The sequence below is a fragment of the Pyrgilauda ruficollis genome, unplaced genomic scaffold, assembly GCF_017590135.1.
Source record: "Pyrgilauda ruficollis isolate IOZ18807 unplaced genomic scaffold, ASM1759013v1 scaffold15, whole genome shotgun sequence".
Lineage (NCBI taxonomy): Eukaryota > Metazoa > Chordata > Aves > Passeriformes > Passeridae > Pyrgilauda > Pyrgilauda ruficollis.
This window is the reverse complement of record NW_024513654.1, coordinates 2,791,543-2,934,249: the sequence shown is the minus strand read 5'-3', so window position 1 is coordinate 2,934,249 and position 142,707 is coordinate 2,791,543. Positions and strand designations below refer to the sequence as shown.

The window sequence follows — 142,707 nt, the reverse complement described above, 5'->3', positions numbered from 1 at the left end:
TTTACAGCACAGCAGTTGCCACATAAACCCCATGGTGGGACTGCATTGTTTGTTTGTTAAGTGTTTCTTTGTTAAGTGCTCTGACATCCAGGGTGAGGAAGGACGTGAATAAATGACAATAAAATGCACATGGAAGGGAGCACAATGGGAGTAGTTTGCAGTCTATTTCTGAGAGTCAATAACTATTTTTTTTAGCTGTAATTTTTAGTCTTTATGATTCCAAGATACAGTTATTTGTTAGTAGGTGAACGAGGCAGGGCTTCACTAACCATAATGCAACGATGCTGTCATGTTGTTGTGGCATTAATCAGAGGATCTAATTTTATGTGTAGTCCAAGCATCAACAAATCTTTTTTAAAGCTATCGACTTCATTGATTTTAAGACATATTGTAGCTCTTGGGGCAAAGACAGAGGAAAGTTCTACACAGATGTGGAGCAAAGAAATGGGTGTAATTACCACCCCCTCGTGTTTACAGTGCATGGTGGCTGTGCTGGTGCTCCACATGAAGCCAGGAGCTCTCCCACTGAATTCCACAGGAGCAGCTTAGAGCTGGCTAAGGGCATTGTTCCAGAAATTCTGATCCTTCTACCTGCTGGAGAAAGAAATGAGCAGGCACGGAGCACTAAAATGTGGAAGGTCTGGCTTTGGTTCCTGAGATCACCAGAGACCCCAGGAATCCCCCAGGATCAGTTGTTCAATGTGGGTCTGAAATCCCACGTGTGACCACGTGGAATATGCAGTGTGCTTTTGCTTTTTCTTTAATTTCTAGACCATTAGCTTTTCAGCTAATCACTTTCTCTTACTATTATTGATTGTAAGATGTCACACTGGGACTCCAGACTATCTGGTGTGTCCAGGGATTATTGCAAATGACAGCTAGAACATAACAAATTGATCATTCCTTAAAGTTTTATTGAAAAAGCTTCTCTCTTAAATGTATGCAAAAATAGTCTGTGTTTAAAAGGATACGTCAAGACAAAAGGTATTCCCCACTTTTCTAGAGATGGTGAAGCCAAAGAAGATAATAATTTCATAAAGTTCATAAACTGAGGGCCACAGTAAAAATCCCCAAAGTGTCTCTGTTTCTGCAAACTGATTCTTCTTGCTGAGCTCCCTGGGTGGGAGGGCTGTCAGAAGAAGGGATGAGGGGAGAGCACAGGCTTTCTGAGACATCTTCTCAGCCTTCTCAACCACTTCCAGTTTTGACCCCAAAAATGTATTTCAGATTTTGGTTCTTATTTCAGTGAGAAGACTTTCAGTTCAGTTTGGAAAGAACCATTAAAGAAGTTAACTGCATTTTTATTTGTTTGTTGAGCTGGCAAATATGTTTTTCACTCTCTTCCTGTAGTGTTGCCAGCAGGACAAACCTACACTCGGCCACAGGATTGTCTCCCCATACAAACTGGCTTTCCTCCCTAAAATGCTCTCCTCCATACCTGATGCCAAAACTCTCTTACCTGGTAAATATTAGGAAGGCTTCATGGAACCACCAGTTAGGATGATAATGGAATGAACTTCAGGAGCAACACGATGAGTATTATGGAGAGAAATCTCCTTAACTTTATTAAAGGAAATCACTTGCAATAGATTAAAGCATAATCCTTCTTGATGTTTTTTAATATTGGTAGGAGCCACTAAATGCATATTTTAGGTTCCCATGAAGACTTTCATGGACTTCCTTTGCCTATAGTGCCCTGAAACAGCTCCTGCTGTGGATCCCCTGTGGTGCCTCCAAATAAACTGCTCTGCTCTAACCATGCTACTCCAAGGTACCACAAGATGATAAATCACACTGGCAATTGTTTTCTTACTCTACAAATGGGTTTTGTTGTTATTTTTTTTTAATTAAAAACTACATAGAGTTAAATGTAATCCTACAAACAAAAATGTCAAAACTTCTCAGGATTCACTTAGAAAGGACATGTCTTCCCTGGACACTTTAAGGACTGCTCCAAATCACAGTCCTGGCAAGTAGTGTCAGGACAAGGGGGAATGGCTTTAAACTGAAAGACAGTAAGTTTAGATGGGATATTGGGAATTGGGAATTGTTCCCTGTGAGGGTGGGCAGGCCCTGGCACAGGGTGCCCAGAGCAGCTGTGGCTGCCCCTGGATCCCTGGCAGTGCCCAAGGCCAGGCTGGACAGGGCTTGGAGCAGCCTGGGGCAGTGGAAGGTGTCCCTGCCATGGCAGAGGGGTGGAACAAGATGTTCTTTAAGATCCTTTCCAATCCAAACCTTTCTGTCATTCTGTGACCATACAAATGGCACCTTTCCCATCACTTTAGGCTTTCTCATAGACCACTGGGCTTTAAGACTCCTTCCACTTTCAGCCTACAGACACAGACCTCATCTCCCTAAGGCATCATAATCTTCTCTGTTTTTTTTCTTATCCCCATATGCCAAGGACAGACAGTGAGGGCAGGGGGAGGACGGAGTCCCCTGCTGCCTCTCCTGGAAAGCACTGCCACCACACAGACTTCCTTGAGCTCCCCCTGCTACTCAGGTTTCCATTCTGGGGTTTGAGAGGGTCTCTGTGTTTGTGCACTCATTTTTCACTCCTTGCTGTGGCAGAGGAGTTTGTGCAATGACATCTGTGGAGTTTTGGAGAAACTCCTGGAGAGGGCTGGCCTGGGCTGTACACCAAGTGGGACGAGAGGCAGGCACGGCACCACGGAGGCAGGCGTTGTGTGTAACCTGCCTGGCAGAGGAACAGAACAACTGCGCTGTAATAAGATTATTACAGAGAGAAGTTATTCTGTTGAGATAAGGAAGAATTTTAATGACTTTGGTAGAAGGTATCCAGCCATGGTTAGCCAATCAGCTGACTTCCCCAGCTGGCTGATTTTGCAGACGTGGGATTGCTGCGCTTAGAGGCTCCCGGACAGCTCCATGATACCGTGTGACTGAAAGGGGAGATAAATCTCTCAATCTCTTTTTTTTTTTTTTAATTTCAATACAATTGCCTTATTACAGCATTATGTGAGGAATATGCATGGTACTTCCCAAGGGTTTTGCTTTTCCCAATAGCAAATGTCTCACTCAGTGTTTGGGCAGAGCGGTTCTCTGCTAAATTGCTCACAATGCAAGCTATTATAGAATAGAGGGACCCTGTGGGTATGATTGAAATTTATATGCACTGAACAATCAAGAATGCCAAGTGCACTGGATAAACTGTAGGTAGGTGGCAGAAGGCAGATAAGCAGCCTAGGAGGTTTAAGTTACAGGATCTTAAGCCGTAGAAAGATTCGTTTTATAATTTACATTACAACCAGTTTCATTTGTAGAATGAATAATGGAAAGCTCCTACAGATAAGTATTTGAGGTTCAATCCTGGGAGGTGTTGAGCACTCAGCTCCCACTGAAGTCAGTGTTCCAGGCTTTTCCCAGAGTGTGTCTGTGCAGCTCAGGGGAGGTAACTTGTTGGTTAACAGCCACTGCAGATCCTCGAGCAGGGAAGCAGGGCTTTCACAGCACATCCCCATCTAACATCAGCCTGCTCTGAAAGAACTCTGCATCTTAAGGATATAAATCACTTCATGAAAAAGTACTGAGTGAGTGATTTATTTACTTTAAATACACCAATCAAAACATTAAGTGTTGCTACAGGAAACTATCCATTTTCCTTTGGCTGAGTAGTCAGGCAAGGATTTATGAATATTTGTATTCATACATAAATTCCTCTGTTCAAATCTAACTAAACTCAAACCAGTAAATCTCCGGCCTTCCCTCTTTTCCATGATCTCAGACCTTCAAAGGACAACAGCACTGAAAAAGTGATGCACCACAGGTAACATCAGACCTGCCTGGCAGCTCCAGCCCCTCTGCCCCATCTCCTGTGACCAGAGGGATGTCCATGCACATTTCCCAGTGGGTCTCAGGACTGAGTGTGGCATGAGGTCCAATCCACTTAAAAAAATTATTCTGATTCATTGCATTTGTGGATTTTTTTCAGAAAGTTAAACTGACAAAGCTCTATTTTCCTACAGCTTCAATATTTTCCTAATGACTTAACTGTCCCAAAAGCAACTCCAACTAAAAGAAAGTATTGAAAATTGTATCCCTACTAGAGATGAAAGAAGGTGAGCATTGAGTTGGAAGAATGCCCTCAAGGTGCAGTAATTTTATTTAGAGTTGAGTTCTGCCTTATGTGACTCACCAATTTTGAGGCAATAGGTTTGCAGTTTGCAGCTATGGGTTTGATCCTTACCTACGCCCACATGTTATTAAATACAGCTGAGAAATACCCATAAGCAAGGCGTGAGAAATTTAATGTGCTCTTAATAAATAATTATTAATTGAATTATGTCATTTGGATGAAACAGAGGCATTTCTTCCAGTGTGCATTAGTATCATAAAAAGCTGCTTGAGAGGTACCAAAACTCCCGCAGCACAGCGCATTACGCATCCCGCATTTAACATTTACCCAACGATATCTGGGGGAAAATCCCTGTTTCCTATCAATCACAGAGCTGAAATGACACTCTCCCATCTGCCCCGTGGAAAGGGGGTTGCATCTGAGGCCCTCTGGAGGGGTGGGAGGCAGAAGGGCCCCCAGAAAACTTGTGCTGGGCAGAACAAAGGCGCGGGAGCTGCGGCGGGGAGCGAGCGGCAGCCGCAGCGCCGAGCACAGAGCACAGTCCATAAAGCCACAATGAATGGTAATGACAGGCAATAAAATACCCTTTTAAAAATCCAGTAAAGGATAAAGACTGTAGGCTGCAGCACTGACTGGCAGTGCTGCGGCTGCAAAACATCAGCAGATTAGCATAAAGCATGGCAAGAAAGTACAACTAAAAATTATTCAGTCATACCAAACGCTTGCAGGGAATCTAGGCCAAGCAAGCAATCAAAATCAAATAGAAACAAGGTATATGTAATCCCACAGTAAAAAGATTGAGTGACTGTACATTGCCAAGACATTTTAATACTCCTTTAGCCCACAGTTTTTGAAAACCATTAATAGAGCTATAAAAAGTGAGGAAAGCTGCACAATGCAGTTCAGACCAACACGGGGGTGTAATTCTACACCGATGTAGCATCAGTGTTAATATAATCTCTCTCATGTTACACAAGAAGCCCAGCAAGAGCATCATAAAATGCAATATGTGTTTTCTCTACAAGCTTAAGTGTCTTTTAGCATAATTATTCCTGATGCTTCAGTTATGGGAAGGAACGCTACCAATCTAAGCAGCAAGACGATATTTATTTGCCCTTAAGGTGCAATTACATTCTGGAAAATGGCTCTTTTTTAATTCAATGATCTACTCCTTTTGCTTGTTAGGGGTCACACACTGCTAAGACCAAAGTCCTTGGCATTAGGTGTCTGCTCCTTAAAAAGCTCAAGTTCTGTACGCTGAGGTTTGTTTGTTTAGCCCTCCTGCTTTTTCTCTGGGTTGTTTTTTTTTCAGCTCCTGCAGCTCTAGGAGAGTGAGCAATATCTGTTGTGGCACATGGAAAATCATCAGATCATAATTTAAATTCCAAACACTAAATCTTTGTGCTGAGGATGCTCAAGGCAAAAAGGCCACTGAGTGGCTTTCTCTGTTGAATTCACAGAGCTACCAGTTAAGGGGAAAAAAAACCCCAAACCAACATTTTATTTAAATGTTAATTTCATCAGATTTGAAGCCATCAAGATTTATCCCATGGAATCTCTCCTTCCCATGCAGGCTCTGCAGTGAGCCCAGCTCCCTTGGGACACATCTCCTGCTTGCCAGGCAGCAGCATTGCTCAGTGGTGACAGCGCTCCCTCCCTGGGAACAGTCACCAACCTTACCAAAACTGCAAGTTTTAGTAAAAAACTCTCTTCTACATGGCTGGGAGCCTTGGGAAGGAAACCCCAGGCTCCACAGACAGGGAGAGGGAAGGACAAGGTAAAGAGCCCCTTTATTTCATTCCTGTCCTAGGTGTTGACTTGCCCAAAGGAGGAGCCTGGGATGAGGGATTGTCAGCATTCCATGGCCCAAGTGTGACAAATTCTACTACCTTAAATCACATTTTCCAGTCAAATATAGTTTCTATCACAACACAATGATGAGGTGAGCATTCCCTGGCATTAAAGTCAGCTCCTCATCTGGGGAGCCCTAAGCCCCATAGATAATGAAGGGGAAGATTTTTAAGGGGTAAACTGATTTTAGTGTAGCTGAAAAGAGGTAGGACTTTTCCCTTCTGGATCATGTTCTTTTTGTACCACAAAGATCCTCTGGTGTGTAAAATCCATGACTATAACAAATACACGGCAAGAGAGCTGCTTTTATTAAATGATTAAATGTTCCAGCGTCTCCCCTGAAACTGCGTGCCTCAGCAAGAGGATTTTGGAGGAACATATGCAAATGGAAACAATATTAAAATAATTCCTTAGTCTCCTGCAACTGCGCGCAGTGATTTAATACTATTAAATAGCAAACCCTTTTATCATTTCAATATTTATCTTCAGTTTTTCTCAAGGAAAAAAATTAAAAGGTGCCTGGACTTGATTCTCTGGTTTTATACAACTGAGTAAAAATTATTGTGCACTAAGTAAAGAAACTTGTACCTCATAGCTAAAGCCAAAATCTCTGCAGAAAACATGGATCTGGTCCAAGGAGCTGTGGGCAGGGGAAGATGGAGGCAGAGTTCTCTTGGTGGGTCTCCAACCACCCCATGGCTTGGCCTTGTGGGAAAGACCTGCACTTTTTGGGATTTCTGAGCTCTGGGAAGTGCAAAGGGCACTTCACCAGAGTGCTGGGGAGTTGCAAAGCCTTTGGGCAGCTTTTGCTGCTCGTTCCTTGAGTGTGAGCACAAGCTGAACGGAGCCCAAAGCCAAACCTGCCCCACCAGGCCGACACCCAAGGGTGAGCCCCGTGCTCCAAATCTGCATCAGTGCCTCCCCCACTGGATAATTTATCCACCAGGGCAGCTACAAGCACCCCAAAATGCCTTTCCCTCTGGCTGGCAGGGGGTTCAGGATAAATGTGGGCACAGCAATAAAATCCATGTGCTCCTTAACCCAGTTTCGAGGAGCAACTCAGCGCCGCCTTCAAAAAACCTTTCCTTGGCAGCCACGGCTATTCCCAACGTTGAGGAAAGGGCAGGAAAAAAGGGTTTTTCACAGCAAACCAGGAGAGTGGTCAAAAGAAGGCGTCCAGGCTGTTAGGTTTGAATGGCACGTGGATAATAGGCAGGAGAGCAAGCAGGGAACTCTGCCTCCCTGGCTGACACCGAGCGTTCGCGTTGTGCAGCACTTCAGCGCTGCACTTAGTTCACGCTTTACCTTAAAGTGCCGCGTTTCAACTGGAGAGGAAACGTGCAGCAGCTTTCATGCCCCTGCTGTGTAACTGCGGGCAAGTGCAGCCTTTGAAATGGCAGCCTCTGAAAGCAAGGAATGTTGGGTTGTATGGGAAGGCTTTCTGGCACAGGACTGATGATTAGCGAGGGAATAACGGAGAATTAAAAGAGGGAAATAAGTCGCTCTTGTCAGGCATCCCCCTTTCTTACCTCTTGCAATATGGACATGTAACTGTGTCTAGAAACGAAATCTGGGACGGGGGATGTTGGTCACAAAAGGAAGGTTTAATAATACAAGCCCTGGGCACAAGATAAAAACTTGTAATTTGATGGGTTTTGCATGCACATGGAGTTGTGGCCATGGTTATGAACACATTTACACAATTTCCAAGAAAACAAAGAAGTTGGGAACTGAAAAAAGAACCCTCTCCTTTTGACCATTCAAGGTCTATGAATGAAGTTGGGAATTTGCACTCTACCTTATTCATTAAAATAGAAACTGCCATCACTTTAATGAGCAGCCTGAGGGTGGACAAAGTGCCTTGAATAGCTACGCACCATAGAGAACTTGGCATCCTCACTGAAACATAATGTGGGATTGCAATTGTGGGATTTTTCCAGTGAATACGAAGTGATCAAAGATAACACTGCCCCAAAAAGAATTAAAACAGTGCAACATTGCATCAAGTTACAGCCAATGTCAATCATTACATGCCTGAGTGCACAGGATCTTTTAAATAATGTTATAGACATGCTGTGGCATTCAAAATATTCACTGAATTTCAAATTAAAATGCAAAAGCATGTTCCCCGCTCATCTGACCAGAATAGAGAACTCGAGGCACATCTTTCCAAATATTGCTCTAATGCCACATCATTTACCATCAGCTGGAGGACAGGCTAATTTTATGCAGAACTGGATGATGGGAGCACTGTCACATTAAATGGATTCCCAAAAGTTACCTTTGCCTTTGGTCCTGGGAGATGAGAAATTAGCAAAGACGGAGTTACAAAAGATTGGGGAAGGAGAGGACTAATTGCAGACTGATCACCTTTCCTACTGTGAAAGAAAAAACCCTTGGCACAATGCAGAACTTGAACTCATCATTGTGTAGAGGAGAGTTTCTGGCATGGAATTCCAGCCTGAGCTGCTTGCTGGAAAAAAAATGTTGCTTTATTTACATGCTAAAGGGAACCACCTCCTCGCTTTGGGCTGCAGATAAGCAGCCCTGGTGCGGAAGAAAAAGAAAGGGAACAGTTCACCATTCTGGAAAAGGAGAGGGTGGGAGGGAATGGAGTAAAGACACATCAAAGGAAATATTTATAATATGCCACTGCAGAGGGGGAGAATGCAGAAGTCTTTTGCAAACATAACAGGGAGCTCAAAGTAATTTCAATTTCTAAAAAGGTCAGTGAGGAAATAGCAGAGAAAAACTTTACTCCAAGCCCAGAAATAGCAATAGAAATACTGGAGCATTTAACCTCAAAACCTCTATGAAAATAGCATGAAATTCAGTCTTCAGGTGGAAAGAAAAAAATACCTTCAGTGAAGGCTATGGAAACCAACTGGGAGCAGGATAATCTGTGTGCTGTACAAGTGCAATTAAGTGGAGGATGGAGTAAGCAAATTTAGATCCCAGAAAAACATGATCAACAGAAGTGAAGGGAACAAGTACACATCACCCACTACCGTGTACTTTTTTTGCATAAAATGATCCAATTTGGCTCTAATTTTCAACACTGCAAGCTCATGGATTTGCACAAAGCTCAGATTAGCCCAGGATCTGGCTCAGAAGCTGACAGAAATGATCTAAATCTCAAATAACCTCACGTCAGTTAAAGCCAGCCTCTCATGCTGGAGCCGTCGGCCAGCTCTGATGGCCAGGAGGTGTCCTGGGGATCCCAGGAAATTCCAAGAACATTCTACACTCCCCTGAGCATGGGATCATCACCTTTTCTCTTCAACACCCATGCTGCTTTCAAATCTATGAGTAATATGCAGCCTAATTTTGCTAAATGAATTGTAATTACAGTAATTCATGCCTGTAGCTCGTGCCCTTTTGTGGGAGGTTTTTGCTGTGAGAGCCATTGTATCATCTTCTCTTTGGATCTACAGTTTTAGAACTGATCTCATGGAGCTCTGATAGATCAGCTCGTGTGTTATGGTTCTGTTTGGGTAAGGGGCTTAATTATGTAATTTCATCATTTATTTTTCTGTGAATTCAATTGCATTTCATTGCATTGCATTTCATTCATTCACTGACAGCTCAAGGTCTAGAATGTGTCTGAATTTCCTCTTTGGTTTAATTGTTTATATGACGAGGTTTACTTCATAATACTTCATAAAAGGAAAGGTATATCATAGACTTACAGGATTTAATTTAAGGTAAATGCTTAATTTAACATTCTTATAAATAAAAAATGGAGCAGTAGGAATAAAAAGGTTTAAAATGAGCAAACTGTAGAACTGCTTATTTGAAGTGCTGAGACATGTGATCTAATGAGCTGAGGAGTGGACAGTGAGCCAGAAACCTTCAACAGATATTCCTGATTAGACCCAGCTTGAGACTGTTGTCTCAAGCAAGTTATTAATCTCATCTGAGGTTGTTCAGTTCTCTGCCTGACAGTGCTTAAAAGATCCAAATTTGTTGTGTTTCTGTTATTTGACTTTATGCCCCATTTCACATCACCACTATTCTCAGCCTCAAAAGAACAGAAAATAGAATGGGTTGGATCTTCAGCTGGCACTTTCAGCCAAGCACAGCCTAAGCATGATGCAGTTCTCTCTCCTGTTCCCAGGTCTGGGATCATCCTGTTGGTACTTTCACCAAGACTCATGGTCAGGAGAAGTCATCCATGCAGGACAATGGCACACTGGGTTTGGAGCTGAATTGTGCCAGGTCTATGTCCTACACCAAGGCTTGCCATTCACAGACAGTCATTTAGGGACAGGAGTCCCAAAAATCCCCAAATGCTTTGAATGAATGTTCATTACCATCTTCCCAGTCACCACTGGAAATCTCAGCTGGGCAGTGATTGATGTTCATGAAGAACAGTGGGGAAATAAAAAAATCCAGAGAGGAGGAACACAGCAAGCAGAGCACAAGCAGGAACAAAATGAAGATGAGGTTGTTAATGTGAAGATCAGCAGCTTTCAGGAGCCGTGTGCCAGCCTGCATCTCTCTCCTCTCAATTGCAGGTTGCTTGCACTGGTAGGGGTTTGGTGGGAGCTGGAAGACAGAGATGCTGCCAAGCAGCTGCTTGGCAGTGCCTTGCTGCTGTGGGGCAGAAGGGCTGCCTGTCCCACTGTTGTCCCAAATTCAGCAGGGAATGGGGGCTGTGATCTGCAGCCCCCCCAGATGCTGCAGCTCCCAAACCTCAGCCTGTGTGGAGCTGCTGCCCACCAAGCACCTCTCAGCACCTGCTCCACAGGTTGCCAACCCTCCTGCTAAAGGGCCAAAAAGCAGATTTGATGGTCAAATCACCAAAGAATGATAAAAACAATTTAAAAAATCCTCCCTCCAACAACAAAGTCAAAGAAAATACACATTTCCCCTATACATTCAGAAAGAAAAAATAAATTAATTTTCTAAGATGCACAAAACTGAAGATGCCCAGCTGTGTGCAGAGGATTTCTAAGGAGGGTCCCTGATCACTACCTGTGAGGATGGGAGAGAGTTGCAGAAGCAGCTGGAGGGTGAAGGAAAAGCTATCTGGACCCTAAAGCTTTTCCTTTTGCTTTTCCTTTGAGAGAGTAAAACACAGACTTACACAGTCAGAAGTTATTTTTAAATTTCCTGATTCTATATTAAGAAGAATAAACTGAACACTACAAACAAAGCAACGTGAGTTCTTTTATTCCCAATAAACAATGGGATTTATATTTAAGTGCGTGTATGAATCCTACACCTCAGGTCACAATTTAATCTCTCTTTAATTTAATGCCCAATTTAATCTCAATACGACAGCTAACAATTAAGAGAATGCATGTGGAGCCACTTAGGGTTTGATTGTATTGGCCGTGTATTGACGGCGGATACGGGACTGTTTTCCCGTAGATCATAAAACTTCAGAGCAAAAGATTGCACACTTCAGAGAAATATCTCCTGTTCTCAGCAGCTTTCAGGATTAGGACTTTAATGAGCCATGACTGGCTCATACCCATGCATGTGTTGCAAAACCCCTGTAGTTTTAATAACCTACTTAATTAGCTGAATGTTCCGTAGTGGACATTTTCAATGTGGTACTTTAGGTATGACACACTTTTTCCTACACTTAAATCTCGGTCCAAAAAATGGGGTTTGTCATAAAACCTTTGCACAAAGTGATCTTCCACAAGCTTTGTCCTTTTATGCCACACTCTAAGCATGAGTCAGAGGGCCCAAACCTCAGTGAGCACCATCCAGCCTTTGGCAGAATGTGGGAGCAGCTTGCTGGCCTGGGCTCAGACTTCCATCACTTAGTGGCTCTGCTTGCTTCTCGAAGCTGTTCTGCCTGGTGAACAGAAGGCTCTGGGGACACCTGATAACAGCCTTCCAATACCTAAAGAGAGCTTGCAAAAAGGCTGGAGAGGGACACTGGACAAGGGCATGGAGTGACAGGACAAGGAGGAATGACTTTAGGCTGAAGGAAAGAAGGTTTAGATCAGATATTAGTAACAAATTCTTCCCTGTGAGGGTGGTGAGGCCCTGGCACAGGGTGCCCAGAGAGGTTGTGGACTCCCCATCCCTGGAAGCATCCAAGGCCACTTGGATGGAGCTTGGAGCAACCTGGGATAGTGGAAGATGGTGGTGGCCAAGGCGGGACAGTGGAATGAGAAGAGCTTTAAGGTTCCTTCCAACCCAAACTAGTCTGTGGTTCTGTGAAATGCACCAGTCCCAAAAGTACAGGATAATGCAACAGATAAAGAGAAACTTCTCACTCAGGTCATGCATTGTGGAGATGCAGAAGTCCCACTTTGTACAAAAGCAAGGATGGGCTGTGCTCTGTGTTAGCCACATTCACAGATTTCTATCAGTTTAAATGTTTCATAGATTTAAATCCATGCATGTGCCTCACACATGCCACAGCAGCAGGATTATAAACACACAACTTTGCCTAGACCTTATTTGTCATGTTCCAGCATTCCTCAGTACAAACCTTAAAACTAAAATAAAATTACACTGTGTTTTAAAAAATCACACCCCAAGTGATTTTATATAGTAAACTATTTATTTTAAAACAAGATTAAATATTGCGCCTCACTGAAATATTCTCTCTTAGCAGAGAGCACTCAGATGGAAAATTTCATACATTTCAACTGATTTTTTGCCTGAATGGTTTTCACATATTTTTCGAAAACCTGGTTGTGTCAAATGATTTATTCTCCTCTAACAATACGGTGCAAGCAGCTCGGAAGATGCAAGTGCTGAAATGGTTGACGGCAGTTGGCCAATTAAGTACTCTCCAGTATTCTGATTTTTTTTTTTTTTTGTGCTTTGCACATACTAATCCTTTTCTTAATGTATTGAGGTTCTATCCAGCAGAAAGAATGAGCTAACTGCAAGGCATGCCACATGAGGAGTGGGGAAATGTACGGCGACACGCTCGTATCCAGGGGAGGTTTAGCCAAGTGTGAAGTGGAAAACACAGAAAGGAAGGGAAGGGAAGGGAAGGGAAGGGAAGGGAAGGGAAGGGAAGGGAAGGGAACGGAAGGGATGGGACCCTGGCAGCACATCACTGGCGGAGGTGATAACGGTGCTGCCTGTGCCAGGCAGAGCCAGGCAGCTTCGATCAGCACAGCTCGGCTCGTTCCAGGCTCCTCAGGCTGCTTCTGGTGCCTCACAGCCCCTCATGAGCTCTTGGGTACCATGAACACACCAACCTCTTCTTCAGAATGTGATGAACTGTTCTCTCTTCTATTACAAAGTGGTAGGAAAGACATGGCTTTAAATACTGTACACAACTTGGAAGAAGTGACACAGTACATAAGCAACAGAATTTTGTCTCCTAAAAGACAGCACACTGTCAACTGAAAGGAAAAAAAATTTAGTTTTTTTTTTAGTGGATTTTTTTTTCAAAAATTTAGATTTGTTTTACTAAAATAAAATAAACTTTTCAAGTTTTCAGAAAGATTTCCATTGAATCACATTCTGCTTTCCCTGCAGTCTTTTCTTCCGCCTTACTGACTATCAAGTAACTCCCAAAATGTTTCTTAGGTTTCTGGGGAGGAAAACCCCTAAAATTTCAATTGTAAAAATCTAAACTCATATTTCAGAACCTTCCCAACTGCTGTCCTACTCAAATTCCTCATTAGAGAGGAGACACAAACACTTGTCAAGTGCAGTGAAGACACCAGATATCTGAAGGCCAGTGAGGAAGACAAAATGCTGCGAAGAATTCTGAAGTGATTTACAGCCCAGACCAAATTTATTTATTGCAGATTACTTTGTCTAATCCTTCTCCTGCTGAAGTTATCTCTGCCTTCAGCATCGGGTGTCGATGACAGAAGTATTACCACTACACATCAAAACATTGCTATAACTTCTCTCACAGATCTATACCAGTCACAACAGGTTGCAGTGATTTTTGCAGATAAAAAACTGGAAGAAAACTGTTTTTTTTCTTGTTAGCCAGCTGGAGTTAAAACAAGCGACAGAATGAGCAGACACTCCTGGCAGTTTCAATGAGAGGCTCTTAATTACAAGTCACAAGAGTAGGGGTCATCTCCTCTGAGGACATTTGAATGCCTCCCTCTGGGTTACACTATTACAAGAAAATGTGTTTGTCTATTTAGAACTCCAGAAAAAATAAATAAATTGAGTCAGCAAACAGGTTTTTCCAGGTATGAATTTTGGAAGTTACATTTTAGGAAAAGTCTGAGTTGCAGCTAGTCTGTGTAAAAATGAAGATATTAGCATTTAAGGATTATATCTTGAAATGCTACACATAAAACAATGCCACTCTGCTGTAGACATGGGTGCTGATGCTCCTACAGGGAATGGCTTTGGCCATCTCCAGAGGCTCTGCTCATTCCCACAGAGAGCTGGAGGGTGGGCTGAGTGAAGGCCTTGCTGGGATTCTCTCCTTCCACAATCTCATCCCATTTCCAAAGAGAACCAACATTGCCAGCATTGCTGATGGACTCAGAGCACTTCACCAGCTTTTAGCCTGGTCCTTCTCTGAGCTGTAACTCTCAAAAGAGGGTTTTTCTGCCTGGGGAAGAGAAGGCTCCAGGGAGACCTCAGTGCAGCCTTTCAGTATTTACAGGGTCCTAGAAGAAAGATGAGGACAAATTTTTGGGACAGCTTGTTGTGACAGGGCAAGGGGGAATGGTTTTTAACTGAAGGAGGGTTGATTTTGATTAGATCAAGGTTTTTTTCACAGGGTGGTAAAACACCAGCACAGGCTGCCCAGAGAGGTGGTGGATGCCCCGTTCCTGGAAACACCCGAGGTCAGATTGGATGGGGCTCTGGACAACCTGCTCTAGTGGAAGGGGGATTGGGGTACATGAGCTTTGAAGATCCCTTCCAACCCAAACCATGAAAAATGAGAATAACCACTCCAGCACTGAGGCTCGACTGCAGTTGGAGTGAGGGCAGCACTGGGAGAAAGCCAGGAGATCTTTGTGGGAATGCTGTCAAGAGCAAGGAGGACAAGCTTTGTGCTCAAGGGTCCAAATAAGAGCTGGGTATAAAGTTCCTGAAAATAGATTTTCAATACATTTCACTCATTTTCTCCTGCTTTTGAACTGTTCACTTTCATCTCCAGCGTATTCCTCACTCAACCTGCCATTGGCTTGGTAGACCAACACATGGTCCCTACTTCTGGGTACAGATTTATTAGGATTGCAACTTTGTCTGAGCAACATGATATATGCTACTAAATAAAGGAGATATTACAAATACAGGCCTTGGATATCAAGCATCACACTGTCCTCCTTTGTGAAAACAATTCAGCCAAAATTACATATATGGAAAAAACCAGAGTTAGTCAGGATGATTTATTAATTGTACATAACATGCCTGAAGGCAGATTGGGAATGGAATTCAGATGGATGGACACAGAGGAGGATTAGGCCAATAATGGCAAGGCACAGTGCAACTTCTTAGTCACAAATGCTCTCATCACATGAAATTATTTTCACAGATGATATTTATGCTACAGCAGGAACTGCCCTACAGTTCCTCTCTTAAACATTACAGAAACTGAAATGCCATTGTGATAAAACTTTTATGCTTACCAGAGAGTTTCTGCAAGTCTCTTTCATATCAAAATTTGACAACCAAGCACTTTATTGCAAAGTCTGACAGGTGCTCAACTCATTTAATTGGGAAACTTGCTCTTTGCTTAAGTTCTGCCACATCAGGACTAGATGGGACCCTTTCCATATAGAAAGGAGCTATTAGAAAGGAGCTTAAAAAGTGTGGAAAATTGCACAAGAGACTACTCTTGTTACCTGAAAACAAATCTTGGGGTTTCTTCTGAGTGATTTAAATTTTCTGTCATAGGACTTACTTTAGCTCATGATTTATAAATATTGGGCAGAAATGTTCTGCATTGGTCTGGCTTGCCCATTAACTGGCCTTGGTGATATTTCTTGCATTTTCCCTGCACTGGCCATTGTCACAGAGAGGCTGCTGCAATAATCTGACCATGCTCTGATTCACCAAGAAAAGCCAAGAAAATGCTCTCCCTCAAAGGGGAAGGACAGAGTGGAGGAGCAAGGATTGGTAGGAGAGCCACGAGTGGCTTGGAAAAGATTTTAAATTTGTAAATAACAGGAGATCCCAATCCCATTCCCAAATGCACAAGTGGCCCTGGAAGTCATAATTAAGGAAATCCCACATTAAAGCCTCTCACCCCTCTCAGGCGAGGTTTACACCGACCTGTGAACCTCAAAGGGCCAATGCAGCATGGCCATCTCCTGCTCCAAAGAACCTTCTGCCAACAGGAATAAGGCAAGGGCAAAGAGGAGTTTCACACCAGTAATTCAAGCTGAAAGGAAATCCACATCTGATCCTCCCAGGTGCACGTGCTGCCCTGTTTCCTTGCAATTCCCCTGTTTTGGTGAGGCAGAGGTGGGAGAAAGGCTACAGATGCTGTCAGACAAAGAGCTGGTCCCCGTCACCGCTGCAGATGGTGGAAGCAGAATCCTTTTTCTTTTCACACTATCAATTAGGCAATGTTGCCAAACCCACATCAGCTTCTCAGTCAAACATTTCATTTCTCAGCAGTCTGTGTGAAGTTTGAGAGCTACAGTATGTTCTGCCAGCGGCCTCCAGAAAGCTGCTTTGCATTGTTTTGCTTAAATGGCTACAAAAGTGCTGTCAAAGAGACACTGTCAACTGCAGCTTTTGTGTTTATGTCTTCTTTACTTTAAAAAAAAAGAGAAAGAAAAAAGAAAAAAGAAACAAAACCTCATGGAGTTGAAAGAACTGATTTCTGCTTGTTTTATCGGTCCTTTTTACATTCCTTTGGCAGACACTGGATTTTCCTCTCTGCTATTCACAGTGCAAGCATATTCAATATTGAATAGACCTTTTTGACAGTTTTTGAACCTGTTCCATCAGATTCCAAATGCACTGATTCATGGGGATTTGTAAAGTTCCTAAAACATTAAAAAAAAAAGTCTACCCTGACTCAAGAATTGTTTTACATCAGGATAATTTAAAACTTCTGCTCCTTCGTATGTATAATTTCTCAGAGCCAGAAAGAAACACTTTCACAACAGATTTGTCTGCCTTGTGCACTGAGAGGGACACAACAGCACACACTCACTGCCTAGAAGTCAAGAAATCTAATAATCTAATATTTTAAAGGCTCTGCCTTTGTCTTTCAACAACTAAATGGGGGTAAAATGATGGTCTTGGAAAGAATAGGCCACTGATTCTCATATTTTAATGAGTATCAGTGAGAAACAATCACTGGACACATTCAAACACAAACTTCATTTCACTGCTATGGTTGTAGATTTTTTTATTCACTGAACACTCTCATATTTTGAGTTTCCCAGCAACCTGGGTGTATTTTTTTCCTCAAGTATCCCCTTCATTCCCCTAATGCTGCTTCTCTAACAACACCATGGCAGCAATACTGATTGTAGTTTAAAACTGCTCCCATTTTCTTACTTCAGGGGTATTTCCAGCCTGATCCTCACTTTGGAGAAGCAGATGTGAATTGGTGTAAATTAATAAATGACAATAGTGATGATTACAGTAATGTGTTATGAGCTATTCTCAGCTGCTCCCAGACACATGGAGTGGTGGTTACATTTTCTATTCCATGACCATCATAAAGGAAATAAATAAAACAGTGGTTCTCAATTTGTTGTCCACAGATTCACTGGAGTAATTCCCACATAAAGCAGTGAAGCCTACAGTCACTGAGAGCAAATTCAATACACAAGAGCCCACATGTTCTAGTGGAAATTTTTTTGGTAGCCCACAAACAAAAAAAGGATGAAAACCACTGAGGACTGAAGCACATACAAATAGAGCATTAGATCTCTCACATATGTCCTCCTGGGGAAAAACTCCCACAGAAAGCACCAGGAATTAAATCTATAGAAATGTAATACAGCTCTATGGAATTTCCTCTGAAGGCCTATAGAATTTCGTACAGCAGGGAGTCCTTTTCAGAGCCCTTTTTTTTTTTTCAGACAACTCACAGAAGGATATAATTCTAATGAATGGGATTTTAAAAAAAAAGTAATAGATCGACAATAATCTTCTATTAAATTATTTCCCATAGAAGTATTGACAGCAACAGCTATTAACATTATTTTATAAAACTGGAGAGATATATTGATTAGTGGAGCCATTGTCCTGACACAGAGAACTCAGGCGATTTATGTTGCTATTCATTGTTAGGCAAAGGGGTTTGTTCTTTTTCTTTTTTTTAAACATCTGGAGCCCCATGAATAATTACTTTAATTAAAATAAGAGACTATTTTATCTGCTCTCCTTGACAAGAACTTTGCCTCATGCTACCTGGCAAATCCACTACTGCCACCATGTAAATACTTTTCATGGATTTTTTGTGATTTAAGATGCAATTTCCCCTGGGGATTCCCAGCTCTTGGACTTTGCCTGAGCATCTCCAGGTCACCCAGGGAGGAGCAGGCAGTGCAGCAGGGCTGGGTTTGGATTGGTATGGACAAGGGATTGGTTCCATGGCAGTGGCGAGCCTGGGGACAGCAGAGCTCCTTGCACAGTGAGTGAGGCAGGGACACCCAAGCTGTAAAAGGAGAAGCAATCATGGAATTACAGAGTCATTTAAATTGGAAAAGCCCTGTAAGACCATCGAGTCCAACTCTGCCAGCACTGCCAGGGCCACCACTGACCCATGTCCCCAAGTGCCACATCCACACAGATTTTAAATCCCTCCAGGGATGGGGACTCCAGCACTGCTCTGTGCAGCTGTGCCAGGGCTGGATAAACTTTTGGGTGAAGCAATTTTCCCAAAATCCAACCTAAGCCTCCCCTGGCACATTTCCTCTTGCTCTGTCCCTTTTTCCCAGGTAGAAGAGCCCAACCCCACCTGGCTGCCCCCTCCTGTCAGGTTTGCTTGTCCTAAGGAGTCAGTGACAAAGGAAAGGGGGAGAAGAGATGAGGCTTTGGAAATTCCTCCTGTCCCAACTTTCTCCCTTTCCAGTTACAAAGGGGAGGAAAAAACCTAATGAAACCAACCTTACATGCAGGGGTGTGTGAACTGATTAAAATATCCTGCAGAAATGATTGAGTCTATTTGGATTTGACTATTTTCTCTAGATCCTCATTAGTTTTATCATAGATTCATCTCTAATCTTTCCCACAGTGAGGTGGCAAAGTCAGATTTGCAAGGATCTATCAGACAAAAGCAAAAAGTCACGGAAGGAAAAGCTGTTTCTTCCTTTGATGATGCAATTATCTGGAAAGAATATTTTTTTACATTTTATTTCTTGTTTTCTCCTCAAGTGTCCTTCATTTTGTCTTCTTTTCCCTCATTCACCTGAATACTGGCTAAATACAGGGAAGCAAAATACTGAATTCTACCAAATTTGGGGACTCAACCTCACAGGAGCCCAAGCCTGATTTTTTTTTTTTTTCCAAAGAAAAATGTGCTCTACATGCTAAATCCTAGCCCCCTGAAGTCAGTGGCAAAATTCCTAATGCCTTCCTCCCCTGGGAGCAGGATTTGGCCCAGCAGGGATGGACAGTAGCTAAGCCCACCACCTCCCATCCCTGGAGATCTTCCCAAGGCAGCAGTAATCAAAATAATTCATTTGCAGTTCTAAGCCTTTGATGCATGACTGCTGAGAAAGAAGATTTGTGAAAGCTGTGACAAACTTACACCTCAGCTTTCAGAAAAGGAGAAAAAAATCTGTTACTGGAAAATTTGCCAATTTTTCCCCTCTAGCCCTTAATGCAGAGCAATCCATTTGACCATATAATTATTACTTAAAGGAAAGGAGTTGGTAAAAGAAGCGTAATTTATGAGGGTGAACAAGGAAACAGATGAGATATATGGAAGAAATGTTAGCAGAAAAATACAAAAATAAGAGAAACAATGCTGCACAATGCTGTCAGACCTAAATCAAAGTCAGAAGGGAAAAATGAGACGCTCGTGTACACCGATTATGCCACCATCAGTTTTTGCTGGAGAAGGAAGAACCTTGGCAATCAAGATTATCTGATAATTACCTTTCTTAATGCATTAAATTCACTCAGTTTCACCTTCAGGCACAAGCTGAAGAAAATAATGACACACATCCTCATGGTTAATGGTTAAACCCTATTTCCAAGAAATCTATTACATGTGGTGTCACCTAGAAAGCCACACAATAAAGCATCTTTAAAGGAAGCACTGATAGAAAAGGATGGGGTTTGGAAACATAAATAGCAGTTGTTTGCAGCAAAACATTTTAACGTGCAGGCTTTAGTAATACTAATGAAAGTTTGATTGTCCTTGTTAATTAGCTCCCCGCCCTCCTTTGTCAGCTGCAGAACAAACCTTCTCCTGCCAGCATCTCAGGATGCATTAGACATCATTAAACATCATTTTTAAACGAACATTTAATTTAAAAGAGATTAATTTTCAAAGTATGGCAGTGCTAGAAAACGAATCTGTACAATGATACAGCTGCTGAAGAACACCTCCACCTCCCAATTCCCCAGTATTTCTGGACACAGCAGTCCACATGCTGCTGCTAATGGGGTTTGGAGAGGCTATTTGACAACCTTCTGCTCACAAAGGGACTTTGCCAAGTGGCCAACCCCTTTCCCACAGGATGTACAAACCAGCCCTGGGGCAGCAGAGAGCCAAAGACATCATCTACCCAGTCACACAAGATCTGGAAAGAACAAATGGAACCTGGATCTGCTTTTCATCCCTTCCTGCACATGAGGAGAGGTCCCTCACAGGCAGCAGCTCCAAGATGAAGTCCTGGTGGGACCACCCTGGCCTCAGGGGACCAGATGCTCCATCCAGCGTATTCCCCACGCTGCAGACCCCCCACTCAGCACACTCCTTTTCCAGACCCTATCCTCTGCTATGTCCAAAGGAGTGAGGGATTTTCACCTTAAAACACTTGGCAGGGAGTTGTTGGGTTGTTCTGGGTGTTTGAGTTAGTCACACCAGACACCTGCAGGAACCAGAATCTTCTGTGGTTCATTGCCATTGTCATGGGGTCAGCATGGGAGAAGAAAAACAAACCAAAGCAAAGATGCTTTGCAAATACAGAATGAAACTTTTTTTTTTTTTTGGTGAAATTTGGTTGTTCTTACAGAAATTGACCAGTTTTTTTCTTATGACTAATTTGTTGCTGGAGAAATGGTCATTTCTACTTGAAAACAAGTGAGATGACTGTCTGCAGCACGCACAAATTCATGTGTTTCCAGAAAAACCTGAAAAATGGTTCTTCCCAACTGGATGCTCTTTATTGCACAGTGGGTTTCCTTTAAAGTCTAAACTGAAACTTTCTGAGACAAAAAGACCAAGAAATTTTAGGTAATTCTTCTAAAATGGTCTGTGGACCCTCTCACGTCTCCAGCTGCTCCACTGACACGGAGAAGGAAACCTATCAGTCCCATCATGGAACTGCTTTAGTGGTGCATAATGAAATGGAATTTGTCACAGGATTTGGGAAAAGAAATTAGAGCTTACCAGGACAGCTGATTTTCTCCCGTGCTAATATAACTCTGCTGACTCCCACGGGACTCCTGCCTGTCATGGACCTTAATTTAAGCCAACTCTTCAGCAATGTCCGTGAGTAAAGACAGAAATTTAATAACTTTGCTGGAGTCTCAGGAATTGATGAGATTTCAGAATTATCTTTGGGCGCAATAAATACTAAAATGGAAGCTGAATTGGTTTTCACTTGCTATCATTTGAAAGAGTTCTTGTTATTTTTTTTCTATGTGGATTGCTTAATTAGAAATACAGGTGCATTCACTGAGCTGTATTTCACTGCTCAACTTAAAAAGCCATTTTTAAACTACCGATACAAAGCAAAACTAATATTTGCTGTTTAATTGGTTTTACTAAAAGTCATTTTGAATGGGTCATTTTTAAAATTAATTAATTTTAATTATACAGTGCAAATATTTATCTGTTAAGTGAGGACCCATAAAATGAATATGTGAAAGGAATAAAGGTGTCACTACAAGGGATGAAATGGGCAGCTGTGTCAGTTACTAATGATTGACCATTATAAATAAGATTTTCCCTTCTGTTGAATGACATTATTTTTGATATTTTTTTTTGTACAGACTAACCATTAAAGCACTTCATGTGTGACTCAGAGTGGAATTTTATTCCATCCAAGGAATCCTGTTTTCCAGGATCCTGCTTTCCAGGATCAACACCTACACATCCCCAGCGCCCCGTGCAGTGGAGGTGAGCAGCGCTGACAGAGCCGTGTCCCAGACACTTCGTGCTGCACTTGGCAGAGCACAGCTGGCCCAAGAGAGGCTGTTCATCAGTGCTGCTGTGCAACACTGGGCAGGGAATGCCCCAGCAGCTCTCCTCGAGCTCTTATGGCTCATGCTGGAGACCAAAAGCCATTTTCATCACCCACTGCCTGCACCTGACGATCACATATTATCTGCAGATGTCATGGCTGTCACCGTCATCTTTTCTGAAAAATCTCTTTGCCCAGGATTTTCTCCTGGGAAGCTGAGAAGCCTCAGAGAAAAATGAAACCAATAATTATCTGATTTGCTTCTCCTGTGTTTTGCTGCTTTGGGATGTGTTTGGACACTGTTTACCAACAGGTGATTGTTTCATTGGTTTCATGTGAATTTATTTTACTTATTGGCCAATTACAGCCCAGCTGTGTCAAGGCTCTGGAGAGAGTCACGAGTTTTTCATCAGTATCTTTAGCCTTCTGTCTGTATCCATTCTGTATTCTTTAGTATAGTTTAGTATAGCATTCTTTAATATAATATAGATCATAAAATAATAAATTATCCTTCTAAGAACATGGAGTCAGATGCATAATTTCCTTCCTTCATCAGGGGTCTCTGAAAATACAAGACATGGCATTATTCCTCTCCTGTGCAGGACTCATGGAAAATGCTGTTAAGTCAATCCTTCAGCTCTCCCAGGTAAAACAGCCACATCTAAACCCTCATTCTGTACACGTTGGTTACTTAAGCAGATTCCCTGGAGTTTACTGCAGGAGAAAAGCAACCCAGATTTGGTCATTAAATTTAGATTCTTTTCGCTCATCTTATTCACACAGTCAAAAAAGGTATTTGTATCATTTTGCTTTTCAATGGATGGAATAAAATTAGCTGCATAACAAGTGTCCTTGATCATGAATTATATAAAGCAATGCATTTATTTGGAATTCCAAGTACACAAAAGAATTAAAGACGGTGAATGAGAAAATACACCTGCCAAAAGAAGAAAGGATCCAATTTTCCATGCATAGTACAGACCATATTCCTAAAATGGCTAGAGCAGTATGAAAATATTATTCTAAGGGACATATCCTGACAGTCCTTCTGACAGATGCACCTTAATTGTTCACTGACTGAGATTTTAGGTACCTGCACTGGGGTCAGTGGGCAAGACCAGGTGGGTTCATCCAATGGGACTGTTTAATCTTTAATGCAATTGATGGAAACCCTGCAGCACCACAGAGAGAACCCGCTCTGTCCCATGTCTGCATTCCCATCTTCCCAACAGCTATATCCAAAATGTAACTGTGCCTCCAGACAGAAATCAAATCCATGGAAGTTCAACATATGTATGTCATGCTTGAGGTGAGACCAGAGGTTCATCTCAGGTACCTCTGTTCTGGAGTGGCCAGATCAGTGTTTCAATAAATATTTGGAAACAAAGGATTGTTTTGAACACAAGGTTGGTTTTATGGATTTATTAATCCCTTATTGGATTTCCTTTCCATGAGAAAATGCATTTCTTTCTCTTTGAGTCTATAGGAAGAAATATGAACCTTCAGATGCCATTCTCCACCTTAGATCCAGATCTCAGAATGAGAATCATTCACGTTGGAAAAGACCTTTAGGGTCATCAAGGCCAACAGTCAACCCAGCACCACCACCACGGTCACCACTAAACCAAGTCCTCAAGAGCCATATCTCCATGTTTTTTAAACACTTCCAGGGATGGTGACTCCACCACTTCCTCTTCCAGGTTTTCTAGGTCTCTTCATCTCCTGCAGTGCTCATCCATCAGATTAGCAACAGCAATCCTCTACTTCTGCAAAGCAGTCTAGGGACAAAAAAGAGGTAGGCATCGAGGACAGCCAAACTGACCCCACAAGAAAAAGTCCTCTCCAGGAGATGCTCAGCTTGGGAGGACTCTGTCTTTGGTCCCAGCACTGCAGGTGGGCATCCAGTCCTCCAGCTGAGAGAAAATCTCCTCCCTACCAAACACCACACACCAGCCACACAGGTGGAAACTTTCCTCACTTTTTGGTGCCCAAGCCCCATGATCTGTGACCATTTTAAATGTCACCATCAATGGCTACCAAAAAACCCCAAATTCAAAACAAAGGACCCAGTTCTGGCTCTATGGTTAAGGATCCGGAGCAATTCCAAATCATGTAAGGAATTATCAAATTAATTTAAGTTCCAGGTCAGACAGTCCTGGGCAGCCAACTGGACTGGGTTCAGTCTGAGACCCTGGGCAGAATGGATTCCAGCCAATATTAATAATTGCTTTACTAATTGAGGTTCTTTGTTTAGAATCTACAAATTATAATTCAGGGTCTGAGGCATCTGCCATTCCCTTTCACAAAAAATTAAAGCACCTGGATGGCAGTATTACTAATTTTCAGCTCCTGTTGAGCATAACAGTTTTGAGATCTTGAAGTTGGTAACATGCTTATTTCACATAGTTTGGTGTTTTCCTTGCTTTCTTTGATCCTTTGGAAATGATTGGAAACACAAATATCCTCTGGGTGACCACTTTTGACCAAAGGGAATCATTGCTCAGTGATACAACCGATTTCATCTGCATTAAAAAGAAGAAACAGAACTCCAAACCACCATTTTTCCACTTTGTTTGTGCAATACTGTGAAAGCCCAGGCCAACTCAGAATTATGCAGGACATGAAGTGTCTAATTGCATTCTGACTTTATTGCTTCCTAACACCCTAAGTCAAAGTAGGTGAACTATGAAGAATATGGAATAATTGCAATCATTATCACATAAAATGCACTGTATATGATTTTAGAGTGGTTTTGGGCTAAATCTATCTTTAGCTTAGCCTCATGGTATAAGGTCCCTTTCGTGCTAGTAATTGCAAACCCCAGTTCAGGGGAGTGCAACAGAGCTTGATGAAAGCCAAATTTGGGGGGGTCACTGGAGTATTTAATTCCTCTGGAGCATGAGAAATTCCTCTGATGAAGAAATCTTGGATATTATTCCACTGATGTTACCTCTGGCAGAGTCTCATGCAAGTGGTGAAAATGGAATCAGCCTCTCAAGATCTGGGCCTTGCACAGCTGAATTTTCATGATTATATGTTGAGATAGAGAATTTTAATTGCTTATATCTATGCAACATTTCATGAGATCTGCTACAAGCCTGTAGCTATGAGATCTGCTACGAGCCTGCAGTTCAATCCGTTTGCTCTTAAAATCATCTCCTTAAATAAATTTTTAAGAAAACCCTCAGCTCAGCTCAGCTCAGCTCTTTTATCCTTTATTTATGCTTTGTTTAAAATCACCAGAGTTGATAAGACTGAGCGAGGTTGCTTTGCACCTCTCAGAAGATGTGTGCACATTAAACATATTGGCAATATTTATTTATTCTGCCATCTGTCCCACCAGCTCCACATTCTCAACAGTTTGGCCTAGAGAGGGCCAAAAATCACCTGAGCATCATAAACCGAGTCCCCGGCTGTCAGCCTAACACATTGAGCCCACAGCTGCTGTCCTGCTGCCTGATTTAATGAGGTTCCTAAAGTATGTGGACAAGTATTCGGGCTCTTGGTTGCCATGGCGATGGAGCGGGCGCTCGGAGCGGGTGTCAGCAGCATCCCGATCAATGGCAATCAGCTCACGGCCCATCAGCCGTGCAGATGCGCCCGGCCGGCTCTGCCCGACAGCCCGGCTGTGCCCTCACGGACACGGCGGAGCTCAGCCCGACAGCCCGGCCGTGCCCTCACGGACACGGCGGAGCTCAGCCCGACAGCCCGGCCGGCTGTGCCCTCACGGACACGGCGGAGCTCAGCCCGACAGCCCGGCTGTGCCCTCACGGACACGGCGGAGCTCAGCCCGACAGCCCGGCCGGCTGTGCCCTCACGGACACGGCGGAGCTCAGCCCGACAGCCCGGCTGTGCCCTCACGGACACGGCGGAGCTCAGCCCGACAGCCCGGCCGTGCCCTTACGGACACGGCAGAGCTCAGCCCGACAGACGGGCTGTGCCCTCACGGACACGGCGGAGCTGGGCCCAGCCCGGCCTGGCTCAAGGCACGGACCTGTCCGTGAGGGCAGTGCCCTCTACGGAGATAAACGCGTTGTTGTTCGCTCTTTCTGTTCTCTCACTGTTTTGCAAACACGCTGTTTTGCATCCTCTGAACTCAATGGTGTCCCTCAGGTTCCAGGAGAAACCTAGAAGCATGGAGTCACAGGGTATGCTGAGTTGAAAGGGACCCATCAAAAGCAGCAAATCCAACTCCTGTGCAGGACACCCCAACAATCCCCCCTGTGCCTGAGAGCATTGTACAAACTTGGTCAATACCACCTTCCCCAGTGGAAAAGGATTCGTCCATGGCTGACTCAAACATCTCTGAATTTCCTATCACTTTTCACAGCATTTACTACAATAGAGCAGCGCCTACATTTCTGAGGCCAAGTGCTTTTTTATTGAGTCAATTCACCTGTTTTCAGAAGACAAACATTGATGTGCAATCTGTGATTCATGTAGAAGTTTCCTCACCCACAAGGAACTGAAAACCAGAGTAGCAATCCAGGAAGAGAGAGAAAACACGTCATGCCAGATAACTCAGGCTGGATTCCCACACATTTCCACCACAGCAGAAAGGGACAGAATTTTCTCCCACATACCTTCAAAGCTAAAATGCTTTAAGTGTATTTGTTTTTTTTTTCTGTCCAAAAGCATGAAAGGGGTAATTGAGCTATTTAAGCATATCTGGAACACTCAAACCTGAATGCAAGCTTGTCTCAGACACTCATTATGTCCCAAAACCCCCAACAATTCAACATATTTTAATGATCCAGATCTCAATTTACCACCTTACAGCCTTGTGAGATTATTCTTCTGATCCAAAGGAAGCTGTTTTTTGCCCCTTTCCCAGCCCTTCTGACAGGAGCATTCAGACATTATCTTTCAGCCCAGAATATTAAAGCCCAAACAGCACCAGATCAGAGGGATTAGTCGCACATGTTTACATTGCATTGGCCATTCAACCTCACTTGTCCTCGGATGGATCTTAACAACAAAGCAAACAGCTACACTGTGTAACAACCAAAGTGGGTAATCAAAGACAGGGAATTAGAGAGTTTCTGTGAAAGCAGCAAAAGATGTCATCAAAGTTGGTACAAACTGACATTTAAACATCACGTCAAGTTTCAAAAAATGCTGTATTTTGTATGGGTAGGTGGAAAAGCACAAGGCAATAACAACAAAAATTCAATCCCTCTGGGATCATCTTAGAAAACAGGCTCCACATTTCAAGCAAAGAAATTCCCCAACGAACCCACTCCTCTCCATATTAAAAAGCATCAACAATCAGACCTATTCTTGACATGGCATTCTGTCACTCATCAAATCCTCTGTGTCCAGAGGGGGAAGCAAATTCCAAAGGAACTCACCTGGGGAGCAGGAATTTCCTTCTGTAAGAACTGATACCATCATTTTTGCTACAGCTGTGAGCAGATGTTTCACAGCTTACGCTGCTCACCGAAACCGAGCTGAGCCCTCAGGAACGGAGCTGCACCGGCGCTGCAGCGGGGACAGCATGGTCCATGTCACTCCATGGTTTGTCACTCATCGAGGTCAGCTCCAGTGCCAACACGGCAAACACAGCCCACACCATTTTATTTACAGCTGGAGATCTACTCCATGCCATTTACCACAGGCGCAGGTTTCATCAGGGATGTCTTACAGACTGGGTTTCCTCATCAAAATGGTGCCATCTTCAAAGAGATGTTGCTTTCTAAACTTCCATGTCCAATTTTTCTGTGGCAGCCACAGTGGCCAAGGGACGTCTACAACTTGTGGTATTGCCTCAGCTCAAGGAATCTGTGACATGGTCACAATCCAAGACATGCTGATCTTCAGAACAAAATCCACTGCTCTGCTGGTGCTCGCTGCCAGTCCTCATCAGTCTTACCAGTCATGGGAGGAGGAGATTAAAGGCAAAGGCACATCCAAAGCCTCTCCAGTGAGGAGTGAAGCATTTCAGCACTATGCCACAATGGCACATTTCATCCTGGCAAACCTCTCCTTGGCAAGAAGCTACTTCTGCCATGGACATTCCGTCTTGTTCTTTTCAGTCAAATTGGGTTTTATGGCATCTTTGTGGTATCTTTGGCTTCTTTTGAGTAATTGGAATGGATAAAGTTAGAAAAGAGAATCTACAGGTCACTTGGAAATGGTGCTGAGGGCTGGTAACATCATACCCTGTGACCATGCAGGCTTCAGTGCTCAATCAAGAAATCTACAGTTCATGCAAACATCCTTCCACTGCTGGCACAGGATCTGGCCCCACCACGCAAAACCAAGACTAGAAGATCAATACCAACCTGTCCACCTAACCAGATGTTCAGACTATTCTGACTGGCAAACATATCAAAACTGTGTTTGTGTTACCTGACCCCCTGTGTGGTATTTTCATGACGGTCAATCCTGATTTAAACAATAAAACTGATGGCACTGACCATTTCCTGTCACTGCAAAAGCAAAACATGTTTTACTGAACTCAGAGGAACTTGGCTCGTGGCTCAGAGCACACCTGAAGGAAAAGGTAGCACATTCCTGACAAAAACTGACTCAGCTGCCCAAGGACAGAAAAATGAACCATTGTTATGTTATCTGAGAGATTCACCTTACTAGAGGAGCTGATAGACAGGTGGAAAAGCACTACAGACTGATCTGCTCATTGATTTCCCTACTGCACTATGAGTCTTTCCTTCCACAAGGAACCTCTCGCCAGGCTTCACCTTCTCAGACTGACCAGCCCAGAGCATCCACTGGCACAGCAGCAGGAACTTCCTCTGACAGAGCACTGGGAGGAATAAGTTAATCAAAGCCATCCCTGAAAACCTAAGGCTGGTGTCTCCACTAAGGGAGATAACTGCCTTAAACCTTGATAATGTAATCTTACTCACTTATTTCTGCAATGGTGATTTCCACACAAAGCATTTCTCCAAAGATGAGTGGTCCAGAAAACTATGGTTTGGGATTTTTTAATGGGTCTTTCTATTTTATGGAATATACAGAAACTTTAAAAAAAATGTTTTTAAATGTTTGAGATTGAGCCTGTTCTTACAATATACAGACTCCAGATTTGTATAGTAAATGAGAGCTCTGTTCCATCTTCTGCACAAAGACACAATTCTGACTTCTCTCCTGACTTGGACATTAAAAGTTAACTTCAAATCCCTTCATGAAAGGGATGTTTATTCTGGGAGTTTTTATTTGCAGTTTTTGGCACAGTGTGATTTGGTTTATATTTACTTTTCCCCGCCATAGCTATAATTTCCCCTTTCAGGATAGTGAAGTGTTCTCTAATTGGCTTTTATTTTGCTTCATATACTCTTTGCACCTCGTAACAGAGCTTTGAAGGGCTCCCACTCTGGTGAGAGAGTTCCTACAGAGGCTGTACTTGCTGTAAAATATGATGACATTAGTTAAGTGATACGATCCTCCGAACACACATCCCTGCCATCAGCCTCCAGGAGCCTGCATTACAGGGAGGCAGCAGTCTGTAATAAGTCCATATACAACAGGGAGTGATGTGATCACAGAATGTCCTACTGAAATGCTTTTTCTTATGAAGTCCATGAATATTGCTTTTAAGTGTAAAAAAAAAAGTAATCTGTTCTGGAAAGACACTTATGAACAGAAAGGGGGAAAGAATACTCTCTGATCTCTTGAGCCGAGCTCTCAAGACATCAATGACTATGCACTCATTTATAATCTCCACTAATTTACTGGCTGCCCTAGAGACACACTTTGATCTTTGGGAAGATCTACTGTATCTCTCTGCTTTGCAACAGGCAATAAAAACTGTAACCCTTATAATAAAGTGGTCTAAATAATGTAGTCATAGCATCTAGCCCTCAATTCATCAAGGAAGATGCCACCTTGCACTCTACATTCTTGGCATAAATATTCATCACCAGCATGGGAAGGCTTGGCTGTGCACAAGTTTTGTAGTAGATGTCCTTTCTCTGCAAGTACATGTGCTGTGTGAAAGTCTGTATAATTAATGTCAAGGATCACTGCTACACTTTGAGCTGGGGATGGGAAGCAAATGCAGTTTGCTTCCAAAGCTGGCTGGTTGGTTGGTCAGATTGCTGTCATTAGAGGCTGTGGTTATTCAGGTTTATTAATCCACAGGGTTGGGTACACATGGCAGCACCTCACATCCCCCTGGCAGCACAGGGAGATGTTCTGCAGGAGGTTTTGCAGGGGAAGGAAAGCACATGGAAACCTCAGCCCAGGGGCTGCAGGTGCAGAGCTGTGCTGGTAAAAAGAACCAGGTACCACAGGAGAGGTGAGGAGCAGCACTGCTGCATGTCCAGCACTGAAACACTCCTGCTCCTCCACGTGTAGCTCTAGAGCTCCAGCAGCAGCACCTTCTCCTTGCCATGGCACTCTGAGACAGGCAAGAGGGCACTTACTGCTCTCTGTGATTCACTTCAATCGTCCTCCTGCAGACCCAGCTCAGCTCTCTCCTTCCCTCTCTTGTCCTCTGCTCTCTCCTCTTTCTTTGGTGTTAGCCCCACTCTTGTTCAGAGCACCACACAGCCACGGAGTGACACACTGTTTGGTGCCACTCACCCTGCCTGTGTTTCACCCCCCCTTCCCTCCACATCCCTACAGCTTAATTTTTTCATTGAAGTCCAACCCCGTGTCCAGCAATCACCAGGAATCACTCTTCCTACCGAAAAGCCCCACCATGCACCTGCTACTCAGTGCAGTGCAGAGATATTCCTCTGAAAGAAGCAGAAATATTCCTCTGAAACTTCTGCTCTCACCAGTGGAAGTGGGATGCTCTGCACTGCTGCAAAAACAAGTTCAGAAAACCCAACTAAAACTCAGAAAAAAGCAAGGCCCCAGAGTCAACAGACATTTTTTAATATTTTGGCCTAAATAATGAATAAGGCTCCCAAGCAAACACTTTTAGGATTAGCCAAGATTATGAATGTTTCAAGACTGTAAAACAATAAAAATCACAGCCAAATTTAACAGCATTATTTAGCATATGGTACAGATAGAAGAAGAATAATTAAATAATTCAAAGAGCAGAAAGTTCCCCATTATAGCTTCTGAATCTGTAGATCCTTTGTACAATTTCTTCATAATGGCAGAAAGCAAATCCAGCTATTTGGGCTTCAGGAAATCCCATGGGAGGCATTTTTCTTAATTGTGTATCTAAATTTCATTTTGCTGGAATAAAATGGATTAAATGTTTTCTGCAGTTATAGGAGCAAGGCATAAAGCAGCACCAGGAATCCCAGATCTCCTGTGCATTCACTTTCTGTCACCCAGGGCAACTCTGGAAGAGAGATCCAACACAGAGCAGGATGAATGACAGCTTGGATTTGTCAGGATCAGCTTCCCATCCTGGAGTACCTGTCTGGGAATCGTGCCCTTAAAGAGCACAGTGCATCCAAAAAATCTCCTGGTGGGATGCTTCCCACTATATCTGAGGCTGAAATGGAGAATAAATTGCCCACTTGCAAGCCAGTCAAAATTGAAGGGAAAAGCAGATTTGCTGCTGACTTTGCTGAGGTCTCTCTGTAACAACACAGGTGTCACACAGGAGTGGGTTTGTTTCTTGTGAGGAAGCACGTCCTCAGTGTCAGCAATGAAACAACAGCACCAGATGCCTCCAGACCTGTCCACACTTGTTGATCCATGGATGCGAGAGACAGCACACGCACGGCATGGGAAATGACAGAATACACATCTGGATGCCAAAAACATTTACTGCAGCAGTTGCTCTGGGAACTGTCTTCCCCACTGTCTAGCCAGACACACAAGGCTGGAAATATTACCATGGGATAGGCAGATCCAACAGCAGGTTAAAAGTTAATAAAAAGAGAAGAAACACAGTGGTATTTGGATAAAGATAATTAAATACACTTCCTGCCCCTGAACAGACCCAAGTCCCTGAGGGAGTAAACCAGAGAGAGCTAAATTTTCACATGCAACCAAAGCCAAGAGGAGACAACACAGGGAGAGGTTCCAGCATGGAGCCCACTGCCCCCCTGGAGCTTGGCTCCAGGGAATGGGGAGACTCTGGCACAAGTGAGGTGCACAGGGTAGCCCCATGGTCACACAGGAGAGGAAACAGGAATGCTTGTTCTGGTGGAAAGGGCAGATCCAATGGCCTGGTGTGACTTCTCCATGGGCTTTCTGCTTTCTTTCCTGTAGCCAAAATTAATGACCAAACAGTCAAGGCTAATCACTCATGGTGGTTTCAATACATGAGCTATTCAAACAGAGTACAATTTTACCTCATGTTTATTCTGAACCTTTCATCCTAAGAATGTAAATGTTCTTTGTAAAACTTTAACGTGAAAATGGGACCCAAACCTCAAAGTTTATTAGAATTAATGATTAATACTACCCAGAAGCCAGTCCTAAACCAAACACCAACACACAGAGTAATTTTCTCAAACAGAAACAGAGATGCCCTGTAAAGTCTCTTCGCAGCAGCAGGCTGAGGGGAAGGAAGAACCCAGTGGGATCAGTTAATGAGGAGGGAATATGCAGGTGGGCAGCATTTAGTGTTCACTACGAGAGGAATGTGTATAAGCTCCAGGAGAGGCACTGGAGGTATTATTCCTGCACGTCAGTTCAGTGAGATATTTCTGTCACAAAGTGACACCCATGGCCATTGAGCAGACATCCTGGCCATCACAGGTGTATGTCAGTTTTCCCAGCAGCACAGCAGTCTGGAATGTTTGTATCCTGGAAATAGGAGCACAGGGCTTGGCCAGAGCTCAGCTGGGCCATGGCTGAGAAGGAAAAGGGCAGAGGGTGTATTTGAAACAGAGAACTGGGGTAGGAAGGGGAGCAAGGACCCTGCAGAGTGTGTGTGGCTCTCTGCTGACCATGGGATGGAAAAGGAAGAGATTTGCTGTTGTTCTTGGGCAGACTCCCTCTCCCTGTTCCTGATAGCTGTACCTGCCATGTTTTCCCTCCAGGATGATGCTTTTCCCAGCAGCAGGAGCTGCTCTGGCCATGCAGGGGTTTTGCTGTAGCACTGGGAAAGGGCCACGGCCATTTCACTTCATCTGCTCCAGGCAACTGTCTCATTTGCCTGAGCCTGGAGGGGAACAGAACTCAGTGCTATTGTCAAGATACCATAAAAAAATTTATTCAATAGCAAAAACCTCCTCAGTCTGATCAGTCTGACAGACATTAAATGCTCCATGGCTTTTGTTGCCCTTGTAGAAATCCAGACAAATGATGGTCAAATAAGCGAAGTACTATGGATTGCACTAATGAAACATAGAAGAACTTTGTCCTGTAATTTGCCATGGATAAATGAGCTATTTTTTTCCATTCATGCCACATCTTTGTTAACAGCTCTTTTTGGAAAGGCTGAATCTCTGTGACTAAGGGTGAAAGAGCTGAAATTAACTCATGGTATATAAGATTTAAAGAAGTATGTATACAACAAGGTGGCTTTCCAGTAAGATGACCAGACTCAAATATGTACTAATACTTTTATTTTTCTAAATAGCCTTATTTTTTAGGTGGAAAACATAGAAGTGTAGAGCAAAGCCAATCCTGTTCATGTCCTGGAGTGAGCACACACATGGGAGAGCACAGCTCACTTCTCTTTCTGCAGCTCCAGGGGCACCCTGGCCTCACTTTTCTGCCCAAGGCCAATCCTTCCCCCAAAGTATTTCAATGCTATTTGGATCTGTTTCTCAGCTTTGTAAAAACTACTCAAACACTGTTCAGAGGGGTATTTTAAGAGTTTCAGTGTTTTGGTTTTCACTGTATTAAATTGGTATTTTCCCTGTTAAAAGTTTTCTATTTCTGCCTTGCTGCACTGTGTCCCTATTCTGGAATCTCAGACACCTCTGGTGTGAAAATGAAAACTCCACTTTAACTGGGAGAGAAGAATCAAATGCCATTTGCTGAAACAGGTTTCACACCAAAAAGGGAGCATGGAAAATGCTTCTTCTTCATAATTACCATGGGATTTGTGCAGAAGGAATTTGACACAATCAACAAAAAATATGAACAAGAAGAAATGTGTGTTAATGAAATATCATGTATTTGGAATTCATACAGAGATCATGAGAGCTCACAGGAAGAACATAGGGCAAACTCCAGCTGCAATCATGCCACAATTTCAGCAGAAATGGCCCCATCACTGAGCAAAATGTCATGGTATAAAGTGATAATGTATTGAATTAAGAAAACTTTTTGGAAAATTATTCTAGAGGGTCTTTTCCTAAATGGATGGTCATGTTTAATTAGGTTTAAGAGCAAATATGGCAAGGGATCCTTACACAACAGAGCAGACTGCTGTTAACTTTGGCTGCTTCCTGAATTTTCAATGAGATCTCTACTATAAAAATCATTTTGCCATTGCAAACATTAAGGAAAAAACTGCCTTCCTGATCAAAGAATGCCCCCTTTTGGAATATCCCACTCCCACAGAACACAGGTACTGCATCAGGTTGGTTCTGAACACCACACTCATGGATCAAGTCTTCTTTTCCTGATGGAGGAGCATGCAGTGCAGGTTAAAACCAGAGTACACTTTGTGCCCCTCACTCCTGAGCTGTTATAAAGGCAGACCAATGTTAACACTCCTATGTAGCCTCTGCCAGCCCATGGCTGCACCAAGGCACTCATTTGTGCCATTTGCTTTTCCTGAAAAATTTTACAATTCCTATCTAGCTATATTGACTTTCCAGCATGGCACTGAGCTTCATTTCCAGAGCAGCAGCCAGAAAAAGTTAATGATCCAAAAATGACACTATTTTAAGCTCATGGTGGGCCAACCAATCCCTTCCACCCATGGAGTGAAGGGTTTTGCCTCTCAGCCCTGCAGGGACACGAAGCTTGAAGGCTGCAGCACTTGTAGCAGTTCTGCCCCATTTAGGATCCTTGAATATAAGTGGAAGCCCAAATTTCTCCTTCTGTCTCTCTCCCCTTTCCATTACAGAAGGGATGGCAGCTTCCTTCTGGTCCAGGACAAGGTATTTCCCTGTGGATCAAGTGCTCAAGAAGAGGGGAGCACAGCAAGGGAAGTGCTGGCAATCACCCCTGGCCTTTACAAGGGGAAAAGTGACTGACAGATAAGCCAGGACTAAATCTCTGAAGACAAATCTTGGGGCTCTGACCTTTAAACAATACCAAATCCTTCAGAAAAAAAAAAAATCACAAATTCAAGGCTAAACTTCTGAGGAGCTCTTTAGACCATTTCAGACCCAGGGGTCCAGTTTTAGAACAATTATTTTCACCACTATTTTCTTTCTTTTGGGAAAAAAAAAACCAACCAGGCACTTCTTTTAGACAGACAGGATTAGGAAAGCAATATGGGCACATTCTAGCAGCTGGAAAAATTATGCCTAGAATTAACAAATATAATTAGACAGCATAAAGCAGGGCTGTTCTTTCTGATTTTTTTTTTTAATGCCCCAAATAGAGCTTTTATTACAGCCCCACATTCCACCTCAAGCAATGGACGTCCAACTGCATCCTTTAAAAAGTGCTGCATTTTAAGAAACACAAGAACACATTAACAATGGAAGTAAGTAACTGGCACTATTTGTTACCCCTGATTTTTGAATTCCCATTGGCTTTCCTTATTTTCTCTCCCTCCCCTCCACAGAACAAGATAATTAGACAGAAGCAAATAAGATGTACAGAGCTAGAAAACAGAAGAGCCTGACATGTGTAGTGCATGCTGTCAGCCATATGGCATTCTATATATATTGTTACAGATGAAAATTGTACCACACACTGCGCTGTACATTAACACTGGAACGGTATACAGTAATTCACGGGCAGAAACTGATACTATCTGCTGTGTTGGCTAATAGATTTTTGAAGTTTTCTCCATAGCATTTTATTTTAAATGACAGTGTTTTCTATTAATGGGTGGGCACTGTCAGTTTGTTGACCCCGGTCGGGAAGGACGTCTTTTTGTTCCGATGGCAGCCATCATTTCTGTGAAGTGATGCATGTAAAAAAGCCAGGAAATGCAATTCACCTCACACGCTGCTGTCACTCAATCTGACATCTACATGTTGGAGTATTTTCTCAAAGTTTTCTCCATGTGACCTGCAAGTTAAAGATCAGGGAGGTTACCTTCATCCAGCCCATCCATGTGTCAATCATCCCTACCTAAAAATGAAAGTTACAAATAAACTGCAGCTCTATTTATACTCTGCTGCCTGTCCCATCTTTTCCACGTCAATCTCGCCGTCTCTCATTACAGCTACATCATGCTGCCCCCCTTCCTGCTTTGTGTATCCCAGATTAAGTGCCTTTGTTTTTCTGCTGCTGTCCTTCTGAGCATGTAAAGCCCTTAATGCCTTGGCTCTCTTTTGTACCCTGTAAGACTTTGAAAGGAAACTTAGAAACATATTAGTGGTGTTTTTAAATCAGTGCATGTCTAGAAATCAAACAAAAACTCCCTTTTCCATGCAGAAACACAAGGGGAGTAAATACAACCCTGGAGCTGAAGTGTCTCGAAGAGAGTAGGGTTAGATGGGATTTTGGGAAGGAATTGTTCCCTGTGAGGGGGTGAGGCCCTGGCACAGGGTGCCCAGAGCAGCTGTGGCTGCCCCACCCCTGGAAGTGTCTAAGGTTGGACAGGGTTTGGAACAACCTGGGGCAGTGGAAGGTGTCCCTGCCATGGCAGGAGGTGGAATGAGAGGAGTTTTAAGAGTCCTTCCCACCCAAACCATTCTGTGATTCTGTGATTTCATTCTTTCTTTGCCGGCTCTTGGAGCATGCTGAGGGAACTGCCAAAGGCAGAGCCAGGGACCTGGTTTTCCAACGTCCTTGGTTTATCACTGTCACTGCCCAGTAGAGATGAGGGGTTTTATATGTGCTGAAGGTTGACTTGAACAGAATTACACCAAGAAAAAGAAAATATTACCAAAACCGAAAAATATTACTGCAAATCACCCCTCCCAGTATTCAAGCTCCTTCCTGTGTTTAGAAAAATGCTTCATAAAATCCTGATCTCTTCCTAATTAACAGAGGCAAATCTGTTCCCCAGCCCCTGGACACTGAACTGAAGATTAAGCTGGAAACTGCCCAATAAATCTTGAATTTCTTCAGCTAGAATAAAACTTCATGGGAAGACAAGAGGACTCTCCTTCAAATCCAATGCCTTGGGATCAAGATCCTTGTACTATCCAAGGAGATAAACTTATCTGAAATATCCACAAAAACACAGAGGGAAGATTTGAGAACAGCTTCCTCTCAATTACCAAGCAGGACCGTAAATTCCTTATTTTACTTATGTTTTGTTGCCAAAAATCTAGTCTGGGTTTCAAGCATTTTATTTGTTTCACTCTTAAATCCCAGTTCCCATTGGGAGATAAGGTGAAGGTAGACAAATTCAGAGCCTCATCTCCATGCAGGCAGCAAATTTACTCACAACAGGCTTCAAACGTGGTACATGAGGGTTTCAAACCTTGGCCATATCCAGGAAATCCAGAGGTGAAAGAATATTTTCTGTCTGTCTTCAAAGGAGCACATGTCCAAGCACCATCCTTTGGGAAGTGCCTTATCTGGCAGGCAAAAATAGCTATTGCAGTGCAAAGAGCAGAAAATGAAGCAAATTACCTCCATATTTTTGGCTGGAAATGTTATACCAGATAGTCCTTCTCACATGTCCTTCTCTTCTGCTCCATCAGTATTTGAGTACTGCCTACAAAGAGGAACTGGCTTCACAGAAAATGTACATGGCAGAAACCACAGATGTCTCCATATATCCAAAAACGTCTCTCAATATCTCAGAAGTTGGGTTATTTTTCTTAGTGGTGGGGAATGCAAATTCCAGACTTCCCAGGCAGAAGAGGGGATTGAGCCTAGGTCTGCTTCATGCTTTCATGCTAGACAAGAATCCAACTCTTGAACATAGGCAGGTTGGGATCACCACTTCCCTGGTTTCCTCTTTGCTTTCTAAGATTTCATTTGAAATGTGGAAGTAAAGCAAAAAAACAAAGGGAAAAAAAAAAAAGAGTAGTTTGATCAAATGTTGTATTTTCCTCCACAGTTTTAGTCTGGCTGCCAAATTTGGGCTGGGGGAGGAGGTCACCCAGCCAGAAGCACAATATGTTCAGTCTGCTGTGGCTTCCAGTGGATCTGCTCCCTTGGGCCTGCCAGATGGAGCTGCACACCCTCCAGTGAAGCCCCTCAGCCATATGCCAGGACTCACCCGTGGCTGTGCACGGCTCCAGTTCTGCTCTCAGCAACAACCAACGGGAATATTTGGATCCTTTGTCTCAGAGCACCCATAGGGAGGTTCTTCTAACCTGCCCTGAACTCCAGAGCAAGAAGTAGCGCCCAGACTTCTCCCCCTCCATCTAGCTGGGTTTTGGATGAAGCTGAAATCTCTGTTCCTGTAGGAGTTCACCAGGATTTCATCCCATCAGTGATGTGGCACAGTTACCTCACAGTTTCCCACTTCTCCAGCCGTGTCAGGAGACAGAGTCCCTCCTGCCTCACAGGGACGTGGCCACACTGAGCAGCAATGAGCCACCAGACCAGGCCCTGGCCATTCTCTGGCCATCCCACCTCGTCCAGGGGCAGATGGCTTGGGAGACATCCCAAGAGCCAGCTGTCCTGAGGAGCTTCCAGGATCATGAGAAACTTTCTGGAATAAGGAGGTAAAATATCCTCTGTGCTTCAGCTTGTCTCTCTGGAGAGCAAAAATCCTTCTCTGGGCTACAAAATGTGAGGAATTCCTTCTGTTTTCTGACACAGCTAAGCAGTGAGGATGGAGTTTTCATAAGATGGTTTGTAGGAACTGGGACTGTATTAAATGACATTTTACAGCTACTTTGACTGCATGGCTGTTTACATTTCAGACTTTCAAACCTACAAGAAACAGGCTATATTTACCATTTAATCAAAGAATGGCCTCTGGATATTTTGATTTAGGAGATCCAGCATGCCTCAGCATCATGTTTGCTGCCCACACTCACTGACCACAGCTTGTGCTCCCCTCTGTTCACAGGAGAACTTGGGCACAAATCCCCCTAAGACAGTGAATACCTTCATCATTTTCTTATATCTCAGCTGGAGCACAGAGGAATGGACTCAGAAACAGGAGGAGTAAAATATTGCAGTGAACTTTTAAACTAAAATAGCAATAGAGAGTTAGATAATTAAATGGGAAACCAGATCCAAATGTCAAATAAGGAGGGGGACATCAAAGAGAAACAGCAATCTCTGATAAAGATCAAGAGAGAAAACTAAAATTTTTATGGCATATGCTGACAAATGGCTGAAGTAAAATATAACAAAGTAACTTGGTTTAGCAATATTTCTACAGATTGTCTGAACTACACTGCTGCAGAGATCAAAGGATAGAGCTGGAAACAAAATACCAAAAGAAATGACACACTACCCTTCTACCTCTTCCCTCTCCTGCCGACCCCCCTCCCTTTTAAATTCATATTTCAAACCCAGGACTCAGAGGCTGGAAATTTGTCAGAGTTTCTGGAAAGGTCACTCCATCAACTGGGCGAGTGGGAACTTTTTATTTGAAATTTCTTCGCAGTATGCTGTTATTTTCTTTGCCCATCAGGAAGGTGTTCTGAAGGCAGGTCCAGGCAGCCTCCAGCTCGGATCTCCTCTCAGCTGAGCACCAGATTTTCCTGGGATGCTCAGCTCTGCTCTGCCTTTCTGTGTGGGACTCTGTCACATGGCTCCAGCAGATGGGTTTGCTGCAGTTTTTTTCCCAACAATGCTCCCATTGTTGTTATTGAAACTTCTCCTCCTGCTTGAGGCCAGTCCTCATTATGTGCATATTAATCCCCTGGTTCTGATGACTGTGCTTCTCTATCAACACTCGCCATTTGTGGGCATCCTCGAAAAAGAGAATAATTTCTTATTTTTGGTTTGCTTTGTTGACTTGCTTATCACTTCATCATACACTCCAGCTAAATATATTTGTCAATTGAGGCATTTTGAGCATTTTGTAAATAAAAGAGCCATCTGTAATTTATTTAAAGTTTATTTGCAGTAATCTCAAATGCAGGGACTGTGCCAATTATTTTTTTGTTCCTGTTTTTCAATTACTTAAAATTAAAAATGAAATTTCACAAGGAAAAAAACCCTGGTTTTTCCATTCTACTTGAAAGCCAGCTCTCAAGATAGCTGCTTTTCTGTATTATCAGGAGGCTGGGCGATAAAGATTATCTCTGACTACATTCTCCTCCTACAAGAGAACAAAGACTCTTTTAATAAATGAAACTCAGATTCTTCCTGCTCAATGAAAAAGGATTGCACTTAAAAATAGGATAGCCAGGTGAAATCTTGGAGTAGATGTTACCTGCAGGACTAAACTGGATTGAATGACCCTTTCTGGCTTGAATCTAGGGAAAGATTTGGCAGATGTAGCAGATGGAGCCTCTACCTGCTGCAAAGGTGTGATAGCTAACAGGAAATTGCAAGTCCATTGGAGGGCAAGGTTGGACAGGAGGCACAAATGTTCACAGATAAAGTGATTTAACTGCTTTAAAATATCTACTTAGTTTAAACAAAAAATTACTTTTCAGGCACTTCTTGAAAGCTGGAAAAGAAAAAAACCACCATCCTGCACCACCAAAAGTGTGCAAAATGCTGCAGAGCCTCCGTGGAGCTCTCGTTTTCTGTTGGGTCCTGGTGTTTCCCTGGGAGCTGGTAAATACCAATTCCCATCTCCAGCCCCACAGAGCACGGCAGCTACAGGGCAAAGACAGATCACAGGGCCCTGACAGCAGGAAGAGGATGTTTATTGCTCTCCAAAGCACCTCCCTTTGCACAAAAGATGGATTCTATATAACCCTGGTTAGTATTAAAAAAATTCAGGAGAAAGGGATTGCTCAGGATCACGAGAATTAATTGCTACACTTTAGGAAATGGGTATGTGGGAAAGGACAAGCAGTGAGTTGGACTGGTGGAGATTCACCCTAATATTCACCAATTCAATCTTTATTAGCAGATACTACCAGAAATGAAGTGCATCCTAACTCCTTTTGATCCTTCAGCTTGCATGTTTGCCATGAGGAAAGTTCAGCAAAATAAACTGTTGATTTTAGGAAGCTATTTGTCCCCTCTGTGTAATATATGCTGACGTTCCCTCCGTGTGAACCATCTTTTGCCATTCATTACACTCATCCACTGAGCCCTTCCTCTGATGTCTTTCTATTTATAGCTCTGTGTCTTCTATTTTATATTTTTTTTATTGCCTCTTAGGACTGTGGAGTCAAAAAACAAATGTGGTGCCAGAAGAGACAACTGCCATTGGATTCTTCCAGGGCTTCCTAATCTGCTTCTGAAACTTCCTGGAATAAATCTCATCGGAGTGGAATGAGCCTGGGTTTATACAAGATAAATGTGAGAGCAAACTTTGGAAACTTCCTGCTTAATCACAAAATAATAGAATTTTGAGGGACTTTTTGAAGTCTTGGCTTTCAACCCAAGGCACAAACAGGACCATGGTACCCAATGACTTCTGAGGCCAACCCACTTCCTCAGATGGAGACACCACAATCTCTCTATAAGCTATTTCAAAACCTTGCCAACTCTTGTCCTGTAAAACCCCTCTAGATTTAAGATTATTTAAAACAAAGCTTCAAGTCTTGCATTTAAAACAAGACAAAACTTCTCACAATAAAAAAACAAGGAAAAAAGAACTGGTCTGTGTAAAAACTCTTTATTCATGGCGGTGCACTGGCAAACTCCAAGAGCAAGGAAGAAATTCACTGCTGCTGATGACAAGCAATAAGAATTCTTTGCTAGACAATAAAGCTTTTCATTTTAATTCCCTGTGACTTCAAAATGCAAAGGATCAAGTGGTTTTGGTTTCACACTTCACTAGCACAGTTTATTTGGAAACAGAAGAGGTGACAGATAACACTACACAGCATTCCAGGACACTTCTAATGACCAGACAAATCCCAAATAACTACCTGAGACTCCATGGAAAATGTCTACCTGGTTTCTACATTGAGCACGGAGTTTAGTACATGCATTGGTGGGAAATTGTTGCTCAGTGGTAGTAATTAATGGCAGTAATTAAGTTTCCAGATTATAAAGTGATAATGAAGTGTTGATTGTTGCAGGTGAAGGAATGAGTATGGCACTGTATCCAATGGGGAGTTTGGTGCCTGGAGCTCTAACAGGCACAAAACTTCATAAATAAATGATTTTCTACTCTTCATTTCCACCTAAAACAACTGGAAGAAAAACAACAAACTTAAAACAGCTATTGATCTTGGTTCCACCAGCATTACATAAATTTAATACAAAATTACATCATTTCAATACAGTTTAAACCAGGATGAGTACACTGTAGACTGGTCATAAATCTTGCTTTCTGATTAAATTAATGACCAATACATGTCCAGCTACAAAATTCCTCATTCAGTTCATAGTTGATAGCATTGCAATCTCCCCTCAGTTTAAAACATATTTTTGTCTTAGACAGAAAAAAGATCTTAACACAGCTTTGTTTCCTGTGCTGGCTCTTCTTTGCTAGAAAGGGATTTGGTATTCCTTTTACTGTCCTTCAATCCCCAGGACTATATTTGCAAGAATTATATAAATTTCAGAGAGGAAAAATACCTGAAAATGAGCAATTCTAAGTAGTTTATGAGGAAAACAGAGAAAGGCAGGAGAGGAAAACAATAAATTGATTTTTGGTGATTTTAGAAGGGCTGAAGCATTGCCTAGAGCATGATCCATGATCCATGTGCTCTTGCTCAAAGCTCACCTGGGAGCTTCCAGGGCGATGGGGTAACCTGAGTGGCACTGGTGTCCTTCCCACAGAACAAGGAACACCAAGCCCAAACGGAACAACGACAACAGCAAATGCCTCCAGAGGCAGGGACGGTGACCCCTGCTCAAAGGGTCCTCCCCAGGGATCTCCCTCCCAGCTGGAAGGAGCTGGAAGAGGCTCATCAGAGTGCTTTGGAGCAGAACTTCCAGGGGCTGCTCCAGGGAACGGGAGAAGGGATCTCATGGCTGAATGGGATCGGATGCACCAAGGCTCCAAAGGCACCTCCTGCCTCGGCTGCTATGTGACCCTGCTGCTGCTGATGTGCTGCCATTTGGGACTGAGCTTTTCCTGGTACTTGGATCAGTCAGGGATGCACAGACAGAGAAAGCAAGAAGAAAAAAAATGCATGGAAAATGTTCAGTTTAGACAAGGCTTTTCCTGGCTAATTCTCCCCATCTCTCCACGGCAGGCATCCACTGCCAGCAGAGTGCAATGGACCCACCTGGGCTGGCTGCTCTGCACGGTTTCCTGGGATCCTGTTTCCCAAAGAGGCAGCCTGCCTTTGAGGGGAGCCCTCCTGCCACAGCCAGGCACACAGGCAGGGAGGGAGGGGGATCCCCCACCTCTGACAGAGCTGGGGCCCATTCAAACCCAGATAAAAGGGACTATTCACTCCCATGCTCCAGGTTGTAAGATGATCACCCACAGGTCTCAGAGCAGAATTTTCCCACAGAGCCAGGCACAGAGCTGGGGAATACCCAGGGAGTTTCCTGCAGTTTGGGATAATAGCTGTTAGCAAACTGGATGGATCCACAGGCCGTGCCAGTACAGACACCAAAGCTGTAGATGAAAGTTGGGGGCAACAACTGATCTAAGTTATTCCAACAAAATAACTCTGTGCAAGAAGCCACAGAACAGCTGTCAGTTATTAATTACAAGAAGCCCACTACATCAGGAAATTGGCATATGCAGGTACTAGAGTCATAATTAATCTCCAGCAACTGTTATCAGAAGCAGTTTAGAGCACAGGACTCAGTGAACTTGTTCAACAGTGGCAAAGAAGCCTTTGCAAACACCTACGTGTGCATGTGCACCACGTCCCTCTTACCCACAATCCAGTGGAAAACAAACATGAAGACATTCAGCTGGAATTATTCAAAAATTCTGAGTCAGGTCTCCAAAAACAGAGGGCTGAATTTGAAGGTCTTTTTTGTTTCTCTCTGTTACAGGCCTTTATGGTAGACCTTTCTCCACAGCCACTAAGACTTTATTTCCTCTTTTTTATTATATAAAATCTGAGTCTCATAAATAAAGCAGAAATCTAAAAATCTGGAATGTGAGCAATGCAGCAGTGCTGTGACTGTCTTTGGAGACATCACGGCAGGCTGCAGTGCAGTGAAGAGGGCACCGAGACAAAATCAATGAACACTTTCCCTGTGAAAAGAAAAACCTCAAAAGAAGTAATACAAAATTTAAGTCAAGAATCTAACCCAAAAATACAGAAAACAATTTTCAAGGAACAAAAAGCAAGAGATATTAAGAGGAAAACTGCAGAGGAATGTGGCCTAGAGTAGGATTATAGGCTTTTGGCTCAGATTCCCACCATGAGTAAGGATTAGCCTTGATTACACAATGGCTCTGCTACTATTAGTAACTTGCTCACTTGCCAGTTGCAATAAAAGCAATGCAAAATATATTTAGTTAATTTTGACACCAGAAAAGTAGCCACAGGGCAGTTATTTAATCACGATTATGGGAGAAAAGTCCCATTTTTTGTTATCTTCCAGAAGTAGAGGCAGAGTCTGTTTTTACTCAGATCAATGTCATTATGCACATAGTGTCATTCCCTCCAAAATCTCCTCTGTCTTTACCCCACATAAACAAACCCCACCACCTTCTAACCTCAGTCTCTGAGGTAATGCTTCCAAAGCACATTTGGTCTTAAAAAAGGCACAGTTCAATCTGAACCAAATAATCTTTCAGCAGAATCAACCAAAACCATTTGCACTCTCTTCTCACACGGATTGCCTGAAATTTGAGATTTCCAGAGGTCCACTGTCCTGCTAGGTGGGAAAACTCATCTGCAGCATAAACACTCCCACACAGCAGCAGAGATTTCACCTACAGCAGTCCCTTTGTCCAGGGGCTCACCACATTCTTAGTCAGACGATACCACCAGTGAGGGTCATAAAAAAACCGAGCTCTGTATTGCACACAGTCTGACAAGCAGATAAATGCACAAGTTGCTCTCTCAATAAATTACATTAAGGCCTGATTTTAGGATTAACAGGACTTGATAACTTCCCAGAGATGCTGCAAGTCAATACATAATAGGTTTTAGACTTGCTTTAGAGCATCCCTCCCCTGCATGCCAAAGCAAAGAGTCACTGGACCCAAGACAGATTCCACTCAGCCCCTTCCCTTTTAAACTGAGTGTTCCATGTACTGGTTGTTGACTCCTGTTCATGCTGCTGTTCACTGGACCAAAGGGAAAAACTGGTAAGGCTCCTGCCCCATCCATCTAGAACTCAATTCACCTGAGAGATGAGATTTGAATTTCATTATTCAAAGGAGGAGCTGGAACATAACATCTGTTTATGCAACAGATTACATTTCCTTGTGTAAGTACAATAGCTGTCTGATCACAGCTATTCAAAAGGCATTTTAGTGTTCAGCTCACTTCCCTCCTCCTGCTCTGCTCCCATCCCTCCCCAGCCAGAGCTCTGACTGTTCTGGGGATCAGCTCTGAGTTCTGCCTGGAGCTCTTCACTTGGTCTTGCCAAAGCTGATACTCAGCCTGAGGAGGATTCTTGGGCAGTTGGCAAACACAGGTAAGGAACAGGAGCACTGAGACTTGGACATCTTCAGGTCCACAAAGCCAGGAAGCTGAAATTTTTGGCAACTCCATTCTTGGGTTAGGCAGCAAATTTTACTTAATATTCATGGTACAGTGTCACAGCCAGCTGAAGTGTACTTAAGACTGTGAACTCTTGGAGGGGTGATCCTGACATCTCCACCCTGGGAGCTCCTCCTGTTCTTCAGATTCAGCTTTAGAGGTCCATGCAACAATCTAACCAAACTAAACTTCCCCTTCCCCAATGAGTGTGCTTTCAGCAGCATCACCTTGCTGATCTGAGTGACTCCAAAATTCCTCAAGCATCACTGCCAGTGCTGGGACACCCCAGGACCCTGACTCTGAGACCCAGGAGAAAGCCAGGACCCTCCTTTTGGCAGCATCTCAGACTTAAACTTAATTCAGTTGCAAAATACATTCTGAACTACTTTATGATATCGTCTTGATGCCATCAAAGGTAGGCAGGCAGACACACACACACAGAAGTCTCTCTCTGGAGCATCCACTCTGCCCATCTCTGTGTGTTTTTCCAGGTGGGCAGGTCTTGGTGTCATCCCATACAAAATCTCTCATTCCCAAGGGAACCAAAGCAGAACTTTAAATCAGGAAGGCAAAGGTGAAAATAATGTTGTGGCTTTTGCTTTTCACTGAATTTACCTCATTCAATGGGCATGGCAGCAGAGAGGGAAAGTCCAGCTCCGTTGCTGACAGGAGGTTTGTTCAAAGAGAGGGATGCTGGGACTTTGGCTGTATCCATTTAAAAGTAGCATATTGTGCTAACTTTATCTGCAGCAACTGCGAAAGTCGGATACACTTTATCTGCTGCTAATCTTTGAACTGATAAATCCTTCCGTGTTTCAAATCCAAATTTTCTGAGGCCTCTTGAAGGAACAGGATCCTGCTGATTAAAGACAGTGTTAACACCTCCAGTCCCTGGCCTAGATTTTCAGAGAAAAGTTCAGATACTGAATCGAAAGTTCAGCTCTTTTAAAAGCTCTTTCCTCCCTCATTACTCGTCTGGCCAAGATGGAAATTTGCTATTTGAATTTTTAGAGAAAAAGCATTTGGAAGAGGGTTTGAACTACTGTTGTTAACCTTACTTTTTTGTCTTAGCCTAGAATCCAGAATTTTAAGTAATTACCTTTACAAAAAAGGATTGTAAGTACAGACCCTTCAAGTCCTCTACTTTTTTTTTTTTTTTTTTTTTTTTCCACCACAAAATACAGATTTTCCAACCCCAGAACCAAGCCAAAGGGAACAGGCAGACTCCTATCTTTTTTCTGATACCCTGTTACAGATTTATTAATAGTTTATATTGATTTTGTATTTTGTTTTTTTAGTCAGTAAAAAAGTTCTTTCTTTGAAGAAAGACTGATGTCTCCCTGGTCTTAAATAATGGAGCTGGTACATGGCTGAATAACTTTTTGCATTGTTTTATTTATGAATTGGCATATGTAGCTATAATTAGGGTGTTTAAAACACATTACGCTACGCTAAGTAAAGTGAGATTTTTTTTAATTTTTTTTTTTTCTGGAGTCTTTTCAGCCGGAAAAGCCTCTTTGGGACATTTGTGATGAACATCCGTGCCCAGAGACCGCGAGTACAGGCACGGGCTGCCCTGGCTGCGTGCCCCGAGGGGCGAGGGCTGAGTGTGCGCTGCTCTCAAAGGTTTCCAGCAGCACCATCTGCCGGAGAGCCCCGGCCCGGGAACACCAGGGCCATTCCCGGCACTCGTCGGCAAGGAGAAGCCCTGACAAGGTCCCCAAAGAGCCACACGCGGTGCCCGCAGGGACAGATCCCGGGCTGGGACCGGGACAGCGCAGCGTCAGAGCCCGGGACATCCCCCTGACGGTCCTGGGGGATCCGAGCCCCAGCCTGGGGGATTTGAAGCCCTGGCACGGGGGTCAGAGACCCTGGCATACAGCCAGTCCCCTGCAGCTTTCAGTTCGACCCATGGAACAAATCACCAACTTTATATGAAGGGTTACAAGTCACAAAAGTTTAAGCAGCATAACAGTAGTTGTCACAGGGTGAAAGGTGGAATTTTGAAGAATTTTACTATGGGGGTCTAGGGGACAAGATGGAGGGATTTGGAGAGAAAGCAATAGATGATTACTGAAAGGAATGGGTGGTGTGGAACACCCAGCCCAGCTCAGCATTGGCACATTTGATTCTTCAGATTCTCATGCTCTGGATTCCCTTCTGGTGAGCACAGGATCCACTTCTCTCCAAAGCAATACTTGTAAAGCACTGTGAGATCACAGATTTAAAACAAAACTCCAGAGAGACCTTGGAAATGTGTGACAGGCTTGGCTTCTGCTCTGGCCCCCCTAAACACCCTTTTGGAAAAAAAATCTCAGAACGCTGAAATTCTGAGCCTTAAATAATGTCTTACTGTGAAGGAGCAAAGGCTGTGAGATGTAGATTCCCAAACACTGATCCTTACAGCTTCACTAAATAAAACAATTACAAACAGACTCTAATTCCAAAAGATCCATCAAATAATTGAGATGAACTAAGGAATACAGGAGATGTATTAAAAATTCTTATGCTATATATGTGTAAACATGTGTCCATCTCCTAATTTAAGGGCTTTAGTTCTGTTGAAAATGAACTTGCAATCTTCTAGGACAAACTGTCCTTCACTTCATCTAAAGCCCTGCCATTAAATTCAAAGGCAGGGAGGCTGATCTTTAATGACATTCATCTATTTATATCTCACTTCTTAAATAACTGTAGAAATCTCTTTTCAGTGTGAACAGACTACAGAATATTTGTAAATGCATGCGGCCAATACAATGCACAATTTTGTTCTGTGCTCTCTAGAAGTGCCATCCTCTCAGGTGGAATTACCAGGATTAATTTAAGGACCATTAAAGGACAAAGCCCTTCTTAAAAATGGAACCAGACCAATTTATCTCTTGGTTGCCAAGAAATGCATTTAGGAAAAAATCAGCTACTTTGCATTTTGAACATGAGATAATTTAGTAATGTCAACATCCAGCAAAATGGACTCGAGTGTTAAAGTGACTCTGCCAGGGTGTAATTAAGGCTCATGTCTTGAAGGTTATAAAGCAGATATACCTGTGCTCCACTGGGCTTGACTCCACTACACTGGCTAATTATTTTTTTAGGAATAATGGCGAAGCACGTCAGACATCTTGCTGCTGATTTAATATCATTAAGCTTCTAGGAGACAACCTCTACCTTTCAGTTAAATCTGAAATAGCAAACGGGGCATTTAAAGAAGGGACAGAAAAATTCTGGCTGTTCACCTTTCCTTACACAAATACCTCAAAGCACATCACAATCTACAAAACATCAAAGAATCAATTTGAAGAAGTTTAAATGCACATTCAGACAGGAGAACGTAATGAAAATTGCACAGATCTTTTACTAAATTTACCAGGTTTTATTTGAACTATCTTGGAGGCTTTTTGCTTGGGTTTATTATTCATTGTTTAAATTCTTTGGGGAAGTTTTTCCCAATTGCTGTAATCATCTGTGTTAGCTCTTCCATTCCCACTAAACCCTTTCTAATACAGCTTGATCAGACTCAAGAAAAGCAATTCAGGTGCTGCTCTGCACAGAAGCAACACGAGGCAGTAAAATAGTTCCATTTTATGCATTTCTGAAAATAGTCTTATTTTAACTCCTGAAAGTTATCCATCTGAAAGGTTATCCATTATCTTTTACAGGAACTTCTGGATTTTTTTTCCTGAAGGTCTGGAAAGAATTTAGAAACTACAGGTGTTGCATCCATGTGGGGAGTTATAATGATTCTCTCAAATATTTTTTGATGCAACTTTAACACCTAATTTCATTTCTTTCATGATGTCCAAACACCAGCATAAACTGGTTTCCTCATTTCATCCACCCCTCTTCAACATTAGTTTCCTCTGTAAATTTTAACATCTTTTTGTTCATGCTGTATCCTCACTGTTAAAAGGTTGAATGACATGTAATAATAATTCTTGGGATACATTTCTGGAATTATTTATCACGTTAACAGTTGATTTTTCTGATGTTTCAAGGGGTTTTTTTCAGGTTAAAAAGTAATTACAAAACTGAAGAAAAATTAGCTCTCTCCTGACAATTTACTTGTTCTATCAGCTTACAATAGACATTTGAAAATCCAAATTTATTATCTGAACTAGTGAACCATAACAAAAAAATTCTACTAGAACAAAAAGGCATGATTTTCATATTAGCTATAATTAAAAAAAAAAATCTTATAGCACAGTAAAGATTAGATCTGGTTGGAAACAGGAATTTTCCACATCATCTTCTTTATTTTTTTAATTAAGATATGAACTCTTTATCCAAACCCCAACCATTCAGTTTTCAACAGAGAGGACCTTGATGATGCTGCCAGGAAGGCTGACAAGAGCTGAAATTTTCCACTGGATACAGACAAGATTTTGTCAAAAATTAAGTGTTATTTAATAGTTCAAAGAATTCAATCTAGTTTAGCTTATCTGTTGTTTTTCAATTTTTTTGGTTTATTTCAGCTCTGTCATTTTTTTGACACGCCAGTAGCCCTGCCTTTGTTCCTTATTCCCTGCCACTCTTGATTTGGGTATATTTGAAATAATTTCTTGTTTATCTTTCCATCATCAGTTGTTTGCTCTTCAAATTCCCTTCTTAGTCTTGCTTGACTTTTTCCTGTAGTGGTTTGTTCTTTCTGTAGGATCTCCATTTGGGCAGGATTTCCATTCTCTCTGTTTGGCTTGGATAACCCCTTAAACTGCACCAGCAGACCAAAAATCTGTGCTGCTGATTGAGCAATTAAGATTCTTTAGGCCCGTTAATGAAAGGACACCGACAAGTGACTGAGCTATATATAATCATGGCCTTTTAGAACACCAGAAAATAAATTCACTAATACCAGGTCTTTTAGACCCCATTAGAGAGCAGAGTCTGTGAGGCAGGCTGAGCATTTCATCAGGTCGGCCAGGTCTGTGCTGGGTTTTGATGAGCTCCTCATTGCCATACATGAACTTTCCAGATGAGATTCCTCGCCTGATTATTTCCCTGGGGGATGGGAAGAGCACAGCCCTAATTAGCAATCTACTTTGATATGAAATAAATATTAATTGCCTTTTCTAATCTGAAGGTGTCCACAACTTTTTTTTTTTTTTTTTTTTTTTTTTTTAATTCTGAAATGTTTGTTTTCCTTTGACATTTAAATGGGCCTTAAACTTGCTCAGGCAATATCTCATAGTTACAGGTTTGGGTTGTGATATTCTTGCAAAAATACTGGGAGTTTTAATTCAATTTTCTGGTTTCTAGAAAATCTGTAGGATTATATTGCTGAAATATCAGCCACATATAAACATTCACTTAAGTTCCTTGCACAAACACGTATAGATAATAAATACAATATCTATTTTTATAGTATTTTTAATACTTATTAAAATATTAAAGGAATATGGACTTACCCCTGTAAAAGTATCTGCCTGGAATTAATCTAACAAGTGACTCCTGCTAAATGTTTAAGGGATAAAGCACCGTACACAAGGAAGTCAAAGAGGTGGCTCTCCACAAAAGCAATTAGAAGTTATCAATGCAGAGAAATGATTAATAATAAGGTGGGAAAACAAGGCATGGGAGTCCTGAGTGTGAGGAACGGGGGTGGAAGCAGAAAAGCAGAGAGGAAATGAGAATTCTCCTTTGCAGTCAGTGCTGGATTTTCCTCAAGCAAACCTTCTTTATCCTGCGCCTCATTTTCCTTTGAAAAAACAGCAAAGCAGTTTTCTTACAAACATCCACAGAAATCATCTTCCTGTAAGAAACCTCAGGAATACAATGTAATTTTTACAGCTTTTCCTCTTCAGTAAGAGAGCAATGGCAACCTGGCAGAAATAAGAGGCAGGCATGAAAGCCTAGTGAGGATTTTTTTCTTATTATCACACCATCGCATGTGAAATAATTCCAGGATCCCAGCCAAGATCTTTGACACAAGTATTTGTAATGTTGAGCTAAAATACCAACCCAAAATGCAGCCAAGCACTGTTTGCTGAGACAGAAGTCCTCCTGCAGGGTTTCTAGATTTATGTGTCTCCAGGAGATGGGGTGGGGGAAAAAAAAGAAATCCTGAAGTTTTTCTGAACTGATACAGCTTCAGGATTAAGGGTGATCTGTAGACAAAACATTTTGCAGGGCTTTTTATCCCTGCCATGGGAGACATTTCACTTGAATGTTCTATTTCTGGAGCAATGGGGGATTTTTAAGTTTGCTAAAACAACTGAACACATTCTTCAAAACAATACAGTGGGTCTTTCTTGTGAGAGCAGAGCTAATCAAACACACATCCTGTGCTATTGATGTCAGCCAGCTGCTCATGGCACTACTGGAGTCTCTGCTTTTAGGCCAACAGGAGTATTATGGACTGTTTCCTCCATCTGTTCTCAAAGCAAATGCCAAGATGGTCAAGGTGTCAGAACATCCCACTGAAAACTACATCAAAGGAGTGACCTGAGCTGCTGTGCCAGGACTGGAGTCTTGGCAGAGGCAAGATCTGCAGAAATAAATACAACAGCAAATCTAGAAAATATTTATAAGATAATTCAAGAAGAACAGCCCTGGATGGGCTTTGAGGGCTCCAAAAGCCCAGAATACCAGAAGGTGTAGTTAAGGAAATATATAATGTGATCCCACATGGCTGCAGCCACCTCTTTGTAACCTGAGAATAAAGATTTCCTTCACACAGAATGAGAGGAGAAAGCTGGAAGGAAAGGATGGGTAAGTGAGGTGACTCAGGCTCTGAGAGGCTGGGAAAGGGAACAGGAGAGGAATGGCAAAGGAGGGGGTGATTGACATGGACACAGTGCAAGGAATAAGGAGGGTGTTGGCAAAGAACAGGCTTTGGTGGAAGCAAAACCACTTCCAACAGAACTGAGTCTGGCGTTTGGTTAAAATCTCCCTTGGGAGCTGCATCATTTTTCTACAGACTGGAAGGAATGGTACTTAAATAAGAACAAGTACCTGGCAGGCAGAAACCAGATAAGGGTGCTCAGATATCCTTGGTCTCTGAGCTCTCAGCTGTGGGATCTCAGCTGGCCTGGAGACACCAGAGCAGGAGTGCAGAGGGCTCTGCAGGCAGAGCTCAGCTCAGCTTCCACCTGAGGTCACCTCCAGGAAATGGGAGCTGAGCACGTCCTGGCTGAGGTTTGCTCCCTGGGGAGCCCAGCCAGCCCAGGCAAAGCTCTCAGAGCCCACCACACCTGCCTTAAAATCCAGATGTTTACTTCAGCTGCCTGCTAGGCATGTCTGAGGCTGAGCCAGCCCTCCCAAGCAGGATTTCACTGCCATGGGAAGAGGCAGCTGAAGGACAGGGGGCAGCCAAGGAGGAGAAGAGCAGCTGCCTTTGGCAAAAGCAGACACCACCACGCCACTCCCACTCCACCAGAGATGGCAAAACCAGCAAATCCAAGTGTGTAGGACTGTCCATCTCTCCCACCTGCCTTCCCTTCCCTCCCCTTGCTGTAGCAGGAGGATCCAGTCCCTGACACCTCATCAGGGGTAGCAAAATTCAATTTTATCAGTGCTGCCAAAAGACCCAGATGAATTCTGGCCTGCTGTGCCCAAAAAAGAGTTTAAACTCGTTACAAACTCTAGGCAAGCCTCGAGGTTATCAGTAAGATTTTTTCTACAGCAACAGTCAGAAAAGCCTGTGGATTCCAAGCTTCCATTTCCATGCAAAGCACCACATCTCCCTGACTGACCGACCAGGCTATTATGATTTGTGTATTAAAGCCTTGTGTTTTCCACCTATCGAGTGCATAAACAACAGTTTAACCTTTATCCCAAGGCATGTACACCCCTTTACTCCCAGAAAAATGAATTCATGTTTAGCAGTCAAATCAGTATCAACCTGACCTTTAAACACATCAGTGTTTCTTGGAAAAATATTATGGCTGGGATGCCTGCTGTGGTAAACAATATTAGCTGCTCCAACCCATGGCTGAGCCACGCTGTGAGGAGCCTTATCAAAATAAGGGGGTGAAAACCAGCAGGGACTGCAGATCTTCTGACAAACTCCACAGGATATGAAGAACAATGTAAATGTAACAGTACTGGCAGATATATTTCTATATTACTGTTCCAGAGATAACAGCTAAGGTGAATCATTTCCCACCACCTACAGCACTGAATTATTTCAAATTCTGAAGGGACCATATTTATTTCATTGGTAGGTAGCAATTTACTTAGCTGAAGATCATTATATTTATGTGTCTGTGAAATCCTCACAATAATTATATATTTGAGCTGTCTCAGAAGTGCTATATATATTCTCATTAGTCATGTACTTCCAAGGATATTATCATTTTTTTTTCCTTCAACAACCTTTGCAATCCGAGTGTGAGGTACTGCACTGCACATGAACCTCAATTCTTACAGTTTTCTTAAACTCCAGTTTAATCAAACAGCAGGGTGGCCTATATTCAAATGCAAATGCTAAGCGTGCTATGAAATATCTTCATTCCCTTAAATGACTGCACTGTGGAGCTTATTTAAAACAGACCACACTGTGCAACAAAACAGAGGAGGACATGGGAAAAAAGTCCCCTGTTTGATATTACTTTTGCCAGACTTCTCCAAAAAAGGTCATGAAAATGTTTAGAGCAGGGTAAGCAGATCAAGGCGAGGGGGTTTCTGTCGTTCCAGTCCTGTCTGTGCCAAGCAGTCAATTACACCCCGTGGGTGGAGAGAGGTCCATTTGTTTTCTTCAATGCACTTCACAAGTCTCATGTGAAAAATATTTTGAAAACACAAAACGTTGCAAGGCTCTAAATGCAAATGGCAGCCCGTGGAGCCAGAGATTAATAACCCAAGGAGGATCAGTACACACTGACATTCAAACTTACAGCCCTCAGACCTGCAGGAGAAGATCATGCTGTCCTTCACACCAGCTTGTTACCCTTCTAAGTGGTCCTGCAGGATCACCAGCTCAGTTTTTCCCTCTCCTTTTTAATGCAAAACAGAGATGAGGTGCCAGGCTGGCACCCCTGGAGATGGATGCTGGTGGTTAATGTAAACACTCCACCCTTCTGCAGAAAGGTTGAGCCAAAGAAACCCAAGACCTTTAAAAATATTAATCCCTCACATCACTACTGGCATTCTGTCCAGGTTCTTATTTATTTGAACACCTTCCACAAGCAATAAGGAAATGGCCTCAGTTGTATTTTCCTTTACCATTCTTGCCAAAATCGGAGAGATTTCAGTTTCTTTCTCCTTTTTGAAAATAACTGAGTACAGAAAGATTTAATGTTGAACTTGTTTTGATACACCAGGTCATATCAATTACTCACTAGCCTTAGACCTGCCAAAATGACAAGTTACAGCTAAAATCAACAAGCAGCACAGGTAGAAGACTTGCCAATAGGTCTCATGGATGTAGTGCAGTAACAAATCAGCCACTGTAACACTGACAGTCCAGCAGCAATGCACTGCAACTACCAAAATCTGCAAAGAAAAGGGCACAGGCTAAATTCTGTTTCAGGCTGGGCAAGCACAGGTTGAAACAAAGAGAAATAGTTCTCATTCTTTTTGCTGGTTTGGAAAATTGAGCAGTGAGGGAGATGCTGAGGAATATCAGTTCCTCCTATCATCAACACATTTCTGCAGTGACCTTCACCCTTCCCTTTGGCAAGTACCTTTGTGCAAGTGTTTGCCATGAAAATTAAACCCCCATCCTATTGTTAAAAGAAAAGTTTCAGTTCAGATCACTGAAAAATCAATTCAAAAAGCAAAAGTACAAAGTTTCCTGGAAAGCACCTGCACAGTAAATGAAAATCAAGCAGTAATTGACTTTGAGGAGCTCACTGCACCTCTCACCATACATATTTAGCTATATCTATGCTACAAACCCATGACACTCTTGACTTTGCTGAGGCTGCTTCTAAGTAGTGCAGTTACATATAGGATCTACCTTTTCAGGTGAGCACCTATTTCTACCCATAGAAATGTATTTATTTAGACACTCCATGGTTATGGAAGCAAGCATTGAGCAAATGTAAATAAGCATGGCTTGGAAAACAGACAGACTCACTGTGAAACCCCCCCACAGCAAATTAATCAGCCTAAAAGAGTCTCACAGTTTGAAATTGGGCTTCCTAATCTATGATGGCTGCCACATTTAGCTGATGATGATATAAAATAAACATCACACCTTTAAACTTTTCCCAGGGCTGATAAATCAGCAAGGAGGGGATGACTCTCACGAGAGGATCGTGCCTGTGGTTAGCAGAGTCCCACAGATACACAAGAGATGCAATTATGCTGGAATAGCCAATTCTAGAGCTCTGACATGGCTTATTATTTGACTAGCAAACAAGGAACTTCTTCAACTTAATTGCAGCCGAGCTATTCTAATGCTGATCTTTTTCATCCTTCTTTTCCCTTAACTATGGCCTTCATAGAATTTAGTTTTATTTTAATTCTTTTTTTGTTGATGTGCCCATTTCTTGAATCTGTTTCATACCTGCTACAGATATGCACAGCTTCTGAATAAGTGTAGTTGCTGATAACATTCACCCCATCATAGCTCACTTGTTAGAAATTTGTGATTCAGAGTAAAGGAATTTGCAGCATTAATTTCAGCCATGCACTGTTAGAGGTTCTTAACTGTGGCAGTGCAATGCTTCTGAAACGTATGAAATTACTGACACTCTTGGTGCAATGTTTACCTTTGGATGCATCAGATGATATTGTGCCTTGTACCACAGGGTATGTAAGTGTGATAAGGAATTTATAACTACAGGAGGCAGCACTAAATGTGCATCAGGAATTATCCCCATGATGTGTGCGTGTGAGGAGAGCTGGGCTCTGACACGGGTGACAATCCGTGGAGCTGCAGGTGCTGATCACCCCCTCAGCCACACACCGAGGACACAAACTTGTCCTGCCTGAAACCATCTCCATCCCCCAGCAAGGTAACCCCTCCATCACCCTAAACACAAGGAACAAATGATTTTCACTAATTAACAAACAGCCTTGGCACAGGGCCCAGGCCCCGACTGCTCCGGTACCGGCTGGAAGGAGCACGGCGGAGCAACTGCTTTGGCAGGTTTGGGACTCCAAAGGTCAAGTAATTACCAGCCTTTCGGAAGCATAAACTGCCTTTAAAGCCAGCAGAGCAAGCAAAAACTATTAGGAGATTCATCCAACATTTATCTTTTAACTTGTTATCTCTGATACACAAACTCATTCTTATACTGTTTGCATTGCAGTGCATAAAATATTAAAATTAAAAGGCTTAGGGACTTCTGAGGGGAAAAAAGAGAGTAAAACTATTTTAGATTCAGAAACATTTCATCAATATGTAGCGTATTTGCATACTGGAATCAGAGAGTCCTGATTATGCATGTTTATTGATTTTGGCTTTGTTTTGATTAATGATAAAACTATGATCCTTCTTGTAAGGTAGCAGGGCTTGAGGGAGCTCAGTGAAATACAAATGTTTTGTATTTTAAGAAATCCTATTTATGCAAATAAGAGCACATTCACATGCATTTTGCTCAGGCATGGTTGTAACAAAGCTTTCTAAACATTCTCTTTTATACTCTGGATAATTTGGGGAGGCATGTTTCATACAAAAATGCCGCATAACAATTACTTTTTTCTTCATTATGAATGGCTCCCATTATATCACCTTGGACAAAAGAACAAGCTTCAATTCCCACTGAGCCTAATTTATTATCACAGCCAAAGATATTGTTTTGTGTCAGAGTGAATGCAATATTTCTACAAATGGACTGCAAAAATCCTGCTGGGGAAGTTCAAGGAGACAAGGGAGAAGGGAGAAACAAAAAAAAGTCTGGAGCTGGCTGGAAAAGTTTTTGCATTTCTGGAAAAGCAATATTGGCATGTTTGCCTCCAGTCCAGAAAGGGGGAGAGAGGTTTCCACCAGACAAAGCAGCTGTAGATACTCAGAGTGCAAGGAGAACGTGAGGACAGACTCCCAATGTGTCATGTCCTAAGGACATCAAGAGTTGTGACAGATTCTATTCCTGCCTTAGTTACCAGCATTTAGACCATCCACTGGGCAGTGGGCTGAAATGATTCTGAATTTATCCAACCAGACATCTGCACATCAAGATAAATAAAATTATCAGTTGGCCTGTGTTCTGACACTTGAATTATCTCACAAATCTCAGCAGGATTTTGCCCGTATGACAGCTGCCATATTGGCCTCTGATGTCTGCTTTGGCAGCAAGGTCAGAATCTGGAGTCTGAACATAAGAGCAACCTGAGAATAAGCCAGGGAGTGGAGGTGAGAAAAATCCTCCTCCTTAAGTTACAACTCCCAAACACTCTTTTTTGACAACTTAGTAGTCCAAAGCTGTGTTGTAGAAGGATATGGAACAAAAGCGTCCACATCCGCAAGCAAGGCTGACCCATCTGCTGAGAGACCCTCTGACAGCTTCTTTTTTAAAGGACAGTGGGGTTTGTTTGCCCTCTGTGGGCTGTGGGGGCTGGGGACAACAGAACACCAATGGAACACCAACGGGCTGCCTATGGAACACCTCTGGAGCACCAACAGAGCACCACCTTCCCACCATCCTCCGCTGACTCTGAGTGTTTGCTTCCACAGCAGTTCAGAGCTGCTCCATGCTGCAGGAAATCTGGTTTAATCCCTTCTCCAGGTGCTCCTGTGTGTTTGGAGAGAGACCCAGTCAAGCTCAGAGGGAAGAGGAGGGGTCAGCTGCACAGCAAGGACAGGTCAGGCTGCCTCACCACCATTCCTGCAGCTGGAGGACTGCATCTCCCTTGGAAATTTGGGCTCTTGATGTCTTCACTGGTTAATAACCCCTCTTCCACTTCAAGGACTTTGTTACATGAAACAGGTGAAACGTTCACCTTGCCCTTCCAGCTCCAGCTGCTGGGAACTTTTCTCCAGTTTCAGAAGAAATGGCATTGCCCACGGAAAGCCCGTGCTCGCCAGCGCTGACAGACCTGCAGGGTTCAGGGAATCCAGCCCAGGCTGCAGGGCTCCACAGGGATCCCCTCTGGAATTGCTCAGGTCAGGAATAAGAGCCAGGACACACTGGGGAGATCCCTGCTATTTCCTGAAGACAGCCCTCCCTCGGCAGGGAGCTCAGGGCACAGGAACTGCTGGCACAGGGCTCCTCTCAGGGCTCTGCAAGAAGGGATCAGCCAAGCCATAAGGGCACACACACATTTGTGCCTCCAAAAAAACAAGTTTGACTTGTTTTTCAACTCACTTGAAAAGGCAAATATGGTTTGAAATTTCAAATTTTGTAAGGAATTATTTAACCCAAAGGCTAAAGCTGTTTTATATTTAAGACTGAATTTAGCTTGAAGCATAAAGAAAACTCTAGCATAAATTAGCACATATTGAAAACTTGATGCTAGAGAAATAAAAAGTTGGTTTAAATCCAAGTGGTAAACCAAAAAACCAATTTTGTGAATTTGCTGGATACTGTCAGTGATTAAATAAGTAATTGTAATCAGATTATAGGCTCTCTGAGACAAAATAAAATAAATGAGTATTGAAAAACCTTTGAACTTCGTAAGCATCAAACCCCATGAGATATTTCTATTTATGCTGGAATCAAGTTGTTGCATTTCTCTGACACAATCTGAGAGCTCACTGATACCAGTATAAATCTGATAATTCAACTCCCAACTGTACCTCTAACACTAATATAACACATTTTAAAATCAAGCTGCTCAACACATCTGCCCTCCTATGGAACCAAGCTGCATTGCAGGTCACAAAATAGTTTGAAGATCAAATGTTAATTCTCGTCTCAATGATAGCACATTTAATTCAGAATGAAAATTAACATCCCACATGCACTGAAAATCTTCATAGCAATGATGTAAAGCTGGAAGTGTGGAGATTAAAAGCAGGAACAAAGACAGGATTAGGCATTTTTGATGGAAAATATTGTTCTTCTGCATCAACAGTCTTCCCCTGCAGTCCTCTTTCTTTTTTAAGTCTTTAAACCTGGTGCTTAACTTAGTCCATGAAATATTCCACAATATGTTGGTCAGTCTGGGCTTTAATTTCAACTCAACTGAAGAAGCATTGTTAAAAGAATCACTATATCCCAGGGGAATCAGGAAATTACACTTTATTTATTGGGTTTGCCTTTCCCATAAGTAGACAGAGCCACATAGCATCTGATTTCCCTGTGAGGGGAGACACAGCTTGGAAGAGCCCTGCCAATGAGCCACTAGGCCATTGATTAATTAAGCAATCAGAGGAGGAGGGTCACTTAGGGTCATTAATGCATGCCTACGATGCCATTTGAGTGTCTGGTTAATACCACAGGGCCTGAGCCCACAGCAGTTTACATCTGGGCACAGGACTTGACACTCGTGCTGCTCTGTTTGCATATTAACATTGCCATTTGTAGGTGCTGGAATGTACTGGGCAGTCTAAACACCACCTTCCTTTTTGGGGGTGTGGGGTGAGAGAGGGACAGGAGACCTTCATTTTAAATCTGTTTTCATAGTATTGTTTCAGTTACAAAATCTGTCATTCCACAGAATATCGAAAAGGATCACAAAAATACATACTTGTTGCTATTAGAGTAGTGCTCTGTGAGCACTATTTCTACATATCCCACAGCATAAGGAATTAAAAGAAATTTAATTTAAGGAATTAAAAGAAAAGGAATTAAAATTCCTGAAGTAGTGCTCTGTGAGCACTATTTCTACATATCCCACAGCATAAGGAATTAAAAGAAAAGAAATTAAAATTCCTGAGACTCTTCTGATTTTCTGAACTGGTTCATGCAACCTGGAAAACCAGCACCCTCTACCTGGTCTGCCAGAGCTGCTGCATTTTGTTTGCAACAGTTAAACAGTTTGTGAGAAAGCACAGGGTTTTCCCTGGTTCAGGGGCTGGGCACTCACCTGTGAGCAGGCATTCCTGAATTCCTGAGTTCCAGTCCTTGCAGTCCCAGAGGTCTCTTCCAAGCACTTCTTTGCTTCTGTTTGAATTAAACTTACCTGTTTCAAACTACATTTTTTTCTGTACACCACATTTCAAAAATGACAGTTTGAAATATTTCACTTTCAGGTGAATATTCTGAAGAATAACAAGCTTGACCAGATAAGAGGTAACGTGATCTTCATAAAAGCAGCAGTCCAAATCATAAATTGGGTGTTTTACTGGTTCACTCACACCCACTATGTCTAAACACTCAATTTAAGGTCAGTTATGATTGCTTCCCTGTTGAATGGACTTCCCTTTAATTAGATATTCCACAGATGACATTTTAACAGCTAGTTATTTTATTACTTTGTTGGGGAAGCAGGAATAAACCAAGAAATTTGGGATGAGGCAGCTCCGTATAGTTCTTTCCCACTCCAGAATGGAATGGGTCTCTGTCCTTGCCATCTACTGCTCCTTAGATAAGGTGGCAGCAGCAGGAGAGTCTTAAGGAAAATTAATAATAATAATAATAATAATAATAATAATAATAATGATGTTTGTGTACTGTGGCTTGAAGACAGAGATGCCTAAGAAGTTTCTACTCAATTTCAGAAATTTTATTTCTTGCCAGCCAGTGTGGCCAGTGTATCAGCATAAACATTTCCATTAGATACAGGCCTGCACTCTTGGTTCAACATCAGCACCACCACAGTAATACCAATACTTTCCTCAGTTAGGGAAATGTTAAACCAGTAAAAGAGTATTTAAAGAAGCTTAATATTGTCCACACATGAACCATATCGCTGTAAATAAATGAACATCAGCTTTGGGTTTAAGCAGAGCTGGGACAGAATTGTCACTGTGTAACTGTGCAGCACAGGGAAGGAAATGGACTCACCTCCAGTGCCACATCAAGTTTCTTCACTCTAACCTTGAGAGTACAAGCTAAGGAACAACATTTCAGCGACATGGAGTGATTAGATTATGAACACAGTGATTAGATTAACAGCAGATGACTTGGGAGTCAAACTGCTGCATCCCCACTGAATTACCAGCTCCAGCAGCAGCAGAACTCCCCCTTGCAGTGCTCCCACAGCCCCAGCTCTAAGGACTTCTTTAAGTCTTTAGACACCAAGTAAACAAAAGACAAAATTTCCATTTTGCCTCCTATTGTACAAACCCAGTGTGCTCTCACAGAACACCAGGGTCTCTAGTGACTGTAAACAGCATTTCATTGGTCACAACACCTCACAAATGACACAGCTATAAAAGGGGACATGCAGCTCACCAGGGGCATCACAGGCGGAGCAACAGCAGCTTTGAGGGACACCATGTCCTCACATCTCGTTATCAGCAATCAGGACAGAAAGAAGGAAAAGAAAACCGAGCACAGTTTAAAGAAGTGAACATAACACTGTCACCCAGCACAGCTCCAGCAGCCACCTGAGAACCAAGGGGCTTCAGCTGGACGTGGAAACTTCAGTGGCAAAGGTGTTACTCTGCAGCTCAGCTCTGTTAATCACAGAATCACAGAATAATCTGAGCAGGAAGGTCCCACAGGGATCATCAGGCCAGCTCCTGGCCCTGCACAGACACCCCAACCATCCCACCCTGTGCCTGAGAGCCTTGTCCAAACCCTCCTGGAGCTGTGGCAGCCCTGGGGCCGTGCCCATTTCCTGTTCAGCCCTCTGGTTTAACTTTTTAAAATTGATTTTGTTTGAGTTCTGTGAATTTAAGTAACACACTGGAAACACTTTTAAATTAACACAAGAAAGATTTCCTAAAAATGCTGCATAGGCAGTCCCTGCATTGATGCAAGCTCTGGAGAAAAAAGAGAGAAAAAACCAATACTCCTTGGAAAGGATTAGAGGATGAAGCCTGTTGTTTCTGTAAAGAGAGTGTTTGGGTTTGTTGTTTTTTTTTTTAAATATAACAATGCACAAAATAAGTCCATCCTTATCAGCAGCGCTTAGAACAGTATTTGGCTGGTTTAACCCATAGCCTGATCATTCTGCTGAGCCTACCTACACCCATCTGATCCTAGTGAACTCCCAGCCAAGGGAGTTTTCCTTTCCTGCACTGACCAGAAAATTTCAGGGGAGTTATCAGCCTTATTTCAATTTCTTCCATTCCCAAAAAAACAAACAAAAGAAAATCCATGTTCAAAAATGTTTTAACAGGACCTTCCTCACAGAGACATTATCATCACAAGAGTAAACAAGCTGACGGTTTTTATTGAAAATACACAAATTTATCTGAGGAATTCATTATTCATTTCCAAATTCAGTGTATTGTGTCTCCTGTTATTTACCCAAGAAACACTGGCAGAGCGTGAGATGTGTGGGAATCACCTGTTTTATTCAACCCACCACAGTGTATTTCAGTTTATAAGGGTGTCATGATCTCTTCAGTTTCTCCTCTGCAATCTTTATTACAATATAGTTGAAAATATGTATTAATCCACAGGTACCTTTTTTTTTCCTTTTTTAAGCCACATTTTAACCAAAATGGGAAGAAAAAAAAAGAAAAAGAGGGTGAGAAAAGAAATCTGGAGTGTTTCTATTGGTGTCTTAAGGCATAACAAACTCCAGCAATTTATTTCACCACATCCAGTTGTAATGCTAAACCACAGATAAACATTACTAATGGAGCAAGAATGTGTTCCTTCCTTCTGATGGAGGTCCAAGATTGCCCTTTGGAGTTTGCCAAACAGCATGGGGCACTTCATTCACCATGTGATTGGCACACACTTCAGTTCTGAATCAGAACTTTCTGGGGATGAAACTGTTGGCTAAAGCTCTGGAAATTCTGACTCTGGAGCTGTCAGGCAGGCTGTCTTTACTTTGAGAAAATGCAATTCTTTTTAATAGCACTATGTTACTTGGCTTTTTATTTGGTTTTATATTGTTCATTGATGTTTTGGATTTTGATGTGTTGTGAGGCACCCCAAGAACTGTAACAGGGGGGACTCCATTAAGAAAATGGGTTTATTATTTCAACATGTGCTAATAAACATGCCACACGTTTGGGGAATCTAATCCCATCTGTTTTGATGGCACACAAAAAGGCCTTCAGCCACTGCTTGCTGATACCAAAAAATGCATCTGTTCACTGAAAGGCAGAAATGTCATTTCTTAACTGAGCTCATGTTCAAGGCAGCTCTTACAATGCAGGGAATTCTAAGGGTCAAGGGTTTATTTGTCCATTTATCTTGTAAAAAAAGGAAATTATCTAATAAACTTATGATCGAATTTTTTTTAGTCAACATTATTTTGCATAGCAACAAGCTTATTTGTAGGATATTTTAAGACACATAGCTTAGCTTATTATTTTATTGATATTAATGGAAATGATCCAGAAGAGGAAAACACATCATCTGGAGATCTGACTCTAGGTGTGACTCAACTGCCTGCCACATCCTAACATCAGAGAATATTCTGGGAGCAGAGTGCTTAAGAGGATTGGGTTTGAATTATCTTCCTTGGGGACATGTAACTATAAAATCATGAGTTCTTTTTAAGATCCAGTCCACCCCAAACTCAAACCTCCATGCAGCCTTTCACTTCAGCTTGAGGTTTTTTCCCCTTACAGCCATAAATCAAATTTTTGAGTGCACAAATGTTGTTCACAACAGTCTTTCTTTTTTCAATTCTACAACTGCTGTGCTATAACCAAACAGGACACTTATTTTGCACAGCAATCTAATGCACAGCTTCTTTTTTATCTACTTTCTCTAATGGCTGGTCACCTGCCTTCTCAGCCATGAAACCTTTCAGAAATGTTTCTCTCTTGCCTGAACACACAGGGGTTTGGCTCCCTGCTGTGGTAATCCCTCAAGGATCCAGGTCCATTATGCTCCTGTGTCAATGCAGGTGCTGTCAGCTGCCTGAGGTACAGCCCTGCCACTGATTCAGAAGCTGAAGGAGCTTTTGTATCAAGATGAGGGTCAACCAGTATCAGGTAACACAAGCACAATCCCCATCTCTGTTCTGCTAGCAGACATATGTCTAAATTATGCACAATCTTGTTTTTCCTTATAATGCTCCTCCTCTTTAAAGGTTTTCTAGAAACGTATGTTTTCAGAGCAATGTAAGGGAATGAACTCTCAACCGTACTGCCACGTGCACTTTACATGAGTGTTTATTCTTTCACCGCTGTTTTGAGTAGTGAAAGTTCAGATTTGCTCGGTGGATGTTCCCGAGGTGTTCTTGATTAAGATGTCTTACGTGGCTTCAGGGCTTTCTCATCCTCAGGAGCAGGCGTGCTGGAGCTCTCTTGGTGGTCGCTGTGGCTCTGGGTGTGGTGTTTGGGGTAGCGCCTGTGGTTCTGCTCCTCCTTTCCAGGGCTCTGATCTGACACAAACGTGCTCTGGTACACGGTGACGAAACCTTCGCTGCTGCTCCGGCCTGGCGCACGAGCCCACTCGAAGAAGTTGTGGGAGTTCTGTCTCTGCTTCTCTGGATCCAACTTCCTCACACCCATGCCCTACGGGAATAAAAAGGAAAGAAAAATTCATGCAACCATATGACTTCCAGTCACAGCTTCACAGATGAATCTTGTAACAGTCACTACCCCACTGGGAAGTGAACGAAGCTGTTACCACAGTGATTGCAAGAACTCACGGTCGACCTTTAGCAAGTTAAAAATAATATTGTCAGACTTGCCTGTATGAACATTTTTGGTTGCATATATAATGGGAAATCTGCTGACCTTCCACCCCTCAGTGCTAATAAACCACTTTTACTTTGCATTTCTGTAGCACACCAGCTACTCAAGGCTATTTAGCTACACCCGGCTAAATTAATCTTCAGAGACACCCAAAGAAATAGGTTAATAATTCTAGGTTTGGACTGCAATAAAGAAACTGAGACAGACCATGAAATCTGAATCTTCAGTGCTATCCCTTGTGTGTCCAAACACAGAGAAACAGAGCCTGATTTTCACACTCCACAGCTCACAGGAAATTTAGCTGGAATTATGGTTGATCAGTATCTCTAAAACAATGAGACACTGCCCAAAGCGCACAGAAATTGAGGTTACTCAGTGAATAATGAATTCCAAAAAGTCTAGGCCTGACAGAGCCCAAAATCAGACAAACTCCCTATATCACAATTCACTGCTTCCTCCTTTACTCATTATCCTGTGAACTGCACGATTTCTTTTGCTGCCTGGAATAATACCAACAATCTAAGGGGAATGGAAGAACATGAAACTGTTGCCCACAGAGAAAAGCAAAAAAAAAAAAAAATTTAATTCTAGTCAAAGTTGTGGCTTCTGCAGCATACATTTAAACAGGCGTATTGTAAAGAATTTAAAGAATGCATTCTTGAGATATACTGAGGGTATCCTATGGATTCTGTTTAAATTTATAATAAAGATGAGTCTGAACAAAATATTTGGGACTGCAAATTAGAAGTTGCTGAGATATCTACAAAAATTCATTGCAAGGCACATCACTTAGAGCAGACCAACAGGACATTTAACTGGGTACAAAACCAAAACAGGAATATTAGAAAATGTCAGAGACCCAAATCATGGCTTTTTGCTTCCCTTTGAATCGTGCCTTTCTCAATGACTGTATGTGCTGCTGCACATCTGTGACAGTCCCAGAGATGTCCCAGCCCTCTACTAATAGAAAGTGTATTTTTCTTTTCTGTTTACGTTTTTCTCTGCTCACAGTTTTCGCATTCATTATATTTTTTTTTAGCATCCATTAAAAGATGCTGTGTTTGATCTCTGGCAGACCAAAAGCTCTGAAGTTGCTTGATTTGTCTCACTGCTGGGTACTTACCAGGTCAAAATACTCGACTGCATTGCAGATGTCATGTCTGTTGTCATGAGAAGAGAATGGGAAATTGTTGTTTCCTGCTTTCTGCAAGAAAAGAAATTATAGCAAAAAAATAAAAATTAAACTCTGTTTGGAGTCTATCAGTCTTTGTTCTTATATTGTGAGATTACAGCTGCCTTTGTTCTAGCACAGAATCATACTCCTATGTTAAATATTCACCTGCACATGATTTTATAGGGGTAATGTGGACTTTTTATTTTTTTTAATAAAATGACCAGGAGGACTTGCTGAATATATACATGATTAATATAAAAGTGTGAATTTTCAAATAAGAAATGATACATTCTGTCTGCAAAGCAGCAAAGTGCTACATATATATCAGGATTGCCTTTGCTTGATTTAGTAGTAGGCCTAGAGCTAATTAAAATAAACTACAAAAGGGACCTCAAAACTGAATTAGTCTGTGATTTATGAACTGAATGTCATGGACACTGCTTGTTGCAGGGGAAGTTGAAGAGGTATTAATTGCTTAACTGATTTATAACCTCATTCTTTAACATTATGTTCATCCAGTCTCTAAATGAAACCAGAGTTTCAGAAGAAAAAAAGACAACTGCAAATAAGTGCTATTTTAGAAATACTGAACATATCTGACTTTTTAAACGTTATCAGTGCAATATCCCAACTGTGATATTCCACTCCAAACAGAAAAGGAAGTTTTAATGCAACCCAGTCTAAAAGAAGTGTTTCAAGAATAGGGGAACCTGAATGAGTTCTAAAGATCAATGTGACTGGAGGCCTGATCCAGCAAGAAGATTCACCAGACACAAAATGTGCCTGCATGGGGTCAGCTCCTCCATGGTCAGATCTCAGAATAATTGGTTTACTAGGCAGATTCTCTTTTTTTAGGTATATTTACCAGTTCACTTGTCTCATTCTGATTGACCCAGACTGTAGTTCAGTGGATAAGTAAATCCAACAAATACATTCTCATACATGTGTTTAAAGATAAGCACCTCCTGAATCTGTAAATTTCTTACCAAAATATGCTACTGCAACTAAATGTCAATCTCAGCATTTCAGGAATAGTGTTTATTACCAGTGCCTAAACAAACTTCCCCAGATTGTCCCATTTTAGCCTTTAGTGCATCTTCATGTTCTCCCCACTGATCTCAGATTAATTCTCAATTTACAGGCAAGAATTTCCTTAATTCTATATAAAAGTGGAAGGCTGGTAAAGACAAGACATTGAACTTCAGGTGAAGTCACACTGGTGTGTTGATAAAACCTGCCCTTTTCAGGCAGTGGCTAAGGCCAGATGTTCCACAGAAAGGCAGATGTAATATTAACACATGTTACAGTATAATCTCCTTTTCACAGTCCCAAGCTTCCCTTTTAAATATTCCTTCCAAGCCCTTCATTCCTGCCCTTCACTATAGCAAAACCAGTGAAATGAACCCACTGTAACTGCTGTGCTTATAGAAAATGAAAATAGAAAATGTTCTGTGCCCAAAGCGGGTGGGTAAAGCAAAGCTCAGTGTGATGATAAAATAAGGACATGAAAAGGTGCTTACAACACTGCAACATTTTAAATACTTGTGATTTTTAAAAACACCGTATTTCCTTTCATCACAAAATTTTTCACAAATCCCATTTTTAATCAAGCCTTAAAAATGTTTGAAATGAGGAGCTTCTAACTTTTTAATGATCAAAAAGAACACTCCTTAGTGTGAATATACTGAATTTCCAACATTCATTGCCAAACAGCTGATCATATTTCCATTAAACCTTCTTACAGGGCTTTACACACAGGCTGTGGGCTGAGATTGATCGTAATGTATTCGGCGTCTCAGTAATAAAAGAGAAAATCAGCAGTAATACAGCAGGACTTGAAGCAACTAAAATTATGAGTGAGTAACAGGGAAATATGTTTCTTCCGCAGCACAGGCAGCAATCACTCCATCCCCTGAGGCACAAAGTCTGCCAGCCCGCTGTGACTGCTCCTCTAACGACCCCGAGTGTGTTCTTACTCACAACTTAGCGAGTGACAACTTGCAAAAGAGCTCCGAAAATCGGCTGTGCTGCCGCAGGAACTGACCTGAACCCGAGCTTTGTATTGCAGCGGCATTCTGTGCTCCTGGCCCACAGCGGCTACCGAGTTCAGGACATGCTTTAGTGAAGCGCTTGTTACTGATTCCAGCTCGCCCAGCTGCGCCCCATCATCGTGACTGAACTAGAAAATAATGAAGATTATGACCCTTTAAAATAAAAGCCGACTGAAAACAAAACAAAACAGAACAAAACACAAACCCAAAACCAACAAAACCCAAATAACAAATAAATCTGATCAGAAATGTGGGCAAAATGGTATTTTCCCGTTTATTTTTTATTACTTGGATTGCAGCAGCACCTAGTGGCGTCTGGAAAAATGAGGAGTCTCCCACACACCCAACACAAACCCCACCATAAAGACGTTCAAACGTAGATAAAATAACCAGACAAGAATTTTAGGAATCTTCAAGACAAGAACGTCCAGGAACTTTCTGAAAACTGCTTACAAAGCAATAACCACCAAGGAAAACAACGACCTTCTAACCCCCCTCCCCACCACGCTACTCCTACTGCAGTACAAGTTTGAAAGCACAAAACTTTTGGGAACAGCTCAACCCAACATCGGGCCAAAGGGTTCAGAGAGTGAGGAGAAGCCTGTGCCAGGAGTGTCACAGTGCCCTGGGATGCCAAGATGTCCCAGCCCAGCGTTTCTGATGGGATCACAGTGTTCTCCTGGAGGCGAGAACTGAGGCAGACCTTGGCTGGAGCTCTCCAGAAGAGAAGGAAAATCAACCAGGGCTAAGTATCAAATAAGAGACCTCCAGCATTGCTGGAAAACTGGGGTGGGGGAAAATCCAGCCAGGGCTAGTTACCAAGGCAGAACTTTTGCACACTGAATACGTAGGGCACTCTTTCCTCATTCCTCAGGAATGGGGAGACTAATTTCTGACTAAAGGACAAAGCCACCCTTAGCACGGTGCTTTTTTTGAGAGTTTAAGCATCAAGAAGCCCTGAGGGGGACACGGGGGCATCTGCTGGGCCCTTACCCAGTCGCTGCTGTGCCCCCCGCTGTTCTCCGACCCTTCCTTAGCCATGGCTCGATGTCACTGCCACTCCGGTCACTCTGCCAGCGCCACCGCGGTTCCCTGGAGACGCGGCCGGGAGCGGGCGGGCTGTGGAACCCTCGCTCTCCTGTGACCTCAGAGTCCCCACGGTGTCTCAGAGAGATCCGCACGAGCAAGAGCAGCGCTGCTCCTGCTCGTGTGCTGCAGGGGACAGGGAAAGAACAGCTCGTCGGAGGATTGAATGTTGCAAACAAATCAGTTCTGCACAATCACTTCAGTGACTCTTTACAGCGTGAATAGGAATGGGTGGGGAAAGGAGAGGTGGTTTTGAGGAAAACCCAAAGGACATTAGAGATAGAATTTTTAAGATGCAACTTCCTGCTCTTTTGAAAACGGGTTTCCACACACACACATCTTAATTGAACACACGCCCAATATTTACAGTAAACCTGGCTGCATCTTCAGGATTTTTTTTTTCTTTTGAATTCAAGGGCTGGATTGGAAACATCCCAACCATTTAACTGCAGCGCACTTGGCCAGTATAGCACAAACCAAGACTTTGCCTCCTTTGCCTTGACAGACTGTAAAGAAGATGACACTTGTGTTCTTTCTGTCTTCAAACTAACAGAGACTAGGTTTAGATTGGATATTAGGAATAAAACGTTCCCTGTGAGGGTGGGAGGCCCTGGCACAGGTGCCCAGAGCAGCTGTGGCTGCCCCTGGATCCCTGGAGATATCCAAGGCCAGGCTGGAGCAGCCTGGGACAGAGGAAGGTGTCCCTGCCCACGGCAGGGGTGGCACTGGATGATCTTATGTTCCCTTCCAGCCCGAACCATTCTGTGATTCTATCATCTATCTCTGTGTGTACATATCCATTAAAAGATATATGTGGCTATAGATACAGATGTCATTTAAGAGGCAGTCAGCATTTGTACTCCCTGGCCAGTCATGAAGTGTACTGCCTCTTGTGCTTCAGAGAATGAGGAATACCATCTACACGGAAAATAATAAATATTAAAAATCCTATGGGCACTATTTAGGAATTACTTGCTTACCAAAGCTATCAGTGCTTAGCTTTTGTTGAACTCAGTGTACAGAGGGCAGGACACTGCAATTTTCAATCCTGCCCATCACCAAGTTTTCGCTTGTTTCATTAAGGTCCCAGTTATCCAGGAAAGTCAAGCCTGGAGAAAAGGAGGCTCGGGGGGACCTTCTGGCTCAGCCGTGAATGGCCTCAAACTGTGTCAGGAGAGATCTAGATTGGAGATTCGGGAAAATTTATTCATGGAAAGGGTGGCCAAGAATTGGAAGGGGCTGCCAAGGGAGGTAGTGGAGTCCCATCCCTGGAGGTGCTTAAAGAACGACTGGACGTGACACTCCGTGCTTTGGTGTAACTGAACAAAGTAGGGATCGCTCCACATTAGCCATGGATTTCACCGACCTCAAAGATTCCCTGACCCCCGCTGGGAGCGCCACACCCGCCCCTTACGGAGCCGCCGCCACCGCCGCCTCCCGCCCCTCACGGCGCCGCCCTCAGAGCCCGCCCTTCCCGCGCCTTCTCGAAAAGTCTCGCGAGAGGCGGCGGTTCCCGGCCGGACGCCCCCGGGAAGCGGCTCCGCTCCCGCCGCCCCTTCCCGGTTCCATTCCCGGTTCCATTCCCGGAGCATTCCCGGACCATGGAGGAGCCCTGCGGCGCGGGCGCCGCTGCCCCGCTGAGGGGAGACGCCGAGGAGCCCAAGCAGGTGAGCGGCGCTGAGGAGGGGCCGTGCTAGGTGAGGTAGAGGGGCTGAGGGGGGGTCGAGCGGTGCCTACAGACTCATCCCCTAGTGGTATTTTAATTGGAGCGGTGTTTTTGATCCTCTTTCCAGTTTGTCAGGGCCGGAGTGCTGTAGGGAGCACGCTAATTATGATTAAGGCGTTAATTGCGAGTAGTGTTGCTGTTGTTATGCTTAAGTGCATTGTATTTACGTAAGTGGTGTCCTGTGGAGCTGTTTTTCCCTCGACATGTGTTAGTTCAAAGCTCCTCTCACACGGGTGACAGCTGCGTGTTTGAAAAGAAATAGGCAAACACGAAGCTTATTTAATTTATTATTATTTAATAATAATAAGGTAGAAGCCTGTTTAGCTTTAGTGTTGGTGTTAGGGAACACTTGGTGTTAATAGACACCTACTTTCACAAACTTCAGTGGGGAGTCGTGCTGGTTTTAGCCTTTCTGACTAATTTTTGTGACTTTGGTGGCACTTCATTCTCGTACCTCGGTGTGTCCAGGTGGGCAGGAAGGCCACTGTCACCTGCTTGGATCAGCCACAGTGTGGCCACAGGACCAGGACAGGGTTTTTTCCCCTGAGGGTCCAGCCTCACATCCTGGGGCTGGTTCTGGGGCTGTTGTGTCAGGAAAGACACTGAGGGGCTGGAGTGTGTGAGGGCAGGGAATGGAGCTGGGGAAGGTTCTGGAGTCTCAGGAGAGGCTGAGGGAGCTGGGAAGGGGCTCAGCCTGGAGAAAAGGGGGATCAGGGGGGACCTTGTGGCTCTGCACAGCTCCTGACAGGAGGGGACAGCCGGGGGGGGTCGGGCTGTGCTCCAGGGAACAGGGACAGGAGCAGAGGGAACGGCCTCAGGCTGGGCCAGGAGAGGCTCAGGTTGGACACCAGGAAGAATTCCTTCATGGAAGGGGTTGTCAAGTGTTGGAACAGGCTGAGTCCCCATCCCTGGAGGTGTCCAAGGAAAGACTGGATGTGTTGCTCAGTGCTCTGGTCTGGGTGACAGTGTGGTGGTCCATCACAGATTGGACTTGGTAATCTTGGAGGTCTTTTCCAACCTAAATGATTCTGTGATAATTCCTAAAGTGAAGCTTATGCTTGACATGAATTGGAATTGGGATAACTGGAAAACTGTATATGCTGGAGAAAGGTAAGTGACGACTGGATTTTGCTCATTTAGCCTTAAAAATAACTTACCATAGAACAAGCCTGATAGTTTTAATTGCCAACACTTAAGTAGAAGGCTAATTTCTCTCTGAAAACCAGGGGTCGGTGCTGTTCCTCGGAGGCAACGAGGTGAAGAGCTGTGCTGTGGTGAAATACTCCTCAGCCCCTCCTCAGGCAGCCTTTGCCCGTCTGCAGGAGAAAACAGACCTGAAACTGCCTCCTGCCAACTGGTTACGGGAGAGTGCCAAGCTGGGACCAGCAGGGACAACCATTCTGGGCAACAGCAAGAAAAGTAAACCCTTCTCAAGGTAAATGACAGCAGCCCCTATTTTTTTCCAGGTCTTTAAAGGCAATTCTGATTGTGAACTTGGATCCTATATCATTTAAAGTGCAGGTTTTACCATAGCAACTACATATTCCTTTGTCTTAACCATTCTCCCTCTACTTTTTCGTCTTGAGTTGTTGCCTCCATGGTCTGATCTTGTCTCATTAGTAAATGATTGATGATGGTGATGATTTACATAACATACAGAGATGTTTTTGTTTATTTGTTCACGTGCATGTTGACACCTTGCCTCAGACAGTCAAACTGACTTTTTGTTCTTCCCTGTTGGCCCAGATCAAACTGGACTGGTTCAGCCAGCCCTTCTGCCTTTGATAACAGGTGAAATAGAACATGTGGCTGGTTCCCCTTGGAAACCAATTTATAGCTCTTCTGGAGCTTTAGAAACTGGACCTGACTAATGGCAAATGAAATTTCGTATTTATGTCAGGATTTCCTATTTCTATCATGCTGTAGGTGAAACGAGGGGCACACCCAAGAAGCAGTGTTACCTTTCAGTGTGGGTGTTTGCTGAATTGTTGAATGAGTTGAGTTCAGAGTGTTCATAAACAGGAGGCTGTAATCCTGTGCTGAACAAGCAAATTCACACCAAGTCAGCCAGTCAGTGAAATTTAACAGTTTGTTCAAGGTCTGTGTTTACATCCTCATCATCTCTTTTAGAAGCTGTACTTTTCAGAGCAGACTAACATGTTCTTCAGGGCTTTATGAATTTTTCGTGTTTATTTTAGATAGTCTGATTGTCAGAGGCTGACAGTTCAATCTCTTTCTCTAGTGTCAGTATTACAAAGCTGATAACAAAAGAATAACTTGTACATCATGTATGTTTTGGTTTTTTAGTAGTATCTGGATTTGTGTTAAAGAATGATCTGTACATTGAAATATTCCAGCTTAAGTACCTTGTAATTTCCTTAACAAGGGTGGAGGAAGAGACAATGTGTCTGTTACAACATGTAGGGCAGTTCTGGAAAATGTGAATAAGAGGTAAAATTCAATTGGAGCTACTAAAATTAAAGTCTTTAATATGCTTAATGCCTTAAAGAGAAACTCTTTGAAGAGCTCTTCTTCTTTTCAGTGTTAAAAGAATCCTTCATTTTCTCTGATTTTTCTTGATTTCCACAAAACTTTAAGTGTTCTATATGTCCTGAAATTAGATCTAAGCACTTCCAAAGATATATTTGAAAAACGTGCAGAATATGAAGATGAAATCACTTTGTTAATTTTAGGTCTCATTACACTAGGGGATGTTTAGCTGGGTATTTTTTTTTTTTTTATGAAGCCATTCAAAGTTATAATGGCTGTAAAAGCCAGGTCTGTAATGTCACACTGGAACTGTCTTAACTTGTAATGTTTTTTTTAATAGCTTTGGGATGGCCTATGACTTCATTGACTCCGTTGGAAATGATGTGGATGTTGTATCTGATTCAGAGGTATGGACACATCTTAAATTCTCTCATTCAAATTCTTACATTGCATAAACTTTTAAGATGCTGTGATGGCTTCTGGCATCTGGAAAGATCCCTTAGTGAATCACAGATCACCAAGTAAGGGAGTTGTGATCACTGAATAAGAAATGTAGAGAGAAAAATCATATTTCCTCTGGAGTTCTACAAATAATCTGCAGCTGAAGCGTGCAGTTTAGTGAGTGCAGCACATCAGTCTTGCAAGGTATTTGTTTTTTGTGTTTGAAATCAGTTATTTTGATGCAAACTGTTACTCTCAAGATGGTTTTTCTTCTATTCTTATCTAGAAAAGAGAGCTGCCCTCCAACTTGTTTTTTCCTTTGTTTTTTGTCAGCTCTTTTGGTGCTGGTAATATCTGTAGAATTCAGATGAGGCTGCTCAGAAGAGGAAACATGCTCATGTTAATATTTGTCAGATATGTATTCAGATTTAGGTCTCTGTCTGGATTGCTTTGGACACCTGGCAAAGAATTGATATTCATGCTGTGAAAATAAAGGTTTACAATCCAAATCATCCCCTTGGATATTTTTGTCATTTTTGTTGGTACCTGGTCATGGCGATCCAATCAGAGAATGTGTTTAAGCCATGTGTGTTGTTCCTAGTGATGATTTGGTTTCTTTATCACTGTCATTTGTGTTCTCTGCCCTCAGCAAATGCATTTTCTTGCGGAATGGTTTTCAAATCTCTGGCACTGTCAGGCTTTATTTCACCATGTGGGCTGGGGTAGCATTAATTTTCTTCCCAGTGGCTGGTAAGGGACTGCTTTGGGATTGTCCTGAGCACAGGCTGATAATACAGAGATGTTTTTGTTGTTGCTGAGCAGGGCTTGCTCAGAGCCAAGGTTTATTCTGCTTCTCATCCAACCCTGCTGCCAGGGGTGTGGGAGTGCATGGACAACTGGAAACAGACACAGCAGGACAGGGGACCCTGACTGACCAAGGGGGGAAGAAGAAGGAAGGGGGGATGTTTGGAGTGGTGGAGTTTAGGCTTGGAGTTTCCCTAAGTCACACATGGTGGAGCCTTAGTTTCCTGATAATTGTTTTCCCATGCAGAATAACTATATTAAATATTCTCTCTTTTCACTTTCCTTCTGCAAGAACATCAAAAAACTTCTGAAGATCCCTTACAGCAAGTCCCACGTGAGCATGGCAGTGCACAGAATTGGGAGGACACTCCTGCTGGATGAGTTGGATATCCAGGAACTCTTCATGAGATCGTCTCAGGTGAGCCACTTGGTTCTTGATAACTGTGGCACATGGGCAAAATGCATTATTTCAGGAATGGAGTAGCAAAAAAATGTCTGGAAATGCCTAAAAATCATATGTGGGTGCCAAGGGTGCTCTGTTCTGCAGCAATTTACCCACAAACTACACTGATGTCCTGTGTTTATGGCATTGTAGGGTTAATATTCTGTGTCTCACTTCCATGTAATTACTTCAGTGTTGCTATACCATTTGATTGATTTTATAAGCAATATGTATTTCTTACTATGTAGCCTCTTAGATATCTGATTTTCCAATTAAGTCAAATTATCAGTAAGAGCATAACTTTCCTAGAAGCTGTATTTTCAATAAATGACCAATTCAGGACTTCAGCTCTGAAGTTATTTTCTTTGTTTCTTCTTGGGGAGGAATATTTGTAAGTTTATAAGGCACTTGGTTTACTTTGCAGATGCTTCTTGACATTATTTTCATATTTCTTCTGTTGCCTAGACAGGAGACTGGACGTGGCTGAAAGAGTTTTATCAAAGGCTGATTGATCAGAAATGGCAAAGAAAAAAGAAGAGTAAAGAACATTGGTACCAGAAGGCAATACTTTCTAAGTTTTTGTATTACAGGTAACCTTTTGTCTGCATGAAACTTGAATTCTGCACCACTTCTGTTTGGTTTTTGGTCTTGGAGTAAATGTTAAAATTCCATTATGGTCTGACTTATTTACTGCTTTTTCCTTAAACAGAGGGAATTGAGGGGTGAGGTCAGGAAATAGCATGAAATGTTTTCATGGAAATTGAAGTATTTTATTTTAAAATTGAAATACTAAAGAGTAAAATAAACAGCATGACTTAATTAACTGCATATCAGCCAAGTCATTTGTTGGCAAGGGTGCATCAAACATAACAACTCTAAAAATGGATCTGTTTGCATCTTGTCAGCTGAACTTGTAAATGTTTCCTTGTCAGCATTAATGGAGATGGAGCTGCTCAGCCTGTTCCTTCCACTTCCAAGCAGCACCAGGAGGGTCCTGTTGCAGGTGAGAGTGATGAAGCAGGAAGGGCCTCCTGGCCAGCTCCTTTTGAAATGCCTTCCTCGCTATCTGAAGATCCAGGTGCCTCTAACCAGGTTGGTGTGAAGAATATTTTACATGGCACCACAGAGTTTGTACAGCCACAGATGGGGAAAGGTTCTCAGAAGTGCTGCTGCAGCTCCCTTTGCTGAAGGAGCTGAGCTAAGGCATGAGGAGAACTTGGCAGGAGGTGCAGTTCCAGATTTGCCAGTGATTCAGAGCTCCAAAATTCAGATATTTGTTCTGTCACTGTAATGCTAAATTGCTATTTATCCCAGCATCTTTGAGAAACAAAGCCTTTGGCTAAGAGTATTCATCAGTGCTTTTACTTAAAAGTAGGAAAATGCTCATAATCAGAAGATGTGTTTGGAAGCTTAAAGTTCTGGCCTTTCTTTTTAAATCTGCCATTAAAATCCATCTTCTGGTGGCCCTGAATTTGTTAGGTGAAGAAGAAAATAAAAATTTCTGAAAAGGGAAAACAGTTAAGCAGTACTTAAAAATACTTGCCATGAGATTACACAAGTGGAAGGGGAGATGTTTACAGCAATTATGCAACAAGCTATGATTAGTATCAGGCCCTAATTCAGGGTTTCTATTCTGGCTAAACTTATTTATGAAAACTGTTAATTCTTGTGGTTTTTGTGAGTAATATGAAACAGAATTGATTAAATTTTGGAGAGGTTGAAAGGTCTGCTGTCTTCAGTCTGCATTAATATAATAATGATGCTACAATTGTGCTTGCACAATGTTACCAACTGATCTGCCAAATTTAGGGAGTTTCTAACCTATATTGGCCATAAAATTGTAACTGCATGTGTTGTGTGAAATGGAGGAATCCTTCAGTGCTTGAAAGCTTTTAGAAAGAGGACTCCTTCTCTCTTCCACCCTCATGAGGAACCATTGCCCCATTCAGCAGACTGTTTATCATAAAGAAACTGTTGGGCATTTGCACAGTGCCATTGTCTTTAGTTTGTAAATAAACCAGCAGGATAGAGGTTTTGCTTCTGGACACTGATAATCTGGTGTTGACCTTGGGTTAATAAGGAGCTCTTGTAAATACTTCCTGGTTTCTTCCCAGAGCCTCTGGGAATATTACAAAACACTACTTTTTGGCACTAACTGTAGAAAAGAAGCATTCTAGTCACTGCCTAGAGGCTTTTTGCAGTTTTATGCAGATTTATTTAAAGATGTTGGAGGTAAAGGTTTTTCCCTTACATGCCTTTGTTGTTCATATCTTTTTAAATGGCTGACTTGACCTGATTCAGCAGCAGAATCACTCGTTATCCTTGTGCTCTCCACAGGGAAATGTGCCTCTTGAACCCTCATATCTAGTGGGGCACGTGGCCTCAGCCCCCAGAGAACAAAACCTGACTCCTTTGTTCAATGACGGGGAGAACAGTCAGGTATGCTTTATGTGAGAGCTGAACCCCTCAGGTTAAACCAGCACCTCCAAACCAGGCCTAAACTGGAGCCAAGGCCAAACCTCAGTCCCTGTAGAAGTAGTTTTTGTGGCATCTGCACTTTTAAGTTCCCGTGAACGTGCTGGGTTTGTCACGTGCTGGCTTTTATTTGCTGCTTTGGCTTCTTGCTGTCTCATAATTCCGCAGAATGTCATGGACAACAAGTGTTATGCTACTGATTTACCGGTCAATTCTGTTTTCTCTTAATGAAGGGACTTAAAAATGATTTTGTTCGTAATATCCTGTGGACCTTTGAAGATATCCACATGTTGGTGGGATCAAACATGCCAATATTTGGAGGTGGGAGATACCCTGCTGTGAGCCTGCGTCTCAGGTGAGCTTAGAAGTTGATAGATATTATTTATACCAGCCTCGACTGATTTATTACTCTGCTTCCTAGTTAGCTATCTGCATTTTTTACTATTTTTATAAAAGAGGGCAGTAAAATTTCTCTTTCTGGGAGTCTGGATTTCAGTAGCTGCTTGTTGGGCATAAGTGCTTAAAATGTTACTGAGCAGTGAGACAGAACTATTCCAGTCCCAATTTAATGTCAGTCCCTTCATTACCACTCATCCTGTTCCTGCCTTTACATAGGCAAACAATGAGCAAAAACTTGAAGCTGATTTGGTGTATTTGTCATCCTTTTAAGGCACGTTTAGGAGTTAACAGTACCTTGCTCTGCAAGGAATTTTGGAAGGTTTGGGAGTATAGGTTTGTGCTGTAATGAGTTGCAGCTAAAAATGCTATTCCTTTAGAACTTCTGAAGTACTTACTATCTTGGTAGTAGTGTGATATCTGAAGCCTGTTAAATGTGGGCAAAAACTCCAAACTGCTGATGGAATGTGAACATATTCCATTGGAGAGATCAGCACATCTGTTTTGTTTTAACTCATTAATACAGCAGATCACACATAATTGTTTTAGTGTTCATCCATTCTCAGGTGGCTTACACCTAAATCCCATTAGTAAACATCCCTAATATTTCCTGAAGGGTAAACAAAGATTTAAGTAACACTAGAAATATTTTATTTTAGGGATAACAACAAGCCAATAAATGTGCTAACAGGGATTGACTATTGGTTGGACAACTTAATATGCAACGTACCAGAGCTTGTGATGTGCTTTCATGTCAATGGAATTGTTCAGGTAAGTCTGGCTCTTTGCATTGTGCCTTAAAATAATAATTCATTCTTCATCTTCTAAAATTGCCTCAGTTATCACAGATCCTTCACACTGTTCTGAGCAAAGATGACAAAAATTCTGTGGTGCAGAATGAAAAGCATCTTAGACAGCTTGCAGCATTATCTAAAAATAGTGTGTTCTTTTTTCCCCTCCCTTTCACGCATGCAAGATTCCTTCTTCCCCTGGTGTTTGAGTGAAGGCAAAATCAAAAAATGCAACAGCAGAAATCAGTTTCTTACATCTTGAAATCTGCAGTGTTCCCTTGCCAAGACAGATGCAAGCTTTTGAATGTTTGTTTCTGCTCTTTTACTGTAGACCAGCTGTGTTTCTGTTCTACCTGGTAGCCTGGAGTTGTTTCCTAGGCTGACTAGGTTTGGTTGAAGTAGCAGATGTTGTACCTTCTGACTCTTATTTTTCCTCATCTTTTGTTCTCCATTCACCATGTTTGTGACAGAAATGGATCCTTCTTAAAGCTTTGTCAAGATGTGCTTGCTTAAAGTAAATAATACAAATTAAATAAATTTATTTAATAGCAGCCTTTGTTTCTTTTCGCTGTTGATAGAGACACTCCTATATTAATTTTGGTGTCACAAAACTGTCCTGAGCTTGAGTCTTAATTTCTGTTCTTTGCAGAAATATGAAATGATCAAGACTGAAGATATTCCCAATTTGGAAAACTCCAATTTTTCTACCAAAGTGATAAAAGATATTGCTCAAAATATCTTATCTTTTCTGAAATCAAATTGCACCAAAGAAGGACACACCTATTGGCTGTTTAAAGGTAAGAAGGTTTAGATCAGTTTGAAAAGATTGACGTTCATGTGATGTTGATTAATGAAAGATTTTCCTTTTCAGCAAGTGGGAGTGACATAGTAAAGCTCTATGACCTCACCACGCTTTGTGAAGAGACTGAAGACAAATACCAAAACCCTTTTACAATGCCAGTGGCAATTCTGCTGTACAAGTGAGTTTTTATCATTTTTATTGAAGTACTTCATTCTTGCTGCAGTTCTATTCAGAGCACAGACCAAAAATCATGATCAAATGACAATCATATACAAACTATCTAAATCTTAGTCCTACTAGATCAAAACAGACTTTTTCTTGTTCACCATTTCTCCATGTAAACTTCTTTGCTGACAAAGTCTTGTAGACTCATCATAAGTTTTGGAAGATCTACAATTGTAGAATATTGTTTAAAGCTTCTTTTTTTTTTCTAGCACAAATAAATTATCCAGGGATTTCACTGTTTTGTTCAACTTTCTCTTTAGAGTTGCTTGCAATATGATGTTGAAGAAAAACCAGAACAAGAAACACTATGGCACAATCAGAACATTGCTCCTGAATTGTCTGAAGTTGTTGGACAATGGCAGACATCCTCAAGTGAGAATTCAAAGTTTTCTGGTGCTTTTGTGTAAATATGGTGTAATCTTAATAAACAACAGATGCTGTAATCATAATAAATAATAATAAATAGTATGCTATTTCTTCCTCCCAAAGGAGAGAATTTCAATTTATAAACAAACTTAAACGATTTTATTTTTAAAGAATCCCCATGCTATTTTTTAAACTAGTATTTTTTTGCTGCCCCTCATTGCAGCACAAGTCTTCTGTCCTGGTCTAAAAAGGAACTTCTCATTACATTCAGTCTGTTGTTCTTGGTGCCAGAGAGCCCCTTTGGGAGCAGATCCTGGATAAAAAGTGTAAAATGTGAATATATTAACATTTTTACTCTGAAAGTGGCTGAAAGCTGGGTCAGGCCAACCAGAGAAGTTGTAGTCTCCATCATTTCAGATACTCAAAGCCCAGCTAGACTCAGTTCTGGGCAACCTGCCTTGAGAAGTGGGTTGGGCTAGAGAGGCTCTAAAAGATTTAAGCTGTTTTCAACTGAAAATGAATCCCAAAAATGTGATGTGAAAAATCTGAGTCATATTTAGAATGGATTAGAAGAGGAGACATGTCACATATGAAACTAATAGAATGTGGATTCTTTTTAGAGTTGTGAAAAGTTTTCAAAATCCCCATGGAATCTCTTCAGTTTATTTTTTTTTTTTTGCTTGTGTAAGATCCTTGTGTTGTCTCCTGTGATCTGCAAGCTGTCAGAACAGGCAGTACTTGTTGTATACCAATTGGTTTTTATTCTCTTTTAAACTTGATCAGCTTGGATCCTTTTCACTTCCAGGGAGTTTGCTCAGGCTGTATTAACAGGTTATCAAACACCTCTTTGCATGTCCTCTGTCCTCCTTATTATAAGATAATTTATATTCTTTCCTCTCAAAAGAAAAATTTAACTTGAGATTGAATAATTTTTTTCTCTTCTTTGCAAAGATTATTGCTTCAGCAAACTACATGTTATCAGAGCTTTTTCAGCTGGATGAACCTAAAAAAGAAGACAGTGCAGATTTCCCTATAAATGGAAATTCTGATGAAAGTTACAGTGAGGAAGAGGAAGAGATGCCAGACAGTGATGAAAATGGTTCTTACAGCAACAGTTCTGATCCCCCAGATGACAATAAAGCAGTGGCAATCATCAAATCTGTTGGGGAGTTGTCAGTACCAGAAAAGTACAAGTCTGTGCATCGAATACGTGTGAGTGACACTGGGGGGTATTTAAGGGTTTTCCTGGATGATTCAGTTCATGGGTGGTGAAATTCAGTTCCCTGCTAGTTTTACCTTCAGGTTAACTGAAGTGGGCAAGGAAACACTTCATGAGCCGCTCATAAAATATGAGGTGGTTGAATTTTATGGTAAAAGCCTCATGTAGATTTTTTTCCTTACCATATCCCACTTTGTCTTGATGTTAACTCTCATTTGCATCTTCTGACTAGTAATTGTGTATTTCCTGTGTTACCATTTCTTCTCTTCCCTCCCTGGTGCCCCACTGAAGCCCAGCTGTGCTTTCCCTGTCTGCCACGGCACTGAGGAGCGCTGCAGGCTGGTGCTCAACCACGTCCTGGAGGTGAGTTCACTGCCACCTTCCTGAGGATGCTTCACCTCCCACCCAGTTCTTCATCTGCTCTGTTTGCTAAATATTGCTCTCAAGGTGAATGAAATGATTTCTCCCTTTTGCAGGGTTTGAAGTCTGTTGACAGCAGTGTTAAAAAAGAAGGTGACCTTCCTGCAGCTGACCCCAGCACTCCAATCCCGTTGAAATACGAGGATGAATCCACCAGTGGTGGTCCTGAGTCTCTGGAAAAACAGATGGCCTTATTTCTAGACAAAAGTAAGTTGTATTGTTGTGCAAATAAGACCTTTCCAGTGCCAAAACAAACTGCTGCTACTTTATTTTGATTGTCAAAACAGTGTGCTTAAATCACTAATTACAGCATTGCCTAAGGAAAAGTGCACTGAAAATTGGAGAACAGTCTGTTCCTTTTTAAATATGAAAAGAGGAGCTCGTTTGAGTTATTTTGCATAGCAAAGAATATTTTATTAGTCAACACATGATTTTACTGGACCCTATTTAGATGTGGCTTTCAGATGACTTCTATAAAGGCTTGGTATTTTGAGGTTTGGTATGTGCAGCACCGTAAGTTTTGTGGGTTGATTTAAAAATAGGCTTAATTTCTTTATGTGTGTGTGGCCTGGATGTTTTCTGGAAGAATTTCTCCCTTCTGGCAGGTTTTGTTCCTACATTAGGCTTGGTGCTTGAATTGCATATAAAATGTTAACTAGGATTTTGTTTTCTTTCTTGTACCTCTGCAGTTGTGAAAAGAAGCAGCAAATTAAAAATGTTTTGTTTGCTTAAATGCTCAAACTCCTGAAGTTTCAGACTACAGTCTCTCTATTTTATTTTGTTCTGGAGTGACATAAAAAGTTCCAGGAAAGGCTTTTTGTTTGAAAGTAATAGAGTTCTCTGCAGGGCAAGGAGCCCTGTAAGCATAGACCAGGGGGGAAAAAAATTGTCTTGCCTATTTTGGCAGTTCTTTATTCTTTCCTTTATCCTCCCTTCTGCCTTTGAAAAATCTCTGAATAAGAAGCCAGTTCAATTTCAAGTTATTCACACTCACACAGATTCCTGGATCTGTGCTTGAGTCCATCCCTGAAGCAGCAGCAGAGCTACTTGCTCACTTCTGTGTCCCAGTCCCTGGGTTTGTTTGCTGTGATGTGAATTATGTCTTTTCTCTGCCACATGTACATATTTATGTACACATGGAAAGGATAAATGCTCTAAATCCTGGAATTTCTAACTTCAGGAGAACTTGCTGTGAATAGTGGATGGATACAGGGTATGTGCAGTGTGTGTGTCTTTAGCTGGCTGGGGTGTTACTGTTTTAGATTGGTCTTTGTGCTAGCAGAGCACAAATTTATTATATTTAATAATATTTAATAAGAATTTATTATATTTACTTACTATATATTTATATAAAGTTGGAAGATAGTGGGTTTACAAGTCAGGCCTTGTAAATCCACCTTACCAAGAGACTCATTTCTGTGTGCAAATACTGCCAGGGCAAAATTCTGTCCCTTGGTATGGACAGGCCTTAAATCAGGAACAGTGACCTGTTCTTTCTGGCTCCATAACCACTGCAGCATCAAAGAAAAGCTTCATAACATAATGCAGAGGATATCCTGAAATAAGTGTGAGAAAGTGCTTGTTTTCCTTGTGGGAAGGACTGGGTTATCCAGGTTCCTGTGTGCTGGAGGCCAATCCCACACTTGGAAGCTTTCTCACTGAGACTTCATACAGCAACTGAGCATTTATCTTAAGGATGTGGTAGAGAACATGACAAATTCTGCCTGTGACTTTGTTGTGGTTTTTCTATTGCTCCCTGAGGGAACAGTGTTGGCCTCTCTCCTGTGTTTCACAAGCTGTCTGAGATCAGGGAGGTCACCTGCACTGTCACTGTCCCACTGGATTGCAGCATGCTGCTGTCAGGTGCAGTGCATGGAGAAGTGCCACGTGTTGGGTCGGTTTTGCAGATGAGCTGGCAGAGCTCTGCCTGTGCAGGGCTGTAATCAGGCAATTCCCATCCTGCCCGTGCTGGTGGAGTCATGTCCAGCCTCTGGCACGTGTTAGAGGGGAGAGTCACTGACAAAGTTCTGTTCCTCTCACAGTGGGCTCCTTCCAGAAGGGGAAGCATTCCAGTCAGTCGGGAATGATTCCTGGATCGTGGCAATATAAAATGAAACTCCAGCTCATCCTGAAATCATCAAGAGCTTATTATGTCCTGTCTGATGCTGCTATGATCCTGCAGAAATACGGGCGAGCGCTGCGCTACATTAAGCTGGCCTTGCAGTGCCATGGTAAGTTCCTTGGATGGATTTGTCACCTGTGCCACTGCCTGGAGGGACCTGTCACCACATCAGACACTGCTGTGCCTGATTTTTCCCTGTGGTGTGCAGTGACAAGTCTGACAAGCTTGTATTTAACTGGATTCAGTGTCCAGCTCAGTATTCAGGACAGAAGTCTGTAGTGAGGATAACTTCTGTCACTGATCAATAAAAAGATGATCCCATTTTGACAGGTTGGGAACTTGAGGGCACATTTGGAGCTCCAGAGCAGTTGAATTTGGGAGAGTCTGTCCTGGTGCCAAGGCAGTATTCCATGCTCTAAGATATGCTGCTGCAAGCTGGTGTTTTTTCCCTGGTGGTTCCCAGGTTATTTAAATACACATTTGAGAAATACTAAACCTCTTCAGGTTTGAATTGGATGCTCCTCTAAAATGGAATACATCTTGAAGTATTACTGAGGAAAAGGAAAAAAGTAAAACCAGGCTGTTTAGACTGATACTACCATAATGAGAGTAACTAACTGGGAAATGCCAGTAGCTTAGTGCTAAAGTGCTGCTATTTCCCTGCCATAAGGGAAGGCTCCTGTCTTAGGGCAGGAGGAGGTTTATAAAGCAAACCCACTTGATCTTAGTAAAAAGCATCAATAGACCTCTTAATAACTCACAGGACTCTGCAGCTCTCAGTCTTTTATAGACTTGAGAAGCAGATTTAAACTCTACCTTTTGAAAATTAACTTTTCAGGCTGTATTTCCCTTGAGTTAATCTGGAAAAAGTCCATTTTCCCTTGGTTAAATCTGAGGTTAGCATTTGTAATTACCAGAGTGACTGCTCATCTTGGACACCATAGAGGCTCTTTTTAAACTATCAGCTGTGTAGAGCAGCTGTGACTTTAGAATAGGTTATTTCTTCTGAGGATAACACATTGTCACACTTATTCTCTGTCTGCAGACAGGAACATAAAACCCAATTATCTTGTCAGTCTGTGTCAGGCCTTTTGATGTGTAATTCTTCTCTTTCCCCCTCCCTCATCCATGTTGGTTTTATTTCCCACCAGATACCTACTGCTGTCTGTGTGGCAGCATGCTGCCCGAGGTGCTGCTGTTCCTGTGTCAGTGCTTAACCCTTTGTGGAGATATCCAGTTAATGCTGGCTCAGAATGCAAACAACAGAGCAGCTTACCTTGAAGAGTATAATTACCAGACTAAAGAAGATCAGGAGATATTGCACAGCCTTCACAGGGAATCCAGGTGCCAAGGTATGATCCTGACACAGGAGAAGTGCTAGACTTTGGATATGTGATAGACATAAATAATTCCACTGGGTTTCCTCCAAACCATGCACTAGGAGAACTTGTGGCAGAGAGGTTATTGCACTTCACTTCTGCTTTCTTCAGAGAAGGCTCATCCTGCCTGTCATACAGAAGGGAGTTGTCAAGGTATTGTGTGACATGGCTTGATGCTGTGAAACAACTAAAGGCAGTAACTGTTTCAGTGATAAACAAAATCTACCTGACATGAGTCTTCTACTTTCTCTGGGCATTTTCCCCTAGACTTTAATTAGAGAAATACTGTTTGACTCAAAGGCTTTGCATTTTGTTTTCCAGTCTTTGCCTGGGCTACAGATTTATCCACAGACTTGGAATACCAGCTTTCTGTCAGCTGTAAATGCTATGAAGCAGCTTATGAAATCCTTCTCTTCAGTAACTTAAAAAGCCAAAACCCAGAGCAGCACATCCAGGTGCTCAAGAGGATGGGCAATATCAGGAATGAGATTGGAGTGTTCTACATGAATCAGGCAGCTGCAGTGCAGACTGAGAGAGTGGGCAAGTATCCTTTTTCTATTCCTGACCATTTAATGGAGCTACAGCAGTGATCAAGTTCACTAATTGTATGAAAAATCTATTTCTATTTATAAAGAGGGCATTTAAATGACTTTGTAGTTTTTTAATGTCCACTGTGATTATTTGTTTACAGTAGATCACTATGGCTTGTAAACTGTAGTTAATTGAGCCTAAACTGAATAATATAATATACAGTTTGGAGAAATTCCTTTAAAATGTGTAGAATGATCTCAAAAAGCCATCAGGGAAAACTTCAAACTGAGGAATTTCAGTCTCTAAGCCTTGTGCTTCACCCTAGTGAGTAAAAACGTCTCAACAACAGAGCAGCAGCTCTGGAAGAAAAGTTTCTCGTGCTTTGAAGAAGGAATTCAGAATTTTGAGTCCATTGATGATGCCACCAATGCTGCCCTTCTGCTGTGCAACACGGGGAGGCTGATGAGGATCTGTGCCCAGGCCCACTGTGCAGCTGAAGGGGACTTCAAAAGGGAGTTTTCCCCAGAAGAAGCCCTTTATTACAATAAGGTAACCCCAGACCCCACAATGCCTTGTACTGTGAGGTATTTGTGAATACTTTGGTAAATATGTTTAAATTTGGGTGGAATAATCTGGGATGGCTGTCCTGCTTCCATACTACCCTAATGTTGCTGTCAGGGCATTGGTGGTGTTGTTGAGGTTTGATTGCTGTGGCATTTAGATGCTGGTATTGCACACAATGCAGTGCCACACACAAGGGAGAAGAATTGCATGGTCAGAATTAATGTGATTGTCAAATGGCAAATACTAAAGAGGGCTCAGGGAGATAGTTTGAATAAAGGGAAGTTGATTTGTAGCTGTTAGAAATGCAGGCAGTAACTGTGTGCATGATTTTGTCATTTGTAGGCTATTGACTACTACCTGAAGGCACTGAGGTCTCTGGGGAAGAGGGATGTGCATCCAGCTGTTTGGGATTCTGTGAACTGGGAGCTGTCTACAACGTATTTCACCATGGCAACTCTGCAGCAGGATTATGCTCCCTTATCCAGAAAGGCTCAGGAGCAGGTAACAGAGGGCATTCATTGTGTCTGAAAAAATGCATTGTTGGCGTCCTGGAAAACTGAACAGGGAGCAAAATTGGTACTGCAATTGTACAATCATACAGTGTGTTGGAAAAGACCGTAAAACCCATCTTGTTTCAGCCCTGCCATGGCAGAGACACCTTCCACTATCCCAGGGTGCTCCAGCCCCAGTGTCCAGCCTGACCTTGGGCACTGCCAGGGATCCAGGGGCAGCCACAGCTGCTCTGGGCACCCTGTGCCAGGGCCTGCCCACCCTCACAGGGAGCAGTTCCTTCCCAATATCCCATCTTAAGTCTTCATTTATTCAGCTTAAGGCTGATTCCCTGTTGTCCTACACTACATGCTCTTGTGAAAAGCCCCTCTTCCGGGATTTTTTTTTCCTTACATTTGTATTTATTCATGTTGTAGATAGAGAAGGAAGTCAGTGAAGCCATGATGAAGTCCTTGAAATACTGTGATGTTGATACAGTGTCTGAGAGACAGCCCCTGTGCCAGTACCGAGCTGCCACCATCCACCACAGGCTGGCTTCCATGTACCACAGCTGCCTCAGGAACCAGGTACTGCCCCAGGCTCTTTGAATTTCTAAATTCCATCCTTAACATGCTCAGTATGTGTGGAGCTGATATTTATCTTTTTACCTGTAGCTGGGATGTATTTATTTCAATTACTTAACCAAAGAAACGAGTGCTGTTTCCCAACCCTCTCCAAGTAAACCTTTGCAGTGGCTCCTCATGACCATCCAGAGAGGGAGGATTTACTGTGTGCCCTCCTGTGAGTGCAGGTTGGTGATGAACACCTGAGGAAGCAGCACCGTGTCCTCGCTGATCTCCACTACAGCAAAGCAGTGCGGCTCTTCCAGCTCCTGAAGGATGCCCCCTGCGAGTTCCTGCGTGTGCAGCTGGAGAGAGTGGCCTTTGCAGAGTTCCAGATGGCCAGTAAGTGCAGCTCTGGCTTTAAACAGCTTTCCAAACCACCACTGCCTACTTAGTTTCATTTTTAGATAACTAAATTTGTATGAGAGCAGGAGCAATCTGCTGCTCAGAATAGAATTTTCCTCAAGAGAGGAGACAAGGCACTTTTATCTTGCTGCTTTTCAGCTGACTGGGGCAGTAAGGGCTTTCTTCCTAACTCTTGAAGTCTTTGGATGGAAGAAAAATACAGTCTGTAACATTAGCCTTTTGTACTTCATTTTTTTAGGTCAGAACAGCAGTGCTGGGAAGTTAAAGACTCTGTCTGGGGCCCTTGATATAATGACCAAAACCAAGAGTGCATTTCAGCTCATCAGGAAGGAGCTTGTGGCAGAAGCTGAACAGGTAAAGGAACTTCGAGCGGTGTGATACCTGCTCCCTTCTGGCTTGTGCCTTCACAAATGAAGGGCCATTTGGCAGTTAAAATATTCCTTGGTTACTTTTCCATAGAGCCTGTGTGGCTTAAAGAGTGTGGACAGAGTTAGGTGTATTGCAGCTCTCCCTTAACCTGGAAAAAAAAATTCCTCTAGAACATGATCCAGAGATGGATTAAAACATATTTCTGTACAAAAGTGGCCTGACTCTGTGAATGAATTTCTTTTTGTGCAACTCTGCTATCCCTTAGAAGTCTTCTTTAAGAACTTCAGAGTCTGTGTATAATAAAAAATGTTCTCTCTCTCTCTGGTATATTTAATATTTAAATATTAAACATGCAGGGCTGTCTGTAGGCAGTGAATTGTGTTCCTGATGCCTCAGTCACTAATTACTTGCAGGATGTGCTGATGTGTGTGTCCCTTGCTGGCACAGTTTGGGTAGCACATGTAAAAGTCAGCTCACCTGCAAGATGGGTTTTTTAAACCATTCCCTGTATTTAAAAGGTGGAATTCAGTCGAATTATTTTGGGTTATTTGTCTCCTGTAGATCAGCAAGGATAAAAGTCCTGCTGAGAGCCTGTCAGTGAACGATTCCTCTGCAGGCCTTAATAAAGAGGAAGTCTTGAAACTGCTTGGGATTTTTGAGTCCAGGATGTCTTTCCTTCTCCTCCAATCTATTAAATTGTTAACTTCAAGCAAAAAAAAGATTGGGTAAGTTGAAACTTGGTGTCCTTTATCCTGACTGGAGTGAGATTGGTGTGTGACTGAGCAGAGTTCCTGGGAGAGAAGCTGCTGGGTGCTGCTGGTCTCTTGATGCATCTTGCTGATAAAATATCAGTGGAGTTTGGCAAGCAGAACACTTGAGAAGAAATTCAGGCACATCAGTAATGCAGCAAAGAGAGCTGCTGGGATTCAGGACAAACCTGACTTCTTTCTGAGCTGACTTGGAAGAGATGTTGAGTTTTGGTGTGGCAGCAAATTCCTTCCCCCACTCCTTCTGTTGATTTGATCTGAATGTGTGTGGTGTTCTTCTGGGACCCAGAAAATACCTTTTACTCCCCCTGCAGCAAGTGTGTGACTGCAGGAGCTGCTCCTAATGTTACATAAAGGGAAGTTCTGAAAATGTGGCATTAGTTTTACAGGATTCTTTTAGGCTTGGAAGTTGGGTTAATAGTTTTGGGGATTGAAGCACTGCTGATGGAAGAGCTGTTTTGCCAAAAGTAACCTGTGAAATGAGTTCATTGTGCCCAGCAAGTTGTCTGCTGATAGTGGGAGACTGGTAAATAAAAAACATGAGAAGAGAACACAGCCTAGGTGCATTTTTAGCTGTTTTTCAGGCAATGTTAGGAGCTTTTACCTCCTAAAAAAGAGCTTCCACAAGGTGGCAGTCTGAATATGTGAAACACAGAGGATTTTACAGGATAATTTATGTTACCAAGCAGATGTCACAGCTAACTGAGTAAATAGGTTTAGTTCTGTTGTCTCATAACATGAGCAACTCCTCATTTTTTGTTTTGGAGGGTTGTAACCCCCACATTTACCTTGGCATCATCCTGAGGTTTTGCACTGAAGATTCCACACAGGGGAACCTGTTACAGTTCGAATGCTGTGCAAGGGGACTCTTAAAATCTCCTCAGCTCCTTGAAACTTTGAGGCCAAGCTTGAAACTACCTTTGATTTAACCTTTCTTGTGCCTTCTGTATATCCTGTGTGCATTTCCTCCCTTCTGCTCTGCAGAGGAGAAGTTCTGCCTTCTGCTTTAATAATGGGGTGAAAAGGGGGGAAACTGGAGCTCAAATGCTGCTTCAGGGTCTCAGGTGCACTTGGGCAAAAAACAGTAGAACATGCAGTGAAATTAGTGTTTGATAGCCAGACTTGCAGCCTGACAGTCAAAATGGATGAAATCAGTTTTACCCTCCCAAAGTGGAATCATGAACAGAACTTGGCTGTGCAAATTGGAGGGGAAAAGTAATTGAAAGTAATACTTTGCTCTGGGAATACTTGTAACTTATCCCAGAAATGCTTTGCATTTCAGTGGCTATTTATTGACTACCTGTTCTGTTTAATAAATGAACCTGATTCCTGCCAAGTGTGTGATGAATTTAATTTGCTTCAACATTTCTCAGTCATTCCTGAAGCACTTGCAATTAACCTGACTGCTGCTTGTACATTTTCTATTCTATTACACTTATATTTTACGTTCCTGCCTGCAGTATAAACAGAATGCTCTGACTGCAGTGCAGGGAATGGTGGGGCTGAGGATATCCCCAGGGACACTCACCACCATGATTTAATAATGCTCTTGCTAACGTGCAAACCGCAGAGCTGTGGTCAGCTAACGAGCTGGGCTTCTCTGCTCTCTTTGCAGGGGCAGCAGTGAGGAAGAAGCAGCTCTGAGAACAAACAAGCAGGTTTATTCCCTGCTGCTCCGTGCCACTGCCAACAAGGGGCTGTCGCTGCTGGAGCGCACCGAGCTGCTGCTGAGCCTGCTGGAGCAGCTGGCCCCGAGCAGCGAGGGCAGCCCCGGCACGCAGTGAGGGCAGCCCTGCACAGCTGCAGCACCAGTGCCTTGCTGGGAGCACTGGGGTGTTCCCATGGGGTCTTTGTGTTCCTTTAGGGTGAGCTCTCACCGCTGTTGTTCCGTTGGAACCTGGGAAAGCACAGGGATTCCTGTTTATCCCCACAAAGCTCTCCTTGTTCGGCTCGCGGCGTTTCTTTGTTTGAAATGCCAGCTTGGAGTTCTGGAGATAAAAATGTAACTTTTTGCACCGTGGGGAAATTCCTGGTTTTTCTCTTGCAGTGAAATCCGTGTTTTGCATAAAGATGTAACCTCACAGCTGCTCTGGTTTGGTATTTATTGAAATGTGTTTTGTAAGCAGGGCTGCACTGGAGCACTTCTGCTGCTAAAGGCAGCCCAGGCTGTACCAGGAGATTTCTGTGGAATATGTGGATGCACTTCTTCACCCCAGGGAGGATCCTGCACAAAAACCTGTGCCTTTCTAGCTTTGATGTGACTCTTGCAATTTATCAGCCATCTCTGGGATTTTGTTTTGGAAAGTGAATGGTTTCAGCTATGTTGGAATTGATCAAGAATAGTATTATCTTTTTCAGACTTGAAACTGTGAATAAACGAGAGGATATTTTTAAATAAAAAATTATTTATTAAATATAAACATCAGTCTGCCTTGTTTTTCTTGGTTATGACCCTCCTCAGAGCAGCAAATTTGAATTAAACAGAATTAAAACTATCTGAAAGACAAATTTAACCTTTTTTGAAAAATATCTATAAACTTCAGTTGAACACTGAGTGGGGTCTTACCTCAGCATGTGAGGACTCTGGGTTTTTTTGCTAGTATGTATTATTTGAAGATGAAATTTTCCAGAATATAACATCTGATGTCCTGATGTTCTTCTGCAAATAAATGTGCTTCTTTATTGCATAATAACAGTATAAACCACTTTACAGAAAGGTAGAAATGGGTTTTACATGCATTCTTAGGGAACTACATGAGTTTAAGGTCCCTTCCAACCCAAACCAGCCTGGGATTCTGTGCTCTTCCCAGCAGTTTGTACCCTCCTGAGATTCCATTTCATCCTGAGAAAGGGAAGTGTTTCATAAGCCAAACACACGTCCTGCTGTGCCCAGTGTGACTGATGACCCCACACTCTGGAATTATTCAGTTTACAGGAACAGAACTTGGCTTCCCTCGTGTTCCAGGTGTGGAGCTTCTCACGTGGATGGAAATTCAGGTCCCATCCTCAGACTTCACCTGAACTGTGCAGCAAACGAGTTTCTCTGTAATTCCAGGAACCTCAGCACTGTGCTAACAACACAAATGACTTTCAGGAGGATTATAAATGAGTACATTATGATTCAAATCTCCTGTGAAGCCACTGGCATTAGCTGGAGGGAGCGTTAGTGCTAAATAGGATTATTTTTCCCCTTCCAGAGATAAACAATTAAAGCGTAAACCACATTCAGAACAGACAACTCTAACACCATTATTAACTCTGATAAGCCAGTTTATTTCCCTGTTAATAAATCCTTCATTACAGGAACAGAAACCAAAAGCTAATTTTTAAGACCCTGTTAGGGTAACAAGGGGCAACAGCTGACCTGAACGAGCCCCACACAGAGCAACTTCACTGCAAGAATTCTCCTGTTCCACTCAGAATCTACAATTAACATTTTTATACAAATACCTGAAAAGCAGAACAACAAGCAAACAAGTTCACAAAAGAAAATACTTCATTGGAATAAGGGTTTTTTCCTACAAAAGAAGTTGTGCAAGTAAAAACTGATCATACAGAGAAATCCAACCAGCTGTGTGCTGGGGGATACCTGAGGTGAGGTGTGGGGCTGATTTCGGTGTCCCAGTGTTCACAGCTGCTTTTCAAGGATAAAATATTCACAGTGCACACAGGAGGAAGGGGAAGAGCTGGATGCCTTAAGGATGCTGGACAGATCCCAGATTTCTTAACATATTTAAGTGCAACCTTCCCACACCCATCCCTGACCAGGACAGCGCTTCATAATCCCAAAACCCGCGTTCTTGCAGGACGACAGGTCTGCAAATTGCAAAATCCCTCCTGGAGCACCACGCAGAGCTCGCTGGGCAGGCTGTGCTCTCAGTGGGGCCCAGAGCAGCTGTGTGGCTGCAGGGCAGCGTGGATGGCAGCAGCCAGGTCCTGGGCCGTGGGGCTCGCTGCAGTGCAGCTCACGGCGATGCCGGCGCCTCGCAGCGCCTCTGCTGTGCTGGGGCCGATGGCAGCGAACTGCGGGGACAGCAGCAGCACTCAGCCCTGCTCCTGCCAGCCGTCAGCTCTCCCAGCTCAGGCTGGAGATTTGCAGCATTAAAAGCCACCCATCAATGGAGCTACTTAGCAGCGACTCGGGGAAGATGAGTGTTTATCTCGCCATTACAAACACTGAAAGCTCCGAGTCCCAAGGAACAGTGAGAGGAATTTTAATCAGCTGCAGCCTGGTGCATGCAACAACTCCTCACACCACGGCATCACTGAGGGAAAATGAAGTCTATCCCAATGGAGATGGGGAAAACAATTTCTTTTTTAAAATCCACCCAAAGACCAGGTCAGATGGGGCACTGCGGGGACAGCAGCAGCACTCAGCCCTGCTCCTGCCAGCCGTCAGCTCTCCCAGCTCAGGCTGGAGATTTGCAGCATTAAAAGCCACCCATCAATGGAGCTACTTAGCAGCGACTCGGGGAAGATGAGTGTTTATCTCGCCATTACAAACACTGAAAGCTCCGAGTCCCAAGGAACAGTGAGAGGAATTTTAATCAGCTGCAGCCTGGTGCATGCAACAACTCCTCACACCACGGCATCACTGAGGGAAAATGAAGTCTATCCCAATGGAGATGGGGAAAACAATTTCTTTTTTAAAATCCACCCAAAGACCAGGTCGGATGGGGCTGGAGCAACCTGGTGTAATGGAAGGTGTCCCTGCCCATGGCAAGGGGGTGGAACAAGATGGTTTTAAGGTCCCTTCCAACCCACACCACTCTGGGATTTTATAATTCTATATAATAACACTTGTATTTGCTATAAACTGGGGTTTTCTTCAGAGAAATAAACACAAACCAAAGATAAAATCAAGGTTGTAACAGCCCTTCTATCTCATTTGCCCACCCCAAATTTATTGCCTCTTCTATTTCACCATTTTAAAGAGAAGATACCTTGACTTGGTTGATCAAATCCCCTGAAAGCTTCTGGATGTGCTGGAGGCAGAATTTGACACCGGATGGGCTGAAGAACACAACGCTGGCAGGGATCCCCTGGGTGAAAGAAGCAGAGGTTGGCACAGCTCCCTCCCTCCTCCAGCAGTGTGCCAGTGCCTTGGCACAGGAGAACAGCACACAGGGAATGGCTCCCAGTGCCAGAGGGCAGGGTTAGATGGGATTTTGGGAAGGAATTCCTCCCTGTGAGGGTGTAAGGCCCTGGCACAGGGTGCCCAGAGCAGCCCCTGGATCCCTGGAAGCAGCCTGGGACACTGGGAGGTGTTCCTGCCATGGCAGGGGTGGCACTGGGTGAACTTTAAGTTCCCATCCCACCCAAACCATTCCATGATTCTGTAATTCTATGATGGAGGCTTCTAACATAGAAAAACCAGAAGAGTAATCTTGAGAAATGAAAAGCAATGATTACTTTTACACAAACTGTGTAGGGCAGGTTGCTCCTGGATTCTGATCTGTGATGCACAGCAAAGATGCCCAGTGATATTTCAGTTACACTACTTCCAAAAAAGGAATATTCTGGAAGCCATTGTCACCTGCCTCAGAAAATCCCAAACTACATCAGTGTCCAGTACCTCTTGGGAGAAGTAACAGCTCAAAGATTCCTGCAGATCAGGGTGTTGGGCTGTTTGGTAAACAGTGAGGCTCTCCAGGGGTATGCCTGCAATCAGGACATGCAGTCATAATTAATTAATTCATTCATTTCTGTTATTTCAGTTCAACACTCACAACATCCTAACTGCACTGAAGTGTAACTATTTTAGGCTAAAAAGACACAAAAGTTCTGTGAAGGATTTGCAGGTCCCAGAGCTGTGGGCAGCCATCCAAGCTCCCAGTGTTTACTCCCGTCCTCTCCTCAGCAAGTTCCACTTTTACTTCTTCCAATTTGGTTCACAAGCTTTAGATACAACTTTTCTCATCACTGACTAATTAAAATGGGTCTCCAGGGGAAGTTCAACCTTCTTCTCTAAGCACTGTAGGAAGCACTTCTCTTTTCAGGGCTCCACAAGGAAATAGGAGAGCTGAGGAATTGGGTTTCTCTCCTGTAAACACACAAACAAGAACTTTAATTAACTCAGGCCTTTAATAAAGGGTAATTGTGATTTAATACATTTTAAAGGTATCAAATGCTGATTTATCAAATGCCTCACCACAGACACAGCTCTGAGGTAACTGAAAACATCTGCAGCCCCAATTCACAGGACAGGCTACTCAGTAGGAACATTAGAAATGTTCCAAAACTAGAATATGAATATTGGCTAAAAAGATAACTCCCTTTGTAGAAGGGCAAGGGGAATAGAAATGCACTTTATCTCCTCCTCAGCACAACCTGCCTCAATTTGATATTTAAAATCTGTCCTGCTCAATAAATGACAGAGCTCTCTATAAAAGAATATTCAGGCAGACAAAGAAAAGGACAATACTGTGCTGGAAAGTTTTCTATCTGCAATTCCATTTTCTTAATTCCCCAAGGAAAAAGGATTCTGGTTGCACTGCTGGCGTGGGAGTGGATATCCTCACTTGCTTTTGTCAAATGAGGAATTTAACAGCAGACTTGCTTTGCACAGCTTTTGCCTTTTCTATAAATAAGAAACACAGAGAAAATTTCAAGATTAAATTCCACAGATTGATACAGCTTTGCGTTCAGCTTTCCAAAGAAATGACATTATTTTATTACTAATTCAGATCTGTTAATACATTTTTAAGAGACAATTACTAGAGAAGAAATGCTTTTGAGTGCTGGAAGGAGATTGTTCATTTATGCAAGCAGATATTCTTCAGGGATTAAAAAAAAAAGGGGCAGCAGAGTGAAAATCAAGTGGAAAGACCCTTGTAGCAGTTAACCCAGACACACCTGAGTGTCCTGACTGCACACTGAGGTTTTAACAGAAACCAGATATTCTAAAAATTAAAATTAAAAATTAGAGGAAAAATGAACTTGGCTCAGAATGTAAAAAAGATTTTAAAATTAAATAAAATTTAAGGAGACTTTTATCATGCAGTTATTTTGATACCTGTAAACAAAGACCAATTTTTTTGGCACAGAAAAATTCCTTGGTAGGCCTGAATGACACAACAAGGACTGGGATCTCTTGCTTCTGTAGCCAAATATTTGCCTTGAGAAGTGTAAAGCCAGACTGTCTTGGAGTAAATTCCTTTATTTCCCAATCCCTTAAACTGAATTGGGTACCAAAGCATAAAAGGTAACAAATAAAAATCACATTATTTCAGCTTTTAATTTTATTCTGGCAATAACCCCTCATGATACAAGAAATTCAGAGCCATTCCTTTCATTTACTTCTTTATGCAAAAACAAAAAGGAATTTATACATAATAGGGAACGTGAGATAATTTCATCTGCACTTCCAAGGTTGTTATAAAGCACTTGATCAGCTGAGAGACTTAAATATGCACAGCCCAATAAATCCTGGAGGATATTTCTATGTCTCAACAACAAACAGGCTCCAGTGACTGAAATTCACTGCTTGGTTAATTTTTTTTCACCTTCATACAACACAATAAACAGGTATTTCTCTTGTCTTTCTGCTCAAAAGAATCCCTGGCAAATATTAATTCATTGCCAGAAGTAGATTTTCCAGCACTAAAAATTAGCTGAAAGCTTTCCTTGCTTTAATACATTTGCTATTAGAAGAGAGGAGATGTGTTATTCTTCACTCATGATATATTCGTGCTGTATTTTTAATTTTCAGAATTTATTTTTTGATCTTGTGTTGGCAACTCTCATTTTTAGCATTAAATATCTCTCTAGGGCTGAAGTATTTTATTTGCCAGTGAATTAGAGAGCACTGTGCCCAGCAAAAACAATCCTTTCCCATTTTTCTTTTTCCTATAAATCTCTGCTACTGACCAGCCTTTGCTCAGCACCTCTCACATCTGTACAAAAACTCTTTTTTCACTGCTTCTACTGAGCCATCCACTCAAAAAATAAACAGCCCCTAAGTCTAAAAATCTTCCTTATTGCTACTGGAAATGTTAACAAATCAGAGTAAAAACAGAAGAAGTCAGTAAACAGACTTTTAAAATTCCCCAATAATCTGATAATAGGTTGAGAAAAGTTACAGATTTAACCATTAACAGAATGGTTAAACAAAACTTAAAGCATCATTTAATTTCTTCAAAACCACTCAGTTTTGGTGATGAAAACCAGATCCCTCTGAAACCACAGGGTAATTTTGGCGAAAGTCACCAGCACTTAAATCTTCTGATTTAGCAGCAATTTCCAATCATTACAGCTCTGATCTTCCAGTAAAAATAAACATTTTCCTGCTGGCTCATATAGTATTTATTAATTAACCAGAGAGTCTAAGATTACATGTAAATTAATATCTTGTATATGTATTTTGAAGTATTTTTGCCTCACTGTGCATTTGATTTTACCTCAAGGAAATTCTGAAATGATGGAAAGGACCTTAATTTATTTAGGATTACCTTAATTTAACTCCAACATTTGAGCCACTTACTTGAACAAATATATTCAGCTAATTTCTCAGCATTTCCAGCCTTTTCTCCTTGTGGAACAAGACCAATTTCTTCCACTAGAACCAAAAGCAGCAAAGAAAAAACCATGGAAAACAATGAGAACAATTCAGATTTCCTGTCACAGAACCCTGGGATGGGAAGGGAGGCACACAAATAATTTGTGCACAAATCATCTGTGCAAGGTTAGAATCCCTTTCATCCAATTTCACTTCCAAAGTCAGTGACAAAACCACATTCAAATTAAGAATAAAGGGTTTTTTTTCCTGTTTTGACCCAATTTTTCAAGCAGTGACCATCACATTACAACAAAAGCAGCAGAAATCCAGAGGCTGGATTAGATCCATGGATATCCTTGGCTGGAGCATGGATAATTCTAATGTTTACATAATTACCTCTCTTCCAAATTAACCAGTTTAAAACTGAAATTTCTTCCTCAGCACCCTTGAACAGCAGCTATTCCTCCAAAAATTGTACTTACAAGCCAGATTTAGCCAATTTTTCTTTTTTTTAACCCCAGCTTACCTAAAGAAGCTGTAGCTTTTCCTACCACATATGTTGGTTTGATATTCCACATTTGTTTAAGAGATTTTGACCAGGCTGAAAAACATCAAATTATACTAAATTAAATTAAATTTAAGCACATGGCAACATAATGTGAATGATAAATGACTATTTGGACTTCTGTTTAATCCACAAATGCAGCAAAATGATAAAAATAACTAAAACTCCACTACAAATCTGGATGTACAAATCCTAAAGGATCAAAAATAGATACACCAAGGTTTTTACTGTCTTGTTTTAACCAGAGCAGCACAGGATACTGAGTCTTTTCTGGGATTACCAGGGGTGAAAAAAGAAATACAAACTACAACAGTAAAAATAAAAATCAGAAGTAAAACCACAAGGATTTGCTGCCTTTGAGAGGAACCCAAATAGAAACTACACACTCATTTTTATTATTAAAATATTTATTTTCCAGAAGTCCTAATCAAGCTTGGGGATGAAATTTAGAGATTACTTTTGACCTAAAATCTTCTTCTGCTGCTGAAATGCTACAAAAGCTGATGGCCTCAGTGCATTTACTGCTTACTCAAAGGTGTAACCTTACTCACAGGAGTAAGGTTCGATTTGTCCACAGCCCAAAAATGGAGCAGGTAAAGTAGAAACTCCATGCCAGAATCACCAAAACAAGAATTTGGAAGAGTTTGCAAGGATTTGGCGTTTCATTGTGATGGGTATTTCTGTTTAGCAGGGTTCTTCCTCACTCCTCATCTCTTGGCTTTGCTGCATCAGCACTTCTTGACCATTTTTTAGCTAATAATTAATTCACTTGAGAAATTTCTCATTCAAAACTGCCTTTTTCTGCAGCATTTTATATGAATTATACAGGCACAGAAGTGATGGCCAGTTTTTATGACATGATCTTCTCTTTAAGGGAGGAAAGCAGTCATCAAGCAAACCAGGCACTGCAGCAAAATATTCCTAAACCAGAGCTGGCAAAGCTCTCACTAATCTGTAATTTGTACCAAAAGCTCCTTTCCTTAATTTTTAAGTGTGGAAAATATAATCCTTAAAAGCTCAGTGTAGCATGAGCCCTTAGTGATGTTAAAAGAACTGTGAAATGCAGGTTTTTTTTAAAAAATGATGCTCCAAATATCTACTGGTGGGTGAAATAAAATCCATTAAAATCCAAACTTCACAAGATGCTGGAAGAAAAAGACCAAGGAATATCAAGATGTACTTACCCTCTTTCTTACTCTTCTCTTTTAAACAGATCTTGATGGCTTCTAATGCTCTTGGGCTGGTAAAAACTAGGCCTCCATAGCACTCTGGATGGGAAAGCTATTTAGAAACAGTAAATTTAAAAGTAAAAAAAAACCACAAAAAAAACCTTAAAAATCAGTTGATCAATTATTTACAAGCTTGTGACAAACAGAACAGCTTCAATAACTGCCTGAAATGCCCCAAGACTTGTGACAATTCACAATTTAAATGTGAATTCTGTCTGACCAATTTAATTCTTTAACAAGCAAGGACAAGGTCCTTGATGCTGCACATGAAATTTTGCTGTACATGAAATTTTACTGTACAAAGCTGGTTTGTGGCAACACAAAAAGAGGCACCACGCAGAGAATGATGAAATGAGATCAAAATCCTGCTGGAAATAAGACAACTGAAAGAATTTCAAACTTACCTTCTCAAATAAGCTCTCAAGAGAGGTGAATTCAAATGACAAAACTGGGATCAACGTTGCTTCCAAGCTGTATGATCCTAATTCCTGTCAAGAAAAGGTTTGCAGCTCTTGAAATAAATTCCAAACAGCATTTTTACTTTTTCAAAGAGCTGAGTCAGCACAAGCATTTCTCTTTGCTAAAGCAAAATAAAAAGGCACTTTATTTCCTTTCCCTGGTAAATCTAGTTTGGATTTGTTAATTATTTAATATTACAAGATTTTATTAAACAAAGATATGGAGGACTCTGACCTTCTGAGGTACAGGAGACACCAGCACAAAACTCTGAAGTCCCCAAGTGCCCACCCAGTCCTGCAAATGTCCCTGTGCATCTCTATAATTCTGTCAGTAGGTTTCTTCTAAAGAAATAATCCTCCTTTATCAGGAATTCTTCCTCTTATCAGTGAGATTTACTCACAGGACCAAGGAACCCCAGCAACAGGTAACCTCTATTTCACATCACATTCCCAGTAAAACCACAAAGAATTTCTGTAATCTTTATTCTGTCCATATGAACATAAACAATAGTAATTAATTCAAATGAAGCTGGTTTAATATCAGTACTTTGCTGAGATCTTTACAATGAATTCACTACAAATGTCCCATAATTAATACAAGTTTTTGCAGGAAGGGCTATTTTCCAAGATACTTTTTCTCTCTGCATAATTTCAGACATGCACTTCTAATTTTGAGCAAGCCCCTTTTCCCACTTGAAACAGTTGCATTCATTTTTAATAAAGAAGTGACACTTTCTTTTTTTCTAGTTTTATCAACGTTTACTCACTTTAATATAAGGATCTGGTCCTGAATCTTTGTCTTTGGGATCCTTCAGCAGCAGAACCTTCATTGTTCACCAAGGAAGCCCAGCAGAACCCTGAAATACAATAATAGAATTTATCTTAATTAGATCTAGAGGAGTTTTTGACTCCAACAGTGACTTTAACAGCTCCAAGAACTGGGCTGCTCCCAGCTGTACTGCTGCTTACACAGTGAGTAAGCAGTTATTGTGCATTCTCCAGGCAGGAGCACCCACCCTGATAAGGGCAGAAAATAATGTGCTGCCTTTAGATAACACTGCCCAAGGAAGAGGCTCTAGTGAAACTCATCAAGGAGAACACATTTTAAAGAATATTTTTGTAAAGGCAGTAACAAACCCTAGAATGCCACCACGTTCTGCAATTGAATCAGATCCTATCTACAAAAATATAATTTTTCTGTTAATTTCCATGCTAGTTTTCACCCTCTGCTCATCAAAATGAGTACACAAAGATATTGATTTTATTTAATATATGTGTGTCTATATGCACACATTTATGCATCTATAATAATATAGATAATATTCATATACCTTCTCTGATACTCTAGGAAACAAGGCAGGACTGAAAACATCTATTCTGCCATAAAAAATGGGAGATGATACTTCTCAGTTCCTTACAAGCTTTGGTGCTAAACTCAAAGTTACAAAAAGCAAGCAAATACACAAATAATACAAAGAGAAATCCACTCTCTAAGTGCACATTTACCCCAGTTACCAGTGTGCTATTTTCCTGACAGATCACACACATAGGAAAACTCACCTTCCTCTAAATTCTTTCCCTGAATATCAGTAGTCAAATTTTGGCAATGACCTAATTGCTCCCAGAGCAAACATAGCTTTAAAAAATAAAACAAAAAAAACCCCAAAGAAACAAAAACCCCCAAACCAAAACAAAATAAAAAACCCCACAGATGCGTTTGAGGCTTTAAGGGGAACATGAAAATTTGAGCCTACTTGAAGCAGTTATTTATAATTATTTATAAAGCTGGAATTACATCCCAAGGCTCTGTGCCTTGCATTTCTTCTGGCTGGCAACAGCAAGTGCCCAATGCTCTTTTTTCCACGGCCTCATTAATTCATTTCTTCATTAATTAGACACAAAGCGTTAAATGGAACACGTTCCGTACAGCCGAGGCTCGATCGTTAATGAGCATTTTTCAGTGCTGAGGACATTTCAAGGCGTTTTCCCGACTGGCATTTTTTACAAAGACCAGAATCACGTTGTGCTTACGGCGCTCTCCCTGTCACCCTTCTCTGCGGTTTGTCTGGAATTATCCAGGGAATTTGGTTCAGGGGAAGCCGGGACACGATTTTTATACAGCGAGCAGGCTGATTCCTGATTTAACTGGCAATTTTTACTAGCGCTGGTTTTTACTTACAGTAATTTTCGCTAATGTCGGAGATGCTCGGACACTCTGTTCCGTTTAAAGCACAGAACCCCTGAGGCTGGAGAAGCCTCCAGGGTCACCGAGCCCGAGCTGCGGCGTCCCCAGCCCCAGAGCCACCTCCAGCCCTTCCTGCAGGGATGGGGGACACAAAGCGCCCTGATTTAACCCCTGACAACCATTCCCGTGAAGGAATTCCCTTTGGAAGGAAGTGACACCACAGCACGAAGAGGAAATCCGGCTTCGCGGGGAGCGGGGCGGTGCGGGACGCGCCTCCCCCTTCAGGCTCCGCGGCCGCCCGGGCCCCTCCGCGCTCCGCGGCCGCTGCCTGCCGCTCGCTGTCGCGACATTCGGCGACATTCGGCGACATTCGGCGACATTCAGCGACATCCCGCGGCCACACCGCCCTTCCGCCGAGCCGTGCCATGGCCACGCCGGCCAAGCGCCGGGCGCGGGGCCCCGCCGGGGAGCAGGGCTCCCACAGCGGCTCCGGCAGCTCCGAGGGCTCCGACAGCGGCTCCGAGGGCTCGGAGTGCTCGGACTCGGACGAGCCCATCGCTGAGGTGAGCGGGACGGGCCCCGCACGGCTCCTGCACGTGTGGGACTGGCAGGGGGTGTTCGCGTTGGGATTGTTGTCAGGGCGTGTTCGGGAAGGGCTTGGGGAGGGATTGTTGTCGGGGGATGTTGGGGAAGGATCTGTCAGGGGACGTTCGGGAAGGGCTTGTGCCCCACCAGGCCCAGCCGGCGCTGGGTGCGTGTCCTGTGGGAGAGCAGGGAGCTCTCCCTGCCGGTCCCTGTGGGCCGGAGCTCTCCCTGCCGGTCCCTGTGGGCCGGAGTTCTCCCTGCCGGTCCCTGTGGGCCGGAGCTCTCTCTGCCGGTCCCTGTGGGCCGGAGCTCTCTCGCCCTGCTGGTCGCTGTGGGCCGGAGATCCAAAGTGTGTTCGCTGCGTTGTTGTTGTTGTTGAAAGTTTTTTAATTTTTTAACTGTTTTTCAAGTGTTGGGGTCTCAGCTGTACAGCTCCCCAGCCCTTGGAGTGTCTGCTGAGGTGTGGGGCTGCAGGCGGCTGCTTGGAAATGGTGCTGTCAGCACAGAGGATTAGCTCTTTTATTCTTTTCTGCTGTGTTTTATTATTATAAAAATAAATTTGCTTCCTTTTATTGTAGAATCCCAGAATAGTTTGGTTCGGAAAGGAATATAAAGCCCATCCACCTTCCACTATCCCTTCCCCTGGACAGGGTTTTCCAAGCCCTGTCCAGCCTGGCCTTGGACACTTCAGAGATCCAGGGGCAGCCTGTGCCGGTGTCTCCTGAATTTTACTGCTTCCCGAGGGACTGTGTGCCTGTTTTCTACATTGCAAACAGGTCTTTAACACTGTTCTTCCAGTGGACAGCTAAGGCCTTGACCTCGATGTGGGATTGGAGAGAATTCTGAGGCTGAATGGTGGCAAAAGTCAGGCTGAGTTGTTGAGCTTGCTCAGGAGGTGTAATTGAAACTGGCAATTAAAAGGCAAAATAACCTTGAATGATCTTGAACAGTGGAATAGGTGGGCAGAGTAACCTCAGCAGATGTGACTTTTGATATTGAATAGCAATAAAAATGTTGGTAGACACACAGCATTTGTTCTGGAAGGAGAAGCAGCCTAGGTCTCATCATTTGCAGAGTTCCACAGTGGGGTTAATGATGCCAGGAGGCTTTGGGGAAATAGCAGAACTGTGGGTTTGGGTGTAACTATTTAAATGTCTGCAGCAATCTGCAGCTGCTGAGGTGTTAGACCCCAGTCCTGAAGTTTCCAGGTTTAACCTCCTGGGTCAAGCCTCTCTCCAGGAGGAGTCTGTGGCTATAAAAGCTGTAGTTGTGTGAACCAGATGGCAGGGGCAAAGCATTTAAGGTTTGTTCGTGACACAATTGGTGGGTCAGTTTTAAAAAGTTGCTTTCACAGATGTTCTCTAAATGTCACAGGAGAAATGATAACAATGGCTGAGATTACTGCTAGGTGGAAATAAGTTCTGTGTGTGCTGTTTGCCATTACTTGTCTTCAAGTTTCTTGCAGTTTAGCTTTGTTCTGATATAACCTCTTGTGTGGTGTGTCTGATATTCTCTGTTATACCCCACAGGAAGTGAATGTTGAATTTGAGGCACATTCCATATCAGACAATGACTATAATGGGATAAAGAAGTTACTGCAGCAGGTACTGTGGCTACTTGTCTGCTTGGTTGGTATTGCATTGATAAATAATATCTAAGGAGTTGTGCAAAGGCATCAGCTCTCATTCTTTGTATTGATTTATAGCTTTTATATATTACTTTGCTTCCTTTTATTAGATAATCCCAGAGTAGTTTGGGTTGGAAGGGACCCTAAAGCCCACCCAGTGCCACCCCCTGCCATGGCCAGGGACACCTTCCACTGTCCCAGATTGCCCCAAGCTCCATCCAGCCTGCCCTTGGGCACTTCCAGGGATGGAATAACCACAGTTTTCAGATCATACCAAACTCCAGAGGGTACCAGTGTGGAAATATCAGCATGTGGAAGGTGCAGGAGCAAGCACCTCCAGCAGCTGGTTGTTAGTTTTTGCAGTATTATAATGAAGGAAGATAAATAAAAATCTCACTTTATTTTCTATTAAGTGGTCCATGAGATACCCTCAGTGCCCGAAACTTAATACTTGTTTCCTGTCTTCCAGTTGTTTCTAAAAGCTCCTGTTAACACTGCTGAATTAACTGATATATTAATACAACAGAACCATATTGGGAGTATTATCAAGGTAAGACAGATATTATATTTGTCATTGAAGTACAATGCTTTCTTTGTTAAAATGACATTATTTCTGTATTTCAGAAAGGGATCCTCTCTGTTATTTGTGTGCTTTCTTGCTTTTTCTGCTTTAAGAATAATTTTTCTATGGTAACTGAAATTTTCCATGCCTGCTTTCAAGCAAAGAATGAATTTGATGTGTTGTTATTGCTGGTTTCTTTTTTCATATGGAAGGCTTTTCCCTCCCTGAATTTCAGTGTAGTAATGCTGGAAATGCAATGCAGAGGTTTGTTACCATCTCCATAAGAAATAGCAGCTTGTGACTTCCCTACAAAGACACAGCTCTTTGTCTTCCTCCCTGTCAAAGCTTTGTTGCTCTGTGGCTGTCAGGACATTCCAGGTTTACTTCCCTGCATTAGGAACTGAAGGAAATTGGTTTTGTTTAAGATATTTCCGTCCCCTGGGCTGAGATGCTGCTTATTGAATGTGAGCTATCAGCCTTTAGTGCCTTTCAGAGGACTCTGCTGTAGAAGATGCATGGCCTGGCCCTCCTGAAGCTGGCTCTGGGCACACTGAGGTGTTCAGTGGTGCAGCAGGATTTGCAGTGTGTGTTTGTACAGATTGCCTCAATGGTTTTCATCTGCTGAAAGCACCTGAAAAGAAAAACATCTTTTGCTACAGAGTGGAAATAGAATGTCATTATGAGTTGTTGCTTTTCCTTTCATTCAACAGCAAGCAGAAGTGCAGGAAGACAGTTCTGATGATGAAGAGGATGATGATGAAGTATTTGGTTTTATAAGCTGCTTGAACTTAACAGAAAGGAAGGTTGGTATTCCTCAGTAACATCTGGTTATAAATATTAGCATCAGTAATAAATGAGACTGCAATCCTGTGTAACAAGCCTGGACAGCTGGACCAAGATTTGGAATTCCACTCTGGAGGACTGGGCTGATAAAACTTGAAGTGGCTTAGCTTTTTTTGAGTGCAGTAACTTGCTGAGGGTCAAACATGAAGCAGAGAATGAAACAGAGAGTTAAAACTGGGCCTAGAAATTCCATCATAAATGAGCTGTCAATCTCTTGTATTTCCTCCCTTTGATCTTCTGCAGTTTGGAGTTTTGTTTTGCAGCACTGTGGTGTTGCAGTTCCTTGTTCCCATCCCTTCACAAGCTTTGTTTGCTCTCAGCTTCAGGGCTGGAGAATGATTTCAAAGCAATTATGCTGTGCTTTAGGGGCTGCTGAGGGAAATTGCCACCAGGCCTGTAGGAAGTTCCTTCAAAGGTGACATTCAAGGTTTTCTTGCGTAAACATTTGTTGTATCAGGTAAAGGAAATGCACCTTTTGCTTGCAGGGCACCCAGTGTGCTGAGCAAATCAAAGAGCTGCTTCTGAGTCGCTGCGAGCAGAGCTGTGAGCAGCGTGTGGTGGAGCAGCTGAGTAAACTCCTCAACGACAGCACGAAGCCTGTGGGGCTCATCCTGAGTGAGAGGTTCATCAATGTCCCTCCACAGATTGCTCTGCCCATGCACCAGCAGCTCCAGTAGGTTTGCTGCTTTATTTTTTTCTTGCATGATGCTGAATGGTATTTTTCATCATATTTTTCAGAATTCTTATGTGTATAGAACTGTGTTAAGACAGCTGATGCTGTAGATATGAGTGAAGTGTGAACAAAAATAATCTCATATATGGTCTTTAGTTAATTTTAAAAATATTTTTATGTCTTTATAAAGGTACAAAACTTTCTCAAATTCTGTAGAGGATATAATTTGAGAACATGTGCTGTTCTACAGAAATAGCTGTGTGTATGTTGCAGTTTATCTTTGTGTTGCAGATGATTTTCACACTGGTCTAGGAAAATTTAAAAATGAGAACTTTGTTAGCAGCTTGGGTGTTTCTGTTTCTGTGTTAATGTCTGGCTCAGGAATGGGAGATTTGGACTGAGGGAAAGGATTAAAAGGAGAATTAGTTTTGACCCATGTAAATATGCAATGTTTTGATTAGTTTCAAGGAATGAAAGAGCAGGTGAAGTGCTGGTTGATCTCTGCTAATTCATGGATTATATCAAAAGCTGGGTGAATGTAAATAAATTAATCCACTGAAACACAGCATTACATTATTTTAGTGCCATGCTGAGAGCTGGGAACAGGAAGTTTTGTTGGATAAGGAACCAGTAATTGAATGGAGATCATCTCTTTTTCTTCTTTCATTTTTGCCTTCTTATCTCTCACGTGAGATGAGATTAGAAGTCAGATTGAGGTCTCCCCAATTCAGCACTTGTCACAGCTCAAATTCAGATCTCAGCCTCTTTGTCTTAAAGGTTTTGGAGTGACAACATGTTGAACACAAGGTTGAGCAAGAGTATTTTCTGTCTTTTCAGTTACAGTTCCTCAAGGGAGTGATAATGTGATGTATTTTTAAGGAGTTGCACATAGAATCATGCACAGACACTACCATGGACAGGATTCTGGGAAAAAAGGGGTTTTTTCCTCCTATGAGCTGAGAAAAAACATCCATATTTTGATAGTTTGAAGTACAAATAGTATTTTGAAGTTCCAGGAATGTTGTCTACAAAATTGATTTCTGAGGTAGTCATAAAAGAACAGGCTGCCATTTGACTGTCCTTCCTATACCACTACATTACAAGGTTTGGTTATATGCTTGTTTAGGATTTAAATTGTGTAAACATTCATTCCTCTTCAGGAAGGAGCTGACTGAGGCACAGAGAACAAACAAACCCTGTGGAAGGTGCCACTATTACCTCCTTATCAGCAAGACCTTTACAGAGGCCACAAAGAGCAATTCTAAGAGGAAGGAAGGGAGGAATCAGCCAAAGGAGGAATTAATGTTTGCAAATGCAGAGGAAGAATTTTTTCATGAGGTAACATGATTGTTTAATTTTAAATGCTTCTTTTTCTTTACATGTCATCAACAAGAGATGTTTCACCTCAAATTCAAGGGGAGCTTTTATCAAGATGATCACAAATACTTTAAAATTAAATCCAGGGTGTTTTGGAGTAGTGTTGAGAGAGGAGCAATCAACCTCATTTTGTGTATTGATTTATCTGTTTCCTCCTGGGTACCTGCTACTTGCAAAAAATGCTTAGAATAAAAATGTAAGGAGATCCTAAGAGATGGCTCTTGCTTCCCTTTTCTGTCTCTATTCTACTCAGGGCAAGTATATTAATAAAAAGTGGTGAAACACTGAGATGAAAATATTACTTCCCATTTCCTAAGGCAACCTGGCCACATAATTCTGCTGGTCCCAAACCAGATCAGGTGAGGGGAAAATGCAGGAAATTAAATTTAAGGTGTGCTTTGAAATGCAAAGAATATTTCATGGTGGTTTTTTTTTTTTTTTTTTTTTTTTTTTTTTTTTGGTTCCCAAAGCTTTAAAACCACTATTATACAATATCATTACTTTGTCAAGAGGCTGTTGTTTTTCATTTCTGGCAGTGCCTGCAGGGCAAAGGAATTGCACATGCATGGGGTGGTTAATGGCAAAGGTTTCTGTGTGTGATCATTCTGACAGAGGCTGTGATAGGGCTGTAATTTGATTTTTTGGGAGTGAGAGAAATATAAGTGGGGGAATTCACTGGTGGCTGTAGGGAATTGTGTTGTAGCCTCTGTGCATTAGCAAGTTGTGGATTTTGTTTTTGTGTTCCTGCCACAGCAGCTGAAGCTGAACTCTGTGTAAAATGTTACTGAAACCTGCTAGGGAGAAGCCTGTGAAGCTCATGTGTCCACGGGTGTTCTGTTGTAGAAGGCCTGTTTTAAATTTATTTATCTCAGCTTTGTTATTTGTTAAAGGCTAATTGGGTGCTTTCCTCAAAACTCCAGTAATTCTCAGCTCAAAAGGACAGACTCAAACTGAGCACATTTTCTTTTTAACAGTCTTTCCAGTGTTTAAAAAAATAATTTTAAACATTATGTGGGGTATTAAATTCAATGTCTCTGTACTTAATAATGTGTGTGTGTTAAATTAGTGCTGAGTGTCTGTCCTCCCTGATCACACATAATGTTAATTAGATTGCCATCAAATAGCATTAAATGTGGTGAGGCACTTGGAGCCATATCAAACTGAGAGAAGCCTTTTCCTGCACTTGGCTCTGCCCTGGGCTTCATTCTGCTCCTTAAAGTTATAACCAGAAAATCTATTGTAGCCAGACCTGGAATTGATTAAAGGTGCTCAAATTGTTCCTGAGCAAAGCCACTCAGTTAGTGTGCTAATTCATCCAAAATGAGATTTAAAGCCTTGATAAAATGTTAGTGGAAAACAAGCCTAAAATGAGAGTGGATCTTAATTTTCCCCCAAAGGGAAGGAATCAGGTGAGTTTTTTTACTTGATGGTTCAGCTCTTCATCTGACTTGTGTGAGAACTAGAAATATTCATTAGGTTGTTCTTCTGATCCATCAGGAATTTTGTCCAGGAAAGCTGATGAAAAGGGATTTTCTGTATGGGGTTTACATCCCTGAAAACAAATAATGCACATTCTAGACACCTGCCTGTCTGGAGAAGCATAAATGGATGTTCCAGTTGCTTCAGCTATCTGGAGCCTTTCCAAGAGCTTTCTGAAATTCTCCTCAGGATTCATTTGGTGCCCATCCCTTTAATGTTAGATTTTTACTCATAAAAATAAACATTTGTTAATTTTTAGGACTGTGGGCAGTTTTAAGAGTAGGCCCTGAAAGCAGCAGAGCCTGAGAACATTGATTTTTTTTTTTTTTTTTTGCCCTCCCTCCTAGGTTATTTCTCTCATCCCAAACTATAATGGTAGCAAACATTATAGAATTTAATATGAAAGATATCAATTCAGTGAAAACAAAATGTTTGTTTAAAATACTTCACATAGTGGATTTTTTGGTTGTTCTTTTTGGTGGACACTTCAAGAGGGGAAAAAAACTTCTTAATAAGCATGGGCATAATAGGTTCATTATTTTCCCTTTGTTTGGATGATGTATTATCTTCATGCTAATTAAACATTTTAATCTGAAAGCTTTTATTTCTGTTGTTTAGAAAGCCCTTCTGAAATTCAGCTACTCTGTGCAAGGGGAAAGTGACACCTGTCTGGGTGGCAGATGGTCCTTTGATGATGTACCCATGAAGCCTCTGAGGACAGTTATTGTAGTTCCAGCTGATGGAATCCATGGAATTATGGATAAACTCAAAGATTATCTCTCACTCTGAGCTCCCCTACAAACACCAGGTTTTTACAGAGCAGCCATGCAGGACTGTGACCTCACACTATCTGCAGGACTGCTGTTGAGTCAACGGTTTTGTACAACCAAAAATATCAACAAGTTAATATTTTTAAATATTGCATCTTATTTTACTGTGATATCATCATGAAGCAGTCAATAAAAACCCAGTGTCAAAACCTGAATATCTGTCCAATGTTTTTTTTTAACCAAAGCTAAACCATGTGGTTTTATTCCAAAACAATGCATGCAGCTCCTTTTGTTGAGAAAACTGCTTTTTCTTTGTTTCTTCTTTTAAATATATTTATGTCAAAAGTTTGAAATAATTACGTAGGTTAAGGTGGGGATGTGTTTTGGATATATTGCTTTTATTTATTGCCCAGTATGTAATGGTTCAGTTTACATTCACTGAATAACACATCTCTGCTCAGGGGGAGTTTGGGGAAATTCCTCATTTTCTTTGCTGTCACTGGCAGTTTGCTGTTCCTCCTTTGTGGCTGAAACAGGTGCCAAGTGATTGATTGCTTCCTGCAGAATATCCTTGCTTTCACTTGGAGGAAGATTGCTGAAATAATACTGAGGTACCAGCTCTGCAAATCTGGGGAGGAAATCACACAAAACATTATTAATTTTTATTGAATTTTCAAATATTTGAACAATTATTTCCAGGAATATCTAAAAAAAGCTACAAAGTTGATATTTCCACCCAAAACTCTGCAAGAATCCAAGATTCTCTGCAAGATCTAGTAGGAGTTTGTGCTTTCAGTAGCCTGGCACTGAAAATCCTCAGCCTGCACTTGAGCTGCAATGCAGTTCCCAGTGCTGCAGGTTGCATTAAATAGGAATTTCCCTGCTTTAGAGCAGAGTGGTTCAATAACGTTATGAAAAAAACTCTCCTATAAACATGGGAAATAGAAAAGATGGGAGAGTGAAATGTATATTCTTTGTGTCAAGAGGTTTTTGCAGGAGGAGGACTCTGGTCTCTCCCTGAATCCATAAACAGTCCGTGATTCAGCTGGCTGGGTACAGAAAATATGCTGAGAGAAGGATTTGCTGGAAAATAGGTTTTCAGGGAACAAAGACATTTCCAGCTGGATTCATGTGTGAGTACACTGCTCTGTTAACTCTGAATTTTTTTCTATATATTTTACCTTGGAAGAAACTTTTGCAGCTCATAATGAGGGCTTTTTCAATTGATTACAGTTACAGTGGCAACTACTGAGAATAGTGGGGGCCTGAGATCACAGATATTCCCTTTTAATTTTTTTTATCCCCCCAAAGTGATGATTTTGTGGCTTTAGGAGTGAAGGAGCAGTTGCATCACGGTTCACTTACAGATGGGGGGAGATCTCAGAGACAACTCTGATGGAATTTCCCTCTGAGATGCTGAACTCATGGAATAAAACCCACTCTGGAATCCTCCTGGTGTTGTAATAGGATGAGAAGGGGTGGAGCTGGGCCACTTGTTTGTGTGTTAACATTAAATAGTTCCCTGAGCCATCCACGTCACGAGCAATCTAAAAAACAAACAATGTGGAGAGTTATCCATTATTTAATTGACCAGTGCCTTTTAGATTTAAACCAGAAATTAAACTTCCCTTCAGATACTTTCAGCTGGAACCTCTTCCCAAGTTTGTGTGGGAAAGCTTGGGAGTGGATACCATGAAATGAGACTTGAAGAAAATGTTGATCTGTGCATTTGAAAGGAAGCTGCAACAAATAAGTACAAAAGTATCCGAGTTTGGCTTTGCAGTTCTGTGTGAAAACATAAAACAAGTATTCTTCAGCACATGTACTTTTCACAGACTTTTAAATACAATGTGTCAGGCCATGAAATGTGCAGTTGGGAGAGGTAATTTTTGTGTGGAGATGGTGCACAGGGATGTGAAGTGAGACTCAAGTGGGAATAAATCAATCTAGTTTACATTTACAATTACACTTAGAGTGCCTTCCTGAGATGAGGCAAGCTGTCTGTTATGCACACCTAAATATATCCAAGTCATTTCTCTATTTCCAGGCAATTTTCACCTTCAAAAAGGAGATAATTCCTGAGAGAATATTGCAATTTCAAGAGGTTTTTTGAGGTATAAGAGTTCTTTGAGTGAAAGGCATATTGGCAGTTCTTTTCTTGCTGTGGAGAGTGTGAACTCCATGCAGTGAGAGATGAACCCCAGAGAAAAGGCTGAAATGGGAAGAAGTGTTTGATACACTGGGAAAAAAAGGCTTTTATGTTAATCAAGAGACTTCACTAATGAACTTAAGTTTTCTGAAAGCATTCTACATAATTTAACAGTGCGGGAAGATGAAACCACAGTGTTTTTCCTTACATGCATGAAGTAACCAGATAAAAGAGCTTTCTTAATGCTTAGTAGATTTGCTTCTGATCCGAAGTCTGGTTCTGAGATGGGAAGTTCAATGCGCTTCATGATCTCCACCAGCTCGGCTCTGATCATCTCTGCCATGCTCAGAGCAGAGCAGCTCAGGAAATAATCACGGCTCCATTGCTCACTGCTGAGGTCTGTGGGGGGAAAACAATGTTTTGGCTTAAAGCAGAATCTCACTGATGCAGAGGTGCTGCTCTGTGGAATAAATGCTCTTGCACTGCTGCAGATGATGTGCAAAATTCTGGTAATGAGCCATACAGACAGCTTAGGCTCAGCTCACAAAGTGGGCAATATTTTATATCCTCAGTTTTATAGAATTTCAGCTCTTTCTTCCTGAATCTAATCCCTTCTTTGCTCTGTTATAAGTAAAGGTTCCCAGAGAATGAGTAGCAATTCTATTTTTCAGGCCATGTGGATTTAGGCCAGGATATGGAGTTGAAATCACTCCTGTAGTGCTGGTGCTGATGCTGCACTCTTGTAAAGGACTGGTTCTCCTGGAGATCCCTTCAGCATTCCACATGACTGAACAGGAGACAATCCTGATTCCCCATCTCAAGTTTTTACTCAGTGTGTGCAATTTTATCCCTGTGCTGAACACTGGACTCAGGCTAAATGAACTGGAGCAGGATGCTTGAGCAGGGGAAAATGCAGTGAAGAGCTTCTGCTGCTCTGCAGTCTCCTGGCTTTTATTTGTGTTCCTGCAAATGTGGACTTTACTATTTCTACTTGTCCCTTAAATTTTCCTTTCAGTTCACAGCTGTCCTATTCAATTCACAAGATTTTTAGCTGTGTGTTGGGCTGTTGGGGAAATTGAGGCCTTCCTCAACAGCTTTTATTCATCCTAAACATCATCCTAAACTTGGATTTTGTGCTTCTACAGGAGGGGCCATCATTCTGGTTTTGCAGTGTCACTTCAAAGTACAATTGGCATAATGGCTATGGATCCCTGCTGGGTAAGAGATACTGTCCTAGGACGTTTTCAATTAATTAGTAAATTAATATTCATCAGCAATAGCTACTCCCATAGGTTTCTCCCGACATATCAGCAATTTTAGAAAGGCTCACCCAAGTTTTGGGTTTGTTTTTTTCCCACACTGGTCCCAGTGTGCTTATTTTGGCTCGGACACACTTGCCTGGGTGTGTGGGGCTGGCAGTGGCTGCCTTGAAGGCGTTGAAGATGTTGATGAGGGTGAAGTGATCTCCTGCAGGGTGGGAGAAGCGGCGCCAGCGGCTCCGAGCGATCTCCTCTGTGCCAGGAGGGGCGTGCAGGAAGCAGCTGGGAGCTGAGGAAAAACCAAGCCAGTGGTGAAAACACAAGGTGCATGCACAAAACCCCACTAGTATTTTTGGGTTTTTCCTTCCTCAGTTGTCTTTAACCCCCAGTATTGCATCGGTGCTGAAGAACTGAACCTGCTGCATTCACTAAGGGTTTATTTTGTGGGTGTCCTTCCAGTCTTGTTCTGTGGGAATCAGAAAAACAGAAACATCCACAGACACTGAAGGGTTTGATCTGCAGCCTTGGAAGAAGCTTGGGTTGATGTAAAAATACAATACACAGATACTAAGCAGAAAATTCATCAACTTGTGTTTCTATAGCTGTAAGTAAGAATATGCCTTAAGTAAGTGAGAAACTGCACTGATAAGATGGTGAAGGGTTTATAGTGCAGGGGTGGGGTTGTATGGAATTACTGAGAGTTTAGAAGTTATAACAGAAGCAGATGTGTGCCTGTGAGAGAGAAGCCCATTGGACAAAAGCATCCTCAGTGCAGCAGGAGTGAGTAAAGGTGATGGGTGAGAAAAGCAAAATAAACCCTGTGGCAACTGTCCATTGGGTTAGAGAGTTCTGTATTGCCTTGTAACAAAGAACTTGTGACTGCTCTTGAGCTGTGGCCGAATGCTTGATCCTCTAAAATCTCACAGCCTCTGAGACTGGTGTTTGTCTGAGCAATAAATCATTCTTAGCCTGAAAATAGTCCCATCCCTTCATTTCTAGCGGTGACAATGATATTGTATAATTAATATGTGTTGCAAACACAAAAGAGCAGCTTTCTCCCAGACTGATGCCAAAAAAGCTTCCTAATGTCACAACCTAATTTAGCCAGAATCCAACAAATGGTTTCTTTATTATAAAAAGACATATTTTGATTTAATGCCTTAATTTCCCCCTCTATGTTGAAATTTGTGCTTTCCAGTGCATTTTACTTTTGTATCTTTTGAGATGGTTGAGCTTTTCTAAAATTGAATTGTGCCTATGCTCAATCATTTACATTTGTTATATGTACTTTAGAAAAACTATCACAAGTTAAAAATCAACCCAGTTTGGACATGAAAAGTTGTCCTACAAGGAGAACAACTCATGCAGCTTGATATCCGGTGGTTCATGTGTTTGCTGCCCAAGACTCCAAGGTTATGTCAATTTTATACAATATTTGAAGGAGAGAGACAAGATCACAAAGTAATTCTTTGTAGGTAAACAGTTCAATGTTTTATAATTAGAACTTCCTTTATTTTGCTGCATTGATCTGTCACAAATGTAGATTAAAATAAGAAAGTTTCATTTTGAAGGGATGTTTCTGACAAAAAAGAGGAAGGTAACAGGCAGCTGAAGCCTGGAAATGGAATTCTCTGTGGAAATTATTTACTTAGCTTTCCTTGTATCCTTACAGTTAATATTTGAACAGCCAAATATATTCATTTACCTGAAATAAACAGGATGAGAATAACAAAAATTTGCTTTTGTGGATAGATTTGGAAGGAGTCTGGATTGGGCAGGTGGCACAAGGCCTGCAGTAAGAGCTGATCCAGGAGTACCTGTGAGCATGGCTGCAATGGTGAGCATCTCATCCACACACTCAAATTCACACGAAGCCAGCAGTGACTTGGAGAGCTGAGGGTCCAGGGGGAATTCTGACATAATAATCCCAAATTCAGAGAGGTTTCCATCGTTGTCCAGCGCTGCCAGATAATCCAGGTCTTCCAAAGCCTGCATCAGGCTTTCAGGAGCTAAGGAAAAGGGAAGAGAATTCCAGTTCTTGAGAGTGGCACACAGGAATGTGGATAAGGAATGTTGATCAGTGCCTTTTAGATTTAAACCAGAAATTAAACTTCCCTTCAGATACTTTCAGCTGGAACCTCTTCCCAAGTTTGTGTGGGAAAGCTTGGGAGTGGATACCATGAAATGAGACTTAAAGAAAATGTTGATCTGTGTATTTGAAAGGAAGCTGTAATATTTCAGCTGTGGGAAAACGATACTTCTTTTATTTGACAGTGATTAAGAACAAAAAGTAATGGATGAATGGAAGGCTGAGAAAATTCTGGAGAAAGAATATAAGAGGTAACAATTATAGAGCTGCAAATCACTTTGTTGATACATTTAATGTCAGAACACTTTTTGTCAAAAGCCCAGACACAATCCTCAATAACCCTAGACTCTGTCAAAACTGCTTCCATTATTGGCAGTTTTCAGTTTGGTTCTCATTATTGGCAGGTTTTTTTGGGGGGTTTTTTATGTTCATTCTTTTTTAAGAGGGGTGGTCACATTTGAGGGGTGCTGAGATGCAGGTCTAGGCAAGATCTTTTTTAACCAGAAGAGATATTCAGATATTTACAGAAGTCATAACTGTTATTCTTGCAGGTATTTGGAGTTTTCTTGGTTGCCTTTAAATTATTATAATTTTTTTTTACATAGATTCTCATAATACCAGAAGAAAAATGGGAATGTAGTAAAAGAAAATGTCTCCCTAGCAATTGGCTGTACTTTCTCACCCCACAAAACTCAATGTTCACTTTTCCCTTAGTGTGGGTGATAACTTCCTTACAACCTCCATAGGTAGAAGTGAGAACAGTGAGGCAGCAAAAATAATGAGGGAATATAAGAAAATGTCCTGAGAGGACAGGATTAAGAAAATCAACACTTAAAATTAGGAATTGAGCAAGTCTGTAGGAAATCTGATGGTGATAAAAGGAGGCCAAACAAGCATAGAAGAGCTTTATGTGGTCGAGAGAGGGAACCTCAAGTTGAAGTTGTCAGGTCTACATTCCAAAAAAATGTTTCCAGAACATGAAAAACATGGGTGGAAATTTGGGAACTCCTGAAGTGTGAAGGTTCTTGAAGGTTCTTTCCTCCCAGCTCTTTTCCAAGGTAGATTTCTGTTCCAGGTTATTTGGAATGGTCAATATCTTCCATGGGTAGCAGTTCATTTACATTCACAACTGCTCTCCAACCAGTGCAGCAAGTTTCTCCTTACTCCAGCTTAAGGATCTGGTTGATATTTCCTCAGTTTTATGGATAACAAGTTAAATTTGAAGCTGGTGGCAGAAATTCCACTGCAGCAGGACTTGGCCTCATCCCCAGCCCTGGGAAACTGCGCTGGCCATTTGTCAGCTGCTGTCAGTCTATACATTAATGGGGAAAAAATCCCTAAATAAAATATCCAGACCTCAAGCACAGCTGCCCACACAGGCAGGGGGTGGATTTGCACTTGGATCTTCATTAGTAGATGACTAGAAATAATTTCTTGCATTCATTAAGAGTGGGAATGTGTATGGCATCACCAAGACCAAAAGGCTGTAATTAGCTGCTAGGTCACATTTAGCCACACTTTCCCCACACATTCTGCAAGAAAATCTTGAGATCAGGTTTTGACTTCATTGGCAGTGAATTGTTTATTGCCATCTCTCTGGAATTAACCACTTATAGTCAAGGAAAAAGTAAAATGGGAAGCAAATAAGCACCTGTTGCTTTTAACCTCATTCTGTTATGTCTGAAGGGGAAAAATGGTTCATTAATTCCCCTTACATGAGCTTTTCCAGAACTTCTTAATCTGCTAATGTGACCTTGGTTAAGTTTAGAACACCCAGTTTTCAGACAAATTCTCTCAGGAACCTGTAAATTCCTTTGAAACTGTGGACCTACTTCAGTTTCAGAGTTCTTCCCTCTGCCTGCACAATTCTATCCAGAGAGGACATTTATTATAAACTGTGGGGTTTAGTGGGATAAACGATGAGCCCTTGCAAAAATTGAAGCATCTGAGAAGAAAATAATGAGGAGTTTTAAAGAAATGAGAAGTAGCAGCTGATGATGAATATGAGTCAGTGACAGGAAATAAAAATCAGTGATTGAAAGATTGAAAATACAGGGATAATAAAAGGGTCACTCAGATGTGCAGTAATTACTAGGAGATCATGGAAAGCTATTTTCCAGAATTCAACAAAGTAGTTTGTTGCTAGAGCTCACAAAATACATGGTTATATGGCAGCCAATTTCAACCCCCTGATGGCATCAGTAATTTGCATTTTTATGCCCTACAGTTAGCTGCCTTGAGATTTATAAGCACAAATTACTTCCCTTGTATTGCAATGAGTGTTCTGGAAAAAAAAAAAAAAACCAAAAAAAAAGATTCTTGGAGTTTTATTGCTCTAGAAAGGACAAGACAGTAAAGGTGGATTAGAGCAGGTGAAGGAACGGTAAAAAAGCAAAAATAAAACACCAGAGCAGGGCTTTTTAGGGCTTCATGCCAGCACCAGCCACTGCTGCCTTGAGGTGTGAACCACGAGGATTTGTGATTCCACTGCTGCTTTCACAGCAGCAAAGCTCTAAAAACCTCTCAAGATATGTCCTGTGCTTTCAACAAGAAGCTGTCACATCCCTGGAATTTTAAAAGGTATTTCCTAATCTGATATTTTCTTCCCCTGCTCTGTGTTCTTTGGCTGCTCAAGGCTGGTTGCTCTGGACCCATTTCAGGAAATCTGACCAGTTCTATGTAAATACAGATCCTGCTTTTGATCCTTCTTAGGCTTAGGAAAGCAAATATATAACTTAATGTTATTGCTAGCACTGGAATAGTTTATCTGAGAGTTTCAAGCTACTTAAAATTATATTCTTGGTTTCACATTTCTGTAATTTTGATGTGAACAGGGTAAATTCTGTCTCTAAAGGCAGCTACACCTGTAGTTTTCAGCACCACTTCCCAGATGGCTGAAATGCAAGTGCTCAAGGTGTGAGCAAATAAATTCCAAAGTATTGTTCTTGTTGCATTAGGAAGCAAGTGATTTAGGGATTTGGTCTGTAATAAGTGGATATTAGAGATAGGAATGAAATTTAAATTTTGTGATTTTTAATAGTCCATTTAATTGCTCTCTTGTGCTTCTCTGGAGATCCACACCTCCTGTGTTCTGATCTTCTACTCTGCAAATGCTGAGGATGTAAAATACCTTTTTCTGATAGATCTTTTCCTTCCAGAGGAACAACTTATAAAGTTAGAGCTGCTATGGATGTTAGGTGAAGGGATGTTGTGTTTAAGGAGCTGATACCCTGCCTGCTCCTGTTAGGTGAAGGGATGTTGTGTTTAAGGAGCTGATACCCTGCCTGGCACACCACAGGTTTTGCAGGTTCTGTTGGGCTGAACAGCAGAAAGAGCTGCCAAAGTAGTTACTGCAGGGAGAGCAGTCCTGGGGAGTGGTGTTTGCTGCTCCTGTTTCTAACCTTGCTCCCTGGACAGCAAACTGAAAAGATGGAGGAGTCTATGCCAAGTTTTCCTCAAATTATGCAAAGGTTTTTCTTCTGCAAGCACAAGTTTCTCTGTCCTGATTCTCTTTTTCCCCCTGTACCTTCTGAGTCAGGATTTTTTATGTGTCTGTTTTGCTCTGAAGCCACCAGTTACAACTATTATTTTGAAATGATAACTGATCAGTAAAAATTGCTTCCCTAAACTCATACTTTACAGTATTTCCATTCCCCCTCACACTGCTTCATCACTCCTCCAGTCTGGCTGGTGATGGTCCCTGCTGTGTTTTCTGCCAGCAGGAACAACCAGGACAGAGCCTGACCTGCCCTGTCCTGACAGAATATACTGAATAATGTCTACACACATCATTTAATTGATGAAATCCAGAATCTAAACCATCCAAGAATTAACAAGTTAATTTAAGATAATAAATCTGCCCTGAAGTGATCTCTGTTGAGCATGGTGCATTGAGTTTCTGTCTTTGGCAGTCTCCAGTGAAAATATGCCAACAGTTTATTTTTCTGAAACAGTTTGAAATTGTATAAATTTATACAACTCTTGTTGTTCTGGATTTTCTAGAAATATATTCTCCAGGGGGTTGTGAAAGCATAGCTCTCAAATGTCGTGGTCATGACCATCAATACATCCTTTAATCTGAAAATTGTTTAGGGAAATTCTGAATGAATGCAAAATCTGCAAATGCTTTCCTCTTGATCCCACAGAGAAATTTTACATGGTTTCATCTTTCTAATGATTGACTTAGCTTAAATAAGGATTTTCCAGTGATTTACAAAAGTACTCAACATTGCTGCAATCTTTGGGACTGGAATTCTTTTGTCCCATTATAAACCCCAGCAAAGATCTATCAGATTAACTGATCAGGATGGAAACACACCCCTGTTCTAGGGGCACAGGAATCCCTCTAATGCACCTTGGAGCTGCAGTGCCAGGTTCATTTTCCTCTGGCTCATGAATTCCAGAAAGGGGAACGAGCTCTGCTGCATTTGCTGCTCTCGATTATGGCATGAATTAAATGCAGCAGCTGTAAGCCTGACATGTTTGTTGCTTTCATAATGCAGTAATGAGTCAGACCTAATCCAGGCTTTTATTTCTCCTCAAAGAGCAGCAGAAAAAAAAAATCCCTTGTGCACATATTTATTTCTCCTCAAAGAGCAGCAGAAAAAAAAAAAAAAATCCCTTGTGCACATTGTTGCTGAGCAGAAATAAAATGTTTTACTGATGTATTTTTTATCTCTTATCTGCTGCACGTTCTCCATATGCAGGAAACAGATTGAGAAGTACTTCTTGCTATGAATTCTAGTGTCCTTCTGATTTGTTTGTTCACCAGTTCATGCCCATATCTTACTCTGTCATCTCAGTGAAAATTTGATTTTTTTTTTTAGGATAAATTCACCTAGAATTCACAGAATCACTGGCTTGGAAGAGACCTTCAAGATCATCGAGTCCAACCCAGCCCCAACACCTCAACTGAACCCTGGCCCCCAGTGCCACATCCAGGCTTTGTTAAACACACCCAGGGATGGTGACTGCACCACTTGTTAGAAGCCCTAAAGCCTCCCTGTGTTTCAGCTGCAAAGATAAGGTGAGAATGTTTGTTGGACAGACACAGAGCAGAGGAAGCCTGTGGCACACAGGGGATGCTGCAGTGCTTTTACTTCTTTTACTCCAAGGGAACTCAGCTCCAAGGAGGTGAAGAGCCATGGAACAGTCAAACCCATGGCAGGGATGGAACTGGGTGATCTTTAAGGTCTCTTCCAGCCATCCTTGGGTTTGTGTGCCTGAAATCCTGATGTGTTTTGAGTTCTGTGAGCTGGTCCAACACAAGAACTGACTCCTCTTACAAATTTCTCCCTTGAGTGCTCCAGTTTCTGTCAGAGAATTTCACAGCAGGCACTTCAAACTCTGTGTTCTGACAGGGGGAGCTTTGCTCTCATCTCTGGAGGATTCTGTAGGGATCAATCCAAGTGCTGGCAGGAAAAAAGTTCACTGCCTGCTCCAAATTGGAAAGAAAGACAGTGTGTGATGTGTCCTGGTTACAGGAAGAGCTGTGCTGGATCATCAAAGCTGTGTCTCAAATGTTTAACTGTGTAAGGCAGGAAGCAGCCAAGGAAGTTGTGCAGACTTTCTCCTCTCCTTTCAGAGCACCCCTGCAGTGTTTGTGGGATTTTTCCTTTGTTCAAGCAGTTTGTGGGATTTTTTCTTTGTTCAGGCAGTTTGTCCACTGTACTTAGTGGACAATAATTTAGTAATTCCTAAAACTGTTCAGTACCTGCAGCTGACACTCTTGATCTAGTCAGCAAAGGCTCTGTCATATGTGATGTCCATCCAAGTAAAGCCAATTCTTTCACTCAGCAAATACCTTCACAATTTTTTACACATCAGGACAATGCTTTCTTCAGCTGCATTATCCAAAAATACAGCCAAAACTTAGAATTCCTGCATCTGTGAAACCCTTATGTGCCTCTAGCATTTCATTCTCTCTGAATGCTGTCCCTTTAAATCCAAAAATGCCACATGCTTTCCCTCATATAATTTTATTAATTCCTTCTACAGTTCAAGACTAACTTTCTTCAAATCTAGGAAGAACACTAATATGCTTTAGCATATTTTTTTTAGTAGCAAATTATACTTTAAATTTGAATGGGAGCAAACTATTCCAGAAGCGTTTTCCATGCAGATTTCGCGGGTTCAGCACAGGAGGTGACACAAGGCCAAAATACTCCAATTCTCATTGCTTTTGAATTAATTACCATCAGACTGGACATGTTTTTTCCTATTTCTTTTAGGCATGTTTCTGCTAAACAGACACACAAGGGAAAAGTAGAAAAAATTTTTCCTTAAAATTCCATTTAACTGTCTATTGCAACATCCCACAGTGCAAATTAACACTTTATTACTGATTAATTACAGTGAACAACACATAGAAGAGATCATTCCAATTTTGTGTATGTGCACAAGGAAAGGCAGGATAATAGAAGAAATTTTCCTGTTTGCACTGGAAAGTTTTCAAGAATGAAGCCAGCAGTCCCCAAACCAATGAAATCAGGGCTATTTCCCTCACTTTAATGGGTTTCAAAGCAACAGCAGAACCTGCAGTGGCACTTGGGTTTTGTGATAAGCCAGAACAGAGGAAAATATCCTTCTGTAGAAAAAACCCTAAATTATGAAGTCGGGGGGAAAAAAAAGGCAACTTGCTTCACTCTCTTACCTCAACACTCAGTGTCTTCCCTGCCTAGTATTGAAAGTGTATTTGGGTTTATTTTATAAGGAATATTGTCCTTAAGGATCAGCCCATTGTAAATTTGAGATGGGAGATGCTGGAGGATAAGGAGGGAGCTCATTTCCTCCACACATATCCCCCAGGTAACAACAGTGGTTTATTTGGCTTGTAAACTTTTGATTAAAGGAATATATTTCGTTGGATATCTGTACAATACCTTGTACAACAGGGCACAAATTTTCTTTGTGGGTTACAGGAAAACAATATGTAACCTAGATGAGAAGATACTTGGAATATTGATTTTTCTTTTTAGCATTCCAATTCAATCCAGATACTTTATGATCTTTTTTCTAAGTGTTATTGAGCTGAGAATGGCTGTAGCAGGTAAGTGGGAAAAGCAGGGTGATATTATTACAAGTCCTTAAATAAAAAACAACCCTATGAGTGACAGGGTAAAAATAACCTGGAAAGAGCTTCTAAAATAATGATAAAAATATGAGAAATTGGTGCATGCCCTTACCTGGGCTGCTGATGAAGTCACAGTGTGCAAAGCCTGCTATGTCCATCCTCTTCAGGAACAGGACCAAGCTGGTGAGTTTGGATTCCTGAACTTTAGCTGGAATTTCTGGCTTCATTTCCTTGTATGTAAATTCTTCAGGATACAAGCAGAAGATTTTCCCTGGAAGAAAATTCAGGAAAATTACCTTTTTTAAAATGCTTCCTCCTCACATTGCCATGTTGATTGTATTAATTAATTTGAGCTAATGGATTTAAATTTTGAGCTAATATTTCTACCTGATGGAGACATGCCCAGAATTTGTTTATGCACCTCTGCTTGACTTTGGCTGATAGGCTGGGTTAGAACAGAGTCTGCTCTGATTCTAGGATTGTACACCTTTAAATGAAAGAGACACCAAGCATCAGACAAGTACACAAGGGCTGCAAAAATATGAATGGTCTGTACTGAATTTCTCTCTAGGTCATTTTACAGGAAGGGTAGTAACAGTTTTCATTTCTTTTTGTTTCAGCAGCTTGGGAAGGAGAGCACTCAGCACCCTGACAAACTGATAGATGTTTTGCAGTCACTCTAAATGTACTCTGAGATAAATGTCTTTTTTTTTTCCCCTGAAGAAATGTACCTTACTGAAGCAGAAAATGGTATCATCAGGAAAAACATCAGAAAATATTATTTATTTCTTGCAGTGACAGAATCCCAACCTTTTCTGATAGCATTTTGCTGCCTAACTCCAGATTTTTGTCTTAATACTGAAATTACAGGAGATGAGGGCTGCATTAGAGGTATATGATGCCATATTTTATAGTTATCTTCATTATGCTTTATTTGGATTAATCTGAGGAGCTGACCCACTCCCTGCTCTGGCCACAAGCCTGTGGTGTCCAGCAAGACATAAAACTGCCAGGATAAGGCAGCTCTCTACTCCTGCCTTCTGAGTCAACTCTATCTGCTTTAAGCAGATTTAAAAAAAAAAAAAAAATTAAAAAAAAATATAAGTCCTTCAGTGCAGGGCACAAATTTCTTTTCCTGCAGGTAAATTGCTGATTTACCCCAGCTGCAAGGCTCAGGTGGGATTTTGCTCTGCACTGAACTTTTCCTCTTCCCTCGATGCTCAGCTGACTTTGGCTGAATGGGAATTTGAACTGTGAGGGGGGAATATCACAGGACTAAACAAAATTATTGAATTAAAGGGAAAAATTGCATCACTGATAGAGGTGATTTGATAGACATCAGGACTGTTGGATCTGATTTGTTCCCATTGATTTGTATTTTAAATTCCCCAAATTTGTAATTTGTTGAATTGTACTTTGGGCTTCAGGTTACCATGGCAGTGAAATTAATTTCTGCCATCCAAGAAAACTGCAGTTGTAGTAATAAGTTTAGGAAATAAGCATGGTCTAATTGGAAACTGCTTTTGGGCTCTTCTTCCTTGCACAAAAAACTGTAACTTTTTAAAACTTGCCTTGAGACCGAGTTCATAATTCCCAGTTAAAAACTTTTTAAAATGACAGATTTTTGCAATGCAGATGAAAGGTACTGTAGTTCACAAGCTTTTCCCTGAAATACTTGCAAGGCCAATCAGGATTAATGATCCCTGCTCCAAAATGTTAGGAACACTTAACTCCAATTTTGGTTATTCCACCTTGTATTATAGAATGGAAATGTACTACTTTTTTCTTTTGTCTGTTACTGGAATTTTTATTTTCACCAGGACAGTTACAAAACCTGTAGTAGTGTAGCTCTCCAGTTCATGTTCCTACACAGTTACTCATCCCTTAGGAAATCAGTTTCGTAGAAATAATACAAACGAGATTTTTTAATTTTTTTTTTTTTTTTTTGCAGCTGCACTAATCCTTCCCATGGTGGAAAACAAGAAATGAGGCCAAACTTAGAATGAACAGAAAAGGTTAAGTATTAAGTAAATAAATTAATGAATTTAATTAATTTATCTAATTATTTCTAATGCAATTTGATAAATTACAGCATTTGGATGGGAGCACATGTCCAGGAGGAGCACAAGTAGCTTGAAAAAATAGAGATTCCCTGTGTGGGCAATTACTAAGTCATTAAATAAGGGATGAGAATAATCTCCTAAACTAGGAGATCTGCCAACAGGTGCCTAAGAAGTGATTTTATTCTGCTTTATGTATAAAATACTGAAGAGAGATTCATGACTGGTAGACCAGAACTCAGGTGAGATTTATTTTGCAAACAATCTGTCATGGGTTTGGTGCCCAAATGAGTGGAACTTACAACTGGAAGTGTTCATCTGGCTTTAGAAAGTTCAAAAATCCAATTTCTGATTGAATTTGGGAAGTAACTGTGATTTCTTTCTTGGTTTTCACATGAGATGTCCATGAAAATGATTTAAATTCTATTAATTTGCATGTTAAAAATATCATACAACCTGTGCTGTGAAAGAAGAGAAAACCACACGATCCTCTAGAGACTATTTGCATTCATCTCAACTGCAGAATTCCCTCTCCCCTGCCCTGAAAAAGCCCTTTTGCAGAGTTTATTTTGGACAAAATGCTTCTCCTCCCTTCACTGACCTTTCTTCTCTCCACACCAACATCGATGACAAAAGTCACGTTTTTAGTCCAGATCAGAGGTTCTCCAGAGCTGGTGGTGAGTAGCACTTTCCTCCTGTATTTTTTGTAGCATTTCTGCTTGTTTTGAATTAGTTTGGGAGTCAGGTCTTGTTTTGTGGGGTACAAAGGGATGGGGATGAGTTCTCCAAGGTCAGGGTTTAAATTGGGTTGTTCCTGCCTGATCATCTGATAAGCTTTTTCAATTTCCTGCAATCAAGAGAAATACATTTTTTCCTTACAAAATTGTTATATTCTTAGTCCACTTGCAACACATTAAATGATCAAAATATGCAGAAACCTCCCTACTTTCCCTTAATTATTATATTTGAGAAGATGCAATTATTGTAAGGGTTTGAATTTTTTCCCCCATTGATTAATAAAACTATAAAGATTTAATAAAGTCAATAAAATGTCCCTAACTTGCATTGATGGAACATCACCTTTGAAATAGTTCACAGATCCAATGTTGGATATGAATTGTAAAGGATTTTGTTGTTGTTTTAGTGTTTTGTTGTTGGGGAGGTTAATAAGAAACCATTTATGTTCTGCACGATTTTTTGAAAGGCATACAAAAATAATTCATGGCCTTCCTCAGTCTGAAAGGGAATTTTTTAAAAAGCATTTTTATTAGCAAAGGTTTTGCAAAATTGAAAAGCCAGACTGAGTTTCTCTTTGAGAGTGACACCACATTCCCAGCAGTTATAGGTTGAAAGTGCTCCATAAAAATTGTTATAAAGATACAAGAGTGACATCTAATAGCAAGGCTGGCAGCAGGGCAGCTCATAAATCCTGGTGTTCTTGGTTAATTCATATTTTTGTTTAGTTTAAAAGACAGTTGAGTGCTTGGGAACAGTGAACCATTACCAATATGAAACTTTAAATCACAGTTAAACAAGAATTCATGGGATGTTCTGGTTTGCAATGAGTGTTCTGTTCATTGTGAGAGAGAAAAATGAGTGATCTTTCTTGGCAAGAAAGAAATTCCTATTCTAGTTTTGTGGGGAATTTGCCTGTCAAAAAAATCCTTTTAAGCAGAAATAAAACTTTCTTCCCAACCTTTTGAAATGGAAAGGGTGTGTGTTTCTCTGACATTATCTATTGTAAACACGGGGACTAACACAGAGAATTCATTACTTTATCATTTGTAAAATTGGGGTCTATGAGGTTTGAAACTGGTAATTAACATTATTAAAGTGTTTCATATCCATCCTCCTTTTAACAGTGAAAAGCATCAAACACTACCTGGGTAGTTTGTGGTAAATTATCTTTGCTTGTGAAAAGTTATTATTTCCTGGGGAGCTTGTTGTTCTAAGGCAGATTTAATGACACACAGTAGAAGATTGGGGATTATTATCAGAAAAAAAATAACAAATATTGAAATATTTTTTTGATTGTCAGATCACTTTGACAGCTATAAAGCACCTGCTGGTGCAGTGAATTTAGGGAACCACTGCTGTCTACAGAGATTCAAAGGTGTCACTATTTAGAATGGCCAAGCCTGTGCAGATTCCTGGATTTTCTGTCACACCTCTGGAGTGACATTTTTGTCCTCCTGCTGTGCACACAAATGGTTGGGAAGAAGAATCCAAGTGGAAAAACCTCCTTGAGAGGTTGAAGGTAAAAACACCCCTGTGCTGTAGGGCATTGATGGAGGCTGGAGCTGTGTCCGTGTGTCCATTCCCACCCAACAGGGAAAACACAAATTATGGGATGCCCAATGCCAGGACAGGTTATTAAATCCCTGCCCTTGTGGCCTGGATTTAAAAAAAAAAAAAAAATTAAAAAAAAATATAAGTCCTTCAGTGCAGGGCACAAATTTCTTTTCCTGCAGGTAAATTGCTGATTTACCCCAGCTGCAAGGCTCAGGTGGGATTTTGCTCTGCACTGAACTTTTCCTCTTCCCTCGATGCTCAGCTGACTTTGGCTGAATGGGAATTTGAACTGTGAGGGGGGAATATCACAGGACTAAACAAAATTATTGAATTAAAGGGAAAAATTGCATCACTGATAGAGGTGATTTGATAGACATCAGGACTGTTGGATCTGATTTGTTCCCATTGATTTGTATTTTAAATTCCCCAAATTTGTAATTTGTTGAATTGTACTTTGGGCTTCAGGTTACCATGGCAGTGAAATTAATTTCTGCCATCCAAGAAAACTGCAGTTGTAGTAATAAGTTTAGGAAATAAGCATGGTCTAATTGGAAACTGCTTTTGGGCTCTTCTTCCTTGCACAAAAAACTGTAACTTTTTAAAACTTGCCTTGAGACCGAGTTCATAATTCCCAGTTAAAAACTTTTTAAAATGACAGATTTTTGCAATGCAGATGAAAGGTACTGTAGTTCACAAGCTTTTCCCTGAAATACTTGCAAGGCCAATCAGGATTAATGATCCCTGCTCCAAAATGTTAGGAACACTTAACTCCAATTTTGGTTATTCCACCTTGTATTATAGAATGGAAATGTACTACTTTTTTCTTTTGTCTGTTACTGGAATTTTTATTTTCACCAGGACAGTTACAAAACCTGTAGTAGTGTAGCTCTCCAGTTCATGTTCCTACACAGTTACTCATCCCTTAGGAAATCAGTTTCGTAGAAATAATACAAACGAGATTTTTTAATTTTTTTTTTTTTTTTTTTGCAGCTGCACTAATCCTTCCCATGGTGGAAAACAAGAAATGAGGCCAAACTTAGAATGAACAGAAAAGGTTAAGTATTAAGTAAATAAATTAATGAATTTAATTAATTTATCTAATTATTTCTAATGCAATTTGATAAATTACAGCATTTGGATGGGAGCACATGTCCAGGAGGAGCACAAGTAGCTTGAAAAAATAGAGATTCCCTGTGTGGGCAATTACTAAGTCATTAAATAAGGGATGAGAATAATCTCCTAAACCAGGAGATCTGCCAACAGGTGCCTAAGAAGTGATTTTATTCTGCTTTATGTATAAAATACTGAAGAGAGATTCATGACTGGTAGACCAGAACTCAGGTGAGATTTATTTTGCAAACAATCTGTCATGGGTTTGGTGCCCAAATGAGTGGAACTTACAACTGGAAGTGTTCATCTGGCTTTAGAAAGTTCAAAAATCCAATTTCTGATTGAATTTGGGAAGTAACTGTGATTTCTTTCTTGGTTTTCACATGAGATGTCCATGAAAATTATTCAAATTCTATTAATTTGCATGTTAAAAATATCATACAACCTGTGCTGTGAAAGAAGAGAAAACCACATGATCCTCTAGAGACTATTTGCATTCATCTCAACTGCAGAATTCCCTCTCCCCTGCCCTGAAAAAGCCCTTTTGCAGAGTTTATTTTGGACAAAGTGCTTCTGGCTCCCTTCACTGACCTTTCTTCTCTCCACACCAACATCGATGACAAAAGTCACGTTTTTAGTCCAGATCAGAGGTTCTCCAGAGCTGGTGGTGAGTAGCACTTTCCTCCTGTATTTTTTGTAGCATTTCTGCTTGTTTTGAATTAGTTTGGGAGTCAGGTCTTGTTTTGTGGGGTACAAAGGGATGGGGATGAGTTCTCCAAGGTCAGGGTTTAAATTGGGTTGTTCCTGCCTGATCATCTGATAAGCTTTTTCAATTTCCTGCAATCAAGAGAAATACATTTTTTCCTTACAAAATTGTTATATTCTTAGTCCAATTGCAACACATTAAATGATCAAAATATGCAGAAACCTCCCTACTTTCCCTTAATTATTATATTTGAGAAGATGCAATTATTGTAAGGGTTTGAATTTTTTCCCCCATTGATTAATAAAACTATAAAGATTTAATAAAGTCAATAAAATGTCCCTAACTTGCATTGATGGAACATCACCTTTGAAATAGTTCACAGTTCCAATGTTGGGTATGAATTGTAAAGGCTTTTGTTGTTGTTTTAGTGTTTTGTTGTTGGGGAGGTTAATAAGAAACCATTTATGTTCTGCACGATTTTTTGAAAGGCATACAAAAATAATTCATGGCCTTCCTCAGTCTGAAAGGGAATTTTTTAAAAAGCATTTTTATTAGCAAAGGTTTTGCAAAATTGAAAAGCCGGACTGAGTTTCTCTTTGAGAGTGACACCACATTCCCAGCAGTTATAGGTTGAAAGTGCTCCATAAAAATTGTTATAAAGATACAAGAGTGACATCTAATAGCAAGGCTGGCAGCAGGGCAGCTCATAAATCCTGGTGTTCTTGGTTAATTCATATTTTTGTTTAGTTTAAAAGACAGTTGAGTGCTTGGGAACAGTGAACCATTACCAATATGAAACTTTAAATCACAGTTAAACAAGAATTCATGGGATGTTCTGGTTTGCAATGAGTGTTCTGTTCATTGTGAGAGAGAAAAATGAGTGATCTTTCTTGGCAAGAAAGAAATTCCTATTCTAGTTTTGTGGGGAATTTGCCTGTCAAAAAAATCCTTTTAAGCAGAAATAAAACTTTCTTCCCAACCTTTTGAAATGGAAAGGGTGTGTGTTTCTCTGACATTATCTATTGTAAACACGGGGACTAACACAGAGAATTCATTACTTTATCATTTGTAAAATTGGGGTCTATGAGGTTTGAAACTGGTAATTAACATTATTAAAGTGTTTCATATCCATCCTCCTTTTAACAGTGAAAAGCATCAAACACTACCTGGGTAGTTTGTGGTAAATTATCTTTGCTTGTGAAAAGTTATTATTTCCTGGGGAGCTTGTTGTTCTAAGGCAGATTTAATGACACACAGTAGAAGATTGGGGATTATTATCAGAAAAAAACCACCAACAAATACTGAAATATTTTTTTGATTTTCAGATCACTTTGGCAGCTATAAAGCACTTGCTGGTGCAGTGAATTTAGGGAACCACTGCTGTCTACAGAGATTCAAAGGTGTCACTATTTAGAATGGCCAAGCCTGTGCAGATTCCTGGATTTTCTGTCACACCTCTGGAGTGACATTTTTGTCCTCCTGCTGTGCACACAAATGGTTGGGAAGAAGAATCCAAGTGGAAAAACCTCCTTGAGAGGTTGAAGGTAAAAACACCCCTGTGCTGTAGGGCATTGATGGAGGCTGGAGCTGTGTCCGTGTGTCCATTCCCACCCAACAGGGAAAACACAAATTATGGGATGCCCAATGCCAGGACAGGTTATTAAATCCCTGCCCTTGTGGCCTGTGCCCCTGTGTGCTGCTTTTACAGCTTTTTGCATCATACAAAAGCATGGTGGCCTTTCTTTAAACTTACAGAAAATATATATACTGTCTGCACAGTATTTATGTGTTATATAGATATTTTATGTGTACAAAACATAGTGTGATGCATGCCATGACTTCTTTGAAGGAATCCCTGCCCTTGTGGCCTGTGCCCCTGTGTGCTGCTTTTACAGCTTTTTGCATCACACATAAACATGGTGGCCTTTCTTTAAACCTACAGAAAATATATATATTGTATTTTCTGCACAGTATTTATGTGTTAAATGGATATTTTATGTGTACAAAACATACTGTGAAAATGCCATGACTTTGAAGTAAAACCCTGAAGTTATAAAACCTGGTGGCACAGCTGCTGTCTTAGCTATTGACAGCAAGGTATTTACAGGTCAGATAAAAACACACTTTTACTGATTAAATTCAGAAAGAGAACAGGTTTGATTCCTAGAGGGGCTACCTAGGACAGAGGCTAGACAGAGTTAAAGGAATAACGCAAAGATTTATTAAAAGGCCTTCACAGGATACACCTTGGGCAGTGCAAGAGCCTGGCGAAGGCTACACCCAAGAGGGACCCCGAGTCATGAGTTTTCACACTTTTATAAACTCTGGTCCATTTTATACTGGGGTTAATGTTGAAATGTTGTTGCTTTCAGATCATCTGACTGGAATGGACAGCCAGGAGTTTAATCCAAGTTTCTTTGTGCAGTATTTTTGCTAAAATATAGGAGGCTATATTGATTCTATTTTTAATGTAGATGGACCCAAGACGGATGGCATGTCACAAGTTCTCACACTTTTATAAGTTTTGGTCCATTTCCATATTGGGGTTAACTGTCCAATTCCAGCTCCAGGCTATGAAGTCTCATCCTCTCAGATTGCTCTCCCCAGTTCGATGTTGTTTGCACTTTTTGGGCCTAGAAAAGGATTGTTTAGTGTGACTGAACTGTGAGGAGAACTGCTAACACTTTATGTGAAATTCAGAGTTATTTCCTAATGCAGTACAGAATCTGGAAAACACGAAAACTAAAACTTAAGGCATCAATTCAACAACTCACTTGCTCAGATGCCAGGAAGACGACAATGTCGCCCTTCTCCCTGGTGTGGTGGATCTCCAGGAGCAGCCTGAGGGCGGGCAGGAAGGGGTCCCTGTGGGCGCTGCAGGAGAACACGGCCTGGGCGCGGTGCCTGCTCCGCACGCGCAGCACGGGCACATCGCCACAGAAGCCCTGCAGGGTGCTGCACATCTGGGGGGCAGTCAGGAGCACCAGCCTCAGCTCTGCTCTGGCTGCCAAGACCTCCTTCAGAAGGCCAAGCAGGGCATCTGTGGCCACAGTCCTTTCGTGCACGTCGTCCAAGACGATGACGCTGTAGGAGTTCAGGAGGGGTGTGGACATCATTTCCCTCTGGAGCATCTCATCTGTGCAGTACCTGCAACACAGACACACAAAACTCTACCAAGGTTTCTTGGACTATTATTGTAAGAAATTAATTCAGTGTCTTGGGGGCAGCTTGGTTCTTTCCATTCCAATGTGAAAGATTTGATAAGAACAGTGTCGCAATACAGCACGAAATGAACGGCACTCACATGCTGAGATGTCTAAGGCAAAAGAAGGCACATTCATTTCTGGATCTTGATATTTATAGAAATTTAAAAGTGACCATGGATTGGAGGATGAAATTGCTGCCTCTCTAACCACACTGGTCAAACTAACAGTCCATCAATTCTCTCTTCTTCTAGAAAGGAATGCAAAACAATCATTATTTACATGAAAAGTGCATGAGAAACTCCATTACAAAAATTTAAACATCAGAAGGTTTAGAAGAACTTTAGAAGAATGGGGTGACAGAACAGGGAGTATTTTTAGTCTCAGTTACATGTTTAAATCCTTCCTCTAGCAGCTACAAACCTGATGTGATTCAATGACACTCAGAGACACAGTGGTGGAAAGGATGCTCCAGGCAAAAGCAGAAATCCTCCTGCCCTGAAATCGTCTGTTCATCTCCCATCACATGCCATAAACAATTCCTGAGCTAGGAACAAATCCTTTTGGATGAGGAAAAGAAGGTGCACTTGAGGCAGAGCCAGAACCAAGATGAGCAATTAATTTATACCATAAGACCCTCCTCACTTCTATCCCTTCTGATGACAGTTTTTTAAAAGGATATTATTTTTGTTGTGCTGCTCATCAGGACTTGGAATATTCTTGAAGTAGGTTTTGATGTGTGAGAGGAAGGGATTCATCTCCCTCTCAACTGGAGCAGCTGCAGGAAGTTCTGCTGCAGGATGAGGTTTAAGGAGTTCTCCACAGACAGAGAAAGGACAGGCAAGAGGAAGAGCAATGGAAATTGATTTTCAGAAGTGGTGAGTATCCTCTTCTCCACTGGAAACCAGTGGCTGAGAAAAATGCTTGTGGTCTAGATATGATACTTTGTGCATCCCATATTAAGGAGCCAGAGAAAATAACTCTCATAACTTTCTGGGAGGCTCAAAATCTGAATTCCTGTGTTCCTGCTGTCACCTGCCTGTACTTGCTACATTAGAGCATTTCTTATCTCCCAAAAATCCCCCTGAATGCTATTTTCCTTTTGTTGCTGGATATACCCTCTTCTAGCCATGTTTTTTGATTGCTTTTGAATTTTAACTTTACTATAGAAAAATTATCCTCTGTTCTCTACTGGTAATGAACACTCCTGTACTGGAAAATAGAAAAAAAAAAAGTAGAAGAAAAGAAAAAGAGGTTACTGAGGCGCTTAATAGAGTTTTGCATGGACAGTAACCTTGCCCACTTAAATCTCTGCTATAATTTACCCCAGAATGCCTCCTTCAAAGCTTTCAGTGCTTATTGATTAATCACAAAATCTCTGCAGAAGAGAGGAGAGAGCTCATTGCAGTCTGAAACTTCCATGTGAGGAGAGGAGCGGGGCAGGCTCTGATCTGTGCTCTGTGGTGTCCAGGACTGAGGGAATGGCTGGAGCTGGGCCAGTGGGTTTAGGTTGGATTTAGGGAAAGGTCCTTCCCCAGAGGGTACTGGGAATGGGCACAGCCCTGAGGCTGCCAGAGCTCCAGGAGTTTGGACAACACTCCAGGGATGCCCAGGGTGGGATTTCTGGGGTGTCTGTGCAGGGCCAGGAGCTGAACTGATGATCCCTGTGGGGTCCCTTCTCCCTCAGCGCACCGCGATTTAAAAACATTCTACAACTTTCCAAAGCAAGATCCGCAGCGCTGCCAGCTGCCAACTCCTCCAGCCACACCTCGTCCCGAAGGCCTCCCAGGGCACCGACCTGAGGATGGTCTCCGGCGTGCAGCAGCTCTCGAAGGGGACGCAGTAGCCCACCTCGTGGCCCACGCCGACGTCCATCTGGTCGGCGGCGCGCAGGGCCAGCGCCACGGCGGCCTGGCGCAGCGCCTGCGTGCACACCACGGCCCCGCGGGCCTGCAGGGCCAGGCAGTGCTCCGCACACCACTGAGGGACCTGCGGGGACAGCACCACATTGGTGAGGCCTGGACGGGATCGGCAGGCTCAGCGCCTTTGGGAACCGCGAGCCGGTCAAAGCTATGAGCTGAGCAAGGCAGTGTTGTCAAAAGCGCTTAATTGTGGGATTCGTGTCCTCTGAACCTGAGAGAAGCAGAGGAAAGAATGATCAAAACGATTCTTATCTCATTTGCTGTGCCAAAGTAGAATGCAATGTGGAGATTGTTTACCCAAAGTGATGGTGTTTTGTTTCCTTGGCCTGTCAGGGCCAAGCGCGTGTCGGTCAGCAGACAGCCACAAGATTTTGTTCAGTTGAGTGCTTGTGCAGTTTCAGTTTAAATGTGGTGTAATATAGTATAGAATAATATAGTATAATATAGTATAATAAAGTAATTAATTAGCCTTCTGAATCAATGGAGTCAGATGCACCATTATTCCCAGACGTTGGGCAAAATATCACCGATACTTAATGAATTTAATTTTTTCCCCATCACTTTTTGTAAAGAGGAACGGCTGAGGGAGTTGGGGGTGCTGGGCCTGGAGGAAAGGAGACTCAGGGGTGACCTTATCTCCCTCTACAGCTCCCTGAAAGGTGCCTGTGCTCAGCTGGGGCTGGGCTCTTTCTCCAGCACTGACACAACCAGAGGACACAGTCTCAAGCTGCACCAAGGGAAATATAAGTTGGATATTAGGAAGAAATTTTTACAGAAAGGGTGATAAAGTTCTGGAATGGCTTCCCGGGGAGGTGGTGCAGTCACCATCCCTGGGTGTGTTTAACACAGCCTGGATGTGGCACTGGGTGCCAGGGTTCAGTTGAGGGGCTGGGTTGGACTCGTGATCTTGAAGGTCTCTTCCAACCTGGTCATTCTGGGATTCTGTGAACTCACACAGCAGCTCCTTAATTTGTATATTTACATAACATCAACACTGGAGAATATCCATGATGTTATAAGAAATTAAAATTGCATTATAAATATTATTTTAATGGATGTACTAGGTTTCAAATCCTTCATTTAATCAACATCTAAACCTAGGTGCATCAGCCACACATAATTTATTTCTGTATAGTTATATGCATTTCTAGAAATGTTTAAAAACCAACCAGCAATTGGTGCTACATCTTATTGAAGGTTCAATAAAATTTGCCTTGTTAAAGGACAATTTAAAAGCTAACATTTCTTAGCAAGTTGTTTGCTATTACGCAAGTTTTTTGTGTGTAAATTGCAGGCAATAACAAGGGGTAAAAACTTGGCACTTCAAAAATTATTCGGAAGTGAATCATTTTTATGGGAACATCGGAATTTTCAGGGTGAAGTGTGATGTCTCTCGTTTAAAATGTGATCTCTAGAAGTGTCCAGCATTGAAGTCTGTAGGATATATGAGATGCCCTGTAACAGTAATTATCTTGCAGCTCTACCTGCAAGAATTTTTTTCTCCTGATCCCAGCCATAAACAACAGTATTTTGGCTGATAGCACTTACTTGAAAATACTTTTCTGCTCACTGTGACAGCAGAGCTGGGTTGTTATATATTAGTAAAGCAGAATTTCATAGTCCTGACTGATACTTGTGTGCTTAGACTCAGCTGAGATCTTGGCTTCAGTGGTTTCTTTTAACATGAGTTTTGTAAAGTAATTTTGTGCTGTTGGAGAAAACATTTGCTCCTGGCTGAAGAAGGGGAAAGCCCATTAATTCTCCCTGAAAATCAGCCCTGCTGATTTCAATCCTTCATTCCCTGGGAATGTTTTGTCACTTTATCTTATGACAAATCCCCTGTATTTCTTTCCTGTTACAGCATTAGCCAGAACCAAAGCACAAAGTAACTTCAAACTTTTTTGAGTGCTTGAAGAAAGTTATTAAAATGTTTAATATATTTTAAATCTGTACTTGACTGCATTAATCTTTATTCACCTTCTCTATTTCACTTTTCCTTTCTGGCCTTAATACTTGGATTACAGTAGTTACAGTGACTCTGAAATTCATACCTTATTACATGTTCTAAAAATACATTAAAAAAACCACAACCAAGTCTGTTGTACTGACCTGGGAGCTCTTGCCAGTCTTAGCATCTCCTGACACAATCACAATTTGATTATGAAGCAAACTTTCCATGAAAGCACATTTTTCTTGCCATATTGGAAGCTCTTCTCTCTCTTTCATCAGTCTGTAATAACGGGAGGAGTAAGGCAAGCCATCAAAAGGATTAAGCTCTAAATCTTCTCCACAGACAAGAATTTCCTCTTCATCCCCGTCGCTGCCGTCGAGTAGTTCTGAAAAGCAGTGGTTCTCTGGAGAAAAGGTTAAAAACTCCATTTTTCTTACATATATTATTCCCAGCAAAAGCACATTAGAGATGGAAGGAGTCCTTTGTGTGCTGATTGATCATTTTGGCCCCCTAAACCTGAGCAAATCCATTTTTCCTCGCTCCAGGATTAGTATTTCACAGCTCTTGGGTTTAAAAGTCCAGGCTCAGTGTCCAGTTGCCTTTGTGGTCTGCTTGTCCCGCTCTGGGTGGTTTAACAACCCCAGGGAGCCTGGAGAAAGTAAATTTAAAAAAATAATCACCCAAAATCTTCCAAATGGCAGCAACGAAACCAGAAAGAGAAGCTGAGCAGATTTTGCAGTCAAGTGTTGATCCCAGCCCGTGAGTCCCAGTGTTTTCTCTTGTCCAGGCTGGGGAATAATTGGGCAGAGCAGCTGAGCCTGACCTTTGTGGCTGCTGGGGGAGGCTCTGGAGCTCTGGCTGTGATTGCAGGGCTGGCATGTGGGAGCTAATCCCAGCACAAAGGCTGCACCCCTGGGTGCTGCAGCAACGGGCAGGGCTCTGCCTCTGTGCTCTGTGCAGGGCTCCAGTGAGTCACAGCAGAAAAACTCTTTTTATTGCACTCTGTGGATGAGCCCCGAGGTCTTGGGAGGCTTTTTTGCTGCTGTTAAAATACACTGAATACATGAAAAAAATCCCAGAGTGATGCCAGTTCTAATCCTTCAAGGGCACCAGAAGTGGCCTTGGAAGGTGGTGGAAATAAAAACATTATTGATGTAAAGTAACTCCAACTCTGGGGACTCAAAAGTAGCAAAATAGCTTCCTAATCTTGGCTGAGCTGTACTGTAAGACAAATATGAAATAACACTTTCTATTTTAGCTCCAGAGGGCAGTTATCACCAGGATGCTGATAATGTCCAGTTTTCATGCTCAGTTAGATCGTTCTGCTGCATTTGGATTCCACTTTTCCTCTGACCTTCATGGATCCCTCTAATCCACCCTGTTTGTCTCATTTTCTCTTCCATCCCTCCCTTGTTGCTTGTTGTTGCAAACTCCCTACCTTTGAGATCTCTGCCTCTCCCAAATGGGTCCCAAATTACTCAATAAGGCAGAAATGTCAGGAGGGGATGGGAAGTTCAATCCCACAAAGGGGTTTTTTTTTGGTAAAATTCATCTTAAAATAACATTAAGGACTTTTTTGGGGGTAAAATTATCTTAAAAAGTCATGAAGCAAACATGTGAATTGCTATTATTCTGCATTTTCCTTGTTTTTCACATATTTAGCAGCAATAGCACTCTGATTTTCTCATTTGCAGGCTCATCTCCTAAACACTGAGAACTGGACAGCAATATTCCTGGTTCACTGAACAAATCTGAATTGTCATACCACAGCAATTTTTTTTTGTTCTCCCTTTTTGGTGTGTGCAATACAAGAAAGCAGATTAAAATGCTACCAAATCAAGAAGAACATTTTACTATTTGAAAATGAAATATTTTGAAACTGATATTCCTTTCTTGATCATGTTTTAACAGACCAGGTTGTTGACTGATTGACATTATTTATCTCTGCTAAAATAGGACCTGTAAAACTTTATTTCTCTTTTCAGCCAGGCCTTCAAGGACTTACAAGATGTGTGCTTTAACATAACACAGAAGGCTTTAATTAATTCTAATAAATAACAGAAACACTCTCTGCAGATGAGTGCTTTTAGTAAATTAGGGTATAAGCTGCTTCCAAAGATATCAATGACAACTTTGCTATTGATATAAATTATATATTGTTGTGCAAGTGCTGATGATAATGCTAGCAAAGGAGTAAATACCACATAACATATTCTGGATATTTAATAAAGACTCCTTAATACACAGCTACTCTTTGCAGCTTTGCTATTAAACCTTTTCAGGGGAGGAGGATTTTCCATGTGTAATTTAAAATAATTTGATCTGTGCTATCAGTGGCATTACAGAGATCTTTCTTCCCCATTTTTCCTCCCCCATTTCAGCAGAAATATTTTGCAATAGCAATGGGAATTTAAGGGTGTCACTACTTTTTTTTTTTTTTTTTTTTACCTCAAGAATGTTGTTTAAATGGAGGGGTTTAGATCAAATTTACTTTATAATGTAGTGAATAAAGCCTGTGAAATGTGAAGGTGAAACATCCTGCCTTTTAACATCAGAATTCCAGTTTATTGTTGCTAAATGAGAACCAGCAGATGCTGTCAAGAGCAGTTCCTCCTTCCATCCTATTTTCCAGCCCAGACTCTTGGATGCCAAATCCCTCCAGTGGGATGTGGAACAGCATCTTTGCAGCTGGAAGTGGAGGGGCTGCTCCTAGCCTTGGATTATTTTAGTCCTGAAGGCTTTAATAATTTTCCCTTTTAACACAAACCCCCTCAAAAGATGTGTGCTGGTGTATTTTGGTATTTCCTCTTTCTCTTTGTGTGGCTGATCCGTGACCCAATATCTTCCCTGCACTTCAGATCCGGAGCTGGGAATCAGTTTTAACTTTGTTTTTCTTGATGAGGCCAAACAAGGGATGTGTTTTACCTACCCAGGCACCTGAGTTTATTCCTTGGGATAGGATAACCTTGCTGATCCTCTGTTTTTCCATGATCTGAGCCTGTTGGATTGCAGAGGTGTGAGCCCAGGCTGGAGCTGGACCTGCAGCTCACCATCCACAGCCCAAGGCAGGGCATGCAAGGAGGAAAGCTGGGTGAGAGCTGCATTTTGGCACAGGAAATCCTCATGGAAGATGCTTCCTGAGCTAAAAGCAGGGCAGAGAATGGGACAGGGGTCTCCTTGTACATAAAATGCTGATCCAGTCACCTGTGTGAGCAAAGCAGCTGCAGTGACTGCAGGGGCAGAACCTGAGGTGAGGCTGTCTCTGTGATTTATGGAGTCCTGCTGCTGAAAATGACACTTTAATAGTCTCAGCAGGAGTCCTTGTTGTTGTTTTCGTTGCTTTTTATGCTGCTATGAATATGAAATCTTGGTGCCTGGCCAAGAGACAGCAAATAAATGTGATAAAAAAACCCCTCTCATTTGAAGACTCTGTTACTTCTCTCTTGGCCTACAGACAGCAGCATTTAACCTTGCTTATACTGTAACTAAATTACAGTTTATTGAGCAAAGTGTAAAACTAAAGCACAGAATTTTCACCAGTGAGAGAGACACCAGCAGCACGGATGTGACACAATTCTATTGTGTTTTAATTCCCACTTTAGGTCCTGCTGTCTGGTAGAATATTTTGCATTACTTCTCTTAAAAGTACTGACAGCCAGTGATGGATTGGTGTAGAACAAAGTGTTTCAAGTCAGGATATAAAAAAAATATCTAATTTTACTTCACTGGTTGCCCGGTACTGGATGTAAATGCTAAGAAAATTGAGCTGAAATTGTGCATGTTTATCCAATATACTTGGCTGGGGTGTTGTTCCAGGACCTTCAATCCCAGTCAGCCCCAGGAAAGGACTGGGATGGACTGGTTTGGTGTGGAGCACTGTCTGAATGCCCTGAGTGTTCATAATCAGAAATAAAAGACAGCTCAAACCAAGTTTTCTTTGTGCATTACCATGTTCCTCACCAGCATTTGCTGAATAAAACCATTGGTTATCTCATTATCTGCTGTAAAACTGGGTTAGGACAGCACCCACAAACTGTCAGCCCCACAGCAGGTCTGGGCTTTTATTCTCCATTTGAACGATGGCATCAAAAGCAAACTCCTAGCTCTGTGTGCCTTTTGCAAGTGCATTTTTTCCTGAGCTGTTTCAGAGAACGGCTTTAAGGACAATTTAAACGCCAAGGCAGCTTAAGACAGATGATAGGAAGCCTAAATGAGATTTTATTCTAATTTATTGGGTTTTTTTTTCCTTAATGTAATGGGATATCTTAATCTGTTTTCTATTCTCTTTCTGCTGTTTAGAAAAGCAAGACCAGCTTTGTGTTTTCAGTTCATAAGTACAATATTCATGTGTGCTAGAGAGTTAACAATTTCCAGAGCTGCAGGAGGAGGGAGAAATAAAGGTAACTGCAGGAGGAGGGAGAAATAAAGATAATCATTGTGAAAAGAATAAAAAATATTTAAAATTTGGATTAAAACGAGAGGAAGAGTGAGCTAGGATGGTATTAGTACAGTTTTTTTCCACATGACAGCAACAAGAGATTGAGTTTGGGTGGGGGCCAAAATGTCTGATGGGGCAGCAACAAAAACTGGAGCTGTAGCAGTGCAGGGAATAGAGAGACATTGGGCTCTCTGAGAAAGCTGCTTTAAAACCTGATGAGAAATATTCTCTGGAAGGTTCCTGGTACAAGTTGGGAACTGTATTTGTGAAAGTACTGATGATGTGGTGATGTTTTTTCTGTGAAGGCAGAAATATTTTCACGGCCTGGAATACGAATTTGTGGATTTTGAGGAAATAAAGGGGTGTTGAGCAGGGAAAGAAGGAGGTGTTCAACACAAAGGGAAATGAACCAGGCGGAATTATCACAGATAAACATAGGTGGTGACAAAGCTGAGGGGCAGCTGAGAAGTGGAAAGCAAAGCTTTAGTCCCCCAAAGGCTGTGGCAGGAGGTGAAAAGGAGCCTTGATTTAGCGCAGAGGTTTTGAGAAGCAGTTTCTGGGTATCCAGATGAGCCACCCCAAATGAGGAGCTGTTCCCAGCAGCAGAGGTGGCTGCAGGGGCTGGCAGAGCTGCTGTGCCAGCAGCAGGGCTCAGCTCTTGTTTGGGGAATTCACGGGTTCAGTTTTCTTTGCAGCTGCTGGCAGAGCTGTGAAACTTTGGGAGTGTTCATTGCTGCTCGGATGGAGGCTGGAGTGAGATGTCTCTGTACTCCAGAATTCTTTTTCTGTATTCAAAGGTCTTCCAAATGCCTCTTTAGGCTTTGATTGATGTGACTGCTTTTTATATTTGCCCAATAAAATACATTACACACGCCCCCTCAGGTATTTTTATGGCACAGGTGTCTGCCTTTCTCTGCACTGAGGTTTATTCCTTTCTCTGTGGGTATGGATTCCTGATGCTTTAGATCCTGCAGAATGGAAAAACATGCAGAATGGTAATTTATTTTATTTATTATTATATATAAAAAAATTGTGTGGGTGCTTCATTGCAAGTACAAATGCTGTTGATTTCTCTCACGTTACAAAGATTTTTATTTCTTAAAGAATCACAAAATATACTAAGCTGGAAGAAACCCACGAGGTTCACTGAGCAGTTGTTTTTTATCCATGCTAGTTTTTAAGGAACTTGTAACTGAATAACTTATCTAATGGAGCATGAGATGTGAAAATGTTGCACATTACAGATGTTTCTGATAAACAAATCTGCACAACACAGTGCTGCAAATAAAAACAGGAGGGGAAAGGGTGAGAACTTTGCCTTAAGGAAGGATGAGAATTTTCCCTTTAGGAAGGATGAGAATTTTTCCTTTAGGAAGGATGAGAATTTTGTCTTTACGATAATGAGGACTTTGCCTTTAGGAGGATGAGAATTTTCCGTTTAGGAAGGGTGAGAATTTTGTCTTTAGCAGGATGAGAATTTTGCCTTTAGGAAGGATGAGAACTTTGCCCTTAGGAGGATGAGGACTTTGCCTTCAGGAAGGGTGAGAATTTTTCCTTTAGGAAGGATGAGGACTTTGCCTTTAGGAGGATGAGGACTTTGCCTTTAGGAAGGGTGAGAGTTTTTCCTTCAGGAGGCTGAGGACTTTGCCTTGGGAGGATGAGAATTTTGACTTTAGGAAGGATGAGAACTTTGCCTTTAGGAGGATGAGGACTTTGCCTGCTGGGGTCGGACATTTTTTGCCTTTTCTGTTTGAACTGAGCTGCTGATGGCAGGGCTGTTCTCTGTCACAGGGAGCTGGCACAGATCAATGTGCTCTGAAATAACATTTTGGTTTGTTTGGCCATTGGAGATGTTTCATGTGATACTGCCCTGGCCCAGTGTCCCTCTGCATTTGGGCACTGTCACCATTGGGTTTTACCATCAACTCAACACCCAGCAAATCCCACCCTGATCCTTTGGACACCTTTTTAAATTACAATATCCCAACCCTGGCCAGGTCAGTGGGAGTTTTGGTGCAGACCAAAGTGACAGAAGTGAAGTCAGTCTCCATTTTTTGGCTTGTACCCTCAAGGCAGAAAAGCAGGGGAGCCAGTGTGAGCTGGCAGGGCTGTGCTGTGCCAGTTCCAGCCTCCCTGTTGGGGTATGTGCAGATAATAGGATGAAAATCTGCTCCA

The 142,707-nt window shown here is 41.8% G+C and overlaps 5 protein-coding genes across 8 annotated transcripts; 2 read left to right on the top strand and 3 right to left on the bottom strand.

The window, feature by feature from the left end:
* Window positions 1-64,857: 64,857 nt before the first annotated feature.
* TEX36 (testis expressed 36) lies at window positions 64,858-69,579 on the bottom strand. Its single transcript, XM_041461127.1, has 4 exons — window positions 69,532-69,579; window positions 68,532-68,666; window positions 66,437-66,517; window positions 64,858-65,130 (listed from the first exon to the last, which is right to left on the bottom strand). Exons 1-4 carry the CDS (start codon window positions 69,577-69,579, stop codon window positions 64,858-64,860), a joined length of 537 nt encoding a protein of 178 aa, XP_041317061.1.
* Window positions 69,580-71,133: 1,554 nt separating this feature from the next.
* Window positions 71,134-91,851, top strand: EDRF1 (erythroid differentiation regulatory factor 1). 2 transcript variants are annotated; one of them, XM_041461406.1, is made up of 25 exons: window positions 71,134-71,291; window positions 72,577-72,785; window positions 74,181-74,247; window positions 75,378-75,503; window positions 75,993-76,117; window positions 76,460-76,619; window positions 77,865-77,966; window positions 78,236-78,357; window positions 79,058-79,169; window positions 79,839-79,986; window positions 80,061-80,169; window positions 80,477-80,588; window positions 81,534-81,794; window positions 82,093-82,164; window positions 82,278-82,428; window positions 84,264-84,452; window positions 85,495-85,695; window positions 86,044-86,262; window positions 86,579-86,802; window positions 87,160-87,318; window positions 87,744-87,893; window positions 88,118-88,271; window positions 88,534-88,649; window positions 89,226-89,389; window positions 91,047-91,851. In XM_041461406.1, the coding sequence occupies exons 1-25, from the start codon at window positions 71,226-71,228 to the stop codon at window positions 91,213-91,215; spliced, it is 3,687 nt and encodes a 1,228-aa protein (XP_041317340.1). In that variant the 5' UTR covers window positions 71,134-71,225; the 3' UTR covers window positions 91,216-91,851. The 2 variants fall into 2 exon arrangements, with proteins under 2 accessions (XP_041317340.1, XP_041317341.1); XM_041461407.1 differs by lacking the exon at window positions 77,865-77,966.
* Window positions 91,852-91,898: 47 nt separating this feature from the next.
* UROS (uroporphyrinogen III synthase) lies at window positions 91,899-102,565 on the bottom strand. 3 transcript variants are annotated; one of them, XM_041461343.1, is made up of 10 exons: window positions 102,360-102,565; window positions 100,948-101,037; window positions 100,127-100,210; window positions 99,678-99,774; window positions 98,455-98,529; window positions 97,914-97,988; window positions 95,391-95,474; window positions 95,007-95,092; window positions 94,375-94,473; window positions 91,899-92,453 (listed from the first exon to the last, which is right to left on the bottom strand). In XM_041461343.1, exons 2-10 carry the CDS (start codon window positions 101,008-101,010, stop codon window positions 92,445-92,447), a joined length of 672 nt encoding a protein of 223 aa, XP_041317277.1. In that variant the 5' UTR covers window positions 101,011-101,037; window positions 102,360-102,565; the 3' UTR covers window positions 91,899-92,444. The 3 variants fall into 3 exon arrangements, with proteins under 3 accessions (XP_041317277.1, XP_041317275.1, XP_041317276.1); XM_041461341.1 differs by lacking the exon at window positions 91,899-92,453 and adding an exon at window positions 92,684-93,454 and having other exon boundaries at window positions 102,360-102,562; XM_041461342.1 differs by lacking the exons at window positions 91,899-92,453; window positions 98,455-98,529 and adding an exon at window positions 92,684-93,454 and having other exon boundaries at window positions 102,360-102,563.
* Window positions 102,566-102,631: 66 nt separating this feature from the next.
* Window positions 102,632-110,496, top strand: LOC121350202 (BRCA2 and CDKN1A interacting protein). The gene is made up of 8 exons (XM_041461340.1): window positions 102,632-102,723; window positions 102,754-102,928; window positions 104,480-104,554; window positions 105,047-105,127; window positions 105,850-105,942; window positions 106,468-106,655; window positions 107,816-107,993; window positions 110,130-110,496. The coding sequence occupies exons 2-8, from the start codon at window positions 102,791-102,793 to the stop codon at window positions 110,298-110,300; spliced, it is 924 nt and encodes a 307-aa protein (XP_041317274.1). The 5' UTR covers window positions 102,632-102,723; window positions 102,754-102,790; the 3' UTR covers window positions 110,301-110,496.
* A 220-nt stretch (window positions 110,497-110,716) lies between these two features.
* On the bottom strand, window positions 110,717-136,522 carry DHX32 (DEAH-box helicase 32 (putative)). The gene is made up of 11 exons (XM_041461472.1): window positions 136,253-136,522; window positions 134,020-134,210; window positions 131,793-132,165; window positions 128,904-129,149; window positions 123,238-123,337; window positions 122,963-123,121; window positions 115,507-115,698; window positions 113,829-113,978; window positions 112,639-112,829; window positions 111,647-111,828; window positions 110,717-110,909 (listed from the first exon to the last, which is right to left on the bottom strand). Exons 1-11 carry the CDS (start codon window positions 136,520-136,522, stop codon window positions 110,717-110,719), a joined length of 2,247 nt encoding a protein of 748 aa, XP_041317406.1.
* Between the last annotated feature and the right edge of the window lie 6,185 nt (window positions 136,523-142,707).

Coding starts and splice junctions, on each gene's coding strand:
- EDRF1 (XM_041461406.1), top strand. CDS start 71,226: ATGGAGGAGCCCTGCGGCGCGGGCGCCGCTGCCCCGCTGAGGGGAGAC. Junction 71,292..72,576: donor ACGCCGAGGAGCCCAAGCAG/GTGAGCGGCGCT, acceptor TCTGAAAACCAG/GGGTCGGTGCTGTTCCTCGG. Junction 75,504..75,992: donor TCTTCATGAGATCGTCTCAG/GTGAGCCACTTG, acceptor TCTGTTGCCTAG/ACAGGAGACTGGACGTGGCT.
- LOC121350202 (XM_041461340.1), top strand. CDS start 102,791: ATGGCCACGCCGGCCAAGCGCCGGGCGCGGGGCCCCGCCGGGGAGCAG. Junction 102,929..104,479: donor CGGACGAGCCCATCGCTGAG/GTGAGCGGGACG, acceptor TATACCCCACAG/GAAGTGAATGTTGAATTTGA. Junction 106,656..107,815: donor CCCATGCACCAGCAGCTCCA/GTAGGTTTGCTG, acceptor ATTCCTCTTCAG/GAAGGAGCTGACTGAGGCAC.
- UROS (XM_041461341.1), bottom strand. CDS start 101,010: ATGAAGGTTCTGCTGCTGAAGGATCCCAAAGACAAAGATTCAGGACCA. Junction 95,093..95,390: donor TACAGTGCTTAGAGAAGAAG/GTTGAACTTCCC, acceptor TCCTGATTGCAG/GCATACCCCTGGAGAGCCTC. Junction 93,455..94,374: donor ATTTGATCAACCAAGTCAAG/GTATCTTCTCTT, acceptor CTGTCCCCGCAG/TTCGCTGCCATCGGCCCCAG.
- DHX32 (XM_041461472.1), bottom strand. CDS start 136,522: ATGGAGTTTTTAACCTTTTCTCCAGAGAACCACTGCTTTTCAGAACTA. Junction 132,166..134,019: donor ACGCCGGAGACCATCCTCAG/GTCGGTGCCCTG, acceptor TCTGTGTTGCAG/GTACTGCACAGATGAGATGC. Junction 129,150..131,792: donor TCTTCCTGGCATCTGAGCAA/GTGAGTTGTTGA, acceptor TCTTGATTGCAG/GAAATTGAAAAAGCTTATCA.
- TEX36 (XM_041461127.1), bottom strand. CDS start 69,579: ATGGCTAAGGAAGGGTCGGAGAACAGCGGGGGGCACAGCAGCGACTGG. Junction 66,518..68,531: donor AATACAAAGCTCGGGTTCAG/GTCAGTTCCTGC, acceptor CTTTTCTTGCAG/AAAGCAGGAAACAACAATTT. Junction 65,131..66,436: donor CAGTCGAGTATTTTGACCTG/GTAAGTACCCAG, acceptor TTATTCCCGTAG/GGCATGGGTGTGAGGAAGTT.